Source organism: Engystomops pustulosus, chromosome 6 (genome assembly GCF_040894005.1).
Source record: "Engystomops pustulosus chromosome 6, aEngPut4.maternal, whole genome shotgun sequence".
Taxonomy (NCBI): domain Eukaryota; kingdom Metazoa; phylum Chordata; class Amphibia; order Anura; family Leptodactylidae; genus Engystomops; species Engystomops pustulosus.
The window spans coordinates 121,877,430-122,021,608 of NC_092416.1; the positions used below are offsets into that span (position 1 = coordinate 121,877,430).

The 144,179-nt window shown below is 43.1% G+C and overlaps 5 protein-coding genes across 20 annotated transcripts; 2 read left to right on the forward strand and 3 right to left on the reverse strand.

Moving 5' to 3' along the window:
* Window positions 1–1,223: 1,223 nt before the first annotated feature.
* POFUT1 (protein O-fucosyltransferase 1) lies at window positions 1,224–10,276 on the reverse strand. Of its 2 annotated transcripts, none has more exons than XM_072110740.1 (7): window positions 9,863–10,276; window positions 8,000–8,121; window positions 7,753–7,935; window positions 6,716–6,828; window positions 5,958–6,150; window positions 3,901–4,143; window positions 1,224–1,943 (listed from the first exon to the last, which is right to left on the reverse strand). In XM_072110740.1, the coding sequence occupies exons 2-7, from the start codon at window positions 8,066–8,068 to the stop codon at window positions 1,755–1,757; spliced, it is 990 nt and encodes a 329-aa protein (XP_071966841.1). In that variant the 5' UTR covers window positions 8,069–8,121; window positions 9,863–10,276; the 3' UTR covers window positions 1,224–1,754. The 2 variants fall into 2 exon arrangements, with proteins under 2 accessions (XP_071966841.1, XP_071966840.1); XM_072110739.1 differs by lacking the exon at window positions 9,863–10,276 and adding an exon at window positions 9,561–9,696 and having other exon boundaries at window positions 1,225–1,943.
* On the forward strand, window positions 9,618–36,094 carry PLAGL2 (PLAG1 like zinc finger 2). Of its 12 annotated transcripts, none has more exons than XR_011847713.1 (5): window positions 9,772–9,995; window positions 11,156–11,222; window positions 18,116–18,408; window positions 19,235–21,252; window positions 35,950–36,094. XR_011847713.1 is itself a non-coding variant. In XM_072110732.1 (5 exons), exons 4-5 carry the CDS (start codon window positions 18,179–18,181, stop codon window positions 20,334–20,336), a joined length of 1,332 nt encoding a protein of 443 aa, XP_071966833.1. In that variant the 5' UTR covers window positions 10,006–10,300; window positions 10,953–11,044; window positions 11,156–11,222; window positions 18,116–18,178; the 3' UTR covers window positions 20,337–25,548. The 12 variants fall into 12 exon arrangements, 8 of the variants coding, with proteins under 8 accessions (XP_071966834.1, XP_071966839.1, XP_071966837.1 ...); XR_011847710.1 differs by lacking the exon at window positions 35,950–36,094 and adding an exon at window positions 23,922–25,548 and having other exon boundaries at window positions 19,235–22,733; XR_011847711.1 differs by lacking the exon at window positions 35,950–36,094 and adding an exon at window positions 22,540–25,548.
* A 9,658-nt stretch (window positions 36,095–45,752) lies between these two features.
* TM9SF4 (transmembrane 9 superfamily member 4) lies at window positions 45,753–74,099 on the reverse strand. The gene is made up of 19 exons (XM_072110741.1): window positions 74,032–74,099; window positions 73,804–73,904; window positions 66,504–66,617; window positions 66,318–66,417; window positions 64,807–64,975; window positions 64,439–64,568; window positions 64,232–64,355; window positions 57,371–57,489; window positions 57,177–57,288; window positions 56,877–56,947; window positions 56,660–56,792; window positions 56,488–56,569; window positions 56,315–56,390; window positions 55,876–55,959; window positions 55,621–55,796; window positions 55,207–55,270; window positions 53,607–53,726; window positions 48,643–48,732; window positions 45,753–48,566 (listed from the first exon to the last, which is right to left on the reverse strand). Exons 2-19 carry the CDS (start codon window positions 73,816–73,818, stop codon window positions 48,417–48,419), a joined length of 1,929 nt encoding a protein of 642 aa, XP_071966842.1. The 5' UTR covers window positions 73,819–73,904; window positions 74,032–74,099; the 3' UTR covers window positions 45,753–48,416.
* Window positions 74,100–79,262: 5,163 nt separating this feature from the next.
* On the reverse strand, window positions 79,263–118,835 carry HCK (HCK proto-oncogene, Src family tyrosine kinase). 2 transcript variants are annotated; one of them, XM_072110743.1, is made up of 12 exons: window positions 118,777–118,835; window positions 117,130–117,396; window positions 94,128–94,158; window positions 93,206–93,305; window positions 91,828–91,926; window positions 88,387–88,490; window positions 86,824–86,973; window positions 85,525–85,677; window positions 82,732–82,991; window positions 82,494–82,647; window positions 80,795–80,926; window positions 79,263–80,461 (listed from the first exon to the last, which is right to left on the reverse strand). In XM_072110743.1, exons 2-12 carry the CDS (start codon window positions 117,241–117,243, stop codon window positions 80,259–80,261), a joined length of 1,500 nt encoding a protein of 499 aa, XP_071966844.1. In that variant the 5' UTR covers window positions 117,244–117,396; window positions 118,777–118,835; the 3' UTR covers window positions 79,263–80,258. The 2 variants fall into 2 exon arrangements, with proteins under 2 accessions (XP_071966844.1, XP_071966843.1); XM_072110742.1 differs by having other exon boundaries at window positions 117,130–117,566; window positions 118,777–118,834.
* Window positions 118,836–128,319: 9,484 nt separating this feature from the next.
* Window positions 128,320–135,066, forward strand: TBC1D20 (TBC1 domain family member 20). Of its 3 annotated transcripts, none has more exons than XM_072110745.1 (8): window positions 128,322–128,514; window positions 131,240–131,425; window positions 131,505–131,585; window positions 132,002–132,188; window positions 132,764–132,865; window positions 132,941–133,082; window positions 133,176–133,363; window positions 134,508–135,066. In XM_072110745.1, the coding sequence occupies exons 1-8, from the start codon at window positions 128,484–128,486 to the stop codon at window positions 134,761–134,763; spliced, it is 1,173 nt and encodes a 390-aa protein (XP_071966846.1). In that variant the 5' UTR covers window positions 128,322–128,483; the 3' UTR covers window positions 134,764–135,066. The 3 variants fall into 3 exon arrangements, with proteins under 3 accessions (XP_071966845.1, XP_071966846.1, XP_071966848.1); XM_072110747.1 differs by having other exon boundaries at window positions 128,324–128,395; XM_072110744.1 differs by having other exon boundaries at window positions 128,320–128,514; window positions 132,764–133,082.
* Window positions 135,067–144,179: the final 9,113 nt, after the last annotated feature.

Below are 144,179 nucleotides of genomic sequence, written 5' to 3' on the forward strand. Positions count from 1 at the left end.
TACAAGATGTATGTGCCTGTGACTTTAAAATACTAAATATATTCTGCTCAGCAAGTCTTCCTTTAAGAGACGTCAACTGATAATACTATTCCTCTGTTCTTTTGGAATGGGTTTTAGATTGCAGACTTTTATAGCTCAGTGTGGGTCCCAGGCCATAGTCTCACCTATAGTGTCCCTTAACTGTGCTTGATGAATGATTGATCTTGAGTAAAAGTGCTTTAGAATACAATTGACACATCTTATGTTGTCACAATGGAAATGTGTCATCTTTTACAATCAACCATTTGCACTGCTGATTTGGGGAGAGCAAATAAAGTGCCATAGGCTTATAAGCCAATATCTCAAATGCCCCTTATATGTGAACTTAAAGAAACCAGTTTGGAGGTTTTGTTCATGAGGTTACTGACTAATAAAATGTAATTTGCATAATGTAGGAGCTTGATTTGGGTGCAATAGTAGTAATTTTGTTGGTAGTAAATCTGGATGGCAATATCCGAACAAACTCTACTGCCGCTTAATTCAAAAGGAATGTCCTTCCATCTTGATGATGGAAAGCTACCAAAGACTTAAGAATAGGCCAATGTCCAAGATAGCACTTTAAAGGGCACCTACCACCACGAATCTACCTATAAAGGTAGATCGGGTGGTAGGTGGATGTATGGGACGTGAGGATAGCCCTTTTTAGAGCTAATCCTCACGTCCCCGCTAGCGTAGCATAAACTTTATTGCCCTAATATGTTAATTTAATTAAGCGGCTACCGGGGCGTGGAGTAGCCGGACACGAGGCTACACGGCGCGGCTACTCCACGCCCCAGTAGCTGCTTTCCCCCGCCTACCCTGTGATCTTCGGCGCGCAGCTCCTGGCAGCTGCGCGCCCTCGTCCGAGAAGCCGGAGTTCTGCGCATGCGCAGTAACTCCGGCCAAGATGCGCGATCTCGGGAACGAGGCCGGAGTTACTGCGCATGCGCAGAACTCCGGCTTCTCGGACGAGGGCGCACAGCTGCCAGGAGCTGCGCGCCGAAGATCACAGGGTAGGCGGGGGAAAGCAGCTACTGGGGCGTGGAGTAGCCGCGCCGTGTAGCCTCGTGTCCGGCTACTCCACGCCCCGGTAGCCGCTTAATTAATTAACATATTAGGGCAATAAAGTTTATGCTACGCTAGCGGGGACGTGAGGATTAGCTCTAAAAAGGGCTATCCTCACGTCCCATACATCCACCTACCACCCGATCTACCTTTATAGGTAGATTCGTGGTGGTAGGTTCCCTTTAAGGACATCTACCATCAGATTTCCAACTCACATGCTTCCTTCCATGTTTAATCAACCAGGAACAACTTATAATAACCTAAAACTCTGGGATGAAAAATTAAGTTGAAAAAATATGCAAATCAACCTGAGCTACTCAGGCTTACGTCACTTGAGCACCCCTCGGCTCCCCCGGCTTATAATTTATTAACAACCCTGCACTAGGCGAGTCTCCAGCTCAGGTGGGGCAAGGTGGGACGTGGCGATTAGAAGCTCGAGGCACTTTTTCATCCAAATCGTGGTGTTCTGGGTTGTTCTAAAAGCTGTTCCTGTCAGATAAAGATTAAAAGGATCATGTGATCAGGACTAGTCTACCATCCGTGAATCTGATGTTAGATGTCCTTTAAGGTATATTAAATTCAGATTGCAGGAATTAAAATTGTCTTGTTAGTTGTCAAGTCTCTTTGAGAATAGTTTAGGAGTATCCGGTGGATCATGCCTTTGCACTATTTCATAGCTCATCAGGCTTCCTAGCCACCAAGTCCAACCCGAAGAACGAGGACGGTTTTCCCTGTATATCACGTCCCCTCTTCACAAATGCTGTGAATGAAGACACACAGTTTCCAATAAAGTGATCAGACTGTCCAAGAATATACAAATCTATTTGTGCCACATCTGGCTGCAAACTCACAACCTTCACCTACAAAGAAAAATAAAAAAAATTTAAAAGGACTATTACAAGAAAAGTCTTCAAATAGGTTCTTAAATATAACGTAAAATGCTAATAATTGTTATTTAAAATTCTGCATATCCTGGGAGAAAAATGTTTATGTATTGGACATATGCAAGAAGTATTAAAATAAAATGCTACTGGCCCTTTGATTTATCCTGCACCTGTAACTGCCTTGCAGAGGAGACAGGTTTCTGGTAGGTCATATAATGATCACTCATTAACCCCTTGCCGCCAAAGCCATTTTTAACCTTCCTGACACGGCCCATAAGTGGTTATAACTTTGGAAAACTTTAATATATCCAGGTGATTTTAAGAAAATTTTGGTGATAGGTTATGCTTTTATTTATGAAAAATTGGATATTTGGCGAATATTTAAAAAATTTCTCAATTTCTGAAATTCAACATTTTTTACTTTTTCAACAGTTATAACAGCAAAATAATTTACTAACGTTTATCAAATGTCATATATATATATATATATATATATATATTACCCCATTATAGAAACTATATCCCTTAACCCCTTTTATGAAGTTTGTTAACCCTTAAATTGTTTTACAGGGGTTAAAAACAAAACGGGGTAGCCAAATGAATGTGTAAATTTTTTTGAAAAACACAACCTCAGTGGATAAAATACCAAAATGCTCTACAAATCTCCCCCAAGTATACCAATAACCCAATATGTGGTGGTAACCTGCTGTATGGACAGACTACATGGCACTGAAGGGAAGCTGCACCATTCAGAGTTGATTGGCATTGTCACTTTTTATTGGCTATACAATCTTTATTTATCTGGCAATTCGGACATAGAAGGGCTTATTAAGTCTGCTTGGTTTTGGGCTGCCGCGGGCATGCTGACCTTGGCATTTAAAGGGTTAATACCGACAATCGAAGCTCACTCCGACCACAGGTGTTAAGTGGGGATGTCAGTGGTAGATTAACCTTGACACCCTGAAATTCCTGATGCCGACTCACCGCCCTTGCAGAGCTGAACTGGCATCTGCTCAGCGCCTTACTAGTAAAACGCTCAAAACACTAACTGCAGGAGCCGGCACAGCGGTTAAATTAGATAAAAACAGCAAAATGGAAAACTTTGGCCATGTCGTTCACAGCAGTTAAAAACAGTGTGTCAATTTATTGATGTTGTTTGAAAGGATAGAGGCAACCAGGACAGGCACTGTACCTCTATTTGAAGTCATTTGGGACCCATGGGTCACAGCACAGGACATTTACACACTACTAATAACAGGGAAAAAGTAGGACACTTAATATAAAAGGTGGCCGACCCCTTTAACTGGTTAAATACCAATTCTATTTGAACAGGGAAATTTATCGGGAAATTCATGAAACAAACAACAGTTGTGAACTTTCCTGTTCTCCTACAAGGATCTTAACTGTAAATTGTGCAAAAAGTAATGACAAATACTTTCAAAAGTTTAGAAATGATTACATTAGGTTTAGCTGTAAAGATTAGAATGCATTTTAGGTTCATCCTGAAATCTAACTCACAAACCAAATAACCCTTTTTGTAAGAAGTGTACCTAGTGGACCCATTCACAACATACACAAAATTTCCACATAGCATAGCCAGTGATGTGTCATGAGACTTATATGCCCATACCAATTATACAATTATTGTTGTTCCAGAGGTTCACATTCTGGAATACATCTATTATAAAAGCCTTTTCTGAATTTACAATTCTGCTGGATTCCAGTTACCTCATAGGTTGGAGCATGACATTTTACTATACCTCTCGGTAGGCTTTGGGTGTTATGTGATAAATACATTGTAGAATGTGATACTATACCTTGTTGCCTTGCTGTCCCAATGAGTGACAGATATGTAACAGACATTTTTTTTTCTGCCCAGAATATCAAGTATGATACAGCAAAATGCTGCTAAGGAACATTAAACCCCACTCACCTTTTCTCCTAAAGCTTTCTGTAGTTCAATAGAGTAAGATGTGGAGTCTGTAGCTATATATACAGATTTAGCATTGGTCTTCTTTACCCAGTGTGCCAGTGCCCGCTTAATCTCTTTGAGGTCGGGGAGACACATGTTCACGGTTAGCGGCTTGGCTTTCTGACGATCATATCCAACACACTGAGGGGAAGCCATAAAATGTGGACCAGCTGTACCATCCTTCAACATCTTGCAAGCATTCACCTGTAGGTGAAGGGATGTCTTAGATTATTGTATTTCCTATATAGTACCAATACTTCGGGTAGATTGACCCTTCTGCACACAACGTAGAGTTTAGGATGAGTGTTAGGGTGAAGACACACATGGCGTTTTTAGGCCGTTTTTAGTTAGTGCGTTTTCAGATCGTTAAGAAACGCATGCGTTATTGAAAAACGCATGCGTTTTTGACCAGTTTGGATTAAGATAATTGGTCAAACCTGTCAAAAACGCATGCCCAAAAACGGCCTAAAAACGCCCAGTATGTCTTCACCCTTAGCCATTGTTTATGCAGCTAGAACGCATCCTAATTCACAACAATGAACTCATGCACAAGGCTGTGAATTCCATGGTGACACACTACTCTTGGTCATGCTACTTTCAGTTCTCATTGGTGGCCGAGCGATGACAAACTATATGCAAGAAACGGTTCCCAGGACTGTTTGCATCCTGTATAACCTTAAAGAGGACCTGTCACCAGATTTTGACCACCCTAAATAACAATGCCTGCTGATAAAGGGTTACAAGTCCTCCCCATATCACTTAAAATTAGCTGTTAGTGAGGCACTGTACCTTAATTACAGCCATTTTTCTGATATGCAAATGAGCTTTTCTGACGCCCCTTTATTGTGACTGACTGCTCTGTGTCTCTTCAAATCACTGCGATGCCTCCTTGTACTTAGGAACAGTCGTCTAATATCCAACTCCAGACATATAAAGCTCTATGTACAGATAGGAAATATTGTGTGACTCTTTTTACACGGATCCTTGTTATTCATAACGTGATTAGTGACATCATCGCAGGTCCTTCAGACTTCTAAGAATAGCAAACTGTACCCCATGTATGTGGTTACATGAGATCACAACAGCCTCAATGGATGATGGAAAGGAATAGAAGTCCATGGAGGCTGCTGTGACTTCATGTGGTCTGATACATGCATGGGGTACAGTTTGCTATTATTGAGAAGCTAAGTGAGATGATGTCACCCTGGTCAAATGACATGAACTGTGACCAGTAAGCAGGCACAAGGCATGGGGAGGAGTATATGGGAGGGGCCACTACTCACCATTCCGACGGCCCGGGAAGCAGTTGTATGCCGTGCGCATGGAGCCGTCGCTGACCTGCTGCTGGTGCACATGAAGAAAGAAGAGGCACTGCCCACGGAGTTGTCGCGGACCTGCCACGCGCATGAAGATAGAAGAGGCGCTGCCCAGGCCGTCTGAATGGCGAGTAGTATTTTTTTTTTATATGGTGACTATGTGGGCTGGCAGGCTATATACAGGGAGGCTGTGACCAATGCATTTCCCACCCTCGGCTTATACGCGAGTCATTGGTTTTTCCCAGTTTTTAGTGGTAAAATTAGGGGTCTCTGCTTAGGGCGGCACGGTGGCTGATTGAGTAGCACTTCTGCCTTGCAGCACTGGGGTCCTGGGGTCGAATCCCACCCAGGTCAACATCTGCAAAGAGTTTGTATGTTCCCTCCGGGTACTCGGGTTTCCTCCGGGTACTCGGGTTTCCTCCGGGTACTCGGGTTTCCTCCAACACTTCAAAACATACTGTTAGTTTGTTTAGATTGTGAAGCCCATGGGGACAGGGACCAATTTGATATGCTTGTGCAGCGCTGCGTAATCTGTGTGCGCTATATAAATAAAGAATTATTATTATTACTTGAGTATATACGGTACATGTGGTGTGCTAATACAAGGGGCATCATTTCTAAAGTTATTTTTTACATTTCCAGGAGGCAGTTCCATACACTTAGTGAGATTGCCTTTTCCCAGTCTCTGTCATGGTTACTCACCCAATCAGAACCAATTCTCAGGTGAACCCCCACATACGGCTTGACCAGTACATTTTCAATTTGCTTCTCCCCTTCTTGAACCATTTTTTCAGACCAAACCAAGTACTTCTGTAAACTCCTGTGTTCTTCTAGCACCGGAAACTGTGCTGGTGCCCCTGGGAGGGAAAGAACTGGGTGTTTGGAGGGAGGATACCTGTCAAATTCAGATAAATTTTATTTTTTTTATTTACATGGACAACATGTTAAAACATGTAATATTTACAATCATTGGACTGCCTTTATATAAATATGTTGTCATTGTTAGCTCCACACAATATCCTAACATCCTGGATTATTTTAACCCTTTTACAGTTTTGTTCCACAAGTACTTAACACGTGTTGATGCCTACATGTAGTTTCAGCATCAAAAACAAAACTGTGGATAAAGGCAGGACCATTATACCCTAGGGAGGAGTAACATGAACTAAAAATAAACATTTCAGTATATGCAACTTTCATACATGCTATTAAATTGCCCATGTTATCTTGTACATATCAAAAATTCACCAAATTTGCATGTGATAAATGGTATATTTAAGTACAAGAGGTTATTAGATTTTCAACCACTCATCCCTTTGGTGACTTCACACCTTCATACGAAGCAGTGAGTGAAAACATGTTCTCCCCCATTTCTTAGCATATCTGCAGCATTGTTCAGATAAATTCCCCCCAACGACTAGTATTATATCTGATTATTGACACATTTCATTGTCACTCACCGGCTTTGCCAAACATCTTTGTAATAAGCACTAAAATTAATGCCGTCAAACAGCTCAGAGCGAGTAAAGTCCACATGGAAATGATCCCAGAAGGGGCCAAAGGGATTCCCATCCTAGTAGAAATATAGAACAAACAAATGTGAATTTACAGTACAATATAACTTATTATCATTTAGAAATATGCTGTAGGTTAAACAGGTTGTCTGAATTTTGTTTTTTGATTGCTGCTTAAGCATACGTGATTAAGGGGGTTTAAAAAAAAAATGTAATTAATCTATGAGGATGCTGGAATTAGGCATTATAGGGCAGCTATGGGGGACTTGAAGTCCCCTGTTCAACCTTTTAACAAGGATTCCCAGCAGTCTGAAACAAAACATTATCATAATATCAAATTAGTGAGTTTCAGACACCAGCATCCCCACAGCTCTTAAGAAACAGCATCATTCAAAGAAGTCCTTCTGTTTCTTCACTGGCTTTGCATGGTATCGTATCTCAGCACTATTCAATTGAATGAGAGCATAGGCATGTGACGCAGACTCTAATTTTGAATGTGCCAGGTGTCAGACCCTCTAAACAATTTAAAGGACATCTACCATCAGTTTGAATGATGGGAGATGTGTGGAAATCACATGCTCCCTCTGTTATGCTGGTCCTGGAACGGTTTTAGCTGGAAAAAGAGTATTAAAAGATATGCAGATTATCCAGAGGTGCTCAGGCTGATGTCTAGCTGTCTTTTAGTTTATGCATGCCCCGCACTGCCACTCCACTGTCTGCTCCCGCAAACTGATGGTAGATGTAATTTAATATTGATGACATAGCCTAAGAATAGGTGATTAAAATGTCCTGAAATTCCCATTTAGCCTACAGACACACATAGATGAATGACTGCAGGCTAGTCACAGTGAAGTTGCTAGGAGCACACAAGGTAAAGTAGAAAAGATTGGTGCTTTTATATAAAGGGACATAATATCGGATTCAAACAATTAGAAGAAACATGATGCAGCAACAATAAGAACTGTCACAAAACCACCATTCACCTTCATAGGGCAGCTCTTTTTATCAGGACTCCGCTGAGCAGCTGCTGCGAAACAGTAAGCAATGCGCTTCTCAGCTGGCCAGTACTTGGGAGCAAAAGTCTCCATGAAGTCTTCCATGCTCATCACTCTGTGGTACTGGTGTAGGGGAGCCAGCTGGAAAAACTCTTCAAAGGATACATGCACCTGTAGAGACATAATTAGTCCTCCAACTCACTCCCCATCACAGACAATGAATCCCACAACTCACATTAGTGTATGGAGGACGATGGTGGTTGTAAACAATCCACGGTGGGATAACCAGAGTTCGATTTACCATCTTGGCAAAAGCCAAAGAGCCAAGGAAGTGATCCGCCTGATTGCCAAAGCGCCCTGTGCAAAAAAAAATAAAAAAATTCAAAACCACCGAGTGTTATTAATGCACAGCAACAAGATTCCCCAGCCTGTCCACATGATGAAACACTTTGTGCAGCTGCGATGTGCACTGCCATCATTCCTCGAACTTCAGTACAGTATTTATGATCAGCTTACATGGATTATGCATTTTGGCAATAAAGTATATTTCCGTAGCAGGCAGAAGACTGGGTGGTGATGCCCCTGGAGGGTAAGAAAAGGAAGGGAGGAGGATGGGATGACTAAACATTAATACATCAGAACATACAGATTAACTTGTAAAATAAGTAAATAGGGAACCCTTGAAGGATGTTAAGAAAATAGGGTTAAACCTTCCCCCCAAAAAATCCCTCTACCTGGAAAGGGTTTAGTGTACAGGAGCTCGGCGTGCGGGGTGGCCCCTGGCCCAGGAGCTCGGCGTGCGGGGTGGCCCCTGGCCCAGGAGCTCGGCGTGCGGGGTGGCCCCTGGCCCAGGAGCTCGGCGTGCGGGGTGGCCCCTGGCCCAGGAGCTCGGCGTGCGGGGTGGCCCCTGGCCCAGGAGCTCGGCGTGCGGGGTGGCCCCTGGCCCAGGAGCTCGGCGTGCGGGGTGGCCCCTGGCCCAGGAGCTCGGCGTGCGGGGTGGCCCCTGGCCCAGGAGCTCGGCGTGCGGGGTGGCCCCTGGCCCAGGAGCTCGGCGTGCGGGGTGGCCCCTGGCCCAGGAGCCCGGCGTGCGGGGTGGCCCCTGGCCCAGGAGCCCGGCGTGCGGGGTGGCCCCTGGCCCAGGAGCCCGGCGTGCGGGGTGGCCCCTGGCCCAGGAGCCCGGCGTGCGGGGTGGCCCCTGGCCCAGGAGCTCGGCGTGCGGGGTGGCCCCTGGCCCAGGAGCTCGGCGTGCGGGGTGGCCCCTGGCCCAGGAGCTCGGCGTGCGGGGTGGCCCCTGGCCCAGGAGCTCGGCGTGCGGGGTGGCCCCTGGCCCAGGAGCTCGGCGTGCGGGGTGGCCCCTGGCCCAGGAGCTCGGCGTGCGGGGTGGCCCCTGGCCCAGGAGCTCGGCGTGCGGGGTGGCCCCTGGCCCAGGAGCTCGGCGTGCGGGGTGGCCCCTGGCCCAGGAGCTCGGCGTGCGGGGTGGCCCCTGGCCCAGGAGCTCGGCGTGCGGGGTGGCCCCTGGCCCAGGAGCTCGGCGTGCGGGGTGGCCCCTGGAGAGGGATCAGTGTGCCGTGACGGCTTCCCATCTGCAGATGTGGACATACAGAATGACTCTAGCAGGGCAGAGGGCATTATGACCCCAGCATGACTTTTAGAGAGGGGTCAGTGTATGTGATCCGGACCCTATTCAGGCAGTGCTGAAGTTTGTGACAGAGTCTGCCCTGCTCTCACTTCTAGAAAGGGGTCATCTTGTTCCTTCATATGCTGTTGGAGTGTGGGGAGCTCCCGCATAAACTCACCCATGCAGGGGCAGTATAACAAATACCCGGCTGGGTCCCATTCCTTCTCTGCCTGGTGAAGTCCTGGAAGGGTAAGAAGCAGGAGGACCATGAGAGGCTCCATCACTGCCGGAAGCATTCCCCCGGGCGCCGCCATGTTAGCGGAGGCAGAGCAAACACCAGGCGGGAGGAGCCGCCATGTTGGTGGAGGCGGGTGAGTGATTGAAAGTCCTTGACACGCAGCGGACCCGAACCCGGCCTCAGGCAACACCGTTACCGCAACTCAAGCTGTTCTGTCCCTGGCGGCCTACTGTTCTCCGTACCCCGGGGAGCCTAGAGTCATCCCCGCTCTCTTCCACGCCGCGACATCACGTCACTCCCAGAATCCACCGCGCACATCAACTCTGTCCTGCGGCCTCGGGGGATAACGGAACCGGCGGGAAGCGGAATAACGGGGTACGTACAACGCCACAACACAAATAACCTGCCCCTGGACGCGTATCTAGCCTCTGCCCTGATATTACCTCGAGCCCCAACACTTACACCTCAGCATTCCACACAGCCATTATTCTTCATATAGTACTTAGTTTACAGCCCCATATGCACTTACATGTGAAGCCTCATTTACTAACCGCACTGTCTCCAGCCACTAATATGCACCCTGATAACTACACAACACTTGTTCTTCAACTACTTGTATCTGACCCTCAGTCCCCAGTGCTCGTGTACACATGGACCCCCTGACAGGGAGATATGCGGAGGTACAGGAGCACCAGCATTGAAGACTGCGTATAGTTTATATAATATAAATGCAATGTGTGAACACAGCCTCACTCTACTGGGTGCTGACAGAAGACAAACGAGGGGATATCTCATGCTTTAACGGACTCCTGTAGCGTCCATTATTTACTCTTCAATGTGTAGTAGGCTGACTAAAGTTACAGTCTAGATAAGATAAAAACCAAGCCAACAGGTGTTAAAAAAACTGTTTGGTATCGGCATGTGCCAAAAAGCCAGGACTATAGAGCACACTAATTATTCCAAACAACAAAATAAGCTCAACCCCTGCTCAAATTAAAACAAAAGTTTTTGTACAACTAAAACAATGTCAGCACTGCAATCCAGTTGGCAGACAGAGACTCCTTGCATCATATATCTCTATGATGCAAGGACTCTGGTACACTACACCATGCTCAGATGTGGGGTCCGACCAGCCCATGTATCCGTTTCCGCAGGGGTAGAGTGAGACAATGTAACAGCCTGTGAAGCTGCAGCAAGGAGGGGCTCCAGTAACTTGAAAATAGTGGACCTGACTTTCAAGTTCTAGGTTCGGCTGCGTGACCTGGCCAATCATAGCCACGGCTAGGGGCGTCAATTTTCCCATTCGGCAATATGTCCAATTTTGTACCTCAGGTCTGCTCATATTTACTGGTAACCATATTAGCATCATTTTTAAAAGTTGAGGCCATGGATAAAAAATATTAGATGACCACCTGGATCTATAAGTAAGTGCAACGGTTAAGTGTTATTGATTTTGATGGTAGTTTTCCTTTAAAAATATTTAACATAAATGACACCTTTCTTTCAAGGCTGATTTATGCATCATATTCTTGCAGGTTAGAAGATGGTGAGGCGTTTCCTGCGTTGTCTCCCAGAGGGGTGATGCAAGATATTTTACAGTAGGTAAGAGCCTGTGATGTCTGGAGACACTTACTTTATATTGCCTTTCAATTATAAAACAGTATCTGTATTGCATGACAAGCTTAGTGCCTAACATGTATGCTGATTACAGTTCGGGATGCACATACATATTTTGATCTTACATGTAGCTGTATCAAGACAGATTAAAAACCTAGAAAAGTTTGTAGAACATTTTATAAAACTGTGACCACATTCATTATCAGAGGGCCGACTGGGATTCCTCAATAACAGAACATCAGCAGCCAAAAATTACTCAGTAATTGTTCTGGTGTTTAACCCTGTAAGGACACAGTGTTTTTTCGTTCATTTTTCGCTCTCCACCCTCAAAAATCTATTTCTGATGTTTTCATTGATACCATTTTGAGGATTGTGTGACCTTTTGATTACTTTTTATTACATTTTATATGGTCTGATCATTCCTACCATATACTACAATACTATAGGATTGCAGCGTATGCCATTTTCACTGGCTCATTGGAACGAAACTGCATGTGCCATGCAGCCCCGGGTGTGATGAGGACCCGCAGCTGTCATGGCAACCAATTGCCGCTCCCTGATGACATCCCTTTTTTTTTTTTGTGTGAGTGGCAATATACCACCACATATCTACCTATAAAGGTAGATTGGGTGGTAGGTGGATCTATAAGACGTGAGGATAGCCCTTTTAAGGGCTAATCCTCACTTCCTCCACAATCCTTTGCTAACTTTAATTCGCCAAATATGTAAATCTTGTAAAGCGGCTAATGGGGCGTGGAGTAGCCGGAGCTGAGGCTACACGGCGCGACTACTCCACGCCCCAGTAGCCTTTTTGTTCCTCCTACCAAAATTCCTAGCTACGCACCCTCGTCTGAGAAACCTGCCGTCTGCGCATGCACAGTGGCTCCGGCTTCGGAGCAGTGACCGCACAGCCGCAGGCCTGCTGTTCTGCCCATGCACAGACGATTGGATTATCGAACGAGGGCGTGCAGCTACGAGAAGCTGGGTGCCGAAGATTTTTGGTAGGAGGAACAAAGAGCCTACTGGGGCGTGGAGTAGCCGCGCCATGTAGCCACTTTACAAAATGTACATATTTGCCGAATTAAAGTTGTCAAACTATTGCGGGGATGTGAGGATTAGCCCTTAAAAGGGCTTTATAGATCCACCTACCACCCAGATCTACCTTTATAGGTAGATATGTGGTAGTAGGTTCCATTTAAATTACAGACGACCTACGTAAAAGGGACCATGGCTAAATGGCACATTTTGTGTGCATGAATGAGGCATAGCCCAGGCAATGAACATCTCAGAGCTCCGTGCAATACACGATCTGTTAATGGAAGGAGTTTGGCACAGCTGCTATCCTACCAAAACATGGTTTTTTCAGAAGAAAATCTCCTGCTGGAGGGGGCACACACCAGCTAAACACCTTCCAGATAATGTTGTTTCATGGTTCTGTATGGGGGCATCATCCAGAAAATCCGCTTTGAAGTAAGATGTGGGATTAGTTGTATAAAGTCAAAGAGGTGGAGAATTTAGCATTGAAATTTTCCCTGCTTAGAACATCCCCTTTACTGGAATTGATAGTCCTGCATCCAGCAACATCACTAGGCAGATCTCCTGAAGTCCGGTGCATGATGTCAATCACATGAGAGGAGCTGAACTTCAATGTTAAACTCTCCGCCTCCTTGACTTTATACCAGTGTACAACTCACTTCAAAGTTGATTTTCTGCATGATGGAACCACATTGAGCCATGATTGAAACATGATCTGGAAGGTGTTAAGCTGATTGACAACATACTAGTAGTGGCTAATTGGGCCCATTTCTAATGACTGGTTCCCTTTAACCCTTTCACGACCCATGACATAGCACCTCACGGGTCGGCTGCGGGTGCATGGAGAGGGCTCACAGGCTGAGCCCTATCCATAGCCGGTAGGTCTTTGCTGCATATCGCAGCAAATACATACTGGAAAAACCTGCGATCGGTGCTAGCATCGATCGTGGGTGTTAACCCGCACATTGCCGGCTTCAAAAATATGGCGCTGCCATCTTGTTGGAGATCGTCGCTCCCCGTGAAGTCGTCGGGTAGCGGCGATCAGTTGCCATGACAGCCTCGGGTCTTCTGAAGACTGTCTGGATTTAACCCATTCATTACTGTGTGTTAATTGCACATTGTAATGAATGAGGAGGAAAATCCCCTTATACAGCCATACTGTAGTATGGCTGTTTATGATAGGATCAATCAGGTTAAAGTACCCTAAGGAGTCTCAAAAATAGTAAAAAAATCAAATTCAAATCACCCCCCTTTCCCTTGAACTGATATAAATGTAAATGAACAGTAAAAATCATAAACACATCAGGTATTGCCGCGTCCGAAAATGCCAAATCTATCAAAATAAAATGAAAACGTTTTTTCACTGCGTTTAACCCTGTAATGAAAATAACGGCCAAATTTTAAAATGGCACTTTTTTGCCATTTTGAAAAATATAAAAAATTCTGTAAAAAGTGATCAGTAAAATTCAAGCCCACAAGAAAACGTTGCAAATGCGTTTTTTCACCAATTTCCCTGCATTTGGAATTTTTTTCACACTTGCCAGTACACGGCATGGAAGAATAAATACCATCACTATGAAGTGCAGTTTGGAATACAGAAAACAAGCCACCACACAGCTCTTTATGTGTTAAAATAAAAAAGTTATAGATTTTTGATTGTGGGGAGTGAAAAATAGAAATGAAAGAACAAAAAAGGGCCTGGTCCTTAAGGGGTTAAAGGATATCTACCATATGATTTCATGCATTATGAAACAATCATACCTTGAGAATGCTGTAACTACACTGATGCAGAAGCATATCTTGTTTAATCCCTGAGCTGAGTGTTTTTTCCTGAAAACAATTATAACATTCAGGACCTTGGGAAAGGTGGATTGCTTTCAGCCTGCCACATTACATGGAGCTTCCTGAACTGTCCAGACAGGACTAATCAACGTGAGCTGGATAACTCGTACACAGGACTGGGGGTTGAGGCAGTGCTTGATTATTTCTGCCTGTCGGTCACAACGCGATAGATTACATCATTCTCTGAAGCAGTGCATACTTAATATGAGAGAGAAGAAGCGCCAGAGCTTCATTATCATAATTTTATGATTGTTTTTTCAGCAAAACCACTCAGGTCAGGGATTAACCCCTTTGCACACCAGGACATACTATTACTTCCTGGTGCTGCGGGGGGTGTATGGAGAGAGCTCACAGGCTTATCTTTCTCCATACATGACCAGTTTCAGCTGACCCCCCCCCCCCCCCCCCCTGTTACTGCACCGATCGCAGGACATATGGGGACGGGTCTCATCCAAATCACATATTCGTTTCAAATAAAGGGATGTGATCAGTAGCGATCAACCAGCATTTTGCAAAGAGACCTTTAGTTTTTTATGACCATTTATTATACACTCACCGGCCACTTTATTAGGTACACCATGCTAGTAACAGGTTGGACCCCCTTTTGCCTTCAGAACCGCCTCAATTCTTCGTGGCATAGATTCAACAAGGTGCTGGAAGCATTCCTCAGAGATTTTGGTCCATATTGACATGATGGCATCACACAGTTGCCACAGATTTGTCGGCTGCACATCCATGTTGCGAATCTCCCGTTCCACCACATCCCAAAAATGCTCTATTGGATTGAGATCTGGTGACTGTGGAGGCCATTTGAGTCCAGTGAACTCATTGTCATGTTCAAGAAACCAGTCTGAGATGATTCCAGCTTTATGACATGGCGCATTATCCTGCTGAAAGTAGCCATCAGATGTTGGGTACATTGTGGTCATAAAGGGATGGACATGGTCAGCAACAATACTCAGGTAGGCTGTGGCATTGCAACGATGCTCAATTGGTACCAAGGGGCCCAAAGAGTGCCAAGAAAATATTCCCCACACCATGACACCACCACCACCAGCCTGAACCGTTGATACAAGGCAGGATGGATCCATGCTTTCATGTTGTTGACGCCAAATTCTGACCCTACCATCCGAATGTCGCAGCAGAAATCGAGACTCATCAGACCAGGCAACATTTTTCCAATCTTCTACTGTCCAATTTCGATGAGCTTGTGCAAATTGTAGCCTCAGTTTCCTGTTCTTAGCTGAAAGGAGTGGCACCCGGTGTGGTCTTCTGCTGCTGTAGCCCATCTGCCTCAAAGTTCGACGTACTGTGCGTTCAGAGATGCTCTTCTGCCTACCTTGGTTGTAACAGGTGGTGATTTGAGTCACTGTTGCCTTTCTATCAGCTCGAACCAGTCTGCCTATTCTCCGCTGACCTCTGGCATCAACAAGGCACTTCCGCCCACAGAACTGCCGCTCACTGGATGTTTTTTCTTTTTCGGACCATTCTCTGTAAACCCTAGAGATGGTTGTGCGTGAAAATCCCAGTAGATCAGCAGTTTCTGAAATACTCAGACCAGCCCTTCTGGCACCAACAACCATGCCACGTTCAAAGGTACTCAAATCACCTTTCTTCCCCATACTGATGCTCGGTTTGAACTGCAGGAGATTGTCTTGACCATGTCTACATGCCTAAATGCACTGAGTTGCCGCCATGTGATTGGCTGATTAGAAATTAAGTGTTAACGAGCAGTTGGACAGGTGTACCTAATAAAGTGGCCGGTGAGTGTATATATTGTTAAGATCTTCCTGGTAATGTTAATATAAAATCTCTAATTTAATGTGTCTTGTACATGTTTATTCAATTTAACATGTAATTTAAAAAGGCCAATGTGGTGATACATAGAGAGATCTCTGAGAAGATCCATCTCTATATACCAGTACTTTGAGCTTGTGTCACAGTATAACTCTATGGAAGCTGTAGTCAGAAAAAATCCTCCCATTTACAACCAGACTCTGTTTTCTTATGCCAAGCAGACCTTGGTTGTTGTGAGTGCAAATCCCGGCTGGGAAAAACATATTTAATCGAGTACAGGCGGTCCCCTACTTAAGAACACCCGACTTACAGACGACCCCTAATTACAAACAGACCTCTGGATGTTGGTAATTTTCTGTACTTATTTACTGTGATAAGATGTGACAGTTATCAAAGGTGTCTGTAATTAAGCTTTATTGTTGATTTGACGCATTATGAACCAAACATACCTTGAGAATACTATAGCTAGATCATATCTTGGTGAATCCCTTAATTGAGTGGTGAAAAAACTATTATAACATCAACGACCTTGCGAAAGCTTGATTGCGTGATTGCACAAGTTACACGGAGCTTGTATTACACACGGGGCCTGGACCAGACAGGACTAATCAACCTGAGCCGGATCACTCATACACAGCAGCTGGGAGATGGTGCATCAATTGATTATTCTGCCTTCAGGCACAACCCAGGGATTACATCATCCTGTGAAGCAGTGATCTGCTAGGAGAAGCCAGGAGCTCAGCCTCAGAAGCGACAGTGCTTCATTATCATAATTTTATAATTGTTTTATCAGAAAAAACACTCGGCTCAGACATGATACTGCGTCGGTGTAGTTACAGCCTGGTTCTTATGAGAATGCAACATTTTTAAAATCCAGTTGTCACAGACGCCAGAAAAATATTTGGCCGGAGTTACATTTATATTATGTACGGTTCCGACTTGCATACAAATTTGACAAACAAATCTACAGAACCTATCCTGAACGTAACCCAAGGACTGCCTGTAACATGAAATAATTCAGAGACCTTGAGACCCCACCTCCCTGACTGGAGGAGGTATGTGAGAATATAACATAATTTTTCTGGCATTAGGCAACGTTGGACCTTTATAAAGACAACACTAGAACCCATAGTTACAGACAGACTCCTCTGCCCACTGTGATCTCTGGTGAAGCTCTCTGGATGCTTTTCTGTAGTCCCAGGCTGCAATGATCAGCTGTAAAGTGTCTCTAATAAAGTTTTATTGACAATCCTTGGTCCCATTACAGCTAATAAAAATTTAAAACTCTGTCATTGGGACAAAAAAAAATTTGTCTGGATCTACAATTATAAAATATACAGTTTCAATGCACATACAAATTCAACTTAACAACAAACCTACGGACCCTATCTTGTATGTAATCCTGCCATATGAGGTACATTTTGTGGTTTAACTGGGTGCAAGCTGGTGACAGGTTCTTTAAGTCCCAAGATACATACGATGGGGGAGATTTATCATACACTGGTTTATGCACATGTCATAATCTATAAAGTAGTCAATCTTTTTTCCTCAGTGTATCCCATCAATACAACCATCTGCAGTCTCTAATTTCTTCATTCTATGTCTATTATCCCTTTGAATCACCATTGGTAGATCAGTCACACTTCATGTCATGTCTTTCCCCTGTGTCCAGACTTGTTCATGCTTTATCATGATGGCCCTAAAAAGGTTTTCCTAAAAATGTGGTTTAAAAAATATACAGATGAATCTGAGGGGCTCTGTGGGGGGTATTGCCATGGCCAATTTGAGAACCGCTTGTGCACACATCATTTTAAAATCAATCCCACCTCCTCCCTCTAAAGCCAGAGAGCCGGTGACATCGGCCTCTCTGCAATTATCATGTACAGTAGTATCCTCATTGCGCGCATGTAACACAATAGAGATACTAACGTGCATGCGCAGGAATTGCAGGGAACCCGCTGATGTCACCGGCGCTCTGGCTGCTGAGGGAGGAGGTGGATTGACTGTAAAGTGATGTGTGCGCTATTCTAACCCATCAGTTCTCAGAGTGGCCCTGATGATACCCCCCAGAACACCCCAGGTTCCTCTACATATTTTTTAAACCACTTAAAAAATCAGGATAAAGGAGATCCAGAAATGGGGAACACATGGACATGTAATTTCCTTTAAGCTAAGTTTCTTTATAACCATTTTCCATTGAACAGACATCATGCTGTTACTGATGGGGAAATGACTGCGCACATGGCTGTGACATCAGTGGTTCTGCGATGAAGACTCTTTTCTTTGATGCTGCAATCAACGATCAAAGCAGCGAGTGGAAAGCAGAGGCCAAGCCCCAGGAGGAGCAAAACTGTGCCGAGAACAAATTCCTGCATGACACCAACAGACTCGATGCTCCTTGTAGCAGTGAGCAGGAGAGCCCACCTCTCCCTCGGAGGTTCACTTGCCCCCAGCTGCTTTGCGACAAGACATTTGCATCTAAATACAAGTTGTGCAGGTACAGAGATAGGCAGCCTATATCTTCTACAACACTATCATGAAAAATCTTGGTTATTTCAGCTGCACATTAGCAAGCTTGTTAAGTGACCCTATGCTTTAGTCAAACTCGCTGTGTGTGTGTGCTTGCCTGCACTGTACTAATATAACAGCATGTCACTTTAGTTCCGACAGCTCTGCGTTCTGGCAGATACAGTCAGCGTATAATACTAAGCAAACTCACTTGTTTGAAGCCAGGCTAAATCATGAGATGATGCAGTCTATAGATAAGTGTCATGGCTTATTTACAGTCTATGGGGGGCTGTGATTTTATATATTGAAAGGTATCTCAACAAGAATAGTTGTATGAAAACGTTATTGACCATTTAAAGGAAACCTATTATTAGGAATCTACCTGATAGTCGATTAAGGTAGACGTGATGGTAGGTTTCCACTAACATGCTAAGTCCTAAACTATCTTTCACTAATATTACACTTTCTTACCTGATCTACACGTTATATAACCAACATGCTAATTTTTGGTAGAGGCCAGCATTTTTGGCCAGGTGCCTATGCTAAAAAATACCATATTAGTTATATAAAGTGTAGATCAGGTTAGAAAGTGTTATAGCATTAGCGAAAGATAGTTTAAGACTTATGATGGTAGGTTTCTACGAACATGCTATCTACCTTATTAGGTAAATTCTTGATGGTAGGCTTCCTGTAAGGCCGGCAATCAAAGTGCTAGTCTTAATTAAACAACTCCAAAGGTTTTTAGATATAATCCTGCTCTGTGCAGTCTAATTATAAGTGATGGGACTAGTAAGATTTTTTTCTCTCCCCTGTAGGCACATGGCCACTCACTCTATGCAGAAATCCCATCAATGCTCACACTGTGGCAAAATGTTTCACCGCAAAGACCACCTGAAGAATCACCTGCAGACCCACAACCCTAACAGGGTTGCCCTACAATGCCCAGAATGCAGTAAAAACTACAGCACAAAATATGGACACAGACGCCATCTTGCCTTACATGCCATTGCCAGAGGGGACCTCAGCTGCGCCATATGCCTCCAGGTGTTCCGTGACCGGCAGACAGTGCTGGAGCACCTGAAAAGCCACAATCACCGACCTTCTATGGGCAACCGAGAAAAGAAATATCCCTGTGAGCACTGTGATCGTTGTTTCTACACGCGAAAAGATGTCCGCCGTCACTTAGTTGTGCACACAGGCCGCAAGGATTTCCAGTGTCACTGCTGCGCCCAGATGTTTGGGCGCAAGGACCACCTAACCCGGCACATGAAGAAGAGCCATTGTGATGAAGCTCCGCGAATCAAGACAGAACCTCAAGATGACATAAACCACATGAGCTGTCAATCGGCTGTTGTAAAAGAAGAGTGGGGGTCAATTATGTGCATGCAGCAAAAAGATATAATTCCCACAGGGATGTATACTACATCATTTCAGCCAATACCCAATACTGGCATTCCTCAGTCCTTAGTGCCAACCTCATTGTCGTTAGGGCTTAGTTATCCCCCTGAGACAGCATCTAACTTCTCTACTGACTCATCTAACAGGTTCCAGTTCACATCTACCTCATACCTCCCTAAAAGTGAAATGGATCCTTTTATGTCTGATGGGTCTGGGGGGCTGTCACTTACTTCTCCAGAGCTGGCACCATGTATGCCACAGGCCACATTAGATGAATCTTACCTCTCCGCCCTGTGTGATCCCTTGTCCTCAGGAGTAGACTTCAACCATTTTCTCAGCTTCTTGCCTGTCAATCTCCCTCCTTGTAATTTTCCTTTACCCAATCCTGAAATATCCATGGGAGAAAATCCACAATTCCTTTCACCTGGCACTGGTTGTGGTAGTGATTTGCCCTTGCCTCATTATACCTCAGACATTAACTCCACAACATTGCCTCAGTTTCACCAAGCCTTCAAATAATCCCTGGTGAGACCGTTTCTTACCTCATTTGATTCCCAGAGAGAACATTTGAGCTATCACATTTGGCAACATATATTGAAGCCTCAAAGCTTTATTTGTTCTGTTTTGAAGCTCTTCTCTTTGACAGTGCATCATACCTCAGGATCAGAGACTGTGCCATTCCACATTTAGTGGAAACCAGAAAGATCCCCCTAAAAAATGTGAAGATGGTGGCAAGTTCAGGGGAGAAAAGAACAAGATGGTGGACAACATTCAACAAGCACAACAATTGTATTGTTCTACAGGATTGCCGCATCTCCCTTCGCCACCTTGTAGGAATGGTCTTCTGAACAAGTACCCATTCCAGTCCTCCGTTACCTTATACCAGTGCCAAGTCTCATCTACCTCTTCCAGATCTGTGCCCATGTAGAGACAAATCCTCACTGAGGAGACTGGTTGGATGCTTTTTAATAGGTTTGTTTACTAGTTTTGGTGATATTGCTCACTCATGTTACCTCACTAAGCAATTTACAGTGCAAATTAAGACATAAGCTACACCACAGAGGTAGCCGCTCCTCTAGTGGGATCCATAGGACGAACGAGCTATTTCTTCTATATTAACATACAGTGTTAGATTTCTTTTGCTATAGATAACAGCCAGTTATAGCAGCAGTGGCATGCTGTTTCAGTCCTGCCAAACTTTTGTGCCCCTCCTCACCCAAGCCGATTACTAGACAACATGTCTAAAGCACAACAAGTCTGTCATGATTCTGTTTGATTGGATTGTCATTATCCCGCAAAGGAAGAAGGGGAAAGGCAATAGTCTGGAAAATCAGCTAACTATTTCAAGTCTAGGGAAAATCCCTAGACAGTCCTACTGTTGGGTCTTTAGGGTACCGGTGACACTCGTGACTAAGTTCAGTGCCTTCAAATTCAGGTAAGTTCAGTTTGCTTGTAGGACAGCAGGCAAATCATTAGATAGGGATGTCTGTTGGGCCATTCCCATTGTATTCTATAATCATGGCGATGCTCAGGTCCTTTAAAGATGAAAGCGTAACTAAACTTTCAACAAAATTTTATACATCAATCATGCAGATGATAATAGAAAACTTTGTAATATACTTAAAGAACTATGTCCCTGTGTCCTTCTTTTTCCTTATTTAGTTAGTGTAATTCATCTTTCTTTCCTGTATCCACTAACACCTCAAAGATAAAGAGGCCATTGTCTAAAGACTCTTTAAACTCTATCAAATCTCCTCTGAGAGCTGTATTATCAAGGAAAATATTATCTAGTTTTGGAAAGAGTTAATTCTTGTCTGTCTATAGTGGAAATGCTTCAGAAGGCTTTCCGGGGCACTGCTCACTACAGGAGTAAGAAAAGAAAAAAGACACAGGGGACATGTATCACTCCTATTGCTTTCTTTTTCTTATTTTGTGAGACTTTTCACAGTTTGAGACTTTTTAGGTGCAGAATCAACCAAAGTTAGCTGCCTCAAGGATTAAATGCAGTGTTCTATATTTTTATCTCTGTAGCCCAGATGTTTGTACGACTTGTGAGAATTTTGGGCTCTGAAATTGTCCCATTCTTGTGCCTAATAAGTCCCAAAACAGAACATGCTAGGCCCAGATTTACTTCTGAAAGCTACAGTTTGGTACTAAAAAGTCCCACACCACAAAAAGTTGAAAAAGTGAGACTAAACAGGCAACTCATCACATGTATCAGAAAGGGAAAAAAAGTGGCACTTGGAAAAGTGGCAGCAAAAAAAAAATATACATGTGCCTCACAGAAAACCTCCTTTCCATAATGAAGTATATTATAAAGTTTACTATTATCACCTGCACCATTCATTTTTAAATAACAAAATTGCTTCAAGGTTTAGTTATGCTCTAAATAAATCAAAGTAAAATGAAAAGTTTTGTGACTTTAAATTGTGTTTGTTTAAATGTATCACTATTTTCCAGTTCACTGCTTACTGTTAGTGGTAACACCCATTTTTTTAATCCAGAAACTTAAAACCCATCCTCATGATCGAGGCATTAGGCTTATCACAAGAGAGTTCCAAGTCATGAGCCCAACACCTGTGTCTGTTCACAGACAGCAAGCAGTGATCCTGAAAATAAAAAGTTTTAAAACGTTTTATTTTAGATTGATTAAGATTGGTTAAATAATACTGGACAAGCCCTTCAGGGAAGTTCTAAATTATTTTTCTTTGTTTGCTGCTAGTTACCCCTCAGTTGGGTATTTTATTGGACATCCCCCCCCCCCATTTTACACCCCTACTACAGACATTTGGGAATATAAAGGGGTTATGCCTTGGATGATAGACTTATTTACTAAGTCGCGTGCATCAATATCATGTTATCATGTAGTCTTACGTGGTGGGCACAGTGGTGAGTGGTCCTATTCCAGTTCAACAGGTGAGTCTGGCGGATGCCTTATTTATTGCCATTGGATCATAGGCATTAGCATCATATATAGTAGAATGTAAGTGCACATATCGCCTATACAGCAGGGGCTGCAATGATAACATTTTTATCATATATTTTCTGCAGAAAGAAATGAATGGACATAGGTCTGCAATTAATCTACGTATGAATATAGCTTTAGGCAGACTGTCAGATTAGTCTTTGGTTTAGTTTGGCTCTACTGGACCCTTCCCTAATAAGCCACACTGAATTATCTGAATATACTGGAATAGCAGATTTCTATTGGAGTCATTGGCTAGACATGGCATTAGTGGGAAAACACCTAGAATAATGTCAATATACATGATATTATATGTAGAATGGATGAACTGCAGGGACATTGATAATGTATAATATTCTACAGCTGTGATGTCCAACCTGTACTGTAAGTTGTTTTACAAATCATAAAAAAAACCCCGCAGTTTGGAAACTACATCATAAGACAATAACCGCGTCAAGCTCAAACATATCATTTGTTTCATATGAATTGGGTTGGATTTCTATCAGCACTTAAAGCCTTTATTTTTCCTTGTATTTTTCCAACTCACTATAATATATAAATATAGATATATATTATGAATTTATTCTCCGTCAATGTTTGACATTTTAATTCCCTGAAGTAACAAAATTTTAGACACATAAACTGACAAAAGGTTAACAAAAATAAAATGATGGGTTCACACTCCTCCCATCTGGAGTGTTGGTGCACACAATACCCCATACACACACTGCAGGGGAAAGAAAGGCAGGGCAAAGGTTGAGCGCTACCCTGAGCCACAGAAAACCGCATCACAATCCACACAATTTCTGCTGCTTTTAGATGTTTGCAGAATTACTGCGTAAATTTCACCACCGTTCAACTACCTGTGCATATTGCCTAAAAGTTAGATTTAAAGGAACATTGGTGCAACTAGGAGATGAAATCTGTTTCTTGCTGTTTGTTCTGCAAAGTTATAAAGGGGCTGTCCACATCCGCTCAGATAATAAACTGCCTGCGATAGCCTGCACTTTAGGCTAATATATAAAACACTACAGCATCATGGCACCACCCCTTTGTGTGGCCATTAGAGGGACAGGGAGAATTTGGTAGGTCTTAAAACTTTTCTCTGTCATCTTTCAGTGTACTCTTCTTGGTTTCAGTTACCCACATGTTGGCATCTACAAGAGCACAGTCACGATCCGTGTCTGCCAACTTAATTTCTGCTGTACTTGGCAGATGGGACACCAGTCCCTAGGAATGGGGCAAAAGGAAAATCTGGTTTAGGATCCCCCACACCCAGTGAAAGGCTCTCTTTGAATGGACGTGATGATTTTGAATCAGGAGCTATAACTATCACTTGTTTTTCTTTGCTGCCTCTTACTTGCAGATGATTGTTGCTCTTTTTGTCGCTTTACATAATACTACACCAATCGCACTTATGAAAAATAGGATAGGTGATAAATATCCAACTGGTGGCAGTCAAGCACTTAGGACCCCCATTGATCAGCTGACTATTGGCTCCATTCTCTTGTGGGTGGCTCTCACTGGGAATTGTATAGGAACTCAGCTGCAGTTCCCATTGCAAGCCACTAAATGGAGCTGGACTCCCCGTCTTTGCATGCCATGATCAGCTGAATCGCAGAGGTCTGAAAGTCAGAACTCCAGTGATCTGAGCAAACCTATGGATAATTGTTCTGCAGAACCTTTTCAAGTCTAACATTCTCTCCTATGATGCAACTCTTTTTTTCTGCCATGCAGTTTCTGGACTAATTTTGTGACTTTTTAACTTCTTTCTGACATCCTCTATACATGTATAGCAGATGGGTCAATAATTGGAGACTGCTTCAATCACAGACTTTTAACCACTGATCCGATAAGACCACCAGATTTGAGTGGTTAGATTCACTTAATTTTTATTTCTGTGCTGGAGGCTTGTTACTACTTTTATTTTAATCGTCAACATCTGTAGAAATTTGACATCTCAATTCTACCGATTTGTTGAAGGTGTTGGGTGTTCAGTGTAAAAGAACAAACACAACTCAGTTAGGTGTAGTCTGCTTTTATTTAAAGAAACACGTGTTGTTGTTTTTTTTTTTAAATAAAAACCATTGAGACACTTGGGAGGGGATTTATCACTCTGGTCAGTTGTGATGTGCGTGTATTGCACTAGAAATGTTATATATCCATAATTGTGCAATTTCCCATGCCATAACGGGCACATGGCTGCATTTACATTTTAGCACGTAAAATTGCACAATTACGGACATGCAATATTTTTGTGCAAAAACACGCACATCACACCTGACCAATCCATGAAACCCGCCCGCCAAATTGTGCCGCAATTTTCCTTTCACACCAAGGTACCGTTATGTCACCTAGACCATCTGCAGTTGATTGCTCGGACCCATTTATGGGATTCCAGAAAGTTGTGTGTACATAACAAACTCACAGACTGCCGTGGAAGTTGTATTTAAAAAAAAAAAAAAAAAAAAAATTTTGAAACACAATGCAGTCGGAACGGGGAGGGGCTTGTGCCGATTGCATCTGCGTTTCAGAGGAAACGCATGCGATCTGTAACGAGCACCACGTGTTTTGAATGTAAATAATGTAAAACATATGGTGCTTATTCCTGATCGCATCTACATTTTAGAGGAAATACATGCAATCAGCACAAGCCCCTTCTTGTTCCAATTGCATTGCATTTTATGTAGCATGCTATCCATTATTTTCAAAAGGCACATAACACCCATTTTAAGCAAGCGTGTTTTGTACCTGTTTTTTTTTTTTCACATCTACAAGATAAGGGGAAAAAAAAACTATTGTTTTACAACAGAAATAAAGATCTGGTTTATCAGCATCGTCACAGAAAAAACCGAGTGCACAGAACTATCGTAAGTCTTAATTTTTGCGGACCCATAGGCTTCTATTGTCGTCTGTGATCCACAAACATGAAAAAAAATAAGACCGGTTCTTAAATGTTATCAATGGACCACGGATCAGTGGAAAGAAATGTAAGAGTCTGTGAAATCCCAGGGATCTGAATAAGCCCTCCCTTAATTTTTTTTTTTCTAAAAAACGAATGATTATACTGACACGCAGAAGGTAATGTGTTACTGTACAATGGCATAAAACAAAATCTGTATTAAAATAGCATGATAGATTTTTTTTTTCGGTTCTGTCTCATACAGATTTTTTCTTTTCATCTATGTACAGAATACATATTATATGGCATTATTAGGAAGTACAATTTGTCCTGCAGAAAGCAAGCTATTAACAGACTATAAACTGAAAAATTCAGATGTACCGTATGTTGGGGAGTAAAAAATTTGGTGGGAAGGGGCTAATGTGAATGGTTTCAAATTGCAAAATTTGTGGCAAGTGAACCCAAAATGCTTTACCCTGTTTTTGTTTTGACCTTCTAATTCTGGAGTGACTATTCATTCCAGTAGATTTAGATCCATAGGTCTAGTTTACACAAAGAATTTTGGTACATATTTTAAAATCAATAGGAGGATCAAGTGGTTCTTTCTTGTGAACTTTTTCTCCCTGTTATGGCTCATTCAGAAGGACTTGTCCATTGAATTTTCTTATGGAGGTCTACACTTTAACAGAATCATCAAATCTTTGCAATAGGAAAGTTAAAGGGGTTTTCCCATCTGGGCATTTAAATTTCATTCATTTGCCATATGTAAATATTTCTTCAATTGGATGTTATTAAAAAAAATGTTCCTGTGTGAAGATAATTTCTCATAAACATAGCCATGTTGTCCCTTAGAAACTAGATAGCTTTCTTGGATACGACCACCTCACATTTTGGCAGCAGTGGCCAGAGATGAGAGATTGAGTCCTGCCTGACCTCCTGGCTTCAGCAATCATTACCACAGGACGGCTGTGTGACACGCAGTAACTTTCGGACATTTCAAATACATAAAACTCTTGTTTCTTTGTGCAATCACTCCAGCAGGGGCCGTATCCAGGGACACAGCCTTGTTTCTAAGGGACCATATGACTACATTTATGAGAAGTTATCTTCACATGTAATTGAAGAAATGTTTATATATGGCAGATTAATGAATCTGGATTTGAATAAACTCCCCTTTAAGCAGTAAAACTGCTTTGCATTATGTAGCAGCAGTCTCTTAGAGACAGACTTCTCTTTATATAGAATATAACAACCTGCATTGGCCAGAGGTTCAGGCCAGGCTTGTAACAGATAGCGTTGTCCTCACACTGTGGACCAATCATTGACATTGTAGCACTTTGATATAGTTTTTGGTCATTAGTGGGAATCATTCAACTTGTTTTCTAATGGGGGGGGGGGAGAAATATTGTTCTATTTTTTTGTTTAAAGAGTGAAGTTTGCTAAATAAACATTTACTAGAGGATATTATGAATGGAGTCTTTATTCTTCGACAAGAAGGCCCTCAAGAAATGTATATTCCATTGGATCCTACAATTGCTGTATGTCACGCAAGACCCAATATTCGTACATGAAAGGACCCACTGCAAGGAAATCTGCTGTATTTTATGACTTGTTTGTAAAACCGTTTATATGCCAGTTTTTGGTGTATATACTAACTGGCTATGTTCACAAGGCAACAATTTGGATCAATTTTGATTTTGTAAGCTAAAACTACAGAGAGAATGTATAATGGAAAGATTTGTACATTTGTGAATTGGCATCCAAATACAGTGCATGATTTTCTCAAGTCTTAACCATCATTTCAGAGGATTTTTGATATTGTGATCTGGTGAACATTATGTACTTCTTATGTACTTCATTAACATATTCTGCTTAGTTTTATAGGAAACAGACTACAATGTGCACTTTAGTTACAATTGCCATGGCAAACCTGTCTACAGGATTGAAGATGGGTCTCTCTGTTTGTTACACAGCTGAGTGTTAACCTTTTATGCTCTCTCCCTGGCTGCATTTTTTTCATTCCTCATCGTCCTTCAGGCAGCACATGATACAATGATGCTTACCAGCAATACCCATCATGAAGGGTGGGACAAGCATGACAACTGCAACTCTTTTGCCAGAATTAGTCCCATCTGCCGCGAGTGAGTCAAGCCCATAGTGACGTATAAACAGAGGAGTTAGACGCTGTTGCCTGGGTGGAAGGGGCTTTAATCTTTAGTGGAGATGGTAGCTTTGCAAGAAGATAACATTTCTCAATGACACATATAATCCACCTTGCTAGTGTGGCTTTGCTGGCTTTCTGACTCTTGTTTGGGCCTGTCAGTTGTACAAAGAGTGCTTCAGAATTTCGGAAGGAATTGATTCTTTACATCAGAATCTCTCTGACATTCAAACAGATTTCTTGTGTAATATTTTTGAAAGATGGAACCTTAGGCTTTCTCCTAAATTTTTTCAGTAAGGATCCCTGTGGGATAAGGCTCTTAGCTTGCCAATGCATCTGGCGGAAGAAATAGCCACTATGAAAAAAGTCTTTACTGATAGCCATTTGATAGATGCCTTCTCTAAAGGTTCAAATGGGGAAACTATGAGATTTTCCAGTACTGTAGGCAAGTCCTAGGAGGGAGATGGAGGATGAGGATTTGGGTCTAATCTTGTGAGAGCTTTGAAGATATTTTAACTTTAAATTGAACTTTAAGAGTGTATATCTTGTGCCTTCCTGATATTGATTTTAAGGCATTCCAAAGACACCAGGATTTAAATGGGTAAAAATTTAAATGGACCCCCCCTCCAACACCGGTCCAACCCTGCATCCAGGATATGTTCACCCCCCCCCCCCCCCTGAATTTCAAAACTTTTGCAAAGCATTTACAACCTGACGACATTACTTAAAGAGGACCTGTCACCTATAAAAAAGCACCAGGAGCTGGGTTCCAATATCACTGGCAGTATAACACTGCTGCATCTGTTGTAGCACTAGGAACTGCTTACTTTAGTAATTAAATTTAGTAAATTAAATCTATTTAAAATTAGTCACTGGCCCTCTGTGACACCACGCATGCTAACAGCCACAAGCTGGTCAGTGACACAGACAAAAGCAACATCTAGTACCTCACAGGTGACTATCTGCTCTATCAGGAAGGGGACTTCATTACATCTTCTCCCGCCCAGGACTTTTGAATTCGCTGCCAGATGTCTTCAGGTCCTGGCACCACATCTCCGCACTGCACCGATAATATACCACTGTCACTTAAAGTATAAAGTCACTTAAATAAGTGTTCCAAAATCATAAAACCGCTTAGAACACAACAGACCACCCTGCCCACACACACACACTGGATATAGAAACCACAATGTGACACCTCTACATTTATTTAAAATTTTTTAATAAAAGCTCCTCTCCCCCAATTAAATTATATACAGCTCCTATAGTTTAATTAAAATCCAACCCCTATATCCAGATTCTCCCACATGATTAACTATATACAGATTTACCGCCCACAATTTTATTTAAAGGAAACCTACCACTTCCGGTATAGGTTATCAGCTGCAAAGGCCGTGCACCAGCTCAGGGTGAGCTGGTGCTGGGCTTATTTTTGTTATGTTTTTCAACCAATGTAAAGCGTTTAAACGCTTTAGTAATTTTTATATACAAGTACCTTCACCGCACCATGCACGCTACCGAGCGTGGACCACGGTGCTGTGCTGCAACTTGTATATAAAGATTACTAAACGCTTTACATCGGTTGAAGAACATAACGAAAATAAGCCCCTGAGCTGGTGCACTGTATTTGAGAGAATTTATAACCAACCCTAGAAAAACTATGCTCTGAGAGGGCATAAGATGGGACTTTCGATGGTTTATAAAATAACCGTGGTCTTCTAGAGTTGACAGAGTGCGTTGAAGATGAGTTTCCAGAAGAGCTTGAGATGAGGCTCTCACTAGCCAATCATCTAGATATGGTATGACACAGATTCCTTGCAATCTCTGGATTGATGTCAGAACTATTACCACTTTGGTTAAAACTCTTGGAGCCGAAGCCGAAGGGGAGACAGGTGAACTAAAAATGATGCATTCCCAGAGAGTCGCTGATGGCCAATCTCCGATATTTCCTGTGGAGAGGAAAAATAGGGATGTGTAAATCTGCATCCAGAAGATCGATTCTGGTCATAAAGTCCCCTTTCTGCAGAGCCGTCATTACCGAACGAATGGTTTCCATCTGAAAGGGTTTCTGGACGAGAAAATTGTTGAGGAATGATAGGTTGATCACCAACCTCCATTTCCCTCCGGACTTTGGGAAAAATGTGTGAATATACTCCTTTTCCCTTTTGACTGATGGGGACTGGTTCCAGGGCTGCTTCTGACGGAAATCCTGGACCAGTTGCCACACTGGTTGGCATGTGTGTTGAAAAAAAAACCTGTTCAGAGGGAACTGTTTGAACTCGAGTTAATAACCTCTGCGTATGATGGAGGAAACCCACACGTCCGATGATGTTTCTGACCATAGATGCCAAAAGTTTTTAATCTAGTCCCTACCTTTGTTAAGGGACCCTTGGCGTATAGCTGGCCTTCTTACCAGAGGAGCTGTTTTTCTGAAAATGGGCTATTTGGAGGGCAACTTTCCAGGTTCTGTGTACGAAAAAATGTATGGAATTGTTTTTTCTTCTCGGGAATCTTCACCCCTTTATTACCTTCCAGCGATTCCAATATGGCGGACAGCTGAGAGACAAAAATTGACTTTAGAAAGGGCAAGGCCATTCCACATCTTGAGCCATAAGGCTCTTCTTGCTAAATTTGATCTGCTAAAGATCTGTTCTGAACGAACATTTGAGGCTATCTAGATGTGCATCTGCAAGGAATTCAACTGCCAACTTTAATACTGGCATGGTATCCAATAACAAGCCTCTGGGAGTGCCCTCATTAATACTCGTTGTGAATTCACTTAGCCAGTCTCTAAGATCTAGCCAGTGGGATGGAGGATAGGGACGCTTTACAAGCACCCACTGTAGATGCATATAATTTCTTTAGACTGGAATCAGCCTTCCGATCCATGGGATCTGACAACACAGAGGAATAATGGCTTTTCTGGATAATTGAGCAACAGCTAAATCAACCTTAGGAATACTTTCCCAATTTTATTCGCAGACTCTTCAAGTTTGTAGAGGCTTTTAAATCTAGAACCTAAATCATTTCTTTTGTCAGGTTTAGCCCAGTCTCTCTTTAACCAATCAGAGAGTACAGGATGACTAGGGAGAACCTTGTTTTTTGAGACCGGAAAATAGAATAATTGTTCCTTTTTTGACTTATGGTCTACATTTGTATTAGACTCAACTGTATCCTTAACTGCTTTAACCCCTTCCCTCTGCAGCCCTTTTTCGTTTTTGCGTTTTCATTTTTCACTCCCCACATTCAAAAATCTGTAACTTTTTTATTTTTCCAGAGCTGTGTTATGGCTTATTTTCTGCGTAACAAATTACACTTCAAAATGGTGGTATATAATATTCCATGTCGTGTACTGGGAAGCGGGAAAAAAATTCCAAATGCAGTGAAATTGGTAAAAAAACGCATTTGTGCCGTATTCTTGTGGGCTTGGATTTTACGGATTTCACTGTGCACCCCAAACGACATGTCTACTTTATTCTTTGGGTCGGTACAATTATGGGTATACCAAATTTGTATAGGTTTTATAATGTTTTCATACATTTTAAAAAATTAAAACCTCCTGTACAAAAATTTTGGGGGGGATTTTGCCATATTCTGGCACTAATAACTTTTTCATACTTTGGTGTATGGAGCTGTGGGTGGTGTCATTTTTTGCGGATTTGATGACGTTTACAATGTACAACCTTTTGATCACTTTTTATAGAATTTTTTATTTTTTTTTAAATGGCAAAAAGTGCCATTTTCGACTTTCCGTTACGGGGTTAAACGCAGTGAAAAACCGTTATCATATTTTAATAGATCGGCATTTTCGGACGCGGCGATACCTAATGTGTTTATGATTTTTACTGTTTATCTTTATATCAGTTCTAGGGAAAGGGGGGTGATTAGAATTTTTAGTTTTTTTTATTATAATTTTTTATTTTTATATTTTTTTTATTTCGTTATTTTTTATTTTAACGATTTTTATTTTTACTATTTTCAGACTCCCTAGGGTACTTTAACCCTAGGGTGTCTGTACGATCCTATCATATACTGCCATACTACAGTATGGCAGTATATGGGGATTTTACTACTCATACATTACAATGTGCTGATAGCACATTGTAATGAATGGGCTAACCCGAAGGGAGACCCGAAGCTACCATGGCGATGGATCACCGCTCCCCGATGACGTCACGGGGAGCGACGATCCACGGAAAGATGGTGGTGCCGGTGGCGATCAGCAGGAAAACACCCGCGATCGGTTACCGGTAAGCCTTTGCTGCATTATGCAGCAAAGATTTACCGGCTATGTAGAGGGCTCGGCCTGTGAGCCCTCTCCATGTACCGGGACCCAACATGTGACGTACTATTACGTCACATGTCGGGAAGGGGTTAAGCAAAGTTGGAAATTTTGCCTTATTCATCAAAATATAATCCTCTGGGTCATTAGAATCAGGGGAAGATTCATTCATAGCAGAATCATGTTCAGATGAATCACACAACACAGCTGAATTCGAGGAGGTCTCCCCATTACCTTCTCCCTTCTAGCATCATTAACCCCTTAAGGACCAGGCCCTTTTTCGTTTTTGCGTCTTTATTTTTCACACCCCACCTTCAAAAATCTATAACTTTTTTATTTTTCTATGTAGAGAGCTGTGTGATGGCTTGTTTTCTGCGTAACAAATTGCACTTCATAGTGATGGCATTTAATTGTCTATGCCATATACTGGGAAGCGGGAAAAAAATTCAGAATCAATACGATCACATGGATACCAAATTTGTATAGGTTTTATAATGTTTTCATACATTTACAAAAATTAAAACCTCCTGTACAAAAAAAAAAATTCTTCATTTTGCCGTCTTCTTGCGCTTTTTCATACTTTGGTGTATGGAGCTGTGGGTGGTGTCATTTTTTGCGACTTTTGATGACGTTTTCAATGCTTTTATTTTTAAAATTGTACGACCTTTTGATCACTTTTTATTGAATTGTTTATATTTTTCAGAATGGCAAAAAAATGCCATTTGCGACTTTGAGCACTATTGTCCGTTACGGGGTTAAACGCAGTAAAAAAAACATTCTTATATTTTGATAGATCGGGCATCTTCGGACGCGGCGATACCTAATGTGTTTGATTTTTACTGTTTATTTATATTTATATCAGTTCTAGGGAAAGGGGGGTGATTTGAATTTTTAGTTTTTTTTAATATAATTTTTTATTTTTTATTAAAATTTTTTACTATTTTTCAGACTCCCTAGGGTACTTTAACCCTAGGTTGTCTGATTGATCCTACCATATACTGCCATACTACAGTATGGCAGTATATGGGGATTTTGCACACCATCTATTTCAATGTGCAGATCGCACATTGTAATAGATGGCCTAAAACATGATAGCCTCGGATCATTGTGTGATCCGAGGCTGTCATGGCAACGGATCGCCGCTCCCCGATGACGTCACGGGGAGCGGCGATCGGAGCCAAGATGGCGGCGCCCACGCGCCGCCGGCTCGTTAATGCCGCCGGCAGCTTTGCCGGCGGCGATGAAAGGGTTAACACCCGCGATCGGAGCCAAGATGGCGGCGCCCACGCGCCGCCGCCCAAGCACCCGGCGTGTATGAAGAGGGCTCAGCCCGTGAACCCTCTTCATACTACCCCATGCGCAATAAAACGTACAGGTACGTCTTATTGCGCTATGGGGTTAAATGCATTAACAAGTTGATGTTTGAACCATGCTAAGAAATTTGCAGACATGGAGCCACTACATAAATCATCCACATCATCTAGCAGGGGTTGCTGACAGTTTGAGGAGAGATCTCTTCCTGCCCTTAGAGTTAGAGGTCGACATCTAACAAGAAAACACAGACAGTACAACAGAGCTCAAAACAGGAATGCAGAGGAAAAACCATTGATGCGCCAATTGCTGTTCTAACTAGTCTCTGTGATTATATCTAGGGATCATAATCTCATTGTTTCCCTGTGCTGCCTGAAGGACGATCAGGAACAATTATTATAACAGGGCATACAAAAGGTAGCATCATATCACCTAACCAATATGTTGAAAGAAGTACCAAATCTACATGATTGTCATATAAAGGTAGTGTGTGCTATGTTGGCACTTGATGCAATATATGCAAATACATGAAACAAACTTCTATTTTTAGGTTCTCGCAACTCAATCTACTTTTCCTATAAAAAAACATTTGAACTGTGAATCAACAAACACAGTGGGGCAGATTTACTTACCCGGTCCATTCGCGATCCAGCGGCGCGTTCTCTGCGCTGGATTCGGGTCCGGCCGGGTTCATTAAGGTAGTTCCTCTGCTGTCCACTAGGTGGTGCTGCTGCGCTGAAAAGCATCGGAACGCACTGGAGTTCACCGGCTCGGGCTGAGTGAAGGTAAGCCCAAGCTCCGCGACAGATTTTTTGTTTTAAATGCAGCGGTTTTTCCGAATCCGTCGGGTTTCCGTTCGGCCACGCCCCCCCTATTTCCGTCGCGTGCATGCCAGCGCCGATGTGCCACAATCCGGGGGCAATTCAGAAATGGCGCAAATCGGAAATATTCGAGTAACACGTCGGGAAAACGCGAATCGGGCCCTTAGTAAATGACCCCCAGTATATTTACTTGAGTGCATGGAATGTCAATGTGGGTTGCATGTCACAAAAATTTATATCCCACATCTCAGAACATATAGGTGGAGCTAACCCCAACAATGCAGCAAGCACACGTAACGTATGTGGAATTTTTAAACATTTCCGTGATCATCATAAAGGGTCTGTACAATTTATGAATGCCGCTGCAATAGAATATGTCACACCAAAAAGTTTAATATGAGGGTGGCTTATTGGATCACGCTCCTGGACAAACAATTTCCGCAGGACAAGAACCACAGGAGCGATTTATCCTATATTAAATACAATACCTGTCTTTACATTATAATAAGACTTCCACCATGTATAATAATATTACTTTTATTATAGATTGTAGATTGTGTAATGCAACTGTTGTGGACATCTTTATGCTATCTTCATGCACATTAGTTAATTTAACAAGTCAGTTGCCACAATAATATCACATACTCAAGCATTGAGTGGAAAACACTCCCTCGATACACCACACCTACACTGGTAACTTCCAGTAGCCTTGTTCTCAAATAGGTTCCATTATACTGGGCTTTTTTTGAGTTATGAGTAAGGACAGTCACATAGCAATCTCCGAAAAGTGTCACCCTTTTCTTTGTCTGATGTGATATCATAAGTTTTTAACATTGTTATGGAATCAATAGACATGGATACAGGTGGTCCCCTACTTAAGGACATCCGACTTACAGATGACCCCTAGTTAAATACGGACCCCTCCGCCCACTGTGACCTTTTGCAAAGCTCTCTGGATGCTTTACTTTAGTCCTTCCGAACCTTAGTTTACTTCAGAACCTTGGTATCCAGATTGAGGCATTATGCAAAATGTATAGGAGTTGTGGCATCAGCGTCATCTTGATTACGTTTGCTCAAACTAAGGAGGAGATAGGAAGTTTATTCCACACTTGAATCCTAGAACATGCCTCTTTCAACATAGGTGCCAGGTTCAGATCGATATAGACTAAATATCTGGGTGATGTTGTCACCAGATCCGTGTTAAACTCCTCCACTATCAGGTTTTCTCTAGTGGGTTCAATGTTAATGGGAGTTAAATAACTGTGTCAGCTGTCTGCGGTGGAGTGCTGTGTACTAGCCTAGTACACAGCACTCCACTGCAAACCGCCGGCACAGTTACTTAACTACCATTAACATTGAACCCACTACCAGGTCTAACTCAAGACGATTATTTTTATTCACATTTTATAAATCTCAAAGACCTTGCTGACTGTCTACTCTGAAAAGCTGTCATTTTGGACCAGATAAAGGGAACACTACATTCCCGAAACACGTTATCCACCCTTGTTGCCTTAATAATAGCGCATCCATTTTACCTGGTTCTTTTATCTAATTCTCATTACACTATCCACCATGAGACCCTGCAAGGCCACGCAACTGGATATTTATATGTACTTTATGTCCACTTGTTACCACTGATGTGCTGTGTAAAATTTATTTTGTAATCACTCTCTTGCATTTGTCTTTCAAGGGCAACCAGCTTAAAATGGATTTGTGATGTGTTAAGATGTAATATTCTAGAAATATACAGACTTGGAACAACCAAGAGGTCACCCCTTTGGCCTTCTTCTGGACAACCGGCTGTCGGAGGGTCTCTGTCACTTTGGAATAGCACACCATTAAATTACAGTTAAATGGGGATTTTCAGATAATAAAGGAAATTTGCACCAGCAGTCATATAAGCAACATTTGAGTGTGGTGATTCTACTTAAATGTGACTATTAAAATTTAACTTTTATTATCAAAAAAGCTTTCAATAAAATGACTCCTCACCAGGACTCAATCCACACTATATAGATCCTTTGTTTAACTCACTACATAAATGTATTCCAGAATCACACACTCATGTATGATCTCCAAACAACAACACAGCTGGCGCTCATTACACAAGAACTTCTAGTACACTATCTCTTGATTGTACCCTAAGCTCAGTTCCTCAGTCTTCAATTTGTTCCCTGTGCCATCTAAATCATTTATACAATCTCTCTGCCTAAATAACCATCCTCTTCTTCTGGATGTGTGCATGGGGGCCTAAGCATGTGTATTGTTATATCTATTGGGGTTCATTTACTAAGAACAGTGCATTGTGTACTATGTGCAGTTTGCCTGTGTAGTGTGCAGGGGGCGCTAGATTCAGGATTTGTGGCGTCCGTTCTTCATGAATCTGGTGCCCTTTACACTGCTCTGGCAGAGTGCAACACTTTTTTTTTTGGTGCATCTTTAACATAGAACGTGTTACACATTTCTGTTGGACTTTGAATTTGTGTTGCATGAAAAATAGCGCAGCCACAATACCTGTGCAAGCTGTTTAGACTAGAAAGAACGTGCAAAGTCTGACAGAAGACCTTAAATGTGCCCCAATGTGTCAGTGAGCCAAATCAGCCTTATGTATGCAATGTGGTGTCCCCAGCATGGGGGGGGGGGGGCAATGTCATCATATAATATTAATTTTGTCAGCATTTTCTTTTTGATAACATTGCTGGTAAATGCCAACCCACCAGCAAAAAGCCTGAGAAAGTAGGAATAATTCTTACACATGCCCAACATTTATGTCCTGATATAATGTAACCCTGTAGCTGGTACTTATACACTAAGAGCCAAGCACTGAGAGAGAGGGAAAGAGAAACTATTTAGTTATTTTTTTTGTTTTACTGCTTCCTCGTCTGTGCCTATAAATTTCGGGACTTCTACAGTATTGGTTATATTTCTATGTAGCAGTATGGTGGGCCCCAGGTACCCCAGTCCAACTCTGCCTGCATTGCAAATATGCCTTTCACATTTGTGCTCCTGTACAGCTCCTCCCTCCCCCACTGATGTCAGATCATCAGGCTGTGAGCTCTGTGTAGGAGCAGGAGGAAGGAGCTGTACAGGAGCACAAAGGTGGGGGCTGAGAGCTGAGCAGTCTGCAGCACATGTTTTTTTAAAATGCATCCAAACTGGAGCCAACCCCTGGGACTAAAACTCAGTTTGCAGGAATTTATGCATTAGTTCTAGGGAATACGTCAGCCACCCAGCAACAGCTAATGGGTGCCAGCGGATGCCTCCTGTAAATTCCTCGGCGCACTAAAAGTGAATGCCGCAGTGCTCCGTAGCCACCGGGGTCACAAATAGGGTACCAAAAGTTTCTATAGGGATGGGAGTTGTTGCTGGTGGCTGACCTATTCCCTAAAACAAATGCAGTTTGCAGATCATAGATTCCTGCAAACTGAGTTTTGTTCTTTGGGAGGCAGCCACCCAGCACCAGCTAATGGGTAGATTAGCACACACCTAGTACTGGCTCCAGTCTTTCCTGATCTGAAGGTCTCCAATAGTGCTTTACAAATGTACGTTTGGAAGATCATCTAGCTGCTGTCAGTTTGTGTCCAACAGGTACCTTTTTTGCTTATGCCTTGGTTGCAGCAGCACCTATGACTGAATGTGCCCTGAAGATGTTGGTGTCTATACCTGCCTCAGACATTGCTTGAAGAACCCAACCTCTAGTAGAGTTCAGAGATGCTCTATTAATCAGAGTTCTAGATGTGATAAACAGTTCTGAAATTCTTCCGCTTAGGGCTGTGTCAGTTCTACATATTTCCTCATTGAAAGGACTATGCATAAGCCCGGGTCTAGTGTATCTTCAATTAAATCAATTTCTACTAGACTTTGGCCTATGGATGAGGTTTCTGTTCTGCCTTCAAGGATCATATGGAAAACCTCCCAGTGCCTGTGACAACCACGGTTCGTTTATATGGATCAATGATAACTCCATTGTTCTTGCTGCCAGGGCTATACCTGTTGTCCTGACACACAGTGTCTCCGGGTATAAAGAGCTCAAGTATTTGAGTAAGATGTCTATGTCCCAAATGCATGTATATTTGGAAACAACTGGTCTGCTCCCCTTATTGATCTCAAATATAATTCGTTTTCAGTCAGGTTTGGAATTATATTAAGAGCAAAACCTATTGTTTTACGAGTGTTGGATGGAACACCTTATCTATGTTTCTTTGCCAGGAACTGTAATGCATTCCATATATCGACCGATCCTTGCAACCCTGTTTCGGTCTGCCATTTCTGAAACTCTTGAATTATAGATCTGTATTTCAAGGACCAATTAAGTAATTAATGTGCCTGTGCCAGCTTATCAATGCCCCAATCCACATTAATTGCGGAAGTTGTTGTAACAGGTCCTGTGGACCCTGCATGAATTCGCCTGTAATCTCCCACAGGATTGAACGTACCGTATATACTCGAGTATAAGCCGACCCGAGTATAAGCCGAGACCCCTAATTTTACCACCAAAAACTGGGAAAACCTATTGACTCGAGTATAAGCCGAGGGTGGGAAATGGATTGGTCACAGACCCCCCCCCCCCCCAGTATATAGCCAGCCCCCTATAGTATACAGCCTGCCCCCAGTAGTATACAGCCACCCTAGCCTGCCCCCAGTAGTATACAGCACTGCCCAGCTTGCCCCCAGTAGTATACAGCACTGCCCAGCTTGCCCCCAGTGGTATACAGCACTGCCCAGCTTCCCCCCAGTAGTATACAGCACTGCCCAGCTTGCCCCCAGTAGTATACAGCACTGCCCAGCTTGCCCCCAGTAGTATACAACACTGCCCAGCTTGCCCCCAGTAGTATACTGCACTGCCCAGCTTGCCCCCAGTAGTATACTGCACTGCCCAGCTTGCCCCCAGTAGTATACTGCACTGCCCAGCTTGCCCCCAGTAGTATACTGCACTGCCCAGCTTGCCCCCAGTAGTATACAGCACTGCCCAGCCTGCCCCCAGTAGTATACAGCACTGCCCAGCCTGCCCCCAGTAGTATACAGCCCAGCATTAAAAAAAAATTATAAACTTATATACTCACCCTCCGGTGGCCCCGATCTGCAGCGCTGCTCCCCCGATGTCCGCGCGGGTCCTCTTCTGGCTTCCGCGCCTGTCCCCTGTACATCGCGCTGGGCGCCAGCCCGGGAGACAGCAATGGCGGCGCCCAGCGCAATGGACAGGAGGCAGGGCAGGCATCGGGAAGCCAGAAGAGGACATCGGGGGAGCAGCGCTGCAGATCGGGGCCACCAGAGGGTGAGTATATAAGTTTATTATTTTTAAAGTATTTTTTAACTCGTTGTGACTCGTGTATAAGCCGAGGGGACGTTTTTCAGCACATTTTTTGTGCTGAAAAACTCGGCTTATACATGAGTATATACGGTAATTAAATTCAGGGGAGGAAAGGCATATAGTTCATAGAGACCGTGCCACGGAAAGGATAGTGCATCCACTCTCCATGCCCTTGGAGAACACTTTCTCACTGCATACACTCAAGTCTGTGCTGGGATTTCTGAAGCAAACAAATCTATCTGTCTCTGACCCAACTGATGAGTTATTTTTGAGAAACTGTGTGTAGTGAGTGCTATTATTACTAGTGATAGTTTCTGTCTGTACATAGCGTCTGCAATCTCTGTCCTAGAACATAATGAGCTCTTAAGTCTATGTTCCTATCTACTGCCCAATTCCATAAATCTAGGGCCTTCAAGCATAACTGGCCTGGATCACGTTTCCCCCATTTTGTTCACATATGCTATCGCTGTTTTGTTGTCCATCTGGAGGACAATAGCCTGATAGAAACTCGTGTTCTTTATTATATGAAGGCATGGTAGTCTCACTGCCCTTAATTCCAACACATTTATATGAAACCCTTTTCCCTCATCTGACCATACGCCCCTTAGGAGTCTGATGTTATAACCAGATCTGCCTGAGGCACTCAGATAAATGAGGGAGATGGAGCTGGAAGTTCTCTGCAACTCTCCTCCTACTGGGTGAGTGAGTCTCCTCCTTACGTTCCATCCTATTCCTATCCTTATTTGTATCCACATTTGTTTCTTATGGGTCTGTTCACATGTCCGTTTTTTTTTTCATGGATGTGCAGACAGTGAGAAAAGAAAAAAAAAAAAATCACCATGCAGTCCATGGATCTGCAAAAATAAATGGACAGCACATGGATAACATCCCTATGTTCTCTGTTATCTCTCAAATGTTGCTAGGCAACCAACTTGGAAGGGCAAAAAGTAAATAAGAAACCAATCCAATTTTAGTTTTTTGCAGATGTGAATAGAAGGATGCAGATACAAATGGAATGAACATGGATATAACGCGACTGCTGATGTGCAGTGGAAATTCCCGTCTGAATTAGCTCTTATTTTGTGTTTTATTCTTTGTAAACTGTATAATATATTTTTTAACCCCTTCCCGACATTTGACGTAATATTACTGCATGGCGGGAGGTGCGTTCCCAAATTACTTAACGGAGCCAACAACAGGAGCTGCGATCCAGGTCACCGATCGCAGGTGTTAAACCCTTACATGCTGTAGTTACTCTTGACCGCAGCGTGTAAGGGGCATCACAAGTGAATCGTGCGCCGCCCCCTGCGTCCGTAACAATCGGTACAATAACTCTGAAATATTATTGGCTGGCTCGGTGACCGTCATAAAAACAAAACCTGAAAAACTTGCCAAATATTTTTCATTAAATCCCTTAAAAAAATGTTCAAAAAGTGATAAAAAAAAAGTTATGTGCACCAAAATGATTACCACCACATATGGGGGATTGTTACACTCAGGAGAGGTTGGGTATTAAACTTTGTGGAGCGTTTTGGTATTTTATCCACTGAGAATGTGTACATTTTATAAAAAAACATATTCATTTAGCCAAAAAAAAAATTTTTACCCCTGTAAAACAATTAAAGGGTTAACAAACTTCATAAAAGTTGTTTTACGTACGTTGAGGGATGTAGTTTCTATAAAGGGGTTTTACTTTTATTTAGGCCTCAAAGAAGTTTCTTTAGTTTACACAAAGTAAACCCATAACACAACACATAGTATATAAGTAAACTTTATGGTGTAAACATAATAATCAATGTAAAAATGACAAACATTATTGGAGCAACATACAGCTAAAACAGCACACACTGTCCTGGTCCAAATACAGTAATAATAATATTATAAATCGCCTCTATATACAGAGAAATAGGAATGAAAGCTATGGTAAGCTACCAAACCAATAAAACATAGTGCGTCCACCTGAAAAATGAGGGTGGCGTGTTAATACAAGGTATCAAATAGTAAGGGAACAATAAATAAATACAATTTTTTTTGTGTGCCAACCACAAAACATGTCTCGCAAAATTGTCTGTGGGCGCTATGTTTCATTGGTTTGCAGCTTACCATAGCTTTCATTCCTTGTTGTATTTCTCTGTACAGTCATGGCCATAAATTTTGAGAATGACACAAATATTATATTTTCACATTGATCTGTTGCCCTCTGGTTTATGTGTGTTTGGCAGATGTTTTTATCACATACAGAAATACAAGTGCAATCATATTATGAGTAACAAAGCTTTTATTGACAGGTAGAATGAGTTAATGCAGCAAGTCAATATTTGCAGTGTTGACCCTTCTTCTTCAGGACCTCTGCAATTCTCCCTGGTATGCTCTCAATCAACTTCTGGACCAAATCCTGACTGATAGCAGTCCATTCTTGTACAATCATTGCTTGCATTGTGTCTCTTGATGATTGACCACAAGTTCTCAATGGGATTAAGATCTGGGGAGTTTCCAGGCCATGGACCCAAAATCTCTATGTTTTGTTCCCTAAGCCATTTAGTTATCACCTTTGCTTTATGGCAAGGCGCTCCATCATGCTGGAAAAGGCATTGTTGATCACCAAACTGCACTTGGACGGTTGGGAGAAGTTGCTCTTGGAGGACATTCTGGTACCATTCTTTATTCATGGATGTGCTTTTAGGCAAGACTGTGAGAGAGCCGATTCCCTTGGCTGAGAAGCAGCCCCACACATGAATGGTTGCAGGATGCTTTACAGTTGGCATGAGACAAGACTGGTGGTATTGCTCACCTTGTCTTCTCCGAACAAGCTGTTTTCCAGACGTTCCAAAAAAGGAGATTCATCAGAGAAAATGACTTTACCCGAGTCCTCAGCAGCCCACTCCCTGTACCTTTTGCAGAATATCAGTCTGTCCCTGATGTTTTTTCTGGAGAGAAGTGGCTTCTTTGCTGCCCTCCTTGACACCAGGCCTTGCTCCAAGAGTCTCCGCCTCACAGATGCACTCACACCTGCCTGCTGCCATTCCTGAGCAAGCTCTGCACTGCTGGTAGCCCGATACCGAAGCTGAAACACTTTTAAGAGACGGTCCTAGCGCTTGCTGGTCCTTCTTGGGCGCCCTGGAGCCTTTTTGGCAACAATGGAACCTCTCTCCTTGAAGATGCGATAGATTGTTGACTGAGGTGCAATCTTTTTAGCTGCGATACTCTTCCCTGTTAGGCCAGTTTTGTGCAGTACAATGAGGACTACACGTGTTTCTTTAGAGATAACCATGGTTAAGAGAAGAGAAACAATGATGCCAAGCACCAGTCTCTTTTTATAGTGTCCAGTGGTGTGATTCTTACTTAATCATGACAGATTGCTCCATTAACACAAGTGTGGGTGTTGATGAGGACAGGAATGGAGATCAATCACTGTGTTCTGGGGGAAAAAGTTCATTTTTCTGGCAAATATTGACTTTGCAATTAATTACTGTTAAGCTGATCACTCTTTATAACATTCTGGAGTATATGCAAATTGCCATTATAAAACCTGATGCAGTAGACTTTGTAAAAATTAACATTTGTATCATTCTCAAAACTTATGGCCATGACTGTTTATAGAGGGCATTTACAATATTATTATTACTGTATTTGGACCAGGACCGTGTGTGCTGTTTTAGCTGTATGTTGCTCCAATAATGTTTGTCATTTTTACATTGGTTATTATATTTACACTATAAAGATTACTTGTATATACTATGTGTTGTGTTATGGGTTTACCTTTTGTAAAGTAAAGAAACTTGGTGCTTTAACCCCTACAGGACTATTTTTCAGATTCGCCCTGTGTCACTATAAGGCTGCATTCACACTGCCACAAGGAGGAAGTATATACGCCCCCCATAGATGGCAATTGGTCGCCCAGCGCTCTACGGGAGCGGTACAGTGCAGCACACGTGTGGCACCATACTGCTCCGTACCCTGGAAAAAGATAGGACATGTCCCATCTCTCTCAGTAGTACAGCGCCGTGCGCCATACATCCCTATGGAGAGCTGCGCTTGTGAATGTAGCCTGGTCATAGCTTTGGAACGCTATGAGATATCCAGGGGATTTTGAGATGGTTTTCTCGTGACACATTGTACTTCAAATAAGTTTAAAAATTTGGATGATATCTTTTGTCTTTAGTTATGAAAAAAACAAAATTTTGCAAAAATTTTGAAAAATTCTTTATTTTCAAAGTTCTAAATTCTCTACTTTTGATGCAGATAGTCATAGCACCCAAATAAATTCATAACTTACATTTCCCAAATGTCGGTGTTAAAAATTATCTTTTTTTTTGGGATTTTTTTTTTTTCCCTCTGGCGTTTACCGTTCAGGTCCAGTAACGATTCTGTTTTATTATACAGACGATTCTGTTACAGACGCGGCAATACCAAATATGTGGCGGTTGTTAACACTAATTCTTTGTAGAGCAGTGTAAACTGTCTGAGCATGCAGACGCATGCGCAGACAGTTTACAGTCAGACCTCGAAGGGTCTGACTGCTGCGAACATCGGGCAACCCCAGGGCACTTGGCAGACCTCGGGCCTGCCCAGAAGTGGATCCGATCCATAGGAGGAAGATCCATACACGTCGCGGTCATGCTTGACCGCAACGTGTAAGAGGTTAACACTCACGATCGGAGCCGGCTTCGATCACAGGTGTCAGAGCACGGTGTCAGCTGTACTAGACAACTGACAGTCGCTGCTTCTGGTGCAGACTCGTTATAGCACGTTCCGCTGCAGGAAGTATCTACCCACAGGGCCTACTATAACATCCAGGTGCGCGTAGGGGTTAAATGGGGAATATTTGTGTGTAGCCCAGCCCATTCATCCCAACACGTGTAGGTCCAGTTTTATTTAGGCCTCTCAAAGAGACTTGAAACCTGAGCAGGTCCCTCAAAATCACACCTAAAGTTCATAGCCTTCTACAAAAATCAGAGGATACATAAAAAAAAAAAGTTAAAGTTATTTTGCTTTTATGAATATGTGTGGAAAAAGTAGAAAATTTTTAATTTTCGAAAATCGAGAATTTTTCTAAATTTTCACCAAATATCAGATTTTCTCATAAATAAAAGCAAAAACATATCAACATTTTTCAACTAAATGAAGTACAAAGTGTCACAAGAAAACACTTTCAAAATCACTTGGATATGTTAAAGAGTTCTGAAGTTATAACCACTTATAGTGAAACATGTCAGATTTGAAAAAATGGGCCGTGTCAGGAAGGTGAAAACTGGCTTTGGTGATAAGGGGTTAAAGAGATAATGTATAGAGATGACTGAAATAAACCTCTATATATCAGTGCATTAAGCTTGTGTAACTATGTAAGCTATAGTGAAGCTCTTAGTTAGCTTATTGACAACCATTAAGTCCATGGATAGAGGCGCTGTATCTATATGACAGGTAGAGAGTGGGGGTTGTGAGTTCAAATCCCCATCTGGGCAAAAAAATGTATTTAATTGAATTACATAATTTAGACACCTTGGGGGACATTTACTATGGTGTTTCCGCCAGTTTTGTGGCGCTCTCACCACATCTTCTGCTCTCAGACCTATTTATTAGCTGGCGGCGCCAGAATAATGCCTTTTTCCGCCTGCTCCGACTCTTCTCCGAAAAGGGGCGTGGCTTTGGCGGAGTGGAAACTCAGACACAATTAATATGTGTCGCAGCCCTTTTTGGGCGCCGAAAACTGGCGGAAAGTAGACCAAAAGAAAACTGGTCTAGCAGGGACTGTTGGACACATTTCTGGTGCTCGGGACAGATTTTGGCCCCAGGGACAGAAAATGGTCTCGGCGCCAGAAATGTCTCTGCACAGCTCTACAATATTAAATGTGTATCTTCTTTCCCAGAGCAGGTCGGTAACAAAGCCAATGCAGACACCGACACTTTAAGTAAATGTCCCCCCCTTGTGTGAGGGGAAGCCCTCAGAGAGGTATAAACACCATAGAGGGACAGTGTATGATGTTTCCCTGATGATGCAGATGGCCTGATACATCTATTCTAAGGATTCCCTAACCCGACAGACAGCTACTAGGAACGGTTATTCAGTACTGAAAATGACAGAAACCTGATATTGAACCAGTACTGAGGTTTCGATACATTGTGCAATAGTAAGTCCCACAGCCATCCTTTTTATCTTACAGAACAGATCATCCACCAGCAAGGAACACCAGAAGGGGCATTTATTTACAAAAGGGCATAAAGGTGAACAACAGTGTAAAAAAAAAAAAATTTCAGGAGAATATTCAATAAAAACTGAAAAATAATTTAAATTCGAACTTATCACCAAATAGAGAGGAGGCAGTGGTGGCTGCACGATAGAAGTCTGAACTTGCTTTTAAGTTATTGATAACAGATATGGCAATAATGTTAGTCATGAGTGTCAAACAAAGGGTACACTTACAATACATGATGTCTATTTAGTGTGTGGAGAAGGGGGTTCCAACTTCTGTAGGTCATTTACAAAGTATGGGCAGGCTCTCACGTTCTCAGTCCAAGAATCACTGACTACTGAAAATCCTGCGTCTCAGACCAAGAACACTGATGTGGATGGGACTCATAGCGATCAGCAGCGCCGACAATCATGAGAAGTGTTTGGGCTGTTGTTTTGTTCCCATTTCAGCAGATAAATGTTCTTGCTTATAAGATGAAGTTATATCATTTTCCAGTAAACTTAGCTTCCAATTCCTCAAGCTCTTCTAGATCTCTGCTTGCTGTCATTCTACTTCCTACGTGCATTCCCATGTGATGTTTTCGATGTGTTTTTAGAAGCATTGAAGAAATGTGCGCATTTTACATGTTACAATGCATTTGGATGGTGTTTTTTATCATTGTTGGAAGTGTAAGCAGCTGTGATAGCATTTTAGCTGTGACAGCTGCTTACACTTCCAGTAAGGCTACATTCAGACACATGTGTGCCCGCCATACCGTAGCACGGCGTGCACACTTTGGTTTCTGGGAGAGGAGGTGAGAGCCGATATATGGAGCATGGCGCTGTATGCCGAGCAAAGATAGGACATGTCCTATCTTTTCACGGCTACGGAATGGTGCCATACGATTGCAACACAGTGCGCCCATTGCTGGCCCATGGGAGACGTGTATACGACGTTTATACATCCCCCATACGGCCATGTGAATGAGGCCTAATGAAGACAAATACTGTAAAATGAGCCAAACGCATAGTAACATGTAAAACGCAAGTTTCTGCAATTCATTAAAACAATAATAAATAGTATATTAGAAAATCATAACTTTTTATTACACATAGAATATTTGCTGAAATGGGAACAGTCCTTTAATTCCCAATCTTATCTTCAAGCATAGCCAACAGATTTAGGTAGTCACCCTTTAAGTGCTCCAGGGAACATGGCTAATGTTACCGTTTATAGTCCAGACAAAATTTATGTATCCTTCTTACTAGTTTGGCAGAAAAGTACCTCTGTGTGCAGGGAGACAGTCCAACTTTAAAGAAGTTTTCCTACTTTAAGAGACAGAAGTTATGGTTGTGCCATTTTGCATTATATTTACAAACCATTTTCAAGATATTTGCTTGCTGTCAGCTGAAAATCTAACCTAACCCATTCTGACCTTACCTTTTTGACGTAAACTCCTGCAGGATTGCTAAAAATAAAACTATTCTAGAATATCCTGAGATGTAAACTGTCTGTACTTAAGGATGCAGTCACATGTGGCGTTTGTATTGTGTTTGTAAGCACAATACAAATGCTTAGGGGAGATTGCATGGCGTTTGTAAACGCACTACAAACTCCACATGCGGCCACACCCTAAGGTTGATGAAGACATCCGTGCAGGCAACATGTAAGTACTGCCAGGATTAGTACTGATGGCTTTATGCCTGGATACATAGTAACAAGCTCTCCCCATTAGGATTTCCTATCAAAAGGACAAATTTTCAGATTGTTTGTATAAACCAAAACTATCCCTATTTTCTATTAGCAAGCAGAAATCTTACAGTGGTAAGGAACTGAAAAAAATCGTATTCAGAAGCTTTCCATGATAAATCTATTACATAAAACTTGAAACCTCCATTAAGTAGTTATTACGCAGGCTGATTCTTTTACAAAATGAGACAAGGAGGGAAAACAGAAACGCTGAAAACTCCAATATGTAGTACAAACCACGTGAGGTTGAAATTTGTTTTTCTGTAAAAGTTCATTGAAGCCAGAATTTCAAGTTCCGAGCGGTACAAAAACAAAGACCTCACAACCGTGCCTGATCTGGATCTGGTTACGTCCTCCCCAAAGAAAGCATGCTTCTTAATGTATTCACAGTCCTCGGCAAAGATCCCTCCCCCAACCGTTCCCCAGGCTGGAATTCATAACTGGTTTGGGAGCAGTGAATTGTACCCAGCAGCTCATCCTAAGACCAGTAGAACGATAGAAGCCCCACTGTGCCCAATTAACAATCCAGTTATTAGAGTTAGTTTCCTTCATGGGCACCCTACCGCCAGGAAGTCCCAGTGTCTCCATCAACCACACCGCACCCCCAGTGATCAATAACACACAGGAATCATTTAAAAAAATGGAAAAGAAAAAAGAGCAGAGTGGACAGAATGGTAAAGACAGGAATGATCCGGCTAAAAAGTAAAAACCCGCACTGGAAAATAGGAATACCAAAAGGTTAAAATGCAGTTACAGGATACGCCTCGGCCCGGCCATGGACACAGTACCAAACAATACATTCTGGATCATGAAGATGATGATGATGGTGGCTGTTGCTGATTATTTTATTGGTAACTGTCCCCAGAGGCGTCTTGGCGGAGAAGACCGGCTCTGCCTTGTGCTGGAAATGCTGCAGAGGAACGCGGGTCAGTCTATCTTTACTGCCGCATAGATCTTACGAATAAACATGTAGGCCGCGTAGAAGCCGATAGTCCCAGTGAGAAGCCAGAAAGAGAGGACCATGAGAGTAGTGTAGCCAAAATACAGGAGAGAAGGAATGAACTCCACAATATCCAACTGGAAGAGAAATAGAGAGCTGGGTGAGATGCCTGCACTATGTTGGTTGGGTACCAATACCAGGTCAGAAACTTACCTTATTTACAAAATAAAATACAGCGTAAACTAGAACGTAAAAGGCAGACCCTCCAGAAACCAGGAACGTCCTCCACCACCAGCGATAATCCTGCACGACACAGACCCATATATTACTCAACATATACAACTCAAACTTCTATCTAGGATCACATTTATTGCTGCAAACCTTTTATACCTCTTAACACCTTCATTACGAGTCCTGAGGCTTTAATGACCAGGCATTTTAAGAAATTTATTAAGACCTTTACAGTCTTATTTTTTCGTGGATTGGATTTTTTGCATTTTTAGTTTTTTTGTGGGGTTAAAATTACAAAAAAAAAAATGGAAGAAATGTATACTTTTGTAATGTATACTTTTATAAAATGTATATATCCACTCAAAATGACCATTTATTCCCATTAGAGTGACATTCGTTTTGATATTTATATACGTTACCGTGTATACTTGAGTATAAGACGACCCGAATATAAGCCGTTGCCCCTAATATTACCACAAAAAAATGGGAAAACTTAATGACTCGAGTGTAAGCAGAGGTTATGAAATGCATTGGTCACGGGCTCCCCAAGTAATGAAATGCATTAGTTAATGCAGCATTGGTGGTAGTGATATTAAATTGCTCACAACACTTTAAAAGCAGAATCCTATTAACAGCTTATTAACAGCTATACCCATCCATGTATGTTTACTACACAACTTTAAGCCACAGTTGAGTTTGTTTAGATGTTAATGTGCAGATGTAACAGTCCTTGTATGCGCAAGCTAGGAGCACAGACAGACCGAGTGTCAGGACTACACTTGTTCTACTTGTGCACAGGCAGTATATTACGTCCCGCTGATGGTGAGCAGTCTAGTGGCTCAGCCGGGAGTAGTGCACACACACAGCCTTCCTGTCTGTTTGAAGCTCTGTATGCACTGCTTCTCAGGATGCCGAAAAAGTGCTGTATCTCCCCCGTTTGCAGACTCAGCCTTGCACGTGCATGAGCTTTATCCTTGTGATCAGCAGCTCGTCCCCTTCCTCCCCCGCTCTGCCTCTCCGCCAGCCTTCTATCCCAGGCAATTTAGCTTCAAACACCCTGCTGACATAGCTGCCCGGCTCCCTCACACATGCTATATCAGGTGTGTTTTTTATACTAACTCTAGTGTAAACCGAGCAGGGCCTTTTCAGCACATACATTGTGCTGAAAATCTCGGCTTATACTCGAGTATATAATATGTACTGTCTCAAGTGAACAGGTGGATTGAGAATGCACCAGATTAGCATGAATCGGCCCATTGCCTTGCCCTGCACCTCTTTTGTATAGCATCACATCAATAAAGTCCTATGCACAAGATTTTGGTGAGTGCTGCTTGTCTATCTCGGATTTGAATTTTTCCACCAAAAACTGGGAAAATAATTGACTCGAGTATAAGCAGAGAGTGGGAAATACATTGGTCACAGTCCCGCAGTATACAGCCAGCCCGCCCCCGGTAATATACAGCCAGCCAGCCCCCGGTAGTATACAGCCAGCCCTCCCAGCACATTAACAGCTGGCGTCTATGCCAGCTAATAGAGCAGAGTGAAGACCGAAGAGGAGCCGTGACAAGCATGCAAGTTTTTTTTGTTTTTTTTTAAATTGACTCGTGTATAAGATGAGGTTTTTCAGCACTTGGTTTTTCAGCACACGAATATGAATGATAGATAGATATGTAATTTAGGAAAGGGTGAGAGGGAATTCTGTAGTGACACTGATGCAAAAAACATTTTGTTTAATGTCTGAACAGAGTGGTTTTGCTAAAAAAAAGAAAAAAAATTATTATAAAATTCAGGACCATTGGAAAGCTGGGTGCTGCTGGCTGCCATTCACATCACACACAGCTTCCTGAACTGTCCAGACAGGACTAATCAACCTGAGCTGGATGATTCATACACAGCAGCTGGGGTATAGTACAGCCAGTGATTACTTCTGCCTGTCAGGGACAACACAGTGATAACGTATTATCGGATTATGCTGGCCGGGACAAAGCTGAAGTAGCCCATGCATAATTAGGGTGAGGAGAGCACCAAGACAGCCACAGGAGCTAACGAGCCCTATTGTCATAATCTTAAATTTTTTTAAAATTTTTTTTTTTTAGCAAAACCACTCAGTTCAGTGATTAAACAAGATATGTTTCTTCATCAGTGTAGCTACAGCAAGGTATGCGTAGTTCATAATGCATAAAAACAAATGGTAAATTTCCTTTAATTAAACAGAGTGTCTTGGTGCTGGATCAATCTGATATTTTGCTGCACTGCTTACTCTGGTCCGAAGAGGGATCTACAGCACAACTGCCCCCGAAATACTGGTGAGCTGGATCTTCTCTTTGCAAAATATTTCATTCCCTATCTGAGTGGTGGACTAGTAGATTTGTTTATACATATGCAGTGTTTGTTTTACTTTATATGTCCCCAATGATGTGCTCTGTTCGATTTTGATCAGAGCTGTACTGAGTCAGCTTTCATTTACTCTATCAACCCCGGCGATCTAATGACTGCCGATCTATTGAGACAGCAGCTATGACTGCACTGATATTCACTGCATGGTGCTACTTTAGGAGAGAGAAGAAGTAATAAACCACTTCTGCCTGCTTCCTAGGGTCTCTGGGAGTTTCTCTTTCTCCGGAGCTGATCATGGGAGGATAAACTGCAGCAGTGCCAAAAGATGTTACTGCAGACTGGACCCCGCATCAGCTGATGTCAATGCTCAGTGTGCAGTTGGCACCATTTTAACAGAAACAAGAACAACTGAAACTTTGTACAAAAAGACTAGTTTATCAGACAATAGGGCTGGTTTAAGATGTGACCTCATGCTCCAACGATCTGGCACATTTTTAACTTAAACTAACCCCACAAATAGATTTAGACAAAGCTGGGTTTACACTTCATCTTTTCCATACATTTACCTTGTCTGCCAAAAAGGCTGCACACGTCCATACGCGTCTATAGATGTAGACTCTGGCTCATACACAACTTTTCATTCAAATAGCTTTCTGTATTTTGAGGACTATAAAAATTGTAGATTCACACTGAAGGCATCAAAACTATGAATCAACACATGCAGAATTATATACTTAACAAAAAAGTGTTCAACTAAAAATATGTCTTATATTCTGGGTTATTCAAAGTAGCCACCTTTTGCTGTGATTACTGCTTTGCACACTCTTGGCATTCTCTTGCTGAGCTTCAAGAAGTAGTCACCAGAACCAGGTTTTCACATTACAGTGGTGCCCTGTCAGGTTTAATAAGTGGGATTTCTTGCCTTACAAATGGGGATGGAACAATCAGTTGTGTTGTGCAGAAGTCAGGTAGATGTACAGCTTATTGTCCTACTGAATAGTCTGTTATAATTTGCATTATGGCTAGAAAAAAGCAGCTAAGTAAAGAAAAACGATCGACCATCATTACTTAAGAAATGAAGGTCAGTCAGTATAAAAAAAATGGGAAAAGTTTGTGTCCCCAAGTGCAGTTGCAAAACCTATCAAGCGCTACAAAAGAAACTGGCTCACATGAGGACCGCCACAGGATAGGAAGACCAAGAGTCACCTCTGCTGCGGAGGATAAGTTCATCCGAGTCACCAGTTTTAGAGATCAAAGGTTAACAGCAGCTTGGATTAGAGACCAGGTCAATGCCACACAGAGTTCTATAAGCAGACACATCTCTACAACAACTATAGAGACTGTGGAGGAGGAGACTGTGTGCAGCAGCCTTCATGGTAAAATAGCTGCTAGGAAACCACTCCTAAGGACAGGTAACAAGCAAAAGAGATTTGTTTGGGATAAAGAACATAAGAAATGGACCAGTGGAAATCTGTGCAGTGGTCTGATGAGTCCAAATTTGAGATCTTTGGTTCCAACCACCAAGTCTTTAAGCAACACAGAAAAGGTGAACAAATGGACTCTACATACCTGGTCTCCACCGTGAATCATGGAGTAGATTGTGTGGGGGTGCTTTGCTTGTGACACTGTTGGGGATTTATTCAAAATTGAAGGTATACTGAACCACCCTGGTTACCACCGCATCTTGCAGTGGCTGCTATTCTATCTGTTTTTTGTTTAGTTGGACCATCATTTGTTTTTTAACAGGACAATGACACCAAACACGCCTCCAGTCTGTGTAAGGGCTATTTGACCAAGAAGGATAGTGATGGGGTGCTATGCCAGATGACCTGGCCTGCACAGTCACCAGACCTGAACCCAATCGAGATGGTTTGGGGTGAGCCGGACCGCAGAGTGAAGGCAAAAGGGCCAACAAGAGCTAAACATCTCTGGGAACTCCTTCAAGACTGTTGGAAGACCATTTCAGGTGACCAACTCTTGAAACTCATCAAGAAAATGCCAAGAGTGTGCAAAGCAGCTACTTTGAAGAACCTAGAATATAAGACATATTTTCAGTTGTTTCACACTTTTTGTTAAGTATCTAATTCCACATGTGTTAATTCATAGTTTTGATGCCTTCAGTGTGAATCTACAATTTCTGTAGTCAAGAAAATATAGAAAACTCTTTGAATAAGAAGGCGTGTCCAAACTTTTGGTGTGTACTGTATATCAACCTTACAGCAGGAAACACTGGATGAGAAAGTATTGTGGACTATGTGCCTTCATTTTCTTCTTAAAAAAGTTTAGTGGAGGTCTTAATAGTCTTTGGGAGACAGATGTCAATGTACGGAATCCTTCCGCAGATTTTTTTTTTTTTTTAACATCTAATTAATGTAATAAATCTGCCATCATTTTAGACTTTAGGTTTATACTGTCTAACTATTAAACAAGACTGGTAAAACTACTCAAAAATTCCATGACAACTCTATGCTGCACCAGATTTACAAAAGTGATCATCCAGCGATGAGACAATTCACTTATCCAGTGGGTTGATTATTCTGGTTATTCTGTGACAAACCTTTCAACAAGGCTCCTGGCGAACCAAATGCTGCATGTGTCAAGCTACTCACCTCTGCACACAGCTGGAAATAGACCATGACAATGCTGATCTGTGAGCAGGACACCACAAGGATAATGAACACCAGGAACAGGAAGCCAAACAAGTAATAAAACTGATTCTCCCAGATGGCCTGGAACAAAGATATAACCATCAATCATCCCTATACAAATGATAGAAACATATTCTTTAACATTATTGACTATTAGTGGGAGCTTCAGCTGTGTACTAGGCCATTGCACACATAACAAAGTCCATAGGAGAGTATGATTTTGAGTGGACCCTATCAGCTATGCCTGAAGGGGTATTCTCATTCAAATTTCTTTTAATTAATCTGTCAAGTATACACATTTCCTGAAAAAACTACCAGTGTGAAGATAATTTCCTATAAATGTAGCAATTTTATCCCTTCGAAACCAGATAGTTGTCCTTCGAAACAACCACCCCTGCACTCTTTCAGAAGTGACCAGACATGTGCTATTGAGCCCCATTTGACCACCTGGATTTAGGGATCATTAGCACAGGATGGCTGTTGGACATGCAGTTACTCCTGGCCGTTTCATATGTAAAGACAAATTTGTTTCTTTGTGCAATAACTCCAGCAATTATGGTTGTATCCAAGGACAGCTTTTCTGTTTCTTTAGGACAACAAATATAAACATTTTTCTTTATATGGGTTAATTTTTTGTAATAACCACTAATTTAAGAAACAGATGTGGCAAATTCATTAAATTAAAGAGAACCTAAGAATCTAGTCCCCCAAACAGAAGTTCCTACCTCAATTACTGTAGACATAGTTGCTCTGCATAATATTGAAATGAGACTGGATACTGTGAATTATAAAATGCCCCCCCCCCCCCATTCTACAGTGTAATGCTGTGAATTGAGTCAACCAGGTGTTCCTGAGCCGAGTCAGGAAGCTACACCCCTCCTCTTCTGGTCAACATACCCCAACACACATCCCTCTGGCATGTTTACCAGAGGACAGAGGAGGAGGAGGGGTGTTGCAGCCAGAGGGAGCAGTCACATGTTCAGTTTTTCAGATGCAGTTTTTGATGCCCAAACCTGGAATGAAGTAAAAGTAGGAGCAGCATCTTTTAATTATTTGTCTCAACCCATTATGATCTACACCTGCTTCTGGCTTCAAAATCTGCATCTGAAAAACTGAATGCGTGACCGCACTCCAACTCAGCTGAGGAACACCCAGCTTATTCATTTCATAGGATTACAATGCGGAGTGGTGGTGGTTCTTTTTATAATTCACAGGAGCCACTGACTCATTTCATTATCATCATGCAGAGAAACACATTACAGTCAACAATTTAGGGGTTAGATGCATCTGACTGGTTCCCTTTAAAAGTGAATGCCCATATAAGAATGCCCCTTGAAGTGGTGGACAAGACATTTGAAGACATCATGATGGCTTCTGTACTGATCTGCAGGTACCATATAAATTACATTTATGTATTTTTTTTTATTTTGGCAAAACAAACAAAGCTTTGAAAACATTTCCTGAATCTCTTCCATAAGAACGGAGTTATCAATCCATCCATAGACATTGTGCTTAATGACAAGATTACTAGGTGTTTACACTGTGAGCAGAGACTACTTACACTGAAGATGAAGAACAACTCAATAAACATAGCTCCAAATGGTAATATTCCAGCCATCAGGATTCTGAAAGGAAAAAAAAAAAAAAAAGGACAATAAACTAAAAGTTTCGGACCATATTGCTTTCCATGCCCATGACTCATGACTAGGCATTTATCTTTTGTACACGTGTGCAGGAAGGGATTTTTTTTTTAATGTGCCTTTTTTCTGTTAAGGGTGTTTTTATTCAGGGCAGCATATACCGTTGTCTTCTGAACTGTATGTACAGTGAACAGGAGTAAAATGCAACTTGCCAAATGTTTAGATGTGAGTGGTATAAGGCCAGCACAGTGAATGGTCCCAGCAGGGACAATACTTCTCAGGGAGCCCAGAAATGATATGGGTATCTGCTTTTTGGGATACTCAGGAGAACTTACCCCACAAACCTCTTCATGTACCAGCGTTGCTCTGGAATCTGCCTGGGGATTTGATTGGTCCTGACAGGGTTGTCATATGGCTGCTTGCGGAACCCAAAGTAATATCCAAGGTAAACTAGTGGTAGCGAGATTCCAAACCACATACAAAGCAGAGCCAGCATGGTGGGAAAGGGAACCTGCAGGGCAAGGACAGAGGTTTTAAAGCTTACAAAAGACAAAGATAGAAGAAACAAGCCAAGGTAATACTAGACTCACCGCGCCAGAGGAATGTTTCCCCCAGATGAAGCAGTTCAGCACGAAACAGATGCCAAACACCACTCCTGGGTACAGTGTTGCTGTCTATAGGGACAGGATCATAGATCATATTTAAACACATCTGTTTCAATTATATAGCAATTATCTTGACTCTTACCATGCTTTATACTCCAATCACCTTCAGAGCTGTATTTTTGAATCAGAAATCTTCAGCTACCAGACAGCAGGACATAACTCATAGTCACTACTTGCTCATTCAGTGTCTGTACAGTCCTCGGTTATAACGAATAGCTTTTTTTTTTTAAGAAGTGACTGCATCAACAAAAACTAACCTACAGTATATCTCCAAAGCAGCACATATCAGACCACCAGGCAAGCTATAAAACAGCTTTAGAAGTGACAGGAACATAAGGCATGGTTCAAAACATATGTTACTCACACAGAAAGCTCCTTTGCGCCACCTATGACCCTTTAGAGTTCTGTACAAACGGCCAGCAAAGAAACCTCCAAAGACCCTAAGAAATTTGGAAATGAAGCATACATTTGATGGCAAGTTAAAGCATGTTACTGATTATTAGACAACATGGTGTAAGTAGACCCATCTATTCATACCCCATGAACATGAAGAGGAAGCAGGCAGTGGTCATCAGGGCTCCACGGCTTGATGGAGACAACATTCCAAGCATGGCCACAACTGGAGGTGACAAATAACCCACATGTAAAAATCACAGGGTGGTCCCAAGTCCACAACCCCGCTGTAAAACCTTCCTCGCCACATACTCACAGATTACTATGAGTACCATACAGAAGAGCTGGATCCCAGACCCTAGCAGGGAGCTTAGTATCATGGGATACTGAGGAGGCCTGAAGACATCACCATGCACTAGCTTCCAGCCAGACTCCTCCATCGTGTCTTCCTGTGGAGAGAATAACAGAGAAGTGTCAGAGGACAAAAAGGTCACCAGAGTGAATCTGTGATGGTGTTAGTGAATGTAACCTACAATATCATCTTCCTTGTTGTAGTTTGCAATATCTTTCCTTAAGGTTCGGATGATGATCATGCTTAGAATACCTGTGGACCAAAAAAAAAATGTCTGAGGGAAAAAAAAAAAAAAGGACTGGACCCTCACCATCTTATATGTAGCCTAAACTTGATCTTATATTCTGGTCACAACTAGAGCTGGTGTCACAATTACAGCCAAAAGAGAAACATGAGTCAGCACTCCAGTAAACACTTGTATTTGTTTTACCCAAATATGTTACTGAAGACAATACCTAGTATCAATACATAGAAGTATCACCTGATAAGAAAAAGACGACAACCACAGAGTTGATGATTGAGAACCAGTGAATCTGCACGTCACTCATGGTCAGGTAGGTGTCCCAGCGGGAAGCCCATTTAATGTCACTCTCCTGAGAAAAAACAAAGAAACCTCTTTCTACAAAACATTCTAAAATATTCTAGCCTTTCAGAACAGTCATGAAGTTCTCATACCTGCCAGTGTACAGAGTATGTAAAGAGTAACTTGTTCTCCTTGGAGCGATCAATCTCCTGGGGAGCAGAGTTTGAACCTTCAGGGACAGTGCAGCCTCCCTCTGAAGTTCCTTTCAAATCTGCAACATTAAAAGACATTACAGTACACTTCACTTGCACCGGAGTAACATGTAATATGGATTGAATGAATATTGCAAAAAAGAGCAATAACAATGTATGAATATTGTGTGTGTTTATGTATTGTGCTTGCAGTACTTATACCCGAACCTAAAAGATATTAACCCCTTAACGCTGAAGCCACTTTTCACCTTCCTGACACGGCCCATTTTTTCAAATCTGCCCTGTGTCACTATAAGTGGTTATAACTTCAGAACGCTTTAACATATCCAAGTGATTTTAAAATTGTTTTCTCGTGACACATCGTACTTCAGGTTATTTGAAAAATTTTGGTGGTATGTTTTGCATTTATTTATGAGAAAATCTGATATTTGGTGAAAATTTGGAAAAAAAATTTGATTTTTGAACTTCAAAATGTTCTACTTTTTCCATACATAGTCATAACCGCAAAAAAACGTAATAACTAACATTCACTAAATGTCTAATTTATGTGGACATGGTTTTTTATGCACTCTCTTATTTTTGTAGGATGTTATGGAGCTTTGAACATTAGGTGCGATTTTTCACATTTTCATAAAAAACGCAAAATCCTGCTATTGAGGGACCTGTTCAGGTTTCAAATCACTTTGAGAGGCCTAAATAAATGTAAAACCCCATAAATTACCCCATTATAGAAACTACACCCCTCAACGTACATGGAACAACTTTTATGAAGTTTGTTAACCCTTTAATTGTTTTACAGGGGTTAAAACAAAATCGGATGCAATTTTGAAAGTAAATTTTTTTTGGCTAAATGAATATGTTTTTCAAAAAATGTACAAATTCTCAGTGGATAAAATACCAAAACGCTCCACAAAATTTGATACCCAATCTCTTCCGTGTATAATAATACCCCATATGTGGTGGTAACCTGCTGTATGGGCACACGCCAGGGCATCGAAGGGAGCTGCGCCATTCAGAGCAGATTATGCATTGTCAATTTTTATTGGCTATACAATCTTTATTTTTTTGGCCATATCGACATATAAGGGCTTATTTTCTACGACATGAGACGCACTTTACAAATACTTCATTTTAGTGGGTCATTAGCTTATTGATGAGATTTTATTAACTCTTAAATGTATGGGTGAAAAGAAAATTGTCAATTTTTGTTTACTTTCTTTTCGTATTTTTTGGGGGTCGTACACCGTACACTAAAAATATTCTATTATCTTCATTCTATAGGTCACTACGATTACGGTGATACCTCATTTATATAGTTTTTCATTTATTTTTACAATTTTACTGGATAAAAACTAATATAGAGGAAATCTCATTTGTTTTTGCATCGTCATCTTTTCGGAGACGTAACTTTAATATTTTTTTGGTTGACAGAGCTAGTTCAGGGCTTATTTTTTACGTCTTGAGTTCTTTTCAGTGATACCATTTTGGCGCACATAACTTTTTTTGATCATTTTTTAGAACATTTTTATGTAGAGATTTTATGAAAAATGTACATTTTTGGCGTGTTTTTCGGGTTTTGTTTTTACGGCGTTCACAGAGCGGGTCCAATAATGTTTCTGAGTTATTGTACGGAATGTTACGGACGCGGCGATACTAAATATGTGGGGTTTTTTGGCGATTTTGTGTTTTTTTTCACTTTATTGCATGTGTATAGGGAATATTTGTGTTTAGGGGACTCTAACTTTATTTAATTAATTATTTTTATAAAAAAATTATTTTATGTAATGTTTTTACCATTTTTATTAACTTTTACAGGTTAGCTTGAACAAGTGGTCCACTGATCACTTGTTCAAGCGCTTCTTCACATTACACAGTGTAATACAGATGTATTACACTGTGTAATGTAACACACTGAGCATGCTGCGCATGCTCAGTGTATTACAGCCGGGTCCTGTCAGAAGGCAGGACCCGGCTACAGCAAGGAGGATCGCGCAGCCCCGGGCACCGGCAGTCAGCGCGACCGCGGCGTGTCAGGGGTTAACACCCGCGATCGGAGAAATCTCCGATCGCGGGTGTTAGAGGCAGGTGTCGGCTATAATATATAGCTGACACCTGCAGCTTCTGGCGCCGGCTCCGTTCAGGAGCCGGTGCAAGAAGCATGACGTAATAGTACTGCATTTTGCGGGAACGCACCTCCCGCGATGCAGTACTATTACGTCAAATGTCGGGAAGGGGTTAAAGGGGTGTTCCCATTACAGCAAATTACTGTTATTATTTGTATTATAAAAAGTTATACAATTTTCTAATATACTTTCTGTTTCAATTCCTCACAGTTTTCTAGATCTCTGCTAGATGCCCTTCTATAGAAAGCTTCTGTTTACTTCCAGGGGACAGAAATCTGCCCATGGTTACACAGGTGCACGGCTCGATATCACACACAGTTCTGATTATTCTCTGTGTGATAACAAGCTGTGCATCTGTGTGACCATGGACAGATTTCTGTCCGCTGGAAGTAAACATAGATGCTTTCTACAGTAGGACAGCAACCAGAGATGTAGAAATCCATGAGTAATTGATACAGAAAGTATATTAGAAAATTGTATAACTTGTTATAATATAAAAAAATAACTTCAATTAGCTTTAATGGGAACACCCCTTTAACCCCATAGTACAATAAGACGTAACCTTACGTCTAATTGCGGATGGGGGAGTATGAAGAGGGTTCACGGGTGTTAACCCTTTGATCGCTGCCGGCGGCATTAAAGAGCGCCGCCATCTTGGCTCCGATCGTCACTCTCCGTGACATCATCGTGGAGCAGTGATCTGTCATGACAGCCTCGGGTCACACAAAGACCAGAGGCTATCATGTTTTAGGCCATCTATTACAATGTGCGATTGGGATCAAACAGACAACCTACAGTTAAAGTAAATAGTAAAATAAATAAATAAAAATAAAGTGTTAAAAAATAAAAATTCTAATCGCCCCCCTTTCCCTAGAATTGATATCAATATAAATAAACAGTAAAAATCATAAACACATTAGGTCCGAAATTGCCCGATCAAAATATAATAATGTTTTTTCACTGCGTTTAACCTCGTAACGGAAAATAGCGCCCGAAGTCGCAAATGGCATTTTTTGTCATTTTTATAGAATTTTTTCTATTTTTCAAAAGTGATCAAAAGGTCATTCAGTCCTAAAAATAAAAGCATTGAAACGTCATCAAAAGTCGCAAAAAATTACACCACCCACAGCTTGGTACACTAAAGTATGAAAAAGTTATTAGCGCAAGAAGATGGCAAAATGAAGATTTTTTTTTTTTGTACAGGAGGTTTTAATTTTTGTAAATGTATGAAAACATTATAAAACCTGTACAAATTTGGTATCACCGTGATTGTATTGACCCAATGAAGGAAGTAGACCTGTCATTTGGGGCGCACAGTGAAAGCTGTAAAAAAAAAAAAAAAAAAGCCCACAAGAAATGGCGCAAATGTGTTTTTTCATCATTTTCACTGCATTTAGAATTTTTTTCCCGCTTCCCAGTACACGGCATAGAATATAGAATGCTAGCACTACGAAGTGCAATTTGTTACGCAGAAAATAAGCCCATACACAGCTCTTTACATGGAAAAATTTAAAAGTTAGATTTTTGAAGGTGGGGAGTGAAAAATAAAGACGCAAAAACGAAAAAGGGTCCTTAAGGGGTTAAAGTAACACTCCAGGAAAACCTTTTTTTTTCCTATCCATGCACCACATACCTTAAAGGGGTATTCTCGTCTGGGCATTCACATTCAGTTTGATAAATCTGCCATATATAAACATTTCTTCAATTAGATGTTATTAAAAAAAATGTTCCTGTGTGAAGATAATTTCTCATAAATGTAGTGATTCTGTTCCTTAGAAATGAGATGGCTTCCCCGGATACGGCCACCTCTGCTGGAGGGATTGCACAAATAAACAAAAAGGTTTTGTATATGAAATGTCCTGGAGTTACAGCATGTCCCACAGCCGTCCTGATGGTAATGATCGCTGAATCCAGGAGGTCAGACAGGACTCTATAGCGCAAGTCTGGCCACCGCTGCCAGAGTGTGACGTGGTCGTAACCGAGGAAGCTGATCTCGTTTCTAAGGGACAACATGGCTATGTTTATAGGAAATTATCTTCACACCGGAACATTTTTTTAAATAACATCCAATTGAAGAAATGTTTATATATGAAAGATTAGTTAAACTGAATGTGAATGCCCAGACGAGAATACCCCTTTAATGCTATGTTCATATTAGAATGGGAGAAACCCCATTTCCCTGTCAGTTTCTCTATGCTGTGTTCTATATATTACCCATGATGCGCCAAAAAATGCATCATATGCAGAGTTTGCAAAATATAGTTCATTACCAGAAAGGGAGAGCAAGACCTTCTGTTGGATACACAAATCCATGGAATTTTTATTACATTAAGATAACCTAAGGAATTTTTAGCTAGAAAGCTATAACTAAATAGGATAATACACACTGGGACACATGCATCAAACTTTTGGCTTGCATTTTTATTTTAATTTTTGAGACTTCAAAACACATTTTGGCACACAACTAAGGCTGCCCCTGACCAGGCGTAGAAATAAGCTTGGAACGGATTGCGACTTTTAGCGACTTTTTGCAACTTGTTTTAAAAAGTTTCAAATTCACTGAAGACCAAACGCCACATGTATCAATAATGTAAAAGATACATCTGACCAGTAGAAAAATCACAAAAAACAGACGGACAAAGCCAGGCCAACAATACTTACATGCCCCACTGACTTACATTCATAATAAAAAGAATAGTTTCAATATACTTTCTTTTTGCCAAAACTGGTTACATGATCCCCAATACACAATAATACGTTGATAATAAAGGTGCGACAGTGGCAAGGGCTTTGGGTCGCCCAAGGATCCATAATGTGAGAAATTTTTATTTTGTAAACTTCCCTTCGCTCAACCATTTGTGTAGACTAAGCAGCACAATAAGTACCAGTTACATTCTGATGGAGAGATATATACACTACCGCTCAAAAGTTTGAGGTAATTTTAAAATTTCCTTTAATGCACATTTTCTTTCAATTAAGCCAACATTAAATGTATCATAAGTACACTCTATACCAGCGGTGGCGAACCTATAGCACAGGTGCCCGAGGTGGCACTCGAAACTCTGTGGGCACCCAGGCCTTCACCCCAACTCATAAATTGCCAGATAGGACTCAAGGCTTTCTCCTGTGATCCAACACAGCCCAGGACTGTACTTCTATTGTATTGGTGTCCTCAGGACGCCAATATAATTAAAACCTGATACAGCAGGGATCAATAAGTTACTGCTTAAATTGTCATGTTGGCACTTTGCGAAATAAGTGGGTTTTGGTTGTAGCTTGGGCACTCTGTCTCCAAAAGGTTCCCCATCACTGCTCTATACATTGTTAACGTGGTAAATAACTATTCTAGACTACAAACATCTGGTTTTAATGCAATATTTACATAGGTGTATATGGGCCCATTTCCAACAATCACCACTCCTGTGGTTTAATGGTACATTGTGTTTTGTTTTGTTTGTTCTATGAAACAAAGAATGGCCAGAAAAAAAGAATTTTCATGTGAAACTTGACAGTCCATTCTTGTTCTTAGAAATAAAGGCCATTCCATGTGACAAATTGCCAAGAAAGTGAAGAGTTCCTACAACAGGCTCCAACCATAATAGAAAGACAAGTGAGAGGCCCGCAACACAAATCTAATCAAAGTCTGTAGTTTGAGAAACTGATTGATGCCTAGCAGGTACTCAACTGGCAGCTTCATTAAATAGTACAAACCAAACGCCAAAGTGAACCTCTACAGTGAAAAAGCGACTCCAGTGACAGAGATAAATATCTGAGATGGCTAATAACATAAAAAGATTAATATGGGTAAAAGAACACAGACATTGGACACAAGAAGAATGGAAAAAGGTTGTTATGGACAGAATAATCTAAGTGTGAAGAACATTTGAGAGACTCAGAACAACTGAAAAGTTGCTGAAAGATGCCTGACACCATCTGTCATGGTGGAGGTAATGTGATGGCCTGGGGTTGCTTTGGTGCTGGTAAAGTGGGAGATTTGTACAAGGTCAAATGGATTGTGAATAAGGAAGGCTATCACTCCATTTTGAAATGCCACGTCATACCCTGTGGACAGAGCTTGATTGGAGCCAATTTAATCCCATAACAGGACAATTTAGAAAAACGTAATGGGTAGTGGCACTCCAAAATCCACGCTGGTACTCCTTGTGATGCAATAAATCCTTTATTCATCATTGCAAGTGCATGTACATGGATAACTTACAAGCGCCTGAGATCAACACGTTTTGATGCTATCGTGTCTTAATCATGGTGGAGATCATGAACTATTTAGGGATGAAGCACGCAGCTAGTATTCTGTCTGTAATGGAGTAAGGAGCCCAGTCACCAGATCCCAACCCCATTGAGCTGTTGTGGGAGGAGCTTGCCAATACGCAAAGACTGCCAATCAAGCCAATCCAACTTGTGGGAGGGGCTTCTGGAAGCATGGGGTGAAATTTCTCGAGATAACCTTAGCAAATTTACAGCTAGAATACTAAAATGAGAAAAAAATATTTCAAACCATGTCAATGTCTGAACTATATTTTCTATTCATTTTGCAACTCATTAAAAAAAAAGAAAAAAAAAAGTATGAGGTTTTCAGGGAAAACACAAAATTCTCTGGGTGACCCCAAACTTTTGAGCGGTAGTGTATATGTAGGTAGATAAATGCCACTATCATTACCTTCCATTTTGATGCTCTGTGGGATGACCTCAAACCTCACAACTCTAAATGAGGGCTCTTGGTTTTCTTCAACCTCCTCCCGATGGAAGTACAAATAGAATGATAGGTGATTGTGAATGTAAATCTGAAAGAAGAATTTGTTGCATTGTTAAGGGATGTCTCCATATCATAACCCGGGATCAGGCACCCCTATAATAAGTACATCACCTTGTTATTGTCTGTGAAGCCCAGTCTATAGCCATGCTCAAACTGAACATTTCGCTCCTTTTTCTCATCATCCTCATCATGGCCGAGGTGGACATCCAGCCTGGTGGCCACTGGAAGATTATCTGCAATTCTGAATTCAGGTAAATTTAAAAAAAAGTGATTATAATTCACAGGACAAGTACAAAAATATAAGAAAAAAACAATGCAAGACGAATAAAAGATTATTAGCCCTTAAAAGACATCTACACTGCTTCCATCTCCAGATGTGGGATCAATGCGAGTCATCAGGCCTACACTAGATATGTCCATATAACATAACAGCATCGAAGTCACCAAAAAGTGATAAAGATGAAAGATCATGGACTCACAAGTGTACGTAGTAATCCTCCTGTATCCGCTCTGCTATCAATTTGCTCTCTTCCAATTTTAGCACCAGGGGGCTGCTGGGAGTGTTACATAAAATCTCACATTTCTTGTTATTGTTCATAAGCACCTTGAAGGGGGTGTTAACTATTCGGTCACCTCGTAGGACTTCACCTAATAATGAAGAAAATGCAAGGAATTATGCAACATTCACTACGTTACATGAGCTAGATGGCTTTGCCCTTTAAAAACGAAAAACAACAATTTCATGTGGCTTAAAAAAAAATTGGCTACATATAACGACCACAATACGAGGGCGGTTCAATAAGTACCCGTACTTGACAACAGAGGGTGTTCCTGAGGGAAGTTGGCGTTATCATCGTGTGCTGTCATCTATCAAATGACGGCAAAACAAATCGCAGACTGATTGATAGGTTAGTTTGGATTTGGCAGCCATTTGAGTAAGACGTGTTTCGTGATTCTCGCTAAGATGGAAGAAGGGCAGTATCATTCAGTAATTCGCCTTTTGTTTTTGGATGGGATGGGAAAAAGTGCGAGGAGATAAAAGCAAAGCTGGATGCTTGTTTATGGGGAGCCTCAAAGACGCTTGTAGAGGCTCATTTACTCCCCCCCCCCCCCCCCAAAAAAAAACACCATGTGTAGAAATACGCTTGGTGGTTTTTTGCCGGCTGGGTGCCTGGCTGTCGGCCTTTCAGCGCAGGATTGCAGCAATACAGTGCCGCCCCCTCCTCCCCTGCCGAGCCACGTTGCGGCTGCAATGGAAAGTCATGTGAGTGGAGCTCAGGTCACATGAGGTTCTACATCTGTTGCAGGCTGTTGATGTAAGGCTAGGCCTCAGATATTACTATAATTGTCTTAAGTACCTACAATGATAGGGGCAGTAACAGAATTCTACTCCGGGCTGTGTCCAGTGTGGAATTGTGCAATGAGCTGCGCCAGTACCTGCTGCAGGCTACGGCTAACGAATTTCTGACTTTATCTAGGCTGGTATGCCAGTACAATCCTTTACAACCCCCCATTCAATTCTCTATATCTGTTGTAAGGGGGCCAATTTGTTGCCTTTACAAAGACCAGTTCAGATATAGGGCCACATAAAACTAGAATGTGCATTTCATTATAGAAGATGTCCTGGTTCCTAACCAATGTTTATATGCATGTTTGTTCTTGTTTTGCCTGTTTGTCACAAAGGTGCATGAAGGTGATTCAACAGTTTATTAAGATAAGTGAAATTGTTAGGTTGTCCGCTTTAAAAATTACATTGTTTTGAGGGGGCACTTGTGTATATTTCAATATAATTTATAATGTAAATTTATAGCTTAAAAACGGATTCTGGTTATTTCCAGGGAACTGGTAAGTAGCTTTTACGAAACAAAACTGTAGTGCCCAAATTCTTTGAACTAATTAGAATATTTAGTTACAAACCTAGGACTGCACGAGGGGCACCTACCCTAAGGTGACCACATTGTAACACATACTTAACCACATTGACGCTTACCCAGATTTTCCGCCTTGTAGGTGACCTGTGGTGGCCGGCAGAACGGAAGGGAGTAATATTCATATGGCAGCTGAGTCCGGGAGCTGGTCAGCTTCACAGCCTGCAGAGGAGATGGGTTGGCAGGTAACAGTTGACCACCCACCAGTTATGTGTTACCACAAATCTTGATGGCAGACACTCACTTACCTTTATATCTACAGGATCATTTTGGCGAAAATTTATTGGTGCTACACCAGGGACGTAGAATGCAGTGGCTTTATAGAGCAAGGAGAAGCTGAGCAGCAGCCAGACACCCCTAACCTGGAAGACACAAACAAAGGTATATCTACTAGCATCAAATATAGAAATGCCAAAGACTCATTACCCCATACAAAAAGTAAACATTTTCCTTGTTTGTTGGGTCACTAGCACCTTTCCATGAGCCAGGTATCAGGAATGAACATTCTTAGTCTACAAATTCTACACCCTACAACATGGACTCATACATAATATAAAGTCATCAATGCTGCAGTAGGCACTTACACAAACCATTTAATGGGACTTGTATGTAAGCACAAACATTTAGGAAGGTCATGAGGGTAAAAATTAAGGAGGTTAATGCATGAGACAAGGTCAGAAATGCATTGGTTTCTCACAGACAGAATATAGTATGTTCCCCTTTAACCCATCCATAAACTGAAAAGTTGATAAACTAAAATTGATCTACTCTTCAATCTGTAACACACTTCACCTACTGCGAGTCAGCAGAAAGATGACAGCAGCTTTACAACATTACTCTACCATAAACTCAACTTCACTGGACATCGAAGTCGGACATGCTGTGTTATGCAGTAGTCAGTGGGAAAAAAAAAAAAAGAAAATAACTGATAACTAAAAAAGACAATATTTGTGTCAGAGTTCAGACCGAGCGCAATTCGAGTATAAAATGCTTGAGAGAAAGGGACCCAATACTGCACGCTACACCCAAGAGCTTAACTACTGTAATACTGCTCCTATGCACAACTGCTGCGATTCATCATAATACACACCTCAACTCCTAGGGAACCATGTTATACATGCCTCAGCTGATGCAGAACATAACGTTGTACACACCTCAACAGCAGTGCCCTCTTCGTACATAGTAGCCCACATTGTGTATTTTGCCTGTAGAGCGTGCAGCGTAAAACAGATTCATGAAATGTGGCGCCCGGTCTTAATGAATCTGGCACTCCCTGCACTGCTCCAAAAGATTGAAGCCACAACACAAAACTGGCGCAGACACTTTATAAACGCATGTGCAAGCAGTTTAAACGTTCTCTCTAGTACAAAGTCAGACAGAAAACTGGCACAAAGGCTTTAAAGGGGTTGTCCACAAATAATTAATATTGATTGTGTAATGAAAAGTTATACAGAAAGTATATTGGAAAATTGTATCAATTCTTCACTGTTTTCTAGATCTCTGCTTGCTGTTCTGCTATAAAAAGCTTCTGTGTTTTCTTCCAGTGGATAGAAATCTGTCCATGGTGGCGAGATGGACATGCAGGTGCACGTGTCAGTTATTATCCCACAGTTCTTATTAGGGTGGTGTCACACGTGGCTTTTTGAACCCATTTTAAGTCATGTGCTTACAGTCTGTTAACCCCTTCCCGCACCTTGACGTGATACTACGTCATAGGATGCGGGTCGTTCCCGCACCTTGACGTAGTATCACGTCATGGCGATCACCCGGGCTCAGAAGCTGAGCCCTTGCGATCGCCGCGGGATCCCAGCGGTACGCGGTAGCTGGGATCCCGCAGTAACAGCCGGGATCGCGACTATCGCGATCACGACTTTTTAACCCTATAGACGCCGCGGTCATAGTGACCGCGGCGTCTATGGTGCATCGGCGCGACGATCGGCACCCTCCGTGCAGGGCACGGAGGTGCTGATCGTTGCCATGGCAACCCTGAGGCCCATCAGGTCCCCTGGGCTGCCTATGGCAGCTGCCTGCTAGGATCGTGCACTGTGCACGATCTAACAGTGCAGCTGTCAGCCTATGCAGAATGCATAGGCTGACTATGTAATATGCTGCAATACATTAGTATTGCAGCATATTACAATGAACAAGTGATCAAATGATCACTTGTTCATGTCCCACCCTGGGATAAAATAAAACAGTAAAAAAAAAGTTAAAAAAAAAGGTGCAACTAAAAAAAAATTATCTAAAAAGAATAAAAGTCCCCTTAAGTCCCGTCCCAAGCAGTAATCAAATAAAACATAAAAAAAAATGAAAATCACCAAAAAAACTCAACATATTGGGTATCACAACGTCCGTAACAACCCGTACAATAAAATAAAATGGTCACTGAACCCGTACGGTGAACGCCGTAAAAAAGCACACAAAAAAACCTCACGAAAATTATTAAATTTTCACATCTGACCGCATAAAAAGTGCATAAAAAGTGATAAAAAAGTAAAATGTACCCCAACATGATACCAAGAAAAAGTACAGCTTGTCCCGCAAAAAATAAGCTCTAAACCAGCGCTGTAAACAAAAAAATATAAATGTTCTGCCCATTGTTACATGGCGATACAAAAACAAGCAAATTTCGCACAAATGAGTTCTATATTCTGCAAAACAAGTTAACCATAAAAAAGCCATATAAATGGGGTATCGCCGTAATCGTGATGACCCGTAGAATAAAGATAACGCATTATTTTTATGGTATGGTGAACGTCGGGGGGAAAAAATGCTAAAAACCATAAACAAGAATGATTTTTTTTAACCACCACCAAGAAAGAGTTAATAAAATCTGATTATTAGCTATTCGGCCCCCCCGTAAATTATGTACCTGAAAAGTGGATCTCATCCACAAAAAAATAATCCCCCATATGTCCAAATTACAAAAAAATAAACATTTTATAGCCTGTAAGATGTGACATTGCAGATCTGCTCTGAATGGCGCCTCCTTCCGTTCTATGCCCGGCCGTGCGGCCTTACAGCAGTCACCACCACATATGGGGCATCCTCATACTCGGGAGACGTTGGGTATCAAACTTTGTGGAGTTTTTTGTCATTTAATACTTTGTGACGGTTTAATTTTTGGCCAAAATTAATATATTGTCTAAAAAAAATTACAAATGTAAATTAGACCTCCATTTTGTTTTAACCACTGTGAAGCATCTAAAGGGTTAACATACTTCTTAAAGTTGATTTTTTTACACATTGAGGGGTGTAGTTTCTAAAATGGCGTGATACATGGGGTTTTAATGCTGTTTAGGCCTCTCAAAGTCAGTTAAAGCTGAGGAGGTGCCTCTAAATAAGGGTTTTGGCGTTTTTCCTAAAAATGAGAAAAATTGCTCCCAAAATTCTGAACCTCCTAACAACCTAGAAAAGAGAGAAGATGCATAAAACCCTGTTCCGATATAAAGCAGACATTCGGGAAATGTTAGTTATAAAGTTACTTGGGTGCTATGACTATCTGCCTGAAAAGCAGAACATTTTGAACTATGAAAATGAAGAATTTTTAGAAATTTTTGCCAAATTTCAATTTTTTTCATGTCTAAACAAAAAAGATATCATCAAAATTTTAATATTACTTTGAAGTACAATGTGTGACGGTAAAACAATCTCAAAATCCCCTGGATATGTTAAAGTGTCAAAAAGTTATAACCTCCTATAATGACACAGGGCAAATTTTAAAAATCAGGCCTGGTCCTAAAGGTCTAAAATGGCATAGACACGAAGGGGTTAAAATATGCTTTTTTTTTTTTTTTTTTAACGCATCCATTTTTGTCCGGACAAACACGGATTCGTTTTTTAACGGACTGAAAACGCATGACTTAACACAGGTTCAAAACGCCACAGGTTCAAAACGCTTGGAAACGCAAACAAAGTCGCGCCCACTGGGCCCGATCGTATGAGCGTTTCTATGGAAACGCCTGCGATCGGGAACGAGCCGCCGGTGTTTCGCGTTAAATTAACGCAAAACACCAGCCGCTCGTTCCCGATCGCAGGCGTTTCCATAGAAACACTGATGCGATCGGGCCGAGGCCCGCCCTGGTGGGCGCGACTTTGTCTGCGTTTGCAAGCGCAGACAAAGCGCCACGTGTGGCGCCAGCCTAATACTAATGTTTCATGCATCTGCGTGTCCATCACAGGACCATGGACAGATTTCTATCCAGTGAGAGTAAACACAGAAGCTTTCTATAGAAGGACAGCAAGCAGAGATCTAATTAATAATAATTCCTATTTATATAGCGCACAAAGATTATGCAGCACAAAACAGAGCTTGCCAAATCAGTCCTAGAAAACAGCGAGGAATTAATACAGAAAGTATGTTGGAAAATTATAACTTTTGCTTACACAATATCAATTATTTGTTAAAAGTGGACAGCCCCTTTAACCCCTTAACGCTCAGCGTCCGATATATCGGACGCTGAGCTCAATGACTTAGCGCTCAGCGTCCGATATATCGGACGCTGAGCCCATGCCGGTTCAGCTCAAGATCTGAGCCGAACCGGCATCGGGAAACACGGGGTGCCGGCTGTAACTAATAGCCGGCACCCCAGTGTAACACCCGCGATCGGAGTTGACTCCGATCGCGGGTGCTTAACCCGTTAAATGCCGCGGTCAGCGCGACCGCGGCATCTAACATGCCTCTGGGGGGTCTTTCCCCCACGATCGGCCCCCCGAACCGTTTTCGGGGGGCGCCGATCGTTGCTATAGTAACTCTGGGGTCCGATCTGGACCCCAGAGTTACCTGCAAGAATTGCCAGTAAGATGGCGTCTGTGACGTCATCTTACTGGCACAGTGCCAGCCTATGCAAGTGTATAGGCTGACACTGATAATACTCTGCAATACATGAGTATTGCAGAATATTATCATGAAGAAGCAATCAGATGATTGCTTCTTCATGTCCCATGGTATAAAAGTGAAAAAGTAAAAAAAAAAATGTTATTCAATAAAAAAATAAAGTAATAAATCACTAAAAATGCCCAAAACCCCCAAAACATATAAAGAGACATATAACTAAAAAAAAAGTCTAAATCATAACACAAACCCCACATATATAGTATCACCGCGTCCGTAACAACCCGTAGAATAAAAGTAAATCATTATTGAACCCCCACGATAAACGCAGTAAAAAAAAACTGCTATAAACCTTCCAAAAATTATGATTTTTAGCTATTCAATCCCACAAAAAATGCTATAAAATGCGATCAAAAAACCATGTGTACTCCGACATGATACTGGTGCAAAGTACAACATGTCCCGCAAAAAATAAGCCATCAACCAGCTCCGTAGCCAAAAAAGTAACAATGTTATGCCACTTGGAAGACGGCAATACATAAATGATAGATTTTTCCCCACATTAGGGTTTTGTTTGACAAATTTAGTAAAACGTCAGAAAATATATTCAAGTCTGGTATCCCCGTAATCGTATCGACCCATAGAATAAAGATAACATGATTATTAGTCTATACGGTGAACACAATAGGTGATACCAACCCCAAAATGGTAACAATGGAAAAAGCATCTCATCGCACAAAAAAAATGGCATCACATGGCCCCAATAACGCAAAAGCGAAAATTTTATAGCCTTCAAAAGGGGCCAATGAGGAAACTAAAATCCTGACAGCTGCAGGGCTCTCCTTCCCTTCTGCGTCTCGCTGTGCGCCCATAAAACAAGTAACGGCCACATGTGGGGGGTCTTTGTACTCAGGAGAAATTGCAGAACAAATTGTATGGTGGGTTTTCTCTTTTTATATTTTGGAAATGTGTAAATTTTAGGGCTAAATGAACGTATAAGGGAACAATTTGACTATTCTAAATTTCACCTCCATTTTTATTCAATTACTATGAAGATCTCAAGGGGTTAACAATCTTCATAAATGCTGTTTCTGATAGCTTGAGGGGTGCAAATTTGAAAATGGGTTGGTTATATAGGGGGTTTTGATGCTAAATATGTAAAATTTCATTCCAAACTGTATTTATCCCCAAAATAGTCAATTCTGAAAATCCGGAAAAGCGATATTCTTTTTGTAAGCCGCGTGACATCAAAATAAATTATCCAGACATTTCAGAAATTATGAAAATGTAAAGTAGACAAATGGGAAATGTTATTCAGCAACTTATTTAGGTGGTAAATCTATCTGCCTGGAAACGCAATGATTTTGAATTTCGAAAATGGCAAATTTTTCAAAAAATTTATCATATTTTCTTTTTTTTTGTAAATAAACGCAAAACTTATCAGCCAAAATTTACCACTAAAATGAAGTACAACATGTGGGGAAAAAACAATCTCAGAATCGTTTTGATAAGTAACAGTGTTCAAAAGTTATAACCATACAAAGCGACGCAGGTCAGAATCCAAAAAATCGGGCTGAGCCTTAACCTGCAAAATGGCTGCGTCCTTAAGGGGTTAATAAATGTGGGCAAGAGTTTGTTTGTAAACCACCTCTTATACCTGTGTTTAAATGTTGGTGGTGCACGTGCCCCCCATCATGGACCAGATCAGTGATTTCAAAGACCTGCGCACTGGTGATGATACTCACAGCGAATCCCTGCAAAGCCCTCCATCATGGAAAATCATTCTTTGTATACTCTAACTTCGACCTGCGTGGCAAGTCATATAATTGACCTAGCCACGTCCAGAGTTATGTGAATTGCATCACTAGAGACGTGGTAAGCTACATTTGGCTAGGTCTGGTGTCCTTCCTGACAAACTAGTGAAGCACAGACTGCCCAGATCTGTCAGGCTGCAATCACATGTTCTATTTGCAGTACACCACCTCTGGAAATGTACTCCATCTAAATTTTATAGCCCACAATCCAGAAGCATTACAGCCTCTAAAAGCTCAATTAACACACCAACAAGGCGACTCTTGTACAACAGACACTACAGGCATCAGGCTGTCATGTTAGAAGAAGGTTGCCTCATATAACTAGGGCATTAAAGGGGAGGATACCAGATCTGTAACATAGAAGTGCATATGATTAAACTAAGCTCCAGTTCACACCTCAGATACTCCATCAGCTATTATTGGGCGTGGAGGTATAATGGAGACACTTGTTCTTTATGTTCCCCCACAATAACAGCCTATGGAATAACTTGAGGTGTGCACTGGCCCTATGTCGGGGTCTGGAGCGTTCAGTAATGTAAGGTGGCTCCTTATATGTGGCGGGGGAGGGGTTGCTGCTGTCACTGTAACACAAAGTCATTGAGGGTTCAGCCCCCAATATTACAGAGGAGGGATCTGTCCTATATGATAACTGTGGAGATATATGAAGCTGTATATATGTCGGGCTCTGGTGTGGTGTACCCAAATAATAGAAGGGGGGTTGTAGAGATCCCCACTTCCGGGATCTCAGGCCCCTCAGCTCCATTTCCGGTTCCGCTCGCACCTCCATTGCTTTCTGCCGGACGCTGTGTCAACCGGGCAGTCCTGTTTACCTCCAACCTACATGTATTACCCCCCCCAGTAAACCCCAAACCCAACGGAGACACCGACACCAACACTTACCGCAACGGCCGCCATCTTGGATCCACGTGTCCCTCCTTACGTCGGCGGAAGTGACCAGTCCCTTGACTACCGTGGTTTATTACCATGGAAACCGGCATCGCCTGGAAATGGTTATAAATTTATAACATGAGTGACTCCCGGGAGTACATCTTACTAGACGTCTCCTGACACGGAGTTATGTTTTGGTATTCAGATGTTCCGGGTGATGCGTTGCGCTGACTTTCTGACCTTTCACCCTGCACATGACAGGGGGCCCAGTCCTGACTGGGCTAATCACGAGTCTATGTGGCCGAGCTCGGCTCTGATCTGTTATTGGTAGTGTAAGACACTGCAAGGAGATTAAATCAACTGTGATTATTATATTAATATGAGGCAGCGATTGTTATCCTGCTAAAATAGGACATTGGTGATGTGATAATGAGGAGACAATGACATCTGTGATGGCATCTCTGGCTGGCATTTTAATAAGATGTTGTCTGTGGCTGGCACTCTAAGGGTGCTGTCACACGTTCATACTACGACAGTGGGTATTCTCTAGCTTTGTAGACATAGAGGACTGTTGATTTTCTCATGTATGTAGCACTTTTGGCACTTTATTCATTTTTATGATCAGGCTGAGAATTTCTTGGGAGGTATAATATCACTACTCAGTGATTGACAGGGGGCAGTTACGGTGTACCTACACCAGGTCACTGTACATTGTTTTGGTCTGTACATCATGTGTTTTAAATGTTTTTAAGAGTGTTGTTTATTGTCTGTCTTGTACTAATAAAATTTGATATTTGATTTTGCATTACCCCATGAGCCTCTTGGATGCACTCTTCTTCTTATGTTTTGGTTTGACTTTGTCCTTTGTGCATTCGGCTCACATATACCTGGGCTGTGCTACACCCTTTGGTCTATTTCACGCTGTCACACGTTTGCAATTGCAGCCTAAACGCCTGCGATCGGGAACGAGCCAACGGTGTTTTGCGTTACTTTAATGCAAAACACCGGCAGCTCGTTCCCGATTGCAGGGGGTTTCCCTAGAAAAGCCGATGCGATCGGGCCGTGCCGTTCTTTTTTGAAAACGCATCAGTTTTTGACAGGTTTGATCAATTATGTTAATTCAAACCTGTCAAAAACTGATACGTTTTTTAAAAAAACATGCGGTTTTTGATTGACTGCTTAAAAACGGCCCAAAATCACGTTCAAAACACCATGTGTGCCATCACCCTAATGAGGAGACGTCTGTGGCCGGCCCTCACGTGAGGCGACGCCTGTGGCCGGCCCTCACGTGAGGCGACGCCTGTGGCCGGCCCTCACGTGAGGCGACGCCTGTGGCCGGCCCTCACGTGAGGCGACGCCTGTGGCCGGCCCTCACGTGAGGCGACGCCTGTGGCCGGCCCTCACGTGAGGCGACGCCTGTGGCCGGCCCTCACGTGAGGCGACGCCTGTGGCCGGCCCTCACGTGAGGCGACGCCTGTGGCCGGCCCTCACGTGAGGCGACGCCTGTGGCCGGCCCTCACGTGAGGCGACGCCTGTGGCCGGCCCTCACGTGAGGCGACGCCTGTGGCCGGCCCTCACGTGAGGCGACGCCTGTGGCCGGCCCTCACGTGAGGCGACGCCTGTGGCCGGCCCTCTAGTGAGGCGACGCCTGTGGCCGGCCCTCTAGTGAGGCGACGCCTGTGGCCAGTCTGCTACCAGTAATGTACAAATAAAAACAAGTGTGTCTCAAATAGTTGGACTCTTGCATGATCAGCGCATATCTATTGTGACTATAAAGTCTGTTTTTGGCGTGATGGCTGCTGCTGGGCTCACCCCCTGGGTGATCAGTCCTAATCAGTCCTAAACAGGTAGGTTGATTAGATTGTGAGCCCCATTGTGGACAGGGACTGATTTGGCAAACTCTGTGCAGCGCTGCATCATCTGCATGCGCTATATAAATAAAGGAATTGTTAGTATTACAAGGGATGAAAAAATTGACAGAAATGTTGGGTCCCTGAGTGCTTCTTGTTGCGTTGCATATAGATCATGCTTGATTGTTTTTTTTATTGTTTTCATAAAAATTTAATTGAAATCACACGTGGCGTTTTGAACCCGTTTTTGGGCCGTTTTTATGCAGTTTTTTTTAAAACGCATCTGTTTTTGACCGGTTTTAACAATTATCTTAATTAAAACGGATACGTTTTTTTAACGGACTGCGCTGTGGACAAGAAACCTTGTATGATCGTCATAGAAATCTGATGCAACCGAACAGATGCACCAACATTGTTTCAGTTATTAAAAACAGACACTTTTACTACCAGCCTCTCGCCACCAGCACACTTATTCAGTGAAGCTAGTATATACCAGTATAGTATACACTCACCGGCCACTTTATTAGGTACACCTGTCCAACTGCTCGTTAACACTTAATTTCTAATCAGCCAATCACATGGCGGCAACTCAGTGCATTTAGGCATGTAGACATGGTCAAGACAATCTCCTGCAGTTCAAACCGAGCATCAGTATGGGGAAGAAAGGTGATTTGAGTGTCTTTGAACGTGGCATGGTTGTTGGTGCCAGAAGGGCTGGTCTGAGTATTTCAGAAACTGCGGATCTACTGGGATTTTCACGCACAACCATCTCTAGTGTTTACAGAGAATGGTCCGAAAAAGAAAAAACATCCAGTGAGCGGCAGTTCTGTGGGCGGAAATGCCTTGTTGATGCCAGAGGTCAGAGGAGAATGGGCAGACTGGTTCGAGCTGATAGAAAGGCAACAGTGACTTAACTCGCCACCCGTTACAACCAAGGTAGGCAGAAGAGCATTTCTGAACGCACAGTACGTCGAACTTTGAGGCAGATGGGCTACAGCAGCAGAAGACCACACCGGGTGCCACTCCTTTCAGCTAAGAACAGGAAACTGAGGCTACAATTTGCACAAGCTCATCGAAATTGGACAGTAGAAGATTGGAAAAACGTTGCCTGGTCTGATGAGTCTCGATTTCTGCTGCGACATTCGGATGGTAGGGTGAGAATTTGGTGTCAACAACATGAAAGCATGGATCCATTCTGCCTTGTATCAACGGTTCAGGCTGATGGTGGTGGTGTCATGGTGTGGGGAATATTTTCTTGGCACTCTTTGGGCCCCTTGGTACCAATTGAGCATCGTTGCAACGCCACAGCCACAGAGTATTGTTGCTGACCATGTCCATCCCTTTATGACCACAATGTACCCAACATCTGATGGCTACTTTCAGCAGGATAATGCGCCATGTCATAAAGCTGGAATCATCTCAGACTGGTTTCTTGAACATGACAAGGAGTTCACTGTACTCAAATGGCCTCCACAGTCACCAGATCTCAATCCAATAGAGCATCTTTGGGATGTGGTGGAATGGGACATTCGGATGTGCAGCCGACAAATCTGCGGCAACTGTGTGATGCCATCATGTCAATATGGACCAAAATCTCTGAGGAATGCTTCCAGCACCTTGTTGAATCTATGCCACGAAGAATTGAGGCAGTTCTGAAGGCAAAAGGGGTCCAACCCGTTACTAGCATGGTGTACCTAATAAAGTGGCAGGTGAGTGTATACCAGCTTCACAGCCAACATGGGTTCTCATCACTGGAACTGAACTGCAATCGGGAAATACGGGGTTTCAGTTGTAATTTATGGCTGATATCCCCGTGTAACACCCGTTAGGGCCGTTCCACACTTGCGAGTGTGATGCGATGAACTCACATCACACTCGCAACGCATGCTGCTCGGTTCGCACGGCCTGAACGCTGCACACCGGGAGTGAACTAAGCATGTCAGTTCAGTCCCGGATTGCAGCGTCCGGGCCATGCGATCTGAGCAGCATGCCTTGCGAGTGTGATGCAAATTCATCGCATCACACTCGCAAGTGTGGAACGGCCCTTAAATGCCACGGTCAACGCAACTGCATCATTTAAACGCCTACAGGGAGATTCCCTGCCCAATAACGCCCAAAATCGATTGTTGCTTTGACAGCCCCAATAAGACCTCTCAGTATTGCAGGGTATTATAATTAACAAGCAATCGAATGATAAAAAAAAAAACCTGTTCACCAACTTTTGTGATACAGACACTTCTTGAATATCTGTGCAAGCAGTTTAGAAAGAACGTGCAAAGTCCGTCAGAAAAACTGGCACAAAGCCCTTAGTAAATGTGCCCATTACCTTTTGTTACTATGCAGAAATGATCATATACCAAATGACAGAACCAGAGATGTGTCCCTGAAATCATGGGGATGCTAGGAATCCCGTGTCCCTATGCCTGATTAGTACAAATGCAGTAATTATCCCATACGATGAACATTGTAACAGGAAATCTCTAGATCACAACTTTTTTTTACCTTTCCCCTACTTATAATAAATTTGGAGGAAAAGTCATGGAGGAAGTATGTAAAAGACATTTTTTTTCAAAATATTTTAATTTTGTTTTAAAGGTATTAAGACATAACAAACCTATAAAATTGATGTGAATGTACTGACCCAAAGAATAAATGTGAGGTGTAATTTGGACCGCAGAGTGAAAGCTGTAAACACAGAATGCAAAGACTATGCAGCAACTGTGTTTCCATTATCTGGAGGGGCTAGGTTCACTCCTGCACTATGCATACAAATTTAGGATAAACTGATCAAAAGGTTGTACAGTTTCCAAAGTACAATTGTACAAAGTACCTGTGATCATACTGACCGAAAGTCATTTGGACCACAAGTGTGAAACCAGTAAAAACAAAGCCTTCAAAGGGGTTTTCCCCACAAACAAAAGTTAGGCTCTACCCACGAGATAGGGCCTAAATTGCTGACAGTGGGGGTCTCAGTTGCTCCGTCAGACTAATGGAGCAGACACAAAATTTTTAGGGGTTGTACCAAGTTGTCATGTTCCACAGGATAGGGGATAACTGACCATGAGGCTCCAGCTGTTGGGACCCCCTTTGATCATGAGAAGGGGACCCCCCAGCAATCCGGAGAACATGGGTGTCATTCACTAATATGGGAGTGTCAGGATAGGGGATAACTTGAAAACTTGGTAAACAACTTTAAATGCTTCTACTAGGAGGTAAACCTTGCCCCACAGATAGTAAGCCCTCCTATGACTTTAAAGGAAAAATAAAAAAGAATGGCTTTTGTAATTTGGGAAGTTAAAAACAAAGGCAAAATAGAAAACTGCTTCTCACAAATCACATATGGATTTGTGAGATGCTGAAAATATGGCCTTGTGCAATGCTGGGTTCTGTGATGGTGATAACTTAAGAAGAGTGTCCCATTCCTGAATTTATATAATTGCATTCACATAAATTGGAGCTATGCAGTAACTATGTTAGATGTAACTCATAATCCACTATGTTGGAGTTCTTTAATTGCCAAGCATCCAATCAATAAAAAGGGTAATCCCAGGGACTAACATGTACCCAACTTGTTACAATACGTATTACTTCCACAAGCGATAATCACACAGTGCAAAGAGCTGTAAATGTATGCATTGTATTCAATACAGAAAACAAAGATTTTGTATATCTGTTAAAACATTTGTTGATTACAATATGAAAGTGATGAAGTGCTGCATGCCCTGTTCAGTGACAGTGCTGGCAAAAATTATTCAGTATACACAGTGCTTTTTTAAGGACCAGAAAAGAAAGATTGAATATAACCAGTGGAATCAGGGCTGATGGGTTTTTTGGTACAGACTGTGCATGTCTCCAGTATTCAGGTGGTGAATTCTCCAATGTATTCTGAGGTCTCTGAGTACCTAATGCTCACTCTAGCGAATGTCCAGTGTTCCACCATAGTCTATGGAATACACCCTGGTATACACAGTGCTCACCCATTGTACACACTGCTGGTTCAGTCTTCAGTCTATGGAGACCTCCTTTATCTCCAGTGTACATAATCCTTCCTCAGAATTTCCAATGTATACCACGCTATTTAAGTATGTAGCCTAAAAAAGCAATTCAATCTGCATGGTACACACTGCTGGTTTATAATATTCTGTGTATGCAGTGCTTTATCAGTCTCTTACATCCCCTCTCCAGTCTTCATAGAACTACATACAGTATGTACTGTGCTGGCTCAGTCTGCAGTGTACACAATGTAGCAACAATTCAGTCTAGAACAAAATTGAACAATATACATAGCGCTGGTTATTTCAGTGTCCATCGGCTACTACACCAGTATAATTAGAAAACAAATCAGTTTCTACTACACCATTTACACAAATAGGTAGGAAAGTATCCAAATCCTTTATAACTATTAATCATACTTCATTGATAATTGTTACATTTTGCAAACACGATTGATTCGTCGTCTGACTGTTAATCTAGGCAACACAAACGTGTTAATAGACAGTAACCTATAATGGGTGGGCAGCAGATCTGCTGTAGTAGTGCAATGCACTATTGATGACTTGCAGTGATGTGGCTGGGAGATCTGAATAATCAGTGGCATTAGGGATGACATGGAATTTTTCATGGCTGCTGCTGGTACTGGCTTTCTGTAGCAGTAAAAAAATCTTCCAAGACGCCTTGCAGATATTCGAAGGTTGGTCGCTGCTCTGGGCTTTGTTGCCAGCACTGTAGCATGATGCCATAGAACTCTTGAGGGCAGTTGGCTGGGCATGGCATACGATACCCACGCTCCAGAGCGGTGATTACCTCTAGATTGGACATTCCTGGAAGAAAAGCAATACATTTTTACTTAAGTGTTAATAGATTTTTTTTGTCTGTCTTATGAGTGTGTTCATACAATTAAAGCTGTATCACAACAACATTGTAAAAATCTGCAATCATTTTTACGTGGTTTAAGGTGCTGCTTTTTCATTTAACAAGTTAAACACATTTATTGAGCAGGCCACATCTCAGTTCTGCTGCAGTATAATTGCAATGTGTGAACACACCCTAAGGTGCATTGTACATTTGGCTCTGATTTATAGTGAACATTACCTAGTTCAATCCACATGATGCCCACTTTCAATGACCGCATATGTTAAACATCATGCTCTTACCTGGATATGGGGTCCTTCCATATGTAATAATTTCTGTCATAAGGATGCCAAATGACCAGACATCAGACTTGATGGTGAAGGAACCGTAGTTTGCTGCCTCTGGTGCTGTCCATTTAATGGGAAATTTGGCTCCTGAAAAATAATGGAAATAAGGAAATTTACCATCAAAATCCATCCTGATAAACCAGGAACACTTGCTCATAGATCCAGACACAGTGATTGTGGTAATCTTCTTATATTTATTATCTATGACCTTTTTCCTTCTAAAAAGCTTTCAAAATGACGTTAATGAGCCAGAAAGGCTCTTGTGTTTTTAAAAGAGCCCCTCTGTGCTGCAGCATCACAGGCTGTTACACTGTCTCCCTCAGCACTTCCCTCTCCTTCTGCATGATGTAATCTCACACAGTGGGAGGGGGAAGTGCTCCTGCACAGTGCTACAGCTTGTGAAGCTACATTATGGAGATAACAGCAATTCTGGCTCTATATCATATTTTTAAAGTTAATCATCGTGTGTGCACTAAAACACCTTCATTATATAATTGAGAAGGATCCCTCTTATAATGACCATTACTGGGCTCCATTGGGCTGGCTTCACACAAGCAAGTTTGATAAGATAACTAGACTCATTTCAGCAAGCACATGCAGCAAGCATGACTAATCAAACTTGCCTTATAGTGCTGGCAATCGTTTTCCCACTACATTACAATTCAGCATTAAAACCATTATTGAGCTTAATAGGCCACTCACAGTACCCTAAGGCCGGCGGCAGACATGGCGTTTTGAACCAGTTTTTGGGCCGTTTTTTAAAGAGAACCCGTCATGCAAAATAACCCCATAAACTAAATATATTTTCATAAACTGCCATTAGAAAGCATTTCCCCTATCCCTTTATTGTCCCTCTACATGCCTGTAAACCTAAGCAATGAGGTCCTAAAGCTGTATGCAAATGACATGTGAAATGTCCAATGAGTCATTAGCATATTCAAGCTGTCCAGCTTATTCATGAGTGGGAGGTAAAGCCACCCCCCCAGTGCATGACTGACAGCCTGTATAATGATGTGAGGCTGTATAATGATGTGCTTCCTGGTGCTGGTGCCCCCTGCAGCCTGTGTGTGTATAGGAGAGATACAACAGCTCCAGGCAGCCATGTTATAGCAGAACATGTCAGGTACTTGTGTAGCTGATGTCTGTGTCTCTGTGTATTAGGAGGATGCAGCATGTCAGCAGATGCAGCACACACACTAGCAATGCTTTACTATACATTACACACAGACATGAGCAGGGGGAGGAGATAGGAGGGGTAACAGGGGTGACATCACTGCCTCTGACCATGTGAGCAGCCTCATTTGCATAATAAAGAATAGATGATTTTATAATGATTAATGAATGAATTGACTAGATAAAGGTTGGGATGGAATCCTAGTGAGCTGCTCCAACAGGTAGTAGTGACAGGACAAGTGACACAGACCTATTGACAGGTGTCCTTTAAGCAGTCTGTAAAAAACGCAGGTGTTTTAACGGGCTGCTTATAAACGGCCAAAAAACGGGTGCAAACCGCCACGTGTGATGCCGGCCTATAACTGAACCCTTCTTCTGTTGCCCCTCAGTGGACCCCATTAAAGTGCCAGTCACTGATCCTTAATAGTAGGTAGTCTTACTTGTGGAAGTTCAAATAGTTCCTGTTACAACCTATATTTACCCTCTCTTGCTGTATACTCGCTGTCCTCGATCACTCGAGCCAACCCAAAGTCTGCAATTTTACATGCCATAGCTGAAGACACCAGGCAGTTTGCAGCTCTCAGATCCCGATGAATGTAATTCTTCTGTTCAATGAACCACATTCCCTCTGCAATCTGTGTGTGTAAAAAGCAGGAATGTAAGAAATCATGACAAATGGCCTGAGAAGTGAACACACTGACTGGGTCCATGAGCCTTACCTGGGCGGAAAAGTCAATAAGCTGTGGCAGTGACAAATAATTCCCTTCCTGGCTCTTGAGGAAGTCTAGGAGGCTGCCTTTCTCCATGTATTCAGTAATAATATATATGGGTTCTTCCTGGGTCACTACAGCATGAAGACGAACAAGACGGTCATGCTGCAAGGTCTTCATTAGGTTGGCTTCTTCCAGAAAGGCCTCGGGAGACATACTACCTGGCTTCATGGTTTTCACAGCGACCTGTGTATGTCCATTGTATGTTGCTGCAAGTCAGAGAAATGTGGGAAAATATGACAAGATTATACAGTAACTGTAGTGTATGGTATATGATACCGTCTGCTGAGACAAGGTCTTTGTGTGATGAAGCATGTTAAGATGGTCTATCTAAGCTGGCATGTGTGATATTGTCTGCTAAACAAGTGCATCTTACTTATGTGACAATTACATGGATCTATAGCAAGGGCCAGGAACCTTTTTGGCTGAGAGAGCCATGAACACCACATATTTTAAAATGTAATTCTGTGTGAGCCATACAATATGCACATGCCTCCCAGTAGATAGGTATTCACAGCAATTCCCCTCTAGTAGATAGGTAGCCCCAGTACATGGCCCCCAGTAAATAGGTAGACACAGCACATGCCCCACAGTAGAAAGGTAGCCAAAGCACATGCCCCCCAGTAGAAAGGTAGCCCCAGCACATGCCCCCCCCCAGTAGAAAGGTAGCCCCAGCACATCCCCCCCCAGTAGATAGGTAGCCCCAGTGCGTGCCCCCAGGAAAGAGGTATCCACATCACAGGGCCCCCAGTAAACAGGTAGCCACAGTACATGCCCCCAAATAGATAGGTAGCCCCAGTACATGCCCCCCAGTAGATAGGTAGCCACATCACATGGCCCTCAGTAAACAGGTAGCCAAAGAACATGCCCCCCAGTTGATAGGTAGTTCTAGTACATGCCCCCAGTAGATAGGTAGCCCCAGCAATGCCCCCAGTATATTTGTAGCCACAGCACCCAAATAGACAGGTAGGTCCAGCACATGCCCCCAAGTAGATAGGTAGCCACAGCACATGCCCCCCAGTATATTGGTAACCACGGCACATGCCCCCCAGTAGAAAGGTAGCCCAGGCACATGCCCTCATTACATAGGTAGCCACAGCACATGACCCTCCAGTAGATAGGTAGCCACAGCACTTACTCCCAAATAGATAGGTAGCCACAGCACATGCCCAAGGTAGATAGGTAGTCATAGCACATGCCCCCAGTACAAATTGGAAAAAGCGAGCAGCACTCCAAAGGTAGAATTCAAAAGTTGGTGATCTTTATTGAGGCAAGTGGCAACATTTCGGTGCCACTTGCCTCAATAAAGATCCCCGACTTTTGAATTTTACCTTTGGAGTGCTGTTCGCTTTTTCCAATTTGTATCTGCGTAAGGACCAAGCCAGGACCTTGGTGGGCTTTGCACCCCCCTCATTAAGGGTTCCATAAAGCTGTGCGGACCTGAACTCTACTTTTTGTATTACATGCCCCCAGTAGATAGGTAGCCACAGTAAATACCTCTCAGTAGACAGGTAGCCCCACCACAGTCCCCCAGGCCCCATTAGATAGGTAGTCACAGCACATGCCTCTCAGTAGATAGGTAGTGCCAGTACATATTTGTCCCCAGTAGATAGGTAGTCACAGCAAAAAAAAAAAAAGGAATACTCACCTACCTGCTCTCCTTTCAGCGGCTTCTCATTTCTCCCGCGCTCTTCTCTATGACCCAGGCACAGCTGCCATTGTTACTTTGAAGTGGTGCCTGGTTGATACAGAGGAGTGGATGCTGCTCTACTCTACTCACAGGAGCTATCACCTAACCGGTAACATCCCTTCCTGCATCCAGTGATCATCACTGTGTGTGTCTTAGATGTACACACTGCCCATCGCTATTAATCAATGATTTGTCTGCGAGCCAGATGCAGCCATCAAAAGAGCCACATCTGGCTCCCGATTCATAGGTTCCCTACCCCTGATCTATACGTTTGTTGACTTTAAAATACCACATATGAAGCTGAATTCAGAGTTTAACTTGAAGGCAGCATGCCTACAGATCCATTGTATTCTCTCATGATGCTAAATGGGTCCATGTATACTGCTTCTCAAGATGGATACGCTGCAGTGGCCCCTTAACAGAGTGACCTACACATATCAAATAATAATATGTCATAAATATTCCGACTGTCCCTCTAACTTTGGTCTATAATGTGCAATTTTTGTCACCTTCCTTTTCTTTTTATACCAAATCCTAAACCTATCATGTGTGATACTCTATAGCAGTGATGGCGGACCTTTTAGAGACCAAGTGCCCAAACTACAACCAAAACCCACATATTTTTCACAAAAGCCAATTCAGCAATTTCAGCAGTAACTTATTGCTCCCTGCTCTGTCACAGGTTTCAATTGTATTGGTATCCTGAGGGCACCAATATAGTAGAAAGAAGGAGGAGAAATTCAGATTATTATTGTAGCTTCTCTCTAGGGTCCCCTGAACAGGTAGAAGCACAGTGCTCACAGCAGGAGCTTCAATGTTAATTCGGCTCTGTCCACACATCTTCATTACTCCTGCAGTTCCAGTCACTTCAAAATAGCAACGAACGTGGGACGTCCTGGGCTGCCTGGGACTGCAGGAAGAGGCCTGGGTGCCTGTACCATAGGTTCACCACCCCTGCTCTATAGTGTGTGCTAAGCCACAGTATACATTTTTATCAAATTTATAGAGGCTTGTAATCCTCTCATGTAGCATGCTGTGTTTAGGGCACTTACCCAACCAAACATCTCCAAACTGTCCAGCTCCAAGTTTCTTTTCGAGTTTCAGTGAATCTCTTGAAACCTCCCAAGCGTCCTTCTCCCAGGGTTTCTGTGGACGAGCTGTCTTACAGGCTACGGTGAGATACTGACACAAGCCATCCATGTTACCTGACAAACAGACACAAATCCTGAAACTTTCCTCAATTGGTTAATATCTTAAAGACCCTTTTCAACTAAAATGAACAGAAATTTCCAATAAGGCCTGTGCCATTAACTATTTACTACTCAAAAGCTATTTCATGCAGTTATTTTTCTTTTTTAACCTTTAACCCAACAGCATTTTCAGAATAATTCTGCTTCAAAACACAGTTTGTTGAAGATTAGATGCAGATTTTCATTCGCCCATAAACTTTCATGTTAAAAAAATGCACACAATCAACTTGTATCTACTGCTGAAATGTCACATGCTACTTATTTTCCACATCATGTGTGAAAATTACTTCAGCCAAAATGCCTTAGCTGGATTGTTATTTTACTAAACAGTGGAAATCTACAATTTAGAGCAAAAAAATCTGTTCTTAATATGCATTGTGTACAGGTGGTCTAAGGGTTCAGCTCTTGCAAATGCAACATAGGTGGCCAGGTGGCCTTTGCCTCTCTCCATGTCGTCCCCCAGATACATGATAGGAATGAGGCTTCGCTTCTTCCACTTCACCCTTAATGCGGAGTCAGCTGTGTATATAAATATATATATATATTCCTATTTACATAAGATGGGACTACCTCATCTTCTTCATATTCAGCCCATTTGCCTGGTGGCTTTGTGTTATCATCGGGGATATATACAATTTATCAATCTATATCGTAATTTATCAGTGCTATGTACAAAACAGAGGCAGCTGCTTCTTCTAATGGACCTGGCGATAAAATGAATGCTGACCCCTCCTCACAATCACATCTAAGCAGAACCAGAACAGCTCTGACAGTGACCAATGTCAATGTACTGGGCTGTTTTCCCTTGCAACTTGGGCTCCAATGGATGTTCCAGTTCCAAACTTCTAAATAAAACAAAATTACGTTTCATGCAAAATTCATATGCAAAAAAAAAAAATCTACATCTTAACATTGTTTGGATGACCTGGAGAAAAAAGTTTTTACAAGGGTTTTCCAGTTTCGCAAAAATTATTCAGTAGATGATCATATTTTAAGGCCAGAAAACCCTTTTTAAATGCAAGATAGGTAAAAAGCATCCATTCATATAAGGGCCAAAACACCTTGGTCATTAAAGAGTTAACTAAACGGTGCTTGTCTCACTTTTATAGTAGCTGACCAGTTCCTGTAGAGAAGTGAAGGTTTTTCGAGGAGAGACATAGAATCCTCCATTATCCAGACTACGGATCTTGTAATGCTTCACCATGTTTCCAGACTGAGAGTTGTAGTCTCTGACGGAAAGTGAGTAACAACCTAAAAAATAATGATTAGAGAAGTAACTATGAAGCATAAAGGAGCACATCTAAATGCACATGCACTACCCTCTAATGGTACTGTAAAAGTCAATGCAATTTCGAAAAGTCAACATTTTTCTGGAACTCACAAAATTCACTTGCCAATTGGCAGCTGGTATTTGTGCAACAAGTTATGAGCAATTATGAAATATACCATGGTTTAGGATCACAGCTATGAAATCAAATTCACCCTCTTTGATATCAATACTACGCGGGTTATTTATTGTATGACATTGCTCGTGATATCCCCGCCGCTGCCCGATACATCGTTGGCTGCAGCGAGTGCGCAGGCGTGGGGACTGTAACGCCCCGGCTCACACCTGGCTGGCCGCGTTATCCCCGCTCCTGTTGCGCCCCCCTTTCACGCCCATTCATGCCCCACTGGCGCGAAGATGGTGGATCGGGGGAAATAATCACAAGTGCAAGCAATAAGCTAGCATTTGCAATTATTTCAGTGCTTCTACACTGTGTCTGAAGGATTTTCTGGCCTGAACTTAAAACTTCTTTATCCACATACTGGGGGACATTTATCACACGGCGATGCTCATGCACTGTCCTATGATGAAGTCCCCCGCCAACGGATACATTAGAAAGCTCCGACCTCCTGATGTATTGGGCGTCTTGCGCTGGTTCACCATAACCTGTGAACATTCAGGCATGATTGTTCACAGCCTATAGAGAGTACACAGGTGTTGCCCCTCTGCCACCAGCAGTGCCCCCTTCCCTGGTGTAAAGGGGGAAATAATCAGAATAACTGAGAGTGCACTAGTAATTGCAATTATTCTAGGGCTTTTATGCCAGATAACTGACATACAAGTCCTAATAAATATCACCCTTTCAGTTCAGTTCATATTAAAGAGGCTAGCCTTGAAGGAAATCTACCTTTTTTCGATGCATTGTGAACCAAACATGCCTTGAGAATGCTGTAGCTACACTGATGCAGAAACATTTCTTATTTAATCCCTGAACCGAGTGGTTTTGCTGAAAAAACAATAATAAAATTCAAGACCCTAGGAAAGCTGGATGCAGACTGGCTGCCGGACATAGCAGCTGAGTTGGTGCAGCGATTGATTACTTCTGCCTGTCAGGCACAACACAGTGATTACGTATTCTCAGCTTATGAGGGGCATGACAATGCATAATTAAGGTAAGAAGAGACCGCCTGGGCCAGCCACAGGAGCGACAGACCCTCATTGTCATTATTTTATAATTGTTTTTCAGCAAAACCACTCAGTTTAAGTATTAAACAAGATATGTTTCTGCATCAGTGTAGCTACACCATTCTCAAGGTATGTTTGGTCCATAATGCATAAAAGCAAATAGTAGCTTTCCTAAAACCATTCCATATATCTTGTATAGCTTCACAACTCACCTTTCATGGTCTCACTGTCCCTAATCATGAATGCACCAGCCTGGTTCTCAGAGGATAAAAGTTGACGCTCTGCCTCTTTTCTTCCAACTCCCTTGAAATACCAACTGTGAAAACAAAATATTTAGAATAATTCACCAACTTTGAAATTTAAATTTGAAGACTTGCAAAAGGTCAGGGCAACATGAACTTTACTTTGTTCATGATCCTACAGCAGAAAAATTCCCATAAATTGCCATTCCAAAAACTGGAAAAAACTGGATTGAATCTAGTTATTTGATACACAGAACCATAAGCCTGATGGGATCTGGAAGAAGAGATTGTTTTCTTTTATATGACACCATAAGTATGTTTCTAGATACTATAGAAGCAGAGATAGAGGTGTCTGGTGTGAACCGCCAATGCAGCATCTAAACTTGACTCATACAGAAGAGATTCCATCTAAAAGAAAGAATTCTTAAATGGACATTTCTTAAAGGGAAATGCATAGAAAAGCAAAAAATCACATTTTATTCTGTACCTGGTAACCAGGGAGAACCCAGCGAGTCCACGTGGGAGGATCACCGCGGCTCGAGTCCTCGCCCTCCTCTGTGCACATAAGCCAGCGCACGCCTCCATCTTTCCTACGTCACGCAGCTCCCTGGCTTCCTGCTCGCTGATAAGCAGTGACACAGCTGAGAGCAGCCAGTGCGCATGCGTGGGAACTCGGCTGTGCGATGTAGGAAAAATCATACAGGAGGTGTGCGCTGGCTGATGTGCACAGAGGAGGGCGAGGACTCGAGCCGCGGTGATCCTCCCACGTGGACTCGCTGGGTTCTCCCTGGTTACCAGGTACAGAATAAAATGTGATTTTTTGCTTTTCTATGCATCACCAGTGTTAGTTGATAAATGGGTGCCCTTAGGACTAAAGGGCTGTATGGGAACCTGTCTTAGTTTCATTTTTTTGAAACAGCGGTGACAGGTTCCCTTTAAGGAGTGCCAATAGGCCACAATATGAGGTGGAGAGAAAGGGTTACAATATGAGGCGGAGACAAGAAGCCACAACGTAAGCGGGAGATGAGAGATGCCACAATATAGGGGAGAGTCTCGAGGCCACAATAGGAGAGGGAAATGTGGGGCCACAATATGAGGGGCGGTAAGGGGTCATAATATTAGGGAGAGATGAGGGGCCACAATATTAGGGGGGAATGGCAGAGGAACAGATTGATTTTAATAAGAGGTCCTACCTATTGCTGGACCGTACATCCATGTTCACATGATGGAGCACATTAACTTACCTGTCCGAGGAGTTCACCCGAAGTGCATTGTTCCGACGATAATGCACTGTGCCACGATTCACTAAGATTGTGCTCCCGATATCCTGCATGTGTCGCTTCTCCGCTTAGGTCCGCCAGAGTTAACCATCTTCTTCCTGGTACATGTAAGTGCATTGTCTTGCGACCCAATTTTGAAGTTAAATCCCGCGCTCAGTCCGAATCAGTTGGATCGTCCAATGGCCTGCCACCCAATTTCTGTCAAATGAAAACCAGCGCAGTTGCGCCAAAATCCGATTGCGTGCTAAACAATCCCCTTTTAAATAGTTGTCCCAGCTGTGCAATCCCCGAAACTGTTGATAAGACAGACGGAAATGCGATCCGTGGACCATTAGAAAATAAGCCCCGATGTGTTTAATTTGCAGTTTAAAATGCAATTCAAATGCTTTTTTTTTTTGATACGGCAAAACACTTGTTGCTGCTTACCAAACCCAAGCATTTTACTCTAAACATATCTGCATTCAGGAAAGGGGATTCTCCAGATGCATTTTAAAACACAACTTGATCCAATTTGGCCATAAGTTGCCCTCACACAATGCTTTTGCATTGCGTTTTTAAACACATTGGGGGCCCGAATCGCATTTTTTCCAGCGGGTTACTCGAATGTTTCCGTTTTGCGCCAATTTTCCCTGAATTGCCCCGGGTTTTTTGCGCACGCGATAGTATTGTGGCGCATCAGCGCCGGCGTGCACATGACGGAAATCGGGGGGCGTGGTCATACGAAAACCGAACGGATTTGGAAAAACCGCTGCATTTAAAAAAAAAAAAGGGTCGCTTGACACGCGCTTACCTGCACCCGGCCCAGCTTGTGCACTCCGATGGAATTCAGCTAGTGGACATCGGGTGAACTACCTTAGTGAATCACCGGAAGACACGAATCCTCCACAAAGAACGCGCCGCTGGATCGCAAATGGACCGTGTAAGTAAATCTGCCCCATTGCAAACAGAAAAATGCTATTTAAAATACATTTTTATCATCATTAATACTGATGTGTTTTTTTGATGTATTTGCTGTGTGTTTCAAAGAATAAAAACACATTGCGTGAATGCATCCTAAGAATGTACAGATAAAATTTTCATATAGCATTTGATGGGCCCCCAGAATCACTTTCACTGGTGGGCCCAAGGGACCCTAGTCTGACCCTGTATGAGGCTGCCTGTGTCAGCCTATGCTTATATGTACAAAAGAGAAAGATTTACATGCATGTACACGTTATGATGACATTTTATGCATAATATTTTTAACATTAACGGGTTTCTATGGTTGTGGAAGCATCATAGGAGACCTCGCCTTTTTCTGTGCCTTTTTTCTTTTCTCTATTAATATGCTTTTGTGTAGGCTGATGACAGTAATACACTGCTGTCCATGTGTCTTGTTATGTATTATTGTGAACAAGTCTCATAGCAGCACAAACTGGTGAAAAAAATTATAAAAAAATAAGTGTAAATTAAATTAAAGTACTGGTAAGTTGTGGTAAACTCACCTTTCTGGCCGTGCAGTTTTCTGTCTCACTTTGCACATTCTTTCTAGTGCAATCCGCACTGCATTATTCTTCATTCAACACAAATTTCTGCATAGAAGGGCACGTTCTGATGCTCTTTCAGAGCATGCAGTAGATTTAACATGCAAAGACTGACAGAATTGTGTTGCACGCCCCATGTTAAAGATGCACCAAAAAAAAGTAGTGCACTCTGCCGGAGCAGTGCAGAGGGCCCCAGATTCATGAAGAACGTGCACCAGAGATCCTGAATTTGGCGCACCCTGCACTGTACACAGGCAAACTGCATATAGTGCAGTTTGCATTGTTCTTAGTAAATGTGCCCCATAATGTTAAAATTCTAAAAACAGAATTGATTTTTTTTAATACCCTAGAGAAAGCGTTAATAAAAAGTAAGCAGAGAGGGCTTACCAATATAAAATGGCCTCCTGAAGTCAAAATCACCACTATACCCCTTGATAAAATCCTTGAGGAGTGTAGTTCCTAAAATGTGGCCTCAGCTTATAGATTCAAAACTAAGGACAGGAGTGGCACTGTTTCGAAGTTTGTTTGAATTCCGTGGAACGCAGTGTAATTATAGCAGAACAAAAGGAAAACTTTGTGGGAGTCAAAGATGTTGATAGTATACTCACTCTTCAGACTCCAGGGAGTTAACCCGTCCCACGTAATTGCTCGGGATATAACCCTCTTGCCCTGTACGGGTCAAACGGGCTCTCCACCATTCTCCATACCTATAGCAATATAAGAAGGGATTATGATAAACATGTCTGTTGCACAATAGCATTTATTTAATTACCGTATTTTATGTAATTATTCTGATCCCTTATAAAGAATGGCTGGGCCATTGTACAAGCTCTTATTCCTTCCGTGACCCTCGTCCTTCTCATTGATTCTAAGCTCTTTTGAGCAGGAAATTCACACCCAGTGTGAAATAAAGATTTATTATCTATGCAGGAGTAGTGCTTGCTATATTACATAATTAGGCTAAATTCACATGGACATATACCCGCAAGGATGCCTCCTCTTGAAAGAAAATAATAATAATTCTTTATTTATATAGTGCCTACAGATTACGTAGCGCTACACAGAGCTTGACAAATTGGTCCCTGTCCCCATGGGGCTCGCAATCACAGAGAGAACATACAAACTCTTCACAGATGTTGACCTGGATGTGACTTGAACCCAGGACCCCAGTGCTGCAAGGCTGTAGTGCTAACCACTGAGACACCATGCTCAGGGGCGCACCTGCCATGAGGCGAGTTGAGAATTTCGCCTCAGGCCTCTCGCCAACTGCTGGACGAGGGGGCGGCGTCGTGAGTCTGTTCATCTATGCTGCCAGTAGCCCGACCGCCCATGCTGCCGCTCAGGCCGGCACAACTCCCTGCATGCCGGATGGCACATCCTCTTTCCCACCAGCCGGCACATCCTTTTACCTGCCGGCCGCCACATCCCCCTGCCCAAAGTGCAGTCTGCTCCGGGCTCCCACACCGCATACCCCCCCCCCCACCTCCCATCCAAATTCCCCCGCTTCCTCTGCCCTCAGCTCCCTCTCCACTCCCTCCTCCCTCAGGCAGCAGACTTGCTTGGTTCATCCCTGACCTTGCTGCGGCAGTTCTCAAAGAATCTTTTTTGTGGCCACAGCTTGGAACAGTAAGCATAGATGGTGAGCCCGGGCCGACTAAGGGGGACATATATCAGGCCAAATATACGTTGCCCTGACCCTCATGTGAATGCATCCTAAGTTCAGGTATTTACTTTAATGGTACTGAACACCAGGTGGCACTGTTCAGCTTCCCTATTAAGTCAGTCAATAATGCTGTTGCAGTATACTGTATATCACCGCAGAAAAATATTCCACTTATAATGAGTATGTGGGCAGAAACATAGCCACATATGAAAAGCCTGTAGTGTTCATAAAATATTCTGTCCCAGAGTATTAATATATATTGCTCATCTTTTCTATGCATTTCCTGCCTTTCAATGTAGTTTGAATTGTCTTCTGTTACTTACTCTTCAAGTAGCTGTAAATGATCTCCTTTCTGAAACATAAGATCATCTGGGTGTACGGCATCATAATCGTATAAGGCCACGAGGATAACAGGATCATTGCCTATGAGCAAACAGACATTGAAATATTGTCTTGCATGGTGTAAATGGAAGACACTGGATGCTGGTTAACAATGACATGCAATTATATGGAAACCCACATGCGATCGGGCCGTGGCCCACTCCAGGATGCTAGCGCTACATTTGTAAACACAGGTTTGAACGCGCGCTAAGCCTAAATACTAAAAGATAAGTAATAAGAATTTGTGCTGAAAAAGTGGCATATATGTCACATAACCTCACATTTTTGTAGTTATTTTAGACACTTGTCTGCTATGTGGGTTTAGCGAAATGACTAACAAAAAAAAGTGTGCCAAATATATGACTGATTTACATTGAGGGCCTGTCATAGATCAGGAGTCTTTAAAGGGAACCAGTCATCAGAAATTGGCCTAATAGACCACAGCAGTATGTTGTCAAGCAACTGAGCTGCTTCTAGACATCATTGATCAGATCTCCTGAAGTCCTTTCCATGATGTCAATCATATGGGAGGAGGTATTCAGAGGTAGGGAGAGCTTGACTTCAATGTTAAACTCTCCGCCTCCCTGACTTACATTTAACTTACATCTAACTTCAATACCGCGGTTTAAAACACTAACTAAAATAAGCTCCGGCACCAGCTCACCCTGAGCTGGTGCTCGGTATTGCCATCGGAAACCTGCCACTACAAGTGGTAGGTTTCCTTTAAAGACAGATATAGAAGTGTCATAAGGCACTGATCTAATGATAAATTACGCCCAGTAACTTCCTGAATTCCATTACAACTGAAAGAAATCATCCTATTGGTATTTATGAGTTACTTGTCCATCGGTGCAGGTCACTTACCTTCATCGCTCAAGCTTTCTTTTTGTTTATTCTGTAAAATGAAAAATATACACAAACAAATAAATCATTGATTCATGAAAGGACAACCAACACATCATCATAGAAACTTAGCATATCAACAGACTAAAGCTGAATTCACACGACCGGTGCCCGCCGTACCGTAGCACATGTCCTATTTTTTCACGGGGTACGGAGTGGGGTGTGCTGCACCGTACCGGTCCCGTAGGGAGCCGCGCACCCATTGCCGTCTATGGGGGACATATATCGGGCGTATATAAGTCGGCCGTATATATACGACGGCCGTATATAAGTCCCCCTTGCGGTAGTGTGAATGCAGCCTAAGGCTTTATACACTTGAATGAATGTAAGTCAACGGGCCTTACCGCAAATCATAGAGCATGTCCTATATGTAGGTAAACTATGGTTGGGGCAGTCTTCTTCTATTGTTGTGGACCACAAACAAGGGATAATGTTCTCTTGTTTGCGTCATGCAAAGTGCATTAAGCCTAAGGCGACAAGGAATGCACGGCTGTCTGCATAAGCCCACAGAAAGCAATTGGGACTTTTCCTAGCCATTGAAAAACCAGCCAGTACTCAACACCAAAACATGTTTGGGGGCATAAGGCCTAATAAATATATAGCTGACTAGGGTACACGGCCTAATCCCATACAACATCCTGGATGCAATGGCACCCCCTTACACCGCTGAAAAGCGGAGAATGTGATAACATATTGTAGAATTTGTTAGGTGTCAGCATTCAATCTAAAAAGTAAAGATTAGTTACAATTTAGGGAAGTATCAAAACTTCCGCTCCTGGTGAAATGAAGCAATAAAGCAATAGCTTCCTACATCTTTACTGCAACTTTACAAACATGTCACATCCGACTGTAATTAGGGAATTTCCATGCTGAGTATTTAAAAAAATCTCCACTTTTTGCAAGATAAGAATTTTTGTTTATTTTTTACTGGGGATTATGGGATCAATGTGAAGATGGAAATTGGATACATAATTTATAGAAATCATTACACGTGAAGGCCAGGATTAACTTGTCTGTGTTAGGAAAAGTTTTTTAGAAAGTATACACACTTCACACTTCACTTATGCACTTTTAACTGTTACAGAGATCCATCAGAAATGTTGACAAATTAAAGTTGCAGATAGTGTTAGGTATTGGCCCCGGCGATCTGTGGAATCATACTTTCTGTGTTTAGTTAGTGAGGTGAAAATGCTACCTACTAAACTACAAAAACTTACATTGTGTATATAGTTAGCAGCAACAGGACTGTGGAAAATGTAAAGTTTGAAGCTGGAGTGAGAGCCCTTAGGTGCACTGTAAAGCACAGTCCCTCCCTCCAGCTATTAGTCACTGCTGTTGTAGGCACCTGTTTGAATACTCCTACAGTAACTCAAGAGGGAATCACTGTGCTGCATTGAGTGGGAATATCTCAAATGCTATAAATCGAGCTAAAATCCTGGACTTCGACGGAGTGGCCTAGCTATGGAGGAGAGCAGACGTGCTGTACACTAGCTCCCGCTCTGTTTTAGGTCCCACAGTGCCCTACGCAGCAACCAGCACCCATCACCCATCACTCCTTCACTTATGGGTCCAAAGAAGAGGGGGACCCCGCAGAACCCCGCAAAACCCCAGCCTCGGGTCTCCACTAGACCCGGTCTCCGCAGCGACGTCTCCCATGAGGCAGACAATTCTTCTGAGATCACCGGAGCCTCCTCAGGAGATTGCATGAAGCCTCAGCACCTCACTTAGTGGCCAACTCCAGAGCTCCGACTCGTGGTGCTCCTTCTCTGTCTCTGCTTCCCTCCCTGGAGGAGAAAGCAGACTGCGCCTTAGATAGAATCACAAACACTGGAGGGGTCCTCGCTCCGCAGTCGCACCAGACTTTCCCTGTGGAGAATGTAGACAGGTCAGGATCAGGGCTGGACGAGAGCCTGGGCGACTTAGCAGGCGGCAATTCAGGTCAGAACCCCCTTCCCGGACACCCAGGCTCAGTACCTGTGCCTGGTTCAAGGGACTGGCAGGAGGCCTTGGCCCCCGACTCATCCGGCACCCAGCATGCCCACAGCCACTCCCTCGCGCTCTCTGCAGGTGGTGGCTGAGATGCATCAAGTCTTCTTTATCGGGGGCCCCCTGAATTAGATGGAACAGGCCTCATGTCTGACCTCACCACACACCCCAAAGCCAGAACAACAGTGGGGACAGACTTGGGGGCCTCCCAACCGACATTGCCTACCGCTTCAACATGGATCTCACACTCCCCAGGCTGGAGCTCCCCCACAGGATATGGGCGCCACGTCTCTAGCTGCCCCTCAGAAAACCACACATGCATGGGACATTTCGCAGCCCAGCGATGCCCCGGATCCACAACCACTGTCACGGTCTCCGGTTCAGCAAATGGGACTTGGAGGAATGGGTAACTACTCCTCTCTTCCCTTATTTTCATCAGCCACACCCACTCATCTCTTGGGATGCTGTAGCTCAACCTCGTATGCTGCATTCCCCAGCTTTGTCCCCACGGTATTTGTGGCCATTCAGACACCTGAGATAGGCACCTTGCACACTCATTGGCCTTCAGCCCTGTGGGCCCAAGATCCTCCTCCACGCCAATGTATCCTGTGCCTGATAGCCACCAATCATTCCTACTCGCTCAAGTTCTGGAGGGTCTGGCGGATCTGAGCACGCTTAAAGGAAACCTACCATTTCAAATGGTCGGTGTAAGCTGTAAACACCGAGCACCAGCTCAGGGTGAGCTGGTGCCGGTGCTTAGTTTCGTTAGTGTTAAAACCGCGGTATCGGTATAGCAGCTTCTGCTATAAAGTTTAAAAAGTGTTAAAACCGCGATACCGCGGTTTTAACACTAACGAAACTAAGCACCGGCACCAGCTCACCCTGAGCTGGTGCTCAGTGTTCACAGCTTACACCTACCATTTGAAATGGTAGGTTTCCTTTAAAGCACATTTGAAGGCTATACCGACTAAAGAAGACATGAATTGCTATGTGTCTCACCTTGAACAATCCTACAGTGCTGAGTGTCACAGATGCACACCCGTGCCCCTCTATGTGTCGCGGTCCCCGCTGCCGCTGTCCCGATCCCCGGCCTTGACTCACCTCTCCACGCTCCTGGCTGTACTCCTGCTAGGACGCGCGCTCCCACTGCTAGGGCGTGCGCGCACCAGCTCTTTAAGACTTAAAGGGCCAGTGTCCTCCTGATTGGCTCATGCTAATCCGGCTCGTCCTTATAATCCAGCATCCCCCTTCACTCCCCGTCGAATCTTCAGCATCATTCCTGCTAAGAGAAAGCCCTCCTGAGTTCCCTGTGTTCCAGCGTTACCAGCGATCCTCTGTGTTGCTACAATTGCTGTGACCTGCTTTGCCTTCCAGGGTTCCTGTCCTGCTGTGCCTTCCAGGGTTCCTGTCCTGCTGTGCCTTCCAGGGTTCCTGTCCAGCGGAATCTACTGTCTGTGCCAACATCACCAGTGTTCCTCTGTGTGCCAGCATTACCAGTATTCCTCCGTGTTTCCTGCTGTCATCTCAGGTTTGGACATTTTCCTGCTGTACTACCTCGGCTGCCACCGCGGGTCTCATGCCCCCTCCCGCGGTGGTCCAGAGGGTCCACAGACTCTTCCAAGAGACTTTTACACACTTTCCCTCCTCAAGTGTGACACTGAGATAACGGTTCTGAGGGGAGAGGTCCAGCATCTACAAGCCAGAGCTACAGCCGCGGAAGCCACTCAGGCCACTATTCAGGACCAAGTAGAAGCCCATTCTGTAACCCTTGCCGCACACTCCTTCCAGCTCCAATACCTTTTAGACCAACTGGACGCAGAGAACAGGGGCAGAAAGAACAACATCCGCATTCGCGGGCTTCCAAAAGCGGTACAATCGGGCCAGCAGCCTTCAGTGCTCCACTCTCTTTTCAACTCTGTATTGGAGGTTCCAGATGAGACTCCACTGGAACATGACAGAGCCCACCGGGCGTTGCAAGCCCGTCCTTCTCCTAATGATTGGCCACGTGATGAAATATGCCAGGTTCATCGCTACCAACTGAAAGAAACTATCATGAACAAGTCCCGCACTGCAGATCAAATCTTATTTCAGGAAACCCCGGTGCAACTACTACCTGACCTTTCTAGAAGGACTCTCCTCAAACAGAGAGCCCTTTGCCCGTTCCTGGAAGTACTACACCAATGCAATATTCCATACACCTGGGGATTCCCATTCCATCTTCAATTGCGCCATAGAGGTTTCACATATATAATATGACATCCTATTGACATTTCCGCAGCCGCTCTTGAAGTCCCAGCCCCTGACAACCTGGATGGCCTTTACTTCCGACCCCAATTGGCCCGGCCGATCGACCTTGTCCTTAATGCTTACCTTTTTTAACCCCTTCCCGCCGCGCCCCTTTTTCGATTTTGTGTTTTAATTTTTCACTCCCCACATTCAAAAATCTGTAACTTTTTTATTTTTCCATGTACAGAGCTGTGTGATGGCTTATTTTCTACGTAACAAATTACACTTCAAAATGGTGGTATTTAATATTCCATGCTATGTACCGGGAAGCAGGAAAAAAATTCCAAATGCAGTGAAATTGGTAAAAAAAAACCCATTTCTTCCATATTCTTGTGGGCTTGGATTTTACGGATTTCACTGTGCACCCCAAATGACATGTCTACTTTATTCTTTGGATCGGTACGATTACGGGGATACCAAATTTGTATAGGTTTTATAATGTTTTCATACAATTAAAACCTCCTGTACAAAATTTTTTTGGGGGATTTTGCCATCTTCTGGCGCTAATAACTTTTTCATACTTTGGTGTACGGAGCTGTGAGTGGTGTCGTTTTTTGCGGATTTTGATGACGTTTACAATGTTATCATTTTTAGGACTGTACGACCTTTTGATCACTTTTTATAGAATTAAAAAAATTTTTTTAAATGGCAAAAAAGTGCCATTTTCGACTTTGGGCGCAATTTTCCGTTAAGGGGTTAGACGCAGTGAAAAACCGTTATCATATTTTGATAGATCTGGCATTTTCGGACGCGGCAATACCTAATGTGTTTATGATTTTTACTGTTTATTTATATTTATATCAATTCTAGGGAAAGGGGGTGATTTGAATTTTTAGGTTTTTTTATTATAATTTTTTTATTTTAACTTTTTTTTTATTTTTATTTTTTCTATTTTTCAGACTCCCTAGTAGCTTCGTCACGAGGAGCGACGATCCACGGAAAGATGGCGGCGCGCACCTTTGCCGGCGGTGATCAGCGGTAAAACACCGGCACCGATCGCGGGTGTTACTGGTAAGCCTTTGCTGCAATATGCAGCAAAGACTTACCGGCTATGGAGAGGGCTCGGTCCGCGAGCCCTCTCCATGTACCGGGACCTGACATGTGACATACTATTACGTCACATGTAATACTATTACGTACTATTACGTCACCTGTACTATTACGTCACAAGATTGTCTGTTACATACTTTCTTCCCCACAATGCAGGATTATTATGTAACATCCATGGTAACATTCAGGGTCTTACTGCGTTCCAATATTAACTAAGAGATATTGCGCAATAAATGACAGCAAATAATGTAGCCAGACGTCTTGTTACTACACAAATAACTATTGACACATAGACAATCAGTCACACACGCACACATACAAGCACACTCAGTCTCCTTCATCATGGAGAGAAGTAGATACCACATGTGATTATAAGGCTGTATGGAGAGTCAGGCACCATCTGGACCAAATACTATCAAACTTCTGGGGACACTTCCTGTTGACATACAGAGACCAGTAGTGGGGAATAACACTGTTAATAAGTAGTATCCATCTTTTTAATGGAGGAGGAACCTGGTCCTTCCAGGTCATCATCACCACTTTCCGGGCATAGTATAAGACAAACCTAAAGAAAATTTTGTCATTCTCCTCAATGCTTACCTAGACAGAGGGCGGGCAATGTCCATGGGGGCCCTCCCAGGAGGAGATGCCATCTTGAAGCTCCCCAAGAATGAACACGAGGTCCAGTTGCAGCTGACCTCTCCGGGACTACTTTTTATATATCCTTTTTTCATTGAAAGGGCTGTTCCCGGGTCATATTGAAATTGTCTCCAGCTCATGGCTGGCTAGTTTCCTAGGTTCTAGTGCTGGGTGATGTCTATTGTTGTTTTATCAGTAATCATCTTTTTTCTCTAGACACGGGCTCCCTTAGTAACAAGTCCACTTTCCACCAGGGGGGGCGGGTATTCAGCCGGCCTCTATACGCTGTTTATATTCCCCATCCCACTTGTTAGGGTTTGACAGTTAAACCCACCTATATCTATTTTCTTTTAGTTTGTTGCTTTTACCCACTCCCTATTCCCGTTGCTCTCCCTCTTGTTCATCTTCTCCTTCCCCGTGTCTTCTTCTCTTCTTCCCTCCTGGTATGTGTCTGTAGCGTGAGTGGTTGTCCTTCTTGTTACCATACCCAGTGCACTATTTTCTCATCCCCAGTGTCTTCTCTTATTAACCTTACCCATTGACCCCAACAGGCTCTGGTTGTTGTCCCTCCCTCTCCTTTCCGTGGGCCCTCCTGGTGTCCCCCTACAGTTTCGGAGAATTGCAGCAGCTACCCCACTATGGCAGTTAAATATTCTCCAGAAACGCTCCCAAGTCATGTATGGAATGCATAAACAAGGGGTAAAGGTTTTACACTTACAAGAAACCAGGTATTTCAAAACCTGGTTCCACAGTCATGCTCTAAACGTGTGTCAATTGCAATCTGTCGCTTGTTTCCTCACAGGGTCCTGGGTGAAGAAATGGACAAAGCAGGTAGATATGTCTTCCTATACTCCAGATTTATTGTCAGACTTTGACTTTTGCTAACCTATACCTGCCCAAATGTTCCCCAGTGGCAGTATGCAGACGCTTCCTAGCAATCCTATCGGAGTTCTCGGAGGGGATGTTGGTGGTAGGAGGTGACTTCAATTTCCCTCTGGACATCATGTCAGATACTTCTCCGGGGAAGAGTCACATTCAACAGTTGGGATCCCTTAGGAGGGATTTGCACGATCTGCACAATCTGATTTTAGTCCAAGATAACATCCGGACCTTGTTAGACCAGAAGTCCCTGTCCAACTATATGCGGTTCAAGAGCAGTCTCTACGAGTGTTCCAATAAATGTTGGAGGTCCCTGGCCCATCTATTACACCCACGAGATGTCGCACATTAAAGCTTATATTGAAGAAACAGCGCTTCCATGTTTAGAGGCAGAGGTAATAAAGGAGCTGGAGTCGAAGCTCAGTGAGGCAGAGATCTCGGAGGCTATAAGAACTGAGTTATAAGAACTCCCCTTTCGGAAAAAGTCCAGGTCCTGATGACTTCACACTAGCCTTTTATAAGTCCTTCAGGGATACTTTGTCTCACCTTATGAAGTTCTTCAACTCCCTATTTTCCATCACGGCTTTTCACCCTCAGTCACTAGGAGCCAATACTAGCGTCCTATTGAAACCAGGGAACCTGAAAAACTTTATCTCTGACAGGGCCCAGGAAATGCTCCAGATTTTCCCCATAGAAGAAATAATGGCGGCTATAAATGGCACATCAATAAAGTTCTTAAAACTATGGCAATCTGGGTGGTGTTTTGGGAATCCTCGACCTTTAAAGATATACTGGAGCCTAAGTAAGTGTTTGATGTGAATGAGGGATGGATGCCTGCGCCCTGCCTCCCTTCCTTCCTACCTTCCGGGATAACATTTTCACCTTTCTTCTCTCTTTTTGCTTCCTCTATTTTCTCCTTTCTCTATCCCTCGTCCGTGTACAATTCCCTAATGTATTTTGTCTGTATGAATGTTCTGTCTCTGCCCCATGCTTTGGACATATAGGGGCACATTTACTAAGGGTCAGCGGACCACATTTCCGATTTGCGCCACATTTAAAAGGGGATTTTGGCAAGTGTTATAAGACTGGTGTGTGCTGTCCTCTGGGTATACCCCCACTGTTGTATGGTTGGTTAGATGGGAAAGTAATCAAACCACACCCTTTACATGCAGTATATATTATGTCATAAAGAGCTGTATATTTTACCCTTTGTTAAATATATGTCAGGTATTCATTATAAATATATGCCAAATGACAGCCACTCTTTCTGCTATTAGGTTTAGCAGCCCTTACTCCAATTTCTTTCCATTTAGGATATCCTTTTAAATTAGATTGAAAGGAGTCAAACCACTTGAAACTGGGAAACACATAACTCCAATGCAAGGACATTATAGCATTGGAAACCAGAACCAGTACACTTAAAGGGGTATTCCCACGAAGACAATTTTCTTATATGTACTCAGGATAACAAAATAACACATTCTCTAATTCACTGTTATTAACAAAATTGCACATTGCTAATTGCTAATTGCACATTGTAATGCATGGGGAGTAAAATCCACATATACTGCCATACTGTAGTATGGCAGTATATGATAGGATCGATCAGACTACCTAGGGTTAGAGTACCCTAGGGAGTCTGAAAAATAGTAAAAGTAAAAATAAAAAAAAGTTAAAAAAAAAATTATAATAAAAAAACCTAAAAATTCAAATCACCCCCCTTTCCCTAGAACTGATATAAAAATAAATAAACAGTAAAAATCATAAACACATTAGGTATCGCCGCGTCCGAAAATGCCTGATCTATCAAAATATAATAAAGTTTTTTCACTACGTTTAACCCCGTAACGGAAAATAGCGTCCAAAGTCGAAAATGGCATTTTTTTGCCATTTTGAAAAATATAAAAAAATTAATAAAAAGTGATCAAAAGGTCGCACAGTCCCAAAAATTATAGTAATGAAAACATCATCGAAATTCGCAAAAAATGACACTATCCACAGCTCCGTACACCAAAGTATGAAAAAGTTATTGGCCCCAGAAGATGGCAAAATTAAAAAAAAAAATTTGTACAGGAGGTTTTAATTTTTTTAAATGTATGAAAACATTATAAAACCTATACAAATTTGGTATCCACGTGATCGTACCGACCCAAAGAATAAAGTAGACATGTCATTTGGGATGCCAAATCTGTAAAATCCAAGCCCAGAAGAAAACGTCACAAATGTGGTTTTTCACCATTTTCACTGCATTTGGAATTTTTTTCCTGCTTCCCAGTACACGCCATGGAATATTAAATACCGTCACTATGAAGTGCAATTTGTTACGCAGAAAATAAGCCATAACACATCTCTTTATGTGGAAAAATAAAAAAGTTATAGATTTTTGAAGTTGGTGAGTGAAAAATGGAAGTGAAAAAAACTAAAAAAGGCCAAGTTGTTAAGGGGTTAAAAGCATGTGGAGACTTAAATGAAGCCATAAATGCTCCACTGGGGAATTCTGGGAAGTATGCAAATACGCTTTCCAAGGTGTTAAATGGAAAACAATTACTCCTTTTGCTACCTTATACTTGGTGTTAAGGGGCTGCCTTTCTAGGTAGCAAAAGGAGGCATTGTTTTCCATTTAACACCTTGGAAAACGTATTTGCATACTTTGCATAAATTACATATGCAATAAACACATGCACATCCTGAGATGTAGCAGTGCTGCAATTGTTGTGTAACTGCATTAAAAAATAAATAAAACATTGGGGCACATTTACTAAAGGCTTTGTGCCAGATTTCTGTTGCACTTTGCACATTCTTTCTAGTGCAAACTGTTGCACAGGTATTTAAGAAGTGTCCGCTCCACATTTGTGTTGCATGCAACTCTTTTGTGTCGCACTGCACTATTTTTCACGCGACAAACACTTTGTTATTGAAAGGGTGTTCCAGTACTTATTCGGATCGTCACATTTATCATGCAAAGTCTGACAGAATTGTGTTGCATGCCTTATGTTTCTTATGTTTTTTATATTTCTGGCGCCCGTTCTTCATGAATCAAAAAAAAGTGGTGCACTCTGTCAGAGCTGTGCAGGGAGCGCAAGATTCATGAAGAATGGGCGCCAGAAATCCAGCACTATACACAGGCAACTGCACATGCAGGCTGCACTGTTCTTAGTAAATGTGCCCCAGTGTATCATCGCGCCCGATGTCTGCTGCTGGTCTGGTGGGTCCCGGCATCCTGTGTTCCGGCGGTGACATCACCGCAACCGCGCCGACAATCAGTGCGGCCTGTGTCTCACTGAGAAAGCGAGTTCCCGCAGGTGCTGCATGGTAAGGCCCTCTGTGTGTGTCAGTCTATCCTGGGGTGGGTGGGTGTTCGGGGGAAGACCCTATTTCTATCCTGGGGTGGGGGAGAAGGCCCTGTCTCTATACTGGCTACTGGAGGGACGGGGTATTACCCCTAAACTCACAATGCTGCAGCATTTCTCCTGTGCTGTGACTGTCCTGAGGAGAAAATAAAACTTTTACTTAAAGAGCTACAGCCGCAGTACACACACTACAGCCACAGTACACATACATACATACATGGAGCTACAGCCGCAGTACACATACATACATAAAACTTTTACTTAAAGAGCTACAGCCGCAGTACACATACTACAGCCACAGTACACATACATACATACATGGAGCTACAGCCGCAGTACACATACATACATGGAGCTACAGCCACAGTAAACATACATACATACATGGAGCTACAGCCGTAGTACACATACATACATACATGGAGCTACAGCTGTAGTACACATACATACATACATGGAGCTACAGCCGCAGTACACATACATACATACATGAAGCTACAGCCGCAGTATACATACATACATACATTGAGCTACAGCCGCAGTACACATACATACATACATACATACATACATGGAACCACAGCTGTAGTACACATACATACATACATGGAGCTACAGCCACAGTACACAGCCATACGTGGAGCTACAGCCTCAGTACACAGCCATGCATGGAGCTACAGCCGCAGTACACAGCCATACATGGAGCTACAACCACAGTTTACAGCCATACATGGAGCTACAGCTGCAGTACACAGCCATACATGGAGCTACAGCAGCAGTACACAGCCATACATGGAGCTACAGCTGCAGTACACAGCCATACATGGAGCTACAGCAGCAGTACACAGCCATACATGGAGCTACAGCAGCAGTACACAGCCATACATGGAGCTACAGCCACAGTACACAGCCATGCATGGAGCTACAGCCACAGTACACAGCCATACATGGAGCTATAGCCAGAGTACACAGCCATACATGGAGCTACAGGCACAGTACACAGCCATGCATGGAGCTACAGCCACAGTACACAGCCATACATGGAGGTACAGGCACAGTACACAGCCATACATGGAGCTACAGCCGCAGTAAACGGCCATACACGGAGCTACAGCCGCAGTACACGGCCATACATGGAGCTACAGGCACAGTACACAGCCATACATGGAGCTACAGCCCCAGTACACAGCCATACATGGAGCTACAGCCACAGTACACAGCCATACATGGAGCTACAGGCACAGTACACAGCCATACATGGAGCTACAGGCACAGTACACAGCCATACATGGAGCTACAGGCAAAGTACACAGCCATACATGGAGCTACAGCCACAGTACACAGCCATACATGGAGCTACAGGCACAGTACACAGCCATACATGGAGCTACAGCAGCAGTACACAGCCATACATTGAGCTACAGCCACAGTACACAGCCATACATGGAGCTACAGCCGCAGTACACAGCCATACATGGAGCTACAGCCACAGTATACAGCCATGCATGGAGCTGGAGCTACAGCACCAGTACACTGCCATACATGGAGCTACAGCCGCAGTACACAGCCATACATGGAGCTACAGCCACAGTATACAGCCATACATGGAGCTACAGCCACAGTACACTGTAATTTAATAAGATGTTTTCCCAGCGATGATAGGACACAGTTAGTGTGCATTCTCTGGTGGGCCCAAGGTACACCAGTCCGACACTGGGCTCATACACAGCTATGGTTTTCATGGTCCGATTATGAGCAGACTGCCCAGGCAGTCTATTGTATTGTCATCTGCACTCATCACTTTATGATGTGCACGTTCATGTTATCTGCCATCCAGAACTTGTCCAAACACTTGCACAGAACATGTAACACACACATTAATAAGTAACTTTTTTTTTACACCGTCCCTCCACTATTTCTACCAGTTTATTGTGTTCTAACTCAAGTTCCTATGAACTATAGGAGGTTCAGTAATCATACTGCTAATATAACGGCACACATATTACACCCATCTAAAAGTTACATTAGTTGTCTCATTAGTTTATTCTTAGGGATATATAGTTATTTTTGGTTAGGATTTCTTATGATTGGTGTTAGTGGTGATAGTGGGGGGGCAACATTTAAATTTTTGCCTCAGGCAGCATAAATTATAGAAACGGCCTTGCTGACCAAGGGAGTATAAAAACCGCTGGTGGGCGGGAGAACGTGGTCAGAACTAGTGAGAGACTCCTTCAGAGCTGCACCAGCCAGTGTCTTTATACCAGGAACCACAGGTGCCTCAGGCCACTGCCTAGCACCCAGGGCAAGTAAGGAGACTAAGCCTCCAGAGCAGAGGTCCACCATCTGGACTTGGCTCCATCTTTGCCAGCGCAGGCTGAAGTTACCACCAGGCTGTGAACAACCTTCCTGCGGACCATCTCCATCAACCTTCCAGCTTGCTGAATCTGCTGCTACTGTTTGGCCATTGCTTGTTTGAAGTTGAATAAAGAACTGTAAGTTGATTTGCACAACGTGCCTCCTTGTAATCCATGGATCAGGCTGCTTCCCCAGCACGGGCTCCCCATCCTCCATCAGCCAGGGACTCCTATATACACCTCAGGGGTTGCCCCAAGGAGAAACCTCTTTCATCAGCCTCTCGTCCATATTTCTTGCACACACCACCTGTTGGAGACCTGCCACGCTATAGGCCTGTCCTCGGTTCTCAATACCAAGCACTGTGACCACAGCGTGCCCAAGGCCGCATAAGTCAGCCACTCTGGTATTCTGGGCCCTGGCTGTCTCCAGCCACTGAAGAAAGGCCAGGCCCCAGTGGGGAATGTTACATATGGCTCTCACGGAATTACATTTTAAAACGTGTGGCGTTCATTCCTCTCACAGCCAAAAAGGTTCCTGACCCTTGCTTTAACCCTTTAACGTGCTATCACGTAACAGGTCGGCTGCGGGTGCATGGAGAGGGCTCACGGCTGAGCCCTCTCCATAGCTGGTAAGTCTTTGCTGCATTTCGCAGCAAAGACTTACCAGTAACAGCCAGGATCGATTCTAGCACCGACCGTGGGTGTTAACCCGCACATGGCATGGCAGTTACACACATCATTACTATGGTAACAGAGCAGGGCAGTCTGTTAGATCATTGCTCGGAGCAGAGCATGAGAGGTAGGAGGAGTTACTGAGAACTGAGAGCTCCTGGTTGTAGTTGTATTCTGTGGCAGCCATCTTGAGGTAACTCCACCTACTTTAGAAAGCCCATAAAATGTTTTAAAGCATGAAAGCAAACTATTTAAGATGAATGACATTGGGGCACATTTACTTACAAGGTCACTTGAGTTCACTAAAAGTGCATTGTCCATCTATAATGCAGTATGCGGCTAAGATCGTGTGCCAGAAATCATGAATGTGTTGCTTTCCAGCCCAGTTCCGACAGAGTTCAACATTTTTTTTGTGGTGCACCTTTAATATACGGCATGCTACACAATTGCATGGAATCCAGCGCAGCTGCGCCACAAAAGGGTTGGGTGAGATACAATCGCAGCGCACACACTTCTTAAAGCCATGAAGAATGTGCACAGTCTGACAAAAGTGTGGCGCAAAGCCATAAGTAAATGTGCGCCATTGAGTTTTGGTGTTTATTGATAGTATTATGTGTTATCAGACATTCATATTCCCACAATACCCTTTTAACCACTGGTCAACAATACTGACACCAATGGCAGTGCATCAACATACTGCATTTTTTGCAGAAGAAAAAGGACAGGAAGTGTTTGGGTCAAGGACTTCACAAGCAATCCATAAATAGACTATATGGGTTGTAGCCCTATTATATTTAGTTTTACATAAAAGGAAGTGGGATAACTGTGTTTGTGGTTTCTCAGTCCCACACCTCTTATGAGAAATTTCAGTTGAATGGTAGAATATTAAGTGGCTACTGTCATGAACAAGGGAGATTCACATGCCAGATATTGTCCTGTTCATCGAGCCATCTGTGAATCCCCCCACTCATATCCCTTACTTCCCCCAGCCTCATCGTATTTAACCTAATGGAGATAGCTGGTGTTATCTAACACTACAGGGCTCCAAGCTTCAAAGAATTTCCACAGCCATATGGACTCCTTGGATCTCCCCATGGATCTCCCTCCATTTCTTAAACAGGAGACAATGGGGGAGATTTATTAATTCTGTTGCAACCTCGACAATCAGACTACGGAAGGTATAGCCAGATGTATTAAAGTAGCGCATGGCTGTAAGTAGTTAATGCGCAGACGGAACTAATCAGTCAGGCACCATAAAAATGCAGACACAAATGAGATATGCTCCAAAATCTTACATGGACTGCGCCTTTTTTTTTTTTATTTCAGACCATTTTTTCCTGGTGTGTTTTGTGCCAAAATTTTGTAAAGGTGACTTTCAAATTAATTCTTTCATGTCTGTCCAGTACCGGGAGGAGAGAACAAACTCAAGCTGCACTGAAATCACAGTGCTTATTTCAAAACCGCAGTTGTGTGTATAAAAACAGAAAAAGCTTGCAGAGGGTATGAAAAAGGAGATAAGGTGCTTAGATGCTATAAGCTTAGTTTAAATGCACTACAACCTCCCTTCTGCTCGGTTCTCAGGGACCTTGTTCACAGATAAATGGTATTGTTTATATTATCCCATATACAGAATGTAGAGAGTATGGCTCCAAACGCTTCTTGCTAACAAAACATGATAAGGAGAAGAACATGCCGAACGACAATCATCTATAACACGTGTCAAGGAGAAACTTTTACAGGAGGGTTACACAAAAATGCCTGAATCATGACATTAGCTGGTCAGCTTGACCCCCCGGCTAATACTAAAATGGCCGCTTGATCTCCAAAATGGCCGCTGTTTGGTTCTCTTGGTCCAAGATGGCCGCTGTAGAGGAATAGATCATTAACAATTTGCACCAAAAAATGCAGACAAACTCCACATAAATGTGGCGGATGATGTGAAAAATATAGGCCACGCCTACTTGCGCCAAAAAAAGACGGACGAGTCAGGATAGTCGGAAACAACCATTCTTTCTGGTGCCAACTCATTATAAATGATCCGCAACAATTATGCGGCAAAAAAAAAAAGAATTACCAACACTTTTATGACGCAGATACGATAATACATCTGCCCCAATGAGTCATAAAACTCTTAGACCAATATTTTGGCTAGGGACAGTTCTGGAGTAATGGTCCATCTCAGCCCAAGGGCAAATACATTTTGGAACCTGTATCACCAGGGTATTATATCAATATGTCTAATTAGGTTCGAGCATCCTTGGGTCCAGAGATATAAATATCTCAGGATGGGACCGTAGCAAATGGATCAAGTTTGGTATCAATGCGATCCATTGATACCATTCCACACACACAAGGTAACTAACGTACAAATTGCTGATACTGGTAGTTCTACCTGTGTTTTTATACTCTGCTTACTGTATATATATATATATATATATATATATATATATAGTGTGTACTGTAGTGTGCCCTTAAGGCAATTTAATTTAACCTGTGTTGCTCTTTTATCTCGATCCACAAATCCCCACGCCCTTGTCTCGGATATATACATGCCACCGGGTTGGTTCCTCAACCTACATAATCCCGTTATGGACCGGGCTTAAATTAAAGAATTACTGGTGGCAGCTTACTGGTTTGATAATAAGGGTTGTGATTTATTGTTATGCCTCATCCGGAGTTTGTGTGGGTAACTATAAATCACTTCCTGCGCCTTCCAGAACCCCTGCATTTTGGGAGTGTCTATAAAAGAATAATTAATTGGCCTTAATTAATTACCCCTCTGTGGTCCGAAACGTCAGGGTTTCCTTAACAGCTACTATGAGGGCTTTATAAAGTTACCTGACACAATGGTGGACTACGACAGTATGTTACACAAAGGATGTTATTCAATACATGCAAAAATCGAAGAGACAGGATGCAAAACTACAGTCAAATTCAGTGCTACTTAGTGGTGCCAAAATTAATAGGCCACTCTCCATCCCATCTCTAGTTGACACCCAAAAGAACCCTAATAAAATGTGTGATCACTGTGATTGTACATCTCTCTCTCTTACTGTTACAAAATAAATTTTTATAGTGTGATATCATCTCACACAGTGGTGGCCTGTGACATCATTTAGGTTCAGCTGACTGCATTAGGGTTGGCTATTTTACTAAGATCTAAAGTGCGCAACATTTTAGGATCTCAGATGGACATGTTTTTCTATTTATGGTCAGTCTGTACAGATTGTCTTGGATAGCAACACCATAAAATACAACAAATTTGACATATAACCAACCAGCTTTTATTTATGGCCTGATCTAGTCTTTCATAGATAGTCCCACGACCCGTGATATGGGTTGCGGGAGCACCTGTGACACTCAGTATTGTGTGTGGCCTCCACATGCCTGTATGACAATTCTACAGTTTTTCGGCATGCTCCTGGTGAGGTTGCAGATGGTCTCCTGAGGGATCTCCTCACAAACCTGGACTAAAGCATTTGTCAACTCCCAGACAGTCTCTGGTGCAACATGACGTTGGTGGATGGAATGAGACATGATGTCCAAGATGTGCTCAATTAGATTCAGGTCTGGGGAAAGAGGGGACAGTCCATAGCTTCAAAGCCTTCGTCTTGCAGGAACTGCTGACACACTCCAGCCATATGAGGTCTAGCATGGTCAGGGGCGGACGGGGAATTTAAAGTGGCCCTGTAACAAAATGTAAATGTGGCCCCCTTCTGTGGGCGGGGTCAAAACATGTAGGCGTGATCATGTGATGTGGGTGGAGCTACTAAACTCCACTATTGATAGATGGTCTAAATCAACTTGTACAGCGCAGAGAGACTCATACTGCCTCCCTTATACAGGAATAAAGCTTCTTTTTAAAAGAACACAACAACAGAACACAACCCACCCTGTATATAGCCAACCAGTTCCCCCAGTATACAGCCAGCCCCCCTGTGCATAGCAAAAAACGCTGCCCTCCCCCACATTATATGGCCAGACAGCCCCCCCCCCCTAGTATACAGCCAACCAGTCCCCCTGAATATTGGCAGCCAGCCAGCCAGCCCAGTATACAGCGAGCACCCCTGTATATAGCCAAACAGCCCCCCCCCAGTATAAAGCCACCCCCCCGGTATATAGTATAGTATATAGAGTCCTTAAGACTCGGTCTATGATTAAGAGTCGCAAAGACTCAAAACATGTAAGATGTGTGGATCTACTACTCTCTGATGTTGCCAACCTGTCTGTTACTGGTTTTATGAGGAAGAAATAAAGAAAAAGTTTTAATGAGAATTCATCCCTGTGGACTTGCTGGTTCATTTCAACAAGCTTCTCCTATTGTTTGTGTGCTGCCAGCACTTCAGCCTTTTGGAACCGTGCAACGCCATGTGACCGGATTGATTGAATACGTTTCTTTTCTACCCCCCTGTATATAGCCAACCAGCCCCCCAGTATAAAGCCAGCCCCCCCATTATACAGCCAGCCAACCCTGTATATAGCCAGAAAGCCCCCTCTCACAGCAGTACATGGCCAGCCAGCCCCCCAGTATACAGCCAACCAGTCCCCCTGTATATTACCAGCAAGTCCCCCCCCCAGTATACAGACAGCACCCCTGTATATAGTCAAACAGATCCCCCCAGTATACAACCTGCCCCCCTGTATATAGCCATAAAGCCTTCTCCCCCCACAGTATATGGATAGCCAGACCCCCAGTTTATAGCCAGCCCCTCCCCAGCAAATAGCCAGCTTGCGCTACCTGCCAGCCCCCCCTCACTGTATACAGCCAGCCTACCCCTTCTATACAGCCAGCCGCCCCCCCCACTCCTCCTCACTGTATACAGCCAGCCCAGCATATTAAATTAATAAACCATGAACTCACCTTTCCGATGTTCCCTGAAGCTCCGCTACTTTATCCACTCCGTCTGGCGGTGACAGCTCAGTGAGCGCTAGCGGCCGCTTGCCGACGTCATAGTCTGTGCAACGCCGGCATACACGGAGCTGTCACTGCAGGACAGAGTGGATAAAGTAGAGGAGCTTCGGGGAAACGTCGGAAAGGTGAGTTCATGGTTTGTTTTTTTTCCGACTGGCCCCACCAGCCCTGGCCCAACACTGGCCCCAGATTGATCGGCCCACCGGGAAAAATCCTTGTGGGTCATATGGCCAGTCTGCCCCTGAGCATGCTCCTGCATTAGGAGGAACCAAGGGCCAACCGTGCCAGCATATGGTCTAAAAGGGGTTTGAGGATCTCATCTCGGTAGCTAAAGGGGTTTTCCCACGAAAGAAAATTCTCACATTTCAATCCTCTAGTGATGTTAACACAATAAAGATCATTTTAACCCTTTACTTTACAGTTTTACTGTTATTGCTGTTTTAGCTCCTACACTGAGGCTGCTCAGTGTAAAATCCCAGGTTGTGGGTGGGTACTCTAACATTGTACTAACACACTGACACATAGAAGGAGAGAGGAGACAGATGAGAGATGCATGAGATTACACAGAGACATGACAGACAGGCTGACAGACCTTTACACTGTGAGCTCTACTACATCTCACAGAGATGTGCCTATCTCCCCCTTCCCCCAGATCACTTATCTCCTTGTAGTTTGTAGTCTCTCTCTCTGCTTAGGATCTCCTGGCAGGATGTCAGTAAGTGTTTAATAAATTTTATACAAAACTTGCAGGGGTTTGACATCTGATATAATATATTATATAACATAAACAACACAGAATATATTATATTACTTTCACTATATTTCACTTCCATTGTGTATACAGTGTAATACCGTGTTTCCCCAATAGTAAGACGTAGTAGGAGTTTTAGGGGGGTCGGCTAATGTAAGACGTACCCCGAAAGTAGGACATAGTAAACTGTACGTTGGAAAAATATAAGCCATAGTACCGGTACCTTTTGCTGCATTAACTGCGGTATGCGGACGGCTAGAGTGGGATGCGAGCGGTTATAGTGGGATGCGGACGGTTAGAGCGGGATGCGCCCAGATCTGGAGCGGAATGAGTGAAGGGACGTGGAGGCCGCGCGAGCTGCAGTAATGTTGTCCGTGGTTCATCAGGACCATGGACAACATACAAAAACACACAGCCTCAGTGCCCTCATGTGCAGCCGCTGGTGGCCCCTCTGATTGGCCCAGCAGCTCCTGCATGAGGAAGAAGAAGCCACACCTCTACCCAGCACCGCAGAGGAATTGATCCGATTGCCATTATGGTACCAAGTAAGCAATTCACAAAATGCACCATGTAATGTTTCCTTAACTTGTGGTACACGTAGGGCGCAATTGCGGCAAGTCCCCATACGGTAAATTGCATGGAAATACCGTCATGATACGGTTGTAACAAGACATTCTTGGCACTTGCTTTTATAAAACTGTTTTGTGGTGAATCCCATACTCTTCAGGTTGTTAATAAATGTTAATTTTAAAACAAAAATCGACATTTTTTTCCAATATAAAACATACCCCGAAAGTAAGACATAGTGGGACTTTTGGGGATAAAAAGAATGTATGACACTGTCTTACTTTCAGGGAAACATGGTAGTATAGTTCTAGTTATAACATGAGAAACCATTCTTAACCACTTCCTTTCCAGTTTGTGCATTTGCTACATTTCGCATCCTGCATTCCAAAAGCCATATATTTTTTATTTTATCCATTTACTTGTTATTCATGGGACAAATTGTACTTCCAGAGGGCACCATTTAATATGCTGCAATCTACTGGGAAGCTGGAAAAAAGTCTAAATTTGATGAAATTGTTGTATACGTACTGCATGGAGCACTATAACCACCAGTACATGTATGTCATGGTGCCGATGCCGGTTCAGCTCATCACTGGAAACATCTGGCATCGGAAAACATGGGGTGAGTTAAAGTGTTCAAATGTTATAACCATAAAAAAGGAACACATGTCAGATTACAAAACATGTCAGATTACAGGGAACCTGTCAGGGCAATTTAGGATACAAAACCATCCATAGCTCCTTAAGGACCACCGGTTTAGTGTCCCAAATCGCCCCCTACATGATCGCACAAAAAACCCCAAACATTATACATCTGGAGCTTCTGGTGCCTGTGTGTTGTGCCTAGTGAAGCCGGAGTTGTACACCCCGGCTTCACTATGCAAACACTGTAGGTGCGGCGCATGCCAAAGAAGGTGGGATATAACCCCGGCTTCACTTCATAGAACGAGAGAGGAGGTGCTGGTAAGGGATTTTCTGTTGTGAGTCCAATTGTATGCTGTATTAGGAAATGCAGATTGACAGCTTTCATGGCAATGGATCATTGCCCCTGATGATGTCACAGAGGAGGGGGTGAAATCGGTGGCAAAATGGTGGTATCCATGCGTTGCCACTGTTTAGGTGCTACTGTTGGGTTTGAATGCACCAATCATGAAGTTTTCTGCCAGAGAGCCCTCTCCATACAGCCTTATCTGCATCACAATGTGTTGGGCAGCGAGGAACTGGTAAGTTCAAGGTTACAAACAGTAGCCCACATTTACTAAGGTGCTTGTGCCAGTTTTCTGGAGGACATTGCACTTTCTTTTTAGTGCAAACTGCTTACACATGTATGTAAGAAGCGCCTGCGACCATTTTGTGTTGTGCAAAAGGTAAAAGAGCCGGTGGTGAGGGCCTGTACACCACCAGCGTAATAGATACCACCAAATACTTGAACAAAAAAATAATTAAATAACTCCAAATTTCAAAAACTTATTCAATCTTTATTATTCACGATAAAAGATATCACACAATAAGGACAGTAATATGCAGACCAAGCCCTCTAGTGGATGTTACTTCCATACATGTCACTTTTATCCTTTTCCTTGGTCTGCATATTACTGTCCTTATTGTGTGATATCTTTTATCGTGAATAATAAAGATTGATTAAGTTTTTGAAATTTGGAGTTATCACTTTGTGTCGTGGCTGCACTATTCTACATGCAACACAAATTTCTGCACTGAAATGAGCATTCCGGTGCTCAGACCACGTGCCACATTTATCATGCAAAGTCCAACAGAAATGTACTGCAAGCCCTACACAGGCAAACAGCACATAGTTGTACTGTTTTTAGTAAATGAAAAATGAAACATTTGCGCTCCAGGACGAACTATATCGTCCTCGTGCTGCGAGGGGTGTATGGGTACAGCTCACGAGCTGAGCTCTCTCCATACACAGCAGGTGTCGGCTGTATAATACAGCTGACACCTGCCTGTTTTTGCCGTTAATGGCAGTTAACCTGTCGACTGCGGCACCTAACTTACCATCTTGGATGGCCGATCGCCGCCCCCTTGATGTCATCGGAGAGCGGTGATTGGTTCCCATGGCAGCCTACAGTCTCATTGAAACTCATAGGCTTGCCATGTGTACTGATCTCTAATAGCCAGCAGATGGCAGGCTATTAGAAATCATCAATAATATTGCTATATACAGCAATACAGTAGTAAAAAATATGAAAAAATAGTAAAAAAAAAAGTAAAAGTTTAAATCACCCCCCTTTCCCTAGATTACATATAAAAGCAAATAAACAGTAAGAATCATAAACATGTTTGGTATCATCGCGTCGCAAAATGTCCAGTCTATCAAAATATAATAGCGATTTTTCCCGGTGTTTAACCTTGTTACAGAAATAGCACCCAAAGTCAAAAGTGTCACTTTTTTGCCATTTTGAAAAATATAAATTTTTTTTATAAAAAGTGATCAAAAGGCTGTAGCATTAATGGTAGCATTAGAAAGGTCATCAAAAGTGAAAAAAAAATTACACCACCCACAGCTCCGTACACTAATATGAAAATGTTATTAGCGCCAAAAAATGGCAAAATGAAGATTTTTTTTTTTGTACAGGAGGTTTTAATTTTTGTAAATGTATGAAAACATTATAAAACCTATACAAATGTGGTATCCCCATGATTGTACCGACCCAAAGAATAAAGTAGACATGTCATTTGGGGCGCTCAGTGAAAGTTGTAAAATCCAAGCCCACAGTAATATGGCGTGAATGCATTTTTCATCATTTTCACTGCATTCAGAATTTTTTCTCACTTCCCAGTACATGGCGTAGAATATAAAATACAGTCACTAATTTGCTACGCAGTAAACGGGCTCAAACACAGCTCTTACATGGAAAAATTAAAAAGTTACAGATTTTTGAAGGTGGGGAATGAAAAATGAAAACGCAAAAAACAAAAAAGCGCCACGTCCTAAAGGGATTAATAGGAAAGCGGTGTGTTGCCAGTGTAAACAATGTAACAATATACTTTATTTCCAGTCATAGCGTATACTGTGAAAAAACATGCACTATATTTATCAAAACTAGTTCAGTCTGTGCTATCAAAACACGCTCTGACAGGCTCTTCAATAATCTGGTGCACCCTGCACTGCCCCGGCAGAGTGCGCCTTTATTTTTTTGGTGCACATTGTTCATGCTGTAGAATTGTGGTGCAGACAGAATTGTGGGGCTTGTCAGTAATAAATGTGGCACAAACTCCAACTAAGCAGCAACACACCCTTTAGGTGCACATTTTTTCTGTCTTGTCGGACACAGTGCAGCCGCGATACAAAAATGATGCCGACACTTTATAAATACATGGTGTATACAGTGGAATCGTACTATATTTCTAGAAATTTAATTATAATTACATTATAATTTATATACAATCAACATTTAATGTAGTTCAAAAATAATAGTTATATAATATCCTATGTTTCTAGGTATAGTGTATACGATTTAAATATATATATATAAAGATATTATGTACTTACTGCTGCATGGGTAGATGTGGGATCTTTCACATAATGTCCAGGTTCTGGCTTGGGCACAGGCTCCCATGTCTTGACTGGCACATTAGAAGCTGGTTTAGACTTTATGCAGCCCATGTTAAATTCTCTGTTGTTGGTCTGGGGTAAACTGAGAATGGGAAAGAGGGGTAGGGGGGGGGGGTGACAAAAGTGCCACCAGAGAGTTCCTGAATCTTCTCCAAACCACTAATGGTTCAACTTCATGTTTCAGAGACAGGAGCCACCATACACCTAGAAGGAATCAATAGGACTTTACATCCAGGTCACAAGTGATACTTTGATGGAATGAAATGCAAGAGTGTATGTAACTTCTCTTTTCAAGAGCTGAATTTACATGAAATAAGCTTCCTTGTAAAAATGCAGAACTGGTGAATGTGAGACAAACCGCAGAGTACAAGAACCTAAGAGAAACAGAGAGACATTACTTAAAGGGGAACTCTCCTTAAAAACAATATAAATCCTCACTGTCCACATCCACTAAAGTTATATACTTAGGAGATCTAGAAAAGCTTAGTGAGATATGAATGCCCCCACAAGGACTGTCACGCAAAGTACTTAGTGTCCTGAGCAACAATGGCTACCAGTAATGCTCCTAGAGTGTATGTCACCAAGCTGGGGTCTACAGGCTATGTCAACCTGCTCCCAAACCCAGGACCCTGGTTTAGACTAACTGCAAATATACCTACTATATGTGTTGTTACACAGCATTCCAAGGGTCTGGAACAGTAATGGCAAAATAGCTACCATAAAGCAATGTTACCTAACTTTCCAAAGGTGTTGGACAGCAGTGCTTGCCAATGTAGCTGTAATAGGAAGTGTGATTCAGCTTATCTGATGTCAGGGACAGCAGAGTCTTTACAAACAGCTGTGGAGGGCAATTTGGCAATGTCAACCAGAATATCTAGACCCATTAAGTGCAAATAATAACACAAGACAATGAAATAATATATGAATAATGAATATTGATTATTATGAATAATGATTATATATAATAATCATTATATAATAATATACGGTAATAATAATCATTATATATGTATATATATAATCATTATATAATAATGAATAATTATTATTAATAACGATTATTATAAATAATAACATAAGACAATGAAAATCAATTTCTATCTAAGAGCTCTTGTTAGGTCTAAAACACACTGTCCTGGTTCTGTGCACCACAAACCATGCAGTGTCCTGTTTCATGGATTGTCAAAAATGCAGAGGACAGGACTCGTTATGTGCATGGATATATGATGCATGGAGACCCTTCTCTCCTGCATCACAGAAGCCTAACATTGTAATCCCAAACGTACAATAAGCATAATGCCATAATTATTGTCACAAGTTTCCTTCTGTGGTTTCCCGCAAAGTGGAAAGTGAATTGCTGCTAAAAAAATATTAATAAAAAAGAATAAAAAAAGGAAATGAAATAAATCTACAATATACATACTATAGTAGAGCATCCCCTATGCATTCATTTAATGATTCTGTCTTTAGGCAGTTTCAATTTCAATTTATATTAGACAGGACCAACATTGATAAGATCATGAAAAGAACAGTTCCACCAGGACCATTTCCACAGTGTCCAACACCGGATTTTATAAGACTTACCCTACAAGTCAATGGTGTAATAACATCTCTGCCCATAGACAACACTTCAAGAGGGAAAGAGGAACCAAATGAGATATCAGCAGGAAACACAGAAGCTGTAAATATATAACCACTGAACCCTGTATACCCAGCTTACTTGAGAGCACATGTGTCATGTTTAGCTGATCCTCCTATTTGTTCGCCTATTCGCATATTATCCTTAAAATGTATTCATGTAAATATTCAAAATGATAATCGTTAAACCTTCTTTTAGAATATGCAGGTTCATAAGGAATGATACAATTTCTTGTTATTATATAATCATTTTATGATCACTTCTGACCCTTAGCTATAGGCTGGAAACTTGCTATTAGGATGTCTCACATCGGCCACACATAGAAAAAGCAGGTGTTTCTTTGTTCACCTCGAAACAGCAACAGCACCACCATCATATAGAGTACAGGCACTCCCCAGGCTATGAACAAGGTTCTGTAATTTTGTTCTAAAATGGGTTGGCCACTCTTTTACAGAAGTTGCCCATGTGCCTTTACTGCCATTTGGATAATCCCTGAATGTTCATCAAGTGATTCAACACTACTGACACTGACTTCTGTACTGTTTTCAGGCCCTCCATGCTTCTTTGCTTACATCACTGAGCTCTGCTGAATAGGAGAAGCTGTAGCAGGAGAGTTATGACGCATCCTGCTCCCTCCCCTCTTCCTGTCTCTTTCAGTGAGGATTAATAAAAAAAGAGACACACAGTTGGTGATGCAGTGAGCAGTGAGAGGGAAGCTATGTATATATGCATAGGGCAGCCTGGTGAGAACAGGGAAAGGCTGAAGATTTCAAAGGAAGCAAAGACACAGGTACATATACATGCAGAAACATGTCTAATGTAACAGATTTATTGAAAAGTGGCCAACGCAGACTACACCAAGGCAGTGGAATTTTTGGACATGAGAGAGTGTTAACCCATAAACTATGGCTGATCTGGTGGGAGGGATGTATTAGAGGAAAGACTGGTTGTTTCAAATATTATTTTTTTAATATACATATACAAAATAATAAAAACACAGATGGATTTCTCTCGTTATATTTAAAGTTTGACTTTTCCTCTCATCTACAGATTAACATCTGCTTGTTCTCTTCAGTCATTCTGCACAGCCTTTCGGGGTCGATTTTGATCTTGTGGTGTTAACATATTTTGCACAGATAAATGTCATCAGTAATTTCCCCCCCTTTACTAATTAAAAGGCCCTAGAGCCCCCCCCCCCTTTACTAATTAAAAGGCCCTAGAGCCCCCCCTTTACTAATTAAAAGGCCCTAGAGGCCCCCCTTTACTAATTAAAAGGCCCTAGAGGCCCCCCTTTACTAATTAAAAGGCCCTAGAGGCCCCCTTTACTAATTAAAAGGCCCTAGAGTCCCCCCTTTACTAATTAAAAGGCCCTAGAGGCCCCCCTTTACTAATTAAAAGGCCCTAGAGGCCCCCTTTACTAATTAAAAGGCCCTAGAGGCCCCCCTTTACTAATTAAAAGGCCCTAGAGGCCCCCCTTTACTAATTAAAAGGCCCTAGAGGCCCCCCTTTACTAATTAAAAGGCCCTAGAGGCCTCCCTTTACTAATTAAAAGGCCCTAGAAGCCCCCCTTTACTAATTAAAAGGCCCTAGAGGCCCCCCTTTACTAATTAAAAGGCCCTAGAGGCCCCCCTTTACTAATTAAAAGGCCCTAGAGGCCCCCCTTTACTAATTAAAAGGCCCTAGAGGCCCCCCTTTACTAATTAAAAGGCCCTAGAGGCCCCCCTTTACTAATTAAAAGGCCCTAGAGGCCCCCCTTAACAAATAAAAAGCCCCAGCCTACCTTTACTAATAAAAAAAAAGACCCTAGCTGACTTCCCTATACAAATAATAACCCTATATACTTACCTTTGATGTCTTCTTCCACGTACCTTCACTCCTAATGGCGATCCGCTCACCTTCTGTAGCTCCTGCACCGCGCGCCTCTGGTCACGTGACTGACGCGACCTGACGTCCGGTCGCGTCAGTCACGTGACATGGGCCGCACGGTACAGGAGCTACAGAAGATGGGCGGATCGCCGACGCGGGGCTTGGAGGTAAGTATGGGCGCTGAAACACGGGGGTGCGGCGGCAGCTCGACACCGGGGCAGCTTAGTTCGGGGAACTTTCCCCCGCGGCACACTCAACCTTGTGTCGCGGCACACTAGTGTGCCACGGCACACAGGTTGAAAATCGCTGCTTTAAGCCACCTGGCACCTGGGTACTGATAGTGAGAGGAGCTTTACATCTGAACAAGGACTCCAACAGCAGAATAGTAAGTGCATCTCTGGAGTATAATACAGTCTGTCAGAATTACTACAGGGAAAGTAATGTAATAAAATCAATGTACACAGTAACTCCATCAGATTAGTGAGTGCAGCTCTGGAGTATAATCCCAGGGACCTATGACTACCCAAAGCACCCTGCTATATAAATGTATAATATAATATTTTATTTCATTTTGGGGGCACTATGTATATATGTCTTTTGCTGAGCCAAACTAGTGAATAAATGATACAAATACCATCGATTTACAGAGTATAAGGGTATGATTTCCAAAAAAATTTTGTTTCAGAGGTTTTTTTCACCACTTAAAAATAACATATAACAATGGAAAAATGTGGGTTTTTTTTCTATAATTTTCAAGTTTTTTCCTTATTAAAAAATATATTATTGTAGTCGCTGTATTTTATATAATAATAATTTTAGGGAGGACACTGTTTAAAATATATTTATTATCTATGGCCCACCAGTTTAAGTCAGGGGGCATTATACCATATATACTCGAGTATAAGCTGAGGCCCCTAATTTTAAAACCTATTGACTTAAGGTGGGAAATGCATTGGTCTGGGTGGGAAATGCATTGGTCACAGCCTCCACCCAATATATGTAGCCAGCTAGCCCCCTGTCCCTCAGTATATAGCTAGCCAGCCCCTGCCCCTCAGTATATAGCTCGCCCCAGTATATAGCCAGCCAGCCCCCAGTATATAGCCAACCAGCCCCAGTATATTTTTGTATTGTATATTTATGTCTCTTTATTTAATGTTACACATTTTTTGTTTGTAAGCACTGTCCTTTTTGATATTAATAGGGTTGTCCGATATTAAGATAAAATTGTGAGGTGGCTGGGGACTGCATCAGGTGCTAGGACATGGTGATGGGTGGGCTTCTGTGCCCCTGTAAACAAACCTTATTTACAAATCTGTCCTGAGACAGAATAGAGCTTTATAGGTCAGTCCTAAAACTTAACTTTTAATGTTGTGTTAAAATTCACCTTATTCAATTATATATCACACGCTATAATTTAAAAATTGCATGTAGAGGCTGCTATATATCTTGTATTTGCGAAGACTCAAAGTGTGACCATCATATAGGTTCCTGCAGTAACCAAGTCATTGGACAGCCTCTAACAAGACATTTAAAAAACAACACACATAAGCCCCCCCTACATGTTTTGCTGGAAAACCAGCGTCATCAGGGGATCAGAGCTAATGGTTTGTGGGAGGAGGTAGACTGGGTCTATATAGCTTTTCGGTGGGAACAACTCCCAAGAGCTCCAATGACCAGAGATTTTTTGTATGGTTGCCAAGTAACCACATATCTCATCTTTATCTCAACGACTTATCTCATAATTGTTTCTCAATTGGTCCATTGCCCTAACAATACTCCTGATGATGTAAGTCCCTCTTACCTGGGCCGCCAATCTGTATTCTGCTGTCAGTGTGTATAATGGCATCCTTTCTACTATTGGTCCCAGGTGTCGGGTCACACATGCGACCAGATCATCATAGGGCACTTCCAATGATGAGGTACTATTGCGATGGCTTGAGACCGTGGCGCCGTCAGTACAGTGAATGCAGCAAGTTATTGCGATACTGCAAAGCCTAAGTTATCAACTGTTGGACGATATATGATATACATTTAAGACATATTTACAAGAATCACGCAACAGTAGGAGTATTAGAAGTGGGTAAATTGCCCATGAGGGCGTTCTTTATTAAAGAGATTGAATTACATAATAACTACATAATATACATTCCAATGAGCTCCACTACCGCATCAGGGATATTTCAACTGTAATGCCTTGTCTTTTCATAAGCTGTAATAGCACCTGAGTCCCTTACTATCAACTTCATTGGTCAAGTTCATATTTATTCTGCTGTAAATGAGCCAGTATTATGACATCTGAGATAATAATCTTTGATCATAAGACATAGGGCATGTGTCGGTTTCGTTAATAACACACGTCGTTTAAAAAACAATAATCTGTTCCCTTATGTTCATTTAGTACCACTACTTACCTTATACCTTCATCGTTCTATAGTTTGTTGGTATCTATTTAATTTACTAACCTCATTGATAAAATCAGAAATAATCGCGAAACCCGACAAAAGTGCGGCATTCGGGCCCTTAGTAAATGTGCCCCAATTTGTTTGTGTTTCACTAATATTAAAACGGTGCGGTACAGGTAGCAGACAGCTGTTAAAAAATGTGTATGTGCAATGGGCCTAACAATAATAGAAGCTCTAGTGTATAATACAGGATGTAACTCAGGATATGCATAGCAGAAAAAAACAAATCGCAGCAAAACAAAAAAAAAAACACTGCACAATACGGCTGTGTTCACACTAAATTATTCTGGACGGTATTCTAGCCTACAGAGATGAAAAAACTTTCATCTGTTCTTATTGTGGACCCATTTCCTCTTGTGACTAACAAATTACTGAGCAGAATCTTGCTGTGTGAACATAACCCCGGGATGGCTTACCTGAGACTAATTTACATATATCAGGACATGGTCGTCTCTACGTCTCCTGCTTCAAGCAGCTGATTACAGTGCTGGGAGCCGGAGACGTCACTGTGTCTATTCCCGCAAACCAAGGAGAAGAGGAGAGAAGCAGGAAAGGAAGGAAGGTGAGTATTGTATTGCAGGTGAGTAGGAAGTAGGGACCACAATTTGCTAAAGTAAGCAGCTCCTAGTGCTAAAACAGACGCAGGAGTGTTACACTAACTAACACTGCTGCTCTGTACATTACAAACGCCGGACCGCTCTCAAAGTGGCGCGTCGTATTCATGAGGGGGTGGGATTAGGAGTGGTGACGCGCGGCAGTCACTGCCGGCCTTAGGAGTGAGTGGGGCGGTCCGGGTAAGAGGCAGCGTCTCAGACTGCCTCCTCATGAATAAGCCGGACCACTTAGAGAGCGGTCTGGCGTTTGTAGTGTACAGCGCAGCAGTGTTAGGGTTATCAGAGGTTTCTGAAAACGCTAGCTATGTAACACTGCTGTGTTGGTTTTAACACTAGGAGCTGCTTACTTTAGTAACATCTCCTAGTGCCGTTTTTCAGGGTGACATGTCCTCTTTAAGGGGTGATATGGGGGTGGGGTGGGGGCAAAATCAGGACATAATATACATTGCCACAATTTCACGCATTATAAATTGTGGATTTTCTGTGTAGTCTTATTACAGTATTTGTGTGACAAATTGTGATAACACTGTCAGGGGACTAAGATAATGGAGAACATAAGATGTCTGTGTGGTAAACCGCACAGAGAGGACAAGTGGCTGAAGAGGAGACGCGGTTATGATGAGCCTAATGGAGAAGATAGAGAAAAACTAAAGTTCGGGGACATGTCCAGTATTTCAGTTGGTTTTGATGGAAGCTCATTTAAGGGGTCATGTACATGAATGGTCATTACTAGAGATGAGCTAGTATACTCGTCCGAGTATACTGATCGGTCGAGCATTAGCATACTCGGACCGGCTCGCTGCTCGGACGAGTATCTCGCCGGCTCGAGCATTAAATTAATAAAAGACAGTGAAGAACAGTGTTTACAGTGAAGAATAACACATTACACATGTGCCCCAGATCTTTTATGACCCTAGCAAAGCCCCTGCATATGAATATAAGATCTTTTCCACAAATAATTTTCTCATACTACAGTAGTACAGTCCTATTCTACATCGGATAGCACTCTGACTCATGGGCAGTCTATGGTGTTATGCACATCAGTGATCTGAATAAATCCTATCAGTGAACCCTATGCACCACTCTGATCTGAGTTAAGCATAAAATTTGTCCAGGTCAATTGATGCGTTGAAAAAGAAAACAGACAGCACTAGGATGTCTGTAGAGGTCAGCTTTTCATAAAGGAAGTAGCTCAGAGCTGTGAAAATGGAGATCAAAATGTAATGTAAGTGCCATGTGTGCCACCCCCCTAAGAGCACTTTCAGGCCGCGGTCACACGTACCGCGAGGCGTCTGTTCATAACGCGCCGCTAGCTCACAGGACGCGGTCCTCGGCCCGAACGCACATGCGTTTCCAGAGAAATGCATGCGATCGGCTTATCAATCGCATGCGTTTCACTGTGCACTAGCGTCGCTAGTGGTGGCTGTTTGTAAGCAAGGAGGGGTAGGTCCGGGAATATGTCCTTTAGCCTATTGTCCTTATGAAGAATGGCTTGGAGATCTGCTGCAATTTTCTTTAAAATCTTCATTTGTGGGTTGTACATGACCACCAGGGGCACTCTGCACTTGTCCTCTTTCTGTTGGTATTCCAGCAGGCTGTCCTTGGAATCCTTCTAGCGCTGTGGATCTGTCTATCTATAACCAGGGGCTGATATCCCTGTTGTAAGAATGTTCTTCTTAGTGATAGAAGGTGTCGTTCTCTATCCTCACTCTCTGAGCAGATCCGGATGTATCTCAGAGCTTGGCTGTAGACAATAGATTTCTTGATATGTTTTGGATGAAAACTGTTCCACTTTAGGTACGCTGGACGACCTGTAGGTTTTTGATAAATTGTAGTTTGTATGCTACATGTTCTTAATGTATATGGTTGTATCCAGGAAATGTACCTTAGATTTTGAGTAGTCCAGGGAGAGTTTTATGGTAGGATGAAATTTGTTATAACTTCTGTGGAAAGACAACAGTTCATCCTCAGATCCTGACCAGATAACAAGCAGGTCATCAATATAGCGGAAGTATGCTAGAGGTTTAGTGGCGCAGGTTGTAAGAAACTCCTCCTCTAGTTTTGCCATGGACAGGTTGGCATACTGTGGTGACATTCTGCTTCCCATGGCACTTCCCATACACTGCAAGTAAATGTCCTCACCAAAGGAGAAATAATTGTGATGCAGTACAAACCTGATGAGCTGTAGGACAGGTTCTGTGGCCATGTTGTTCTTCTGCAGAAAGTATTTACAGGCAGCTATAGCATCTTCATGTGGGATGTTGGAATAGAGGGATGCAACATCCATAGTTGCCAATATTGTGCCATCTGGTAGTGGACCCAGATGATCAAGGCTGAAGCCTTTGGAACGCGTCAAAAAACGTGATGCAACACATTGTGTGAAAGCGCCCTAAAGATTCTGTTACACATTCCATTATTCATATAAAAAAACAGCTAAGCAGTCGTTTCTTTTTTTTTTTAACTTTTATTAATGGCTGCCTAATGAAAGGTCTATGTGGAAATGGAAGGTGAACCAAAGGTCTTGCCTTTACCTTCTGTTTTTACTTTCGGTTAAGTTGTCCTGTAGTGGAATGTGTTTTCATTGCGTTTGAAACGCATTACAACAGCTGAGGAGAGGTGATTCACCTAATAACCTTACTGTTTACTTTTGTTAACATTATGTTAACATATGTGTTGACGTCACATTTGTAAACACAAATGTTAACAGTTATGTAATTAGGCAAATCACCTCTCCTCAGCTGTTGTAATGCGTTTCAAACTTAATGAAAACGCAGGCCAAAACTCAATGTGTGAACATGACCTGAGGGTGCAGTCACAGTTTTTCAGATACAGTTTTTGAAGCCAAAAGCAGGTGTGGATCATAATGGGTGAGAACTTATTATTAAGAAGTGCTGCTCCTCCTCTATTTTCACTCCTCTCCTGGTTTGGGCATCAAAAACTGCATCTGAAAAACTAAACGTGTGGATGCACCCTGAGGGCGCGTTCACATGTTTGCGCTTTGGTTGCGTTTTCATTGCGTTTGAAACGCATATACAACAGCTGATGTGAGGTAATTTGCCTAACTACATTACCGTTTACGTTTGTAAACGCAATGTTAACACACACGTTAATGCTTTGTTAACGCATGCGTTAACATCGCGTTTACGATGCGTTTTGTAAACGGAAACGTTAACAGTGATGTAATTAGGCAAATCACCTCTCCTCAGCTGTTGTATATGCGTTTCAAACGCAATGAAAACGCAGGTCAAAACGCAACGTGTGAACGCGCCCTGAGGGCGCTTTTACGTGATGCATTGTATCGTGTTTTTTTATGCGTTTTTGACGCATTCCAAAGTCTTAAGCCTTGATCACATGATGAGGTTACATTACGTTTTAGCAGATGCAGTTCAAACGCAATGTAACCTTAGCATGTGATCGAGTCTGAAGCCTATGTAATGTGTCAAAAACACATCAAAAACGTGACGCATTGTGTGAACACACCCCTTAGGCCGCCGTGACACGTACCGCTAGGCGTCCGTCATAACACGACGCTAGCGCACAGGGGGAGGTCCTTGGCCCGAACGCATGCGTTTCTCTGGAAGCGCATGTGCGTTTGGGCCGAGGACCTCCCCCTGTGCGCTAGCGTCGCGTTATGAATGGACGTCTAGCGGTACGTGTGACCGCGGCCTCAGGCTCCATGCATACATTCGTATGAACAGATTTTTGCCCTGAGCTGCAGGTGGGCTGGAGAAGGAGCAGATGAGCGCCGCTCTCCCCTTTCCATAGGGAGCTGAACAGACATAGAGCAAATTAGGGTAGAAATAGGACCTGCCATACCTTTTGCAGTGCGGTCGCCCATACACAATGCATGTCTATAGCGGTCAAGAGCCAGTTGCGTTTTTTTTTTCAGATAGCTGGTTGGCTGCCATTTGCAGAAGTGTGCATGGAGCCTTACCCTGCTTAAAATATAGTTGATTATTTATTGCACTATATTCCAATCTACTCGGCATTGTAATTGAAGGCCCCCTGCACATGAACCTGCTTGGTGCCTGGAAATGGATCCGTGCGTTAGTTAGATCCCATGGATTGAGCACAGTGTAGTGGACAGAAGTCCTTGCATCATAGCCATATGTGATGCAGCCTACTGGCTGAAGAGCAGCACTTACACTGTTGTTGAAGCGTCGGCTCTGCTGGCAGGCAGCGACTCCTTGCATCGTATATCACTACGATGCAAGGACTCCTATTAGCTACAGTGTGCTAGGTCCACAAGATATTTCTAACACATCTGTTTCCACAAACTGTGTCCGGTAACCGCGGGGCCCAATTTTCATCTAAAATGTTTATATGTGATAAGTTTTCTGTATCGGGGAATGATGAGTGGTGAATATATAGCCATCATCATAGTTTCAACAGTGGTTGTAGCTCCCCCAGATTTCCACTGCCCCCTAACACTGGAGAGAATTCCCTTCTTGATACTCTGACGGCTAGTAGTAGACCATTTCACTGTGCGGCTGGGACTTGTAATTCGCCTGGCACTTACACATAAACTCTGTAAAAGGGAAAAGGCGAGGCCTCCGCACCCTGAAGCAGTGACGTGCCACTCTTTTCCGGTCATGTGAAGTCACCAGTGCGCAGGTCTCGAGGTCGGTGACGTCATGAGTAGAGTGTACGGAAGTATGTCCGGGATGTGTTGCCGGTAACGGGACCGGTTATTTTACTGAATTTACGAGCATGTCCCTAAGGACTGAGCCGGGAAGACACGGTAATCCTCAAAACCGACAGAGATCTGGACCGTCTTGGGGGGGGTCTGGACAGGGGCAATCCTGCTCCCCACTCTATGTCACCCCCTGCTCCCCACTCTATATAGCCATGTCATCCCCTTCTCCCCCACTCTGTCACCCCCTGCTCCCCATTCTATAAAACCATGACACCTCCTGCTCCCCACTCTGTACAGCTAGGTCACCCCCTGCTCCCCCCCTCTCTGTAGAGCCAGGTCACCCCCCTGCTCCCCCCCTTCTCTGTAGAGCCAGGTCACCCCCCTGCCCCCCCCCCTCTGTAGAGCCAGGTCACCCCCCCTGCTCTCCCCCCCCCTCTCTGTAGAGCCAGGTCACCCCCCTGCTCCCCCCCCCCCCTTCTGTAGAGCCAGGTTACCCCCCTGCTCCCCCCCTTCTCTGTAGAGCCAGGTCACCCCCCTGCTCCCCCCCTTCTCTGTAGAGCCAGGTCACCCCCCTGCTTCCCCCCTCTCTGTAGAGCCAGGTCACCCCCCTGCTTCCCCCCCCCCCCTCTCTGTAGAGCCAGGTCACCCCCCTGCTTCCCCCCCCCCCTCTCTGTAGAGCCAGGTCACCCCCCTGCTCCCCCCCCTCTCTGTAGAGCCAGGTCACCCCCCTGCTCCCCCCCCCTCTCTGTAGAGCCAGGTCACCCCCCTGCTCCCCCCCCTCTCTGTAGAGCCAGGTCACCCCCCTGCTCCCCCCCATCTCTGTAGAGCCAGGTCACCCCCCTGCTCCCCCACATCTCTGTAGAGGCAGGTCACCCCCCTGCTCCCCCCCATCTCTGTAGAGGCAGGTCACCCCCCTGCTCCCCCCCCCCATCTCTGTAGAGCCAGGTCACCCCCCTGCTCCCCCCCCCATCTCTGTAGAGCCAGGTCACCCCCCTGCTCCCCCCCCCTCTCTGTAGAGCCAGGTCACCCCCCTGCTCCCCCCCCTCTCTGTAGAGCCAGGTCACCCCCCTGCTCCCCCCCCCTCTCTGTAGAGCCAGGTCACCCCCCTGCTCCCCCCCCCCTCTCTGTAGAGCCAGGTCACCCCCCTGCTCCCCCCCCCCTCTCTGTAGAGCCAGGTCACCCCCCTGCTCCCCCCCCTCTCTGTAGAGCCAGGTCACCCCCCTGCTCCCCCCCCCTCTCTGTAGAGCCAGGTCACCCCCCTGCTCCCCCCCCCCTCTCTGTAGAGCCAGGTAACCCCCCTGCTCCCCCCCCCTCTCTGTAGAGCCAGGTAACCCCCCTGCTCCCCCCCCCTCTCTGTAGAACCATGTCACCCCCCTGCTCTCCCACTTTGTAGAACCATGTCACCCCCCTGCTCCCCCTCTCTGTACAGCCAGGTGGCGCCCCCCCCCTGCTCCCCCTCTCTGTACAGCCAGGTGGCGCCCCCCCCCCTGCTCCCCCTCTCTGTACAGCCAGGTGGCGCCCCCCCCCCCTGCTCCCCCTCTCTGTACAGCCAGGTGGCGCCCCCCCCTGCTCCCCCTCTCTGTACAGCCAGGTGGCGCCCCCCCCTCTGCTCCCCCTCTCTGTACAGCCAGGTGGCGCCCTCCCCCTCTCTGTACAGCCAGGTGGGGCCCCCCCCCCTGCTCCCCCTCTCTGTACAGCCAGGTGGGGCCCCCCCCCCTGCTCCCCCTCTCTGTACAGCCAGGTGGGGCCCCCCCCCCTGCTCCCCCTCTCTGTACAGCCAGGTGGGGCCCCCCCCCCTGCTCCCCCTCTCTGTACAGCCAGGTGGGGCCCCCCCCCCTGCTCCCCCTCTCTGTACAGCCAGGTGGGGCCCCCCCCCCTGCTCCCCCTCTCTGTACAGCCAGGTGGGGCCCCCCCCCCCTGCTCCCCCCCCCTGCTCCCCCTCTCTGTACAGCCAGGTGGCGCCCCCCCCCCCTGCTCCCCCTCTCTGTACAGCCAGGTGGCGCCCCCCCCCCCTGCTCCCCCTCTCTGTACAGCCAGGTGGGCCCCCCCCCCCTGCTCCCCCTCTCTGTACAGCCAGGTGGGCCCCCCCCCCCTGCTCCCCCTCTCTGTACAGCCAGGTGGGCCCCCCCCCCCCTGCTCCCCCTCTCTGTACAGCCAGGTGGGGCCCCCCCCCCCTGCTCCCCCTCTCTGTACAGCCAGGTGGGGCCCCCCCCCCCTGCTCCCCCTCTCTGTACAGCCAGGTGGGGCCCCCCCCCCCTGCTCCCCCTCTCTGTACAGCCAGGTGGCGCCCCCCCCCCTGCTCCCCCTCTCTGTACAGCCAGGTGGCGCCCCCCCTGCTCCCCCTCTCTGTACGGCCAGGTAACCCCCTGCATCATCAACCATGTCTCTGGATCTGTGGTGAATAGAAACACAATGTATTCTATTTGCATAAATCTGGATTTTTGCTCCTTAGTCAAAGATAAGACATCCTCTGAAAGGAAGGCCGAACCCATTTTTATGTTTGGAGAAACAAGCAAACTCCTATACATACTCTGCTCCCTTCTCTATGTAACTCTGCTGTGGATTACAGGCACCACCAGCCCCCCACTACACCACATTTCTATTCAGCACATGTCTTCCCACTAGATGCTATGTAACCTCTATATGCCATATTTTTCTACCGCTCTTGTTGTTAGGATGGATTGTGATGTTGCAGGCTATGAGGTGTTAAACATGCTGCTGGTTTGGTATAGTAGAGCATGGACATGTAGGCTCTCATCATGGATATATTGAGTAGTGCTGGAATTCCTGGAAGACGCATCTTCTGCTCACACTCATCATGTTGTCTTAGGCAGTGAATTCCGCAGGCGAAGGAAGCTGTGTGACATCCAGAGGGCTCTGGCGAAGGACCCCCCAGATGTAGCGACACTCCGGCGGATGGCAATCAGCGAGGGTGGTCTCCTTACTGATGAGATCCGATGTCTTGTGTGGCCCAGACTCCTGAATGTCAGCACCGAGGAGCTGCCTCCACCCCCAGGTATATGACAGTATGGCGCTGTGGCAGGGCCAGGGGACCAGAGAAGTGGCTATTCTGACTGAATGAATGTTCCCTGCAGGTCCCGAGCTGAGAGTAAATAACAAGGATTATGAGCAAGTTCTACTGGATGTTCGCCGATCCTTGAGGCGTTTCCCACCCGGTGAGATGACGGTGGGGTTTTTGAGTGGTTGTGTTATTAATCTACTGGTAAACGATAACTGCCAAGGTGTTCTGCAAGCGGATCACATTTCCAGGAGAATTTCCGTTTTCCTATGGTTTTAACTAGAATTTTTTCTAATCATAACCTCATAATGTAAATTCCTATATATTCAATTGTCCTGTCAATCTCCCCATGCATAAAGAAACTCTGAGCTTCTCTCTGGTTATAGAAGCTTGGTAAATGCTCTCTCCTAATACAGATAGTTGTAGTTAAAGTGATTTATACTGAAGACTGACATTCTCCACTGTGCATGTTAATGGTTGGATGGATGGGTGTGGTGAGGGGAAAGCTTGATGGCTCGTTTTTCTCTGTCTTTTCTCAAACATGGGGGTGCTCCGTCTGGTTTTGCCTCACAGGTATGCCCTTAAAGGAGCGGGAAGACTTGCAGGAGCAGCTGATTGACATCATCCTGCAGGTGTTGGCACGAAATCCACAGTTGCACTATTACCAGGGATATCATGATATTGTAGTCACTTTCCTGCTGGTGGTGGGAGGGCCGTTAGCCACTCTCCTGGTGGATAAGCTCTCCACACATCACCTAAGGTGGGTCTGTTGAGCCCTTAGTACTTTGGCGACTCATACTTTTGCACACACAAGCTACAGATTCCATTATACACCCATCACACAGGGCCCATTGCTGGAGAACGCCACATTTTGTAATGTACTTACTTTTCCAATTCTTTTCTAACCTCCTACCACTTATATTTTTATGCTGAGACATTCACTAGCCACTGTGGTCATGTGGCATCTTGACATCCCGCATTGATGGAAGAGTTTTACTGACAACCAACATAGTCGACTAAAGTTGTGGACCTAAAACATAAGGAATTGTACTGTTTGCAATGTTTTTGCATGTTTAACTAGGTTGCAAAAGTACACACTCTTTATAATATATACTTTTAATTGGTATTTTTAATTAGAAATGCCTATATGGAAATGGGTAACCTCTTAAATACAAAGGTAATTTCACACAATAACTGCAGCAATCTACAGGCCTAAGCACCTTCTATAGTAGTGGATTCCAAACTGTGGCTCACTACAACTCCCAGCATGCTCAGTCACAGACTTTTATCCCCAACAGTTTGAGTTGCTCAGCTCTTCTGTCTGTTTCCCTTTAGGGATTTTATGGACCCTAGCATGGATAACACAAAACATATCCTTAACTACCTGATGCCCATAATAGAACTGGTGAACCCAGGATTACACGACTTTATGGTTCGGTGGGTATATACTCTGTTTTTAGTTGCTGTAGGGCAGTACAAAGTGGAGGTGCTGACATTGTGTGTTCACCACAGGGCAGAGGTTGGCACCATATTCGCTCTGAGTTGGCTCATAACATGGTTCGGACACGTGCTTTCAGACTTCAGGCATGTGGTGAGGTTGTATGACTTCTTTCTGGCATGTCACCCGCTAATGCCAATCTACTTTGCAGCTGTGGTAAGAGCATGTACCATGATGTATAAATAATTGCCATGTTTAGCTAGTTCTCTTATATATAACCCTGCTTTTCTACCCTTGTTTTACCTATAGATTGTTCTGCATAGAGAGTCTGAGGTGATGGAGTGTGAATGTGATATGGCTTCTGTGCACCACCTGCTGTCACAAATACCACAAGATTTGCCCTATGAGACCCTCATCAGCAAAGCTGGCGACCTCTTTGTCCAGTTTCCCCCATCTGAACTTTCCCGGGAAGCAGCACTACAGCATCAGGCAGAGAGGTAAGCACAAGGGATTTGGGAATTGTAGTGCTCTTTGCCAAGCTGGGAGAGTAGGCATTATGACTTCTAAATAAGCTATACTGGTATAAGAATGAGAAATACTACGTATAAGATGTACAGACACTAATTGTGGATATGTTTAAGGGCACAAGCTTAAAGGAAATCTACCATCGGGATCAAGGATTGTAAACCAATCACATTTGTGCATCCTCTGGCAAGATCCAACCCTTTTGTTTTTCTCGTTTTTTAAGCTCCTTATGCCCTGGTTTTTATTAAAAATTATGCACCTGAGGGGCTTTGGGCTCAATTAACAGCTATGGAGCTCGGATCCCCTCAGGCTCGTTTGCATAATTTCTAAAACCTGTTATTTAAAAAAAAAAAATAAGGGCATGAGATGCAATAGGAAGCGTTGACCCTGCAACAGGGGACACACATTTGCATGTCAGTGTTTTTAGTTTACAATCCATGTACCTGATGGTAGATGGCCTTTAAGATGTCTTCATTGACTTGCATAATTTAGCAAAGGAAGCTCCACCTGTGATTGTAACTTTACTCATGATGATCCTCAGACACCAGATGTCTGTTTCACAAATTTGTGAACCAAGTTGGGGAGGCATTGTATAGAGGAATGCCATTTTTTTCAGATTAGTTATTAAATCCTGTGACTAATGGTGGCATGGAGATGACTTTTAGGCTATCTGCATAGGATTTAGCCCAGCGATAATTCGGCAATGGAAACCAGCCATACGCAATGTGTGTGGGAACCCAGACAGGGTAACTTTTTTTTTTTTTTTTTTTTGCATAGACTTAATTATTCTGACATTTAGCTAAGACATTGGAAAGGTTTTCTATGCTGCGATTTTAGGCAGAGCTTAATCTTTGCACTGCAAAGGTTGATTTCTGCAGCGGAAAGAGATTTTCATAAATCCCCTTCAGTACCCTGCTACTATATTACACTGCTGATATCCATGGGTAATCTGCTAGGTGTGCAGGTAGCCTAACAAGAGCAACCAACAGCTTTTTGAAAGCTGCCTTTGAGGTTAGAGAAGGAGACAGTAGGCAACTGAAGTTATTCAAGGTTTTGTATTGATTTGTATTGTTTGTTCAGCCATGATAATTTAATATGTCAAATTGTTTATTCTAGGACTGCAGTGTCGACCTTTAAGGACTTTGAGCTGGCATCCACACAGCAACGGCCAGATATGGTGCTCCGCCGACGCTTCAGAGACTCTGTCCGTCCAGAAAATAGGAACAAGGCCGTCCTTACAAAACCACGTACTAATAGACTGGTGAAGCTAGCAGTCATGGGACTGACAGTAGCTCTTGGTGCTGCAGCCCTTGCTGTTGTGAAGAGTGCCCTTGAGTGGGCACCCAAATTTGAACTACAAATTTTCCCTTAGCTGTGGGACTGATTGGGGACTCTGGACACATTGATCACCTTATTGGGTGGATACCACTGTCCACTGTGCCTTTGTCCTGTTCAGCACCCCACTGTCCACTCCCCCACCCCTTTCCAGCACATGTAACTTTATTTCACCACTTTACACTTGGACCTGGACATGCTCCATCAATTGTTTACTCATGGACATGCCGCTGTGTATACTATACAAGCAAGCAATGAGCACTTTGTGTGCTATACATTTAAAATAACATGTATATCTGTAAATAATCATAATTCACTTTATGATAAATATTTAACACCACTCATGATGTATCATTTTTATAACTATTCTGTCTCCAGCTGGGAAAACTGGGTGACAGAAAATGTAGTTATCATTGTGGCTTTCCCATAATTGCCCATTCAGATGATTGCGTTCTAGTCCGTACTTTCATATCAGTGTTTGTAAGCCAAAACCAGGAGTAGAAGGTAAATATGGCCAATCTTTCCATTATAATTTGCTTTGGTTCTACAATATGTTTTGCTTCCACTTTTTGATTACAAATAGTGTGCTCTGAATGGGATGTATAATAATAATTCCTTTATTTATATAGCGCACACAGATTATGCAGTGTTGCACAGAGCTTGCCAAATCAGTCCCTGTCCCCATAGGGCTCACAATCTAATCAACCTACCAGTATATTTTGGAGTGTGGGAGGACCCAGAGGAAACCCACGTAAACACAGAGAGAACATACAAACTCTTTGCAGATGTTGACACTGGGACTTGAACCTAGGTCCCTAGCGCTGCAAGGCAGTAATGCTAACCACTCAGCCACAGTGCTGTCCATCTAATACAGAAAAACTCTTGTTCTGCTGGGATACAGCATTAGGGTGTATGCATCTGTATAAATAGTCATTTTATGCTTTCAGTACCTATAGGGAGAAAATACTAGATACTAGTATATACTATAGGGAGAAAATTGGTGAAATTCCTGAAATGAATTACTTGCATCTACGCTCAGTTTAATGTAATGTTTCTCTGCCTAGTTGTTCAGGACCAGGTATATAGCACTCTATTGTTAGACATTATTTCTCAGCTAAATACATCAGTCGCACCAACATCCATAGGTCTATAAATGGAAAAAAAAAATCTTCCTATATACTGAAACAAAGCCAAGATATGCAAAATGGTGAATTTAAGCTCAAAGTAAATGGTGAGATTGGAAAACCTTTCATTACTGATTTAGGCTGGGGCTACACAGTGATTTTTGGCTTCAGTTCTCGTCCAAATCTTACTGTGTTGGCCTGTAACACTTAAAACATTTTTTTTTAAAGAAATGAAGTCATAGTGCAACACTGAAATTATTGCAACTGCGTGGAACACACACACATCCATATCTGTATACTCACACATTTAAACAGTTATGCACACACATTTATGTGACTGTGTCATTTGGGATGCTGGGGCCCCCTGACACTGCAGGCCCCTAGCTGCTATGGCGGTCAGAACTGTAGTTATGACACAACTAATGCACACAGTGGGGCCCATTTACTAAAAACAATGTGAACTGCAATATGCCTGCGTAGTGTGCAGAGCGCATCAGAATTTCTGGCACTCATTCTTCATGAATCTGGCGCTCCCTGCACTGCTCCAATAGAGTGCACCAACTTTTTTTTTTTTTTTTTTTTTCAGTGCACCTTTCACATAGGGCTTGCAACACATTTCTGTCAGACTTTGCATTATTAATGTGGCATGTGGTCCGACTGAGAACCAGAACGTCCATTTCAGTGCAGAAATTTGTGTTGAGTGAAGGATAGCGCAACCGCATGCAACACATCTGTGGCGCAGACACTTCTTAAATACATGTGCAAGTGGTTTGCACATAATAGAATATGCAAAGTCAGACATAAAACTGTCGCATGGTATTTAGTAAATCCGGGCCAGTGGCTTTTGATTATTTTTAGAAAATCTACATTTTTCTTTCCCTTTTCATCACAACAGCACCATCCCTGGAGAGAGGGGTCTGCCACAGGGACAGGAAACCCTTAAAGCTCCACGTTTCCAGCCATGCCTCAGTGGTTTCTTCTCCCTGGGAGACCCTTGAGAGCCTCAGTGAGACTCTCCGAAGCTCCAGATGCGTCAGGTGAAGGAGGCTTAATCTAGTCGGTCGTCTCCTGGGCACCCAGGCCGAAGCTGAAGGGAGCAACACTGGGAGCGGTGAGAAGTCTTGGAGGTCTGGGAGCTGGGCATCTCTACAGGTTGTAAGACAAACATTGCGAATTGCCCCCCCCCCCTTTCCGGCAGGAACTGGAGGTGGGGCGCTCCCGAGCGTCCCACTTGACTGATGACGCACGGAGGCGCCAAATTTACACTCCCAGCCAGCATACAGGATTTGTCTATCACCTTCTGCTTGCAGTAAGGATTATTTCTGACCTGTTCATGCTGGTGAATGTTGTTATCACTAGGTATCACTAGGCCCCTGGGCGACAGACCCTCAGTGACCCCTTTGCAGTGGACTTACGTGGTGGCATTAAAAATTCATGAACTAAAATAGTTTCCTTTTCCCTAAAATATTTCCTACTTCATCATACCAATCAGCCCCCTCGTAGTTATTTTACATAAAGCCCCCTCACCCCCATGGATTTCTTATGTACAGCTTTCTGAGGGCCCCCCCAGCACTTGTCCCTGTGCCTATCCATCCAGGAGGAGAGGTTTTGGACACCGCTAAAGACGACTCCATGGTATGTTATGGGTTGGTCCTGGAGTACGGCCTCTAACTGAACCGGGCCTTATTCTGATAATTACTTATGTTGTATGTTTTCTAGAGGGAGCTCCCTTGTACCACAAGGAAAAGGTCCCCAGTTTATCAGAAACTGAGTCAGAGATATTATTTACGACTCAGAGCATGAAGACGATCTGTCAAGGAGGATGCTCTTCTCTGCGGAGCATGTGGAACATCTAATTAAGAGCCACTATGGAACTAGAAGAGGAAAAAGAACCGAGATCACCCTGAGGTGTCATGTTCCAGGAATTAGGGGTGAGAAAAGAGTAGAAAAAAAGAGAGAAAAAAATATTTGTTCCCAGAGCAGTTAAAAGAAAATATTTCTTTGCTGATAAAGATGTAGAACACTAAAGTGGATACAGCTATATCCAAGGTGACTGAAAAAAAAGAAGCTGCGCTGCTTTTAGAAGACTCAGGGGGTTTTAAAGGACCCTACGGACAAAAGGATAGATCGGTTCCTGCGTAAAGCCTGGGAGGCTTCTTCTTCAGCTTTTAAACCAAATATTCCAGCCTGTTCTGTTTCCAGGTTTATGCTAATGTGGCTAACTGAGCTGGAGGAGAAGTGAAGAATAGGGTTCCAAGGGATCAACTAATAGTTGACATCACTACAGCTCAGAAAGCCTCAGTGTTTCTGGTGGACGCTTCAGTGGATACGCTCAGACTATCAGCCTGGTCGTCAGCCCTTTCCAACTCAACCAGAAGGGCACTTTGGCTTAAGGGTTGGAGTGGTGATTTAGCCTCAAAGAATCACCTCTGTAACATTCCATGTGAGGGTGAATTCCTGTTCAGTACAATATTAGACAAGATTTTTGAGAAGGATTGTAAAATTGTAAAAAAGGATTTCCAGGCTCCAGCTCTCAAGACAGGTGTTTTTTCGTTCCACCCTAAGGTCGAATCCAGTTTACATACCATCAGGAAGAAAAGAATCTGATGGGAAAAGTAGTAAAAGAACCAAAGTTTTCATGTTTGGACAATCCTCATGTCAAGAAAAAAAAAAATGAAGCGAGAGTTGGGGAGAGACTTTCAAGGTTTATAAAAGAATGGGAATGCATCTCGGGAAGCAAATGGGCCTTAAAGGGGTATTCCCATGAAGACAAGTTTCTTATATGTACTCCGCATAAGAAAATAACACGTTCTCTAATTCACTGTTAACAGAAATGCAGCATTTCACAGACATAAGTCCAACCTGTCTTAGTCCAACTGCGTCAGAAGCCAGATGAAAGTGCATATACAACTGTACCCTGATAATTCAACTACCGGCACATTGTCACCCCACAAAACTAGATGGATTATAATGTGTCTTCATAGAAAGTCCCGCCCACACCCTGGGATTTTGCACTGATCAGCCTAGGGAGTGGTAGGAACTAAAACAGAAAAAAACTGAGTAAATTGTAAAGTAAAGGGTTAAAATGATCTTTATTATGTTAACATCACTAGGGGATTGAGATGTGAGAATTTTCTTTCATGGGAAAACCCCTTTAAGCATAATCAGAGAAGGTCTCAAATCTATGAAAACAGAGATATCCACTGTTCTAGTCAAAATTGTGTTGAGGGAAGTTCCTTTGCAGGAAAAAGGTTTGGGATTTTATTCAAAGTTGTTTCAAATTACAAAGCCGGATAGTTCTCTAAGAACTATAAGAAATCTAAAGCCGCTCAACAAATTTCTCAAGGTACAAAAATTCAAGATTTAATCTCTCAATACTACTATAAATCTTCTTTATCTTTTTGCTACATGGCATCAATAGACCTTTCAGATGCCTACTACCATGCCCTGATAGGTCTGTTCATGTCAACAATTCCAGCAGTTCCTTGGGCTCAGTTTTGTACTTGACTCTTGCCGCTGTTTATGCGGCAGGAATGGGATGGTCAGGATTCCAGTCTGGACTGCAAAATAGACCTTCCCCCAAGTAGTTCAGGACTTTCTCCTCTGGTGGCTTCAAGATGCAAATCTTCTCAAAGGAGTTCCATGGAAACAACGGAAAATGATGACATTAGTAACAGATGCCAGTCACTGGGGTTTGGTAGCACATCTGGAAAGCCAGACGTTTCAAAACTGTTGGGATAATAATAATTCTTTATATAGCGCCTACAGATTACGCAGCGCTGCACAAAAAATGCCAAATTGGTCCCAGTCCCCATGGGGCTCACAATCTAAACAATCTACTAGTATGTTTTGGAGTGTGGGAGGAAACCCACGCAAACACGGAGAGAACATACAAACTCCTGGGTGACCTGGGTGAGACTCAAAGCCAGGACTCCAGCGCTGAAGTGCTACCCACCGTGCTGCCCCGCAGATAGTGGATAAGTGTGACATCCGGGAAGCCCTGAAAGCATCCTTAACGATCCTTTCAGACACTATAACAGCAGTCTCTTTCATAAACGGACAAGGGGGAACCATAAGCCAGTTGCTGATGAACCTGACTTACGAGATACTTGAGGTAGCGGTGCAGCACCTGAGTTCCTTGTTAGCAGTACTCATAAAGGACAAGGACAATGTGAGGGCAGATTTCTTCAACCATCATCAGTTGGAACAGGGCGAATAGTGCCTCAACAGGAGGATATTTATGATGGTGACCCATCTGTGGGGATCTCCAGAAATCAACCTCTTTGCCACTCGAAAGAACAGGCAAGTCAGAAAATTCTGTTCCCTGAATATGGTCTCTGGATGCCTTGTCAATAACCTGGAAGTTCAGTCTGGCTTATGCAAGTCATGAGTAAGATCAAGCAAGATCCTGCGAGGATAATTCTCATAGCTCCCTTCTGGAAAAAACAAGCCTGGTTCTCGACTCTAAGAGAACTTTTGGCTTCAGATTCATGGATCCTCAAGGAGACTCCAGAACTACTATCTTGGGGTCCGATATTACATCCAGAAATCAACCATCTTCATCTAACTGCATGGAATTTGAGAAGCTAGTACTTACTCTACAAAAGAGTAGGAAGCCAGTGACCTTGGGTATATATTACCGAGTCTGGAAGGCCTCCTTCACGTTTGGTCAGGATCAAGAAGTAGACCTAGAGTATCCAGATATAGCCAAAATTCTAGATTTCCTTCAGGTGGGTTTAGAGAAGGGTCTTAAACCAGTAACAGGTCTCAACCTTGAATTCACTGTTTGAAAAACTTTGGCATCACATCCCTGGATAGCGAGATTTATTAAAGCAGCTTCCCGCTCAACGTCATTTAAAAGATCCTCTGTTCCCCCTTGGACCTCACTGTAGTCTTAAACTCCCTAGTGAAGCAACCCTTTGAGCCTCTGGAAAATTGTTCAGAAAAGTGGATAACTATTAAAGCTGTATTCTTAGTCTCCATCTCGTCAGCCAAAAGAGTAGGGGAAATATTAACACTATCATGTAATGCCCCTTACATTCAGATCCAGGATGATAGCATAGTCTTACTTACTGACCCAGCATTTCTACCGAAAGTAGCATCAAAATTTCACAGACCTTAGGAGATCGGATTACCTTCCTTTTGTACAAATCCAAATCGGACAGGGAGAAAGGTTAAGCAACCTACACTTTCAGACAAAATGGGAAAGAAAAAGGATGTGTCGGCTGCTGAGAAGCAACAAATTGTGGAGTGTTTAGGTCAAGGCATGACTACAATCAACATTGCCAAGACACTTAATTGTGACCATTGCACAATCAACAAGTATGTTGCGGTTTCACAGTACACACGTGTGCGTGCTGATAATGACACACTAGTGTGCCGCGACACATGGTTGAGTGTGCTGCGGGGAAAGTTCCCCGAACCATGGTGTCCATTTGTAGTGCTGCCGCCGCGCCCCTGTGTTTCAGCCCCCATACTTACCTACAAGCCCGCGTTGGCGATCCGCCCAACTTCTGTAGCTCCTGCACCACGCGGCCCATGTCACGTGACTGACGCGACCTGACGTCAGGTCGCGTAAGTCACGTGACCAGAGGCGCGCGGTGCAGGAGCTACAGAAGGTGGGCGGATCGCCATTAGGAGTGAAGGTACGCGGAAGAAGACATCAAGGGTAAGTATATAAGGTTATTATTTGTATAGGGAAGGAAGCTAGGGTCTTTTTTTTATTAGTAAAGGGAGGCTAGGGCATTTTATTAGTAAAGGGAGGCCTCTAGGGCCTTTTAATTAGTAAAGGGAGGCCTCTAGGGCCTTTTAATTAGTAAAGGGAGGCCTCTAGGGCCTTTTAATTAGTAAAGGGAGGCCTCTAGGGCCTTTTAATTGGTAAAGGGAGGCCTCTAGGGCCTTTTAATTGGTAAAGGGAGGCCTCTAGGGCCTTTTAATTGGTAAAGGGAGGCCTCTAGGGCCTTTTAATTGGTAAAGGGAGGCCTCTAGGGCCTTTTAATTGGTAAAGGGAGGCCTCTAGGGCCTTTTAATTGGTAAAGGGAGGCCTCTAGGGCCTTTTAATTGGTAAAGGGAGGCCTCTAGGGCCTTTTAATTGGTAAATGGAGGCCTCTAGGGCCTTTTAATTGGTAAAGGGAGGCCTCTAGGGCCTTTTAATTGGTAAAGGGAGGCCTCTAGGGCCTTTTAATTGGTAAAGGGAGGCCTCTAGGGCCTTTTAATTGGTAAAGGGAGGCCTCTAGGGCCTTTTAATTGGTAAAGGGAGGCCTCTAGGGCCTTTTAATTGGTAAAGGGAGGCCTCTAGGGCCTTTTAATTGGTAAAGGGAGGCCTCTAGGGCCTTTTAATTGGTAAAGGGAGGCCTCTAGGGCCTTTTAATTGGTAAAGGGAGGCCTCTAGGGCCTTTTAATTGGTAAAGGGAGGCCTCTAGGGCCTTTTAATTGGTAAAGGGAGGCCTCTAGGGCCTTTTAATTGGTAAAGGGAGGCCTCTAGGGCCTTTTAATTGGTAAAGGGAGGCCTCTAGGGCCTTTTAATTGGTAAAGGGAGGCCTCTAGGGCCTTTTAATTGGTAAAGGGAGGCCTCTAGGGCCTTTTAATTGGTAAAGGGAGGCCTCTAGGGCCTTTTAATTGGTAAAGGGAGGCCTCTAGGGCCTTTTAATTGGTAAAGGGAGGCCTCTAGGGCCTTTTAATTGGTAAAGGGAGGCCTCTAGGGCCTTTTAATTGGTAAAGGGAGGCCTCTAGGGCCTTTTAATTGGTAAAGGGAGGCCTCTAGGGCCTTTTAATTGGTAAAGGGAGGCCTCTAGGGCCTTTTAATTGGTAAAGGGAGGCCTCTAGGGCCTTTTAATTGGTAAAGGGAGGCCTCTAGGGCCTTTTAATTGGTAAAGGGAGGCCTCTAGGGCCTTTTAATTGGTAAAGGGAGGCCTCTAGGGCCTTTTAATTGGTAAAGGGAGGCCTCTAGGGCCTTTTAATTGGTAAAGGGAGGCCTCTAGGGCCTTTTAATTGGTAAAGGGAGGCCTCTAGGGCCTTTTAATTGGTAAAGGGAGGCCTCTAGGGCCTTTTAATTAGTAAAGGGAGGCCGCTAGATGTTTTTATTAGTAAAGGGAGGCCGCTAGGGGCTCTTAATTAGTAAAGGGAGGCCGCTAGAGGTCTTTATTAGTAAAGGGAGGCAGCTAGGGGTTTTTTTTATTAGTAAAGTGAGGCCTTTTATGACTGTTTTAGTGTCATTTTGTGCTATTTTGGTTGGTGGTGTGCCCCATGATTTTCTAAGTATAAAAAGTGTGCTGCAGCTCAAAAAAGGTTGAAAATCACTGGGCTAAACAATACAAGAAGATTGACTTCAAAACTGTCTGTTCACCAATAAGTGCCGTGCAACGCTTGATGGTCCAGATTGATGGAGTGGAGGATGGCTGGTTGATGGACACACCATGCAAGCACGGCTATGACGCCAACAAGGAGGAGGTGGAGTAATGTTTAGGCTGGTATCATGGGGAGTGACCTTGTCTCAGCTCTGGGAGTGTATTCTGTCCTCATGCATAACAATTGATGCATCCAAAACCTGACAAATTTGATAGACAAGAAGGTTCAGAAGCTCCTTTCGCACAAAGGGTCCTATGTGCAAATGTAACAACCTAGAATAAATTTGTGACTTGAAAACTGATGATTTCAGTTTGTAATAACCTTCTATATAATGTCACAAATGACCATTTTTTGTTCTTAATAAAAATGAATAGGTTGTGCATAATAATTTAGAACATGCATTCTGAGTGTTTTGTTTTTTTTAATACTGTTATCATGGGCAGTTTGTTCAAAAACATTTAAATTATACTCGAATAGTTGATGACTGGAAAATTACAATGATTACAATTCATATAGGTAATTTTGGAAAACATATGAGAAAATAGTATTTGCATAATAATTTGGAACATAGTGTAGTCTGCATGATGCAGTGTGCTCTCTGTCTCCAGCCCCTCCCCCCTCCATTACCTGACAAGCTCATACATAGACACTCACAGACATTTTTCGCCAGCAAGCAGCGTGTGTGCAAAGACTTACTCTACAAATACGATCTTTTAGCAGGGGAAGGATGTATAGCAGAGATGACTGTGTGTTATAGCTGAGATGTGTCATTGTGTTTTATACACCTCATGGATCTTGTGATCTCTTATCTCTGATCTCTCTTTTTCTATGTGTCAGAAACTAGTGAATGTTTAGAAGCAATGAAAGTGTAGGTAAACCTGTACCCTGATAATCTAAGCACACTGTCAGCACACAGTATTTCATAGCACAGAGGAATCATGAAGTGTCTGCTTATATTACAATGAGTGATTGTAATAATAGT

Excerpts from the sequence above, each read along its gene's own strand:
- POFUT1 (XM_072110739.1), bottom strand. The coding sequence starts at position 9,696 with ATGGCGGCGCCCGGGGGAATGCTTCCGGCAGTGATGGAGCCTCTCATG. Across the intron at positions 7,936-7,999 it reads ATCGTCCTCCATACACTAAT|GTGCATGTATCCTTTGAAGA; the intron begins GTGAGTTGTGGG and ends ATGTCTCTACAG. Across the intron at positions 4,144-5,957 it reads TGAGAATTGGTTCTGATTGG|GTGAATGCTTGCAAGATGTT; the intron begins GTGAGTAACCAT and ends CTTCACCTACAG.
- PLAGL2 (XM_072110733.1), top strand. The coding sequence starts at position 18,179 with ATGAAGACTCTTTTCTTTGATGCTGCAATCAACGATCAAAGCAGCGAG. Across the intron at positions 18,409-19,234 it reads TCTAAATACAAGTTGTGCAG|GCACATGGCCACTCACTCTA; the intron begins GTACAGAGATAG and ends TCTCCCCTGTAG.
- TM9SF4 (XM_072110741.1), bottom strand. Across the intron at positions 55,960-56,314 it reads GGCGCAAAGGAGCTTTCTGT|ACAGCAACACTGTACCCAGG; the intron begins GTGAGTAACATA and ends CTGTCCCTATAG. Across the intron at positions 48,567-48,642 it reads TATTTTATTTTGTAAATAAG|TTGGATATTGTGGAGTTCAT; the intron begins GTAAGTTTCTGA and ends TTTCTCTTCCAG.
- HCK (XM_072110743.1), bottom strand. The coding sequence starts at position 117,243 with ATGGGCTGCATAAAGTCTAAACCAGCTTCTAATGTGCCAGTCAAGACA. Across the intron at positions 91,927-93,205 it reads CATTTACAGCTACTTGAAGA|GTATGGAGAATGGTGGAGAG; the intron begins GTAAGTAACAGA and ends ATATTGCTATAG. Across the intron at positions 82,992-85,524 it reads GTTTGGAGATGTTTGGTTGG|CAACATACAATGGACATACA; the intron begins GTAAGTGCCCTA and ends TCTGACTTGCAG.
- TBC1D20 (XM_072110744.1), top strand. The coding sequence starts at position 128,484 with ATGTCCCTAAGGACTGAGCCGGGAAGACACG. Across the intron at positions 131,426-131,504 it reads GGAGCTGCCTCCACCCCCAG|GTCCCGAGCTGAGAGTAAAT; the intron begins GTATATGACAGT and ends TGTTCCCTGCAG. Across the intron at positions 132,189-132,763 it reads CTCTCCACACATCACCTAAG|GGATTTTATGGACCCTAGCA; the intron begins GTGGGTCTGTTG and ends GTTTCCCTTTAG.